The 117,711-nt window shown below is 28.0% G+C and overlaps 18 protein-coding genes across 28 annotated transcripts; 10 read left to right on the forward strand and 8 right to left on the reverse strand.

The window, feature by feature from the left end:
* The first annotated feature begins 1,282 nt into the window (after nucleotides 1-1,282).
* On the forward strand, nucleotides 1,283-19,352 carry LOC118065974 (uncharacterized). The gene is made up of 8 exons (XM_035081622.1): nucleotides 1,283-2,140; nucleotides 3,938-4,041; nucleotides 5,394-5,570; nucleotides 5,667-5,849; nucleotides 6,307-6,489; nucleotides 17,965-18,147; nucleotides 18,594-18,678; nucleotides 19,103-19,352. Exons 1-8 carry the CDS (start codon nucleotides 1,749-1,751, stop codon nucleotides 19,170-19,172), a joined length of 1,377 nt encoding a protein of 458 aa, XP_034937513.1. The 5' UTR covers nucleotides 1,283-1,748; the 3' UTR covers nucleotides 19,173-19,352.
* A 608-nt stretch (nucleotides 19,353-19,960) lies between these two features.
* On the reverse strand, nucleotides 19,961-26,811 carry l(2)k09022 (HEAT repeat containing 1 homolog l(2)k09022). Its single transcript, XM_035081616.1, has 3 exons — nucleotides 26,616-26,811; nucleotides 26,373-26,521; nucleotides 19,961-26,264 (listed from the first exon to the last, which is right to left on the reverse strand). Exons 2-3 carry the CDS (start codon nucleotides 26,512-26,514, stop codon nucleotides 20,209-20,211), a joined length of 6,198 nt encoding a protein of 2,065 aa, XP_034937507.1. The 5' UTR covers nucleotides 26,515-26,521; nucleotides 26,616-26,811; the 3' UTR covers nucleotides 19,961-20,208.
* A 675-nt stretch (nucleotides 26,812-27,486) lies between these two features.
* On the forward strand, nucleotides 27,487-28,754 carry LOC118065954 (rRNA-processing protein UTP23 homolog). The gene is made up of 3 exons (XM_035081594.1): nucleotides 27,487-27,858; nucleotides 27,977-28,200; nucleotides 28,282-28,754. Exons 1-3 carry the CDS (start codon nucleotides 27,739-27,741, stop codon nucleotides 28,679-28,681), a joined length of 744 nt encoding a protein of 247 aa, XP_034937485.1. The 5' UTR covers nucleotides 27,487-27,738; the 3' UTR covers nucleotides 28,682-28,754.
* A 1,153-nt stretch (nucleotides 28,755-29,907) lies between these two features.
* On the reverse strand, nucleotides 29,908-33,955 carry Ge-1 (Enhancer of mRNA-decapping protein 4 homolog Ge-1). Its single transcript, XM_035081550.1, has 3 exons — nucleotides 33,809-33,955; nucleotides 33,607-33,679; nucleotides 29,908-33,353 (listed from the first exon to the last, which is right to left on the reverse strand). The coding sequence occupies exons 2-3, from the start codon at nucleotides 33,654-33,656 to the stop codon at nucleotides 30,233-30,235; spliced, it is 3,171 nt and encodes a 1,056-aa protein (XP_034937441.1). The 5' UTR covers nucleotides 33,657-33,679; nucleotides 33,809-33,955; the 3' UTR covers nucleotides 29,908-30,232.
* Nucleotides 33,956-34,108: 153 nt separating this feature from the next.
* Nucleotides 34,109-35,860, forward strand: Dph1 (diphthamide biosynthesis 1). The gene is made up of 3 exons (XM_035081564.1): nucleotides 34,109-34,577; nucleotides 34,677-34,984; nucleotides 35,069-35,860. The coding sequence occupies exons 1-3, from the start codon at nucleotides 34,265-34,267 to the stop codon at nucleotides 35,672-35,674; spliced, it is 1,227 nt and encodes a 408-aa protein (XP_034937455.1). The 5' UTR covers nucleotides 34,109-34,264; the 3' UTR covers nucleotides 35,675-35,860.
* Nucleotides 35,861-36,586: 726 nt separating this feature from the next.
* LOC118065938 (class A basic helix-loop-helix protein 15-like) lies at nucleotides 36,587-38,807 on the forward strand. Of its 2 annotated transcripts, XM_035081565.1 has the most exons (3): nucleotides 36,587-37,353; nucleotides 37,790-38,040; nucleotides 38,165-38,807. In XM_035081565.1, exons 2-3 carry the CDS (start codon nucleotides 37,816-37,818, stop codon nucleotides 38,450-38,452), a joined length of 513 nt encoding a protein of 170 aa, XP_034937456.1. In that variant the 5' UTR covers nucleotides 36,587-37,353; nucleotides 37,790-37,815; the 3' UTR covers nucleotides 38,453-38,807. The 2 variants fall into 2 exon arrangements, with proteins under 2 accessions (XP_034937456.1, XP_034937457.1); XM_035081566.1 differs by lacking the exon at nucleotides 36,587-37,353 and having other exon boundaries at nucleotides 37,702-38,040.
* LOC118065936 (DNA polymerase delta subunit 2-like) lies at nucleotides 38,256-42,466 on the reverse strand. Of its 3 annotated transcripts, none has more exons than XM_035081562.1 (7): nucleotides 42,159-42,466; nucleotides 41,539-41,846; nucleotides 41,218-41,431; nucleotides 40,811-41,045; nucleotides 40,446-40,738; nucleotides 40,156-40,288; nucleotides 38,256-38,387 (listed from the first exon to the last, which is right to left on the reverse strand). In XM_035081562.1, the coding sequence occupies exons 1-6, from the start codon at nucleotides 42,349-42,351 to the stop codon at nucleotides 40,170-40,172; spliced, it is 1,362 nt and encodes a 453-aa protein (XP_034937453.1). In that variant the 5' UTR covers nucleotides 42,352-42,466; the 3' UTR covers nucleotides 38,256-38,387; nucleotides 40,156-40,169. The 3 variants fall into 3 exon arrangements, with proteins under 3 accessions (XP_034937453.1, XP_034937451.1, XP_034937454.1); XM_035081560.1 differs by having other exon boundaries at nucleotides 38,307-38,434; XM_035081563.1 differs by lacking the exon at nucleotides 38,256-38,387 and adding an exon at nucleotides 39,339-39,448.
* Nucleotides 42,467-42,644: 178 nt separating this feature from the next.
* Tsen54 (tRNA splicing endonuclease subunit 54) lies at nucleotides 42,645-45,713 on the forward strand. Of its 2 annotated transcripts, XM_035081584.1 has the most exons (5): nucleotides 42,645-42,800; nucleotides 42,933-43,272; nucleotides 43,352-44,648; nucleotides 44,856-45,312; nucleotides 45,425-45,713. In XM_035081584.1, exons 1-5 carry the CDS (start codon nucleotides 42,760-42,762, stop codon nucleotides 45,576-45,578), a joined length of 2,289 nt encoding a protein of 762 aa, XP_034937475.1. In that variant the 5' UTR covers nucleotides 42,645-42,759; the 3' UTR covers nucleotides 45,579-45,713. The 2 variants fall into 2 exon arrangements, with proteins under 2 accessions (XP_034937475.1, XP_034937474.1); XM_035081583.1 differs by having other exon boundaries at nucleotides 43,352-45,312.
* Nucleotides 45,714-45,770: 57 nt separating this feature from the next.
* mRpS23 (mitochondrial ribosomal protein S23) lies at nucleotides 45,771-46,895 on the reverse strand. The gene is made up of 4 exons (XM_035081593.1): nucleotides 46,763-46,895; nucleotides 46,265-46,426; nucleotides 46,097-46,202; nucleotides 45,771-46,024 (listed from the first exon to the last, which is right to left on the reverse strand). The coding sequence occupies exons 1-4, from the start codon at nucleotides 46,804-46,806 to the stop codon at nucleotides 45,878-45,880; spliced, it is 459 nt and encodes a 152-aa protein (XP_034937484.1). The 5' UTR covers nucleotides 46,807-46,895; the 3' UTR covers nucleotides 45,771-45,877.
* nero (deoxyhypusine hydroxylase nero) lies at nucleotides 46,505-48,281 on the forward strand. 4 transcript variants are annotated; one of them, XM_035081589.1, is made up of 4 exons: nucleotides 46,505-46,540; nucleotides 47,102-47,414; nucleotides 47,488-47,808; nucleotides 47,901-48,281. In XM_035081589.1, exons 1-4 carry the CDS (start codon nucleotides 46,520-46,522, stop codon nucleotides 48,212-48,214), a joined length of 969 nt encoding a protein of 322 aa, XP_034937480.1. In that variant the 5' UTR covers nucleotides 46,505-46,519; the 3' UTR covers nucleotides 48,215-48,281. The 4 variants fall into 4 exon arrangements, with proteins under 4 accessions (XP_034937480.1, XP_034937483.1, XP_034937482.1 ...); XM_035081592.1 differs by lacking the exon at nucleotides 46,505-46,540 and adding an exon at nucleotides 46,749-46,866; XM_035081591.1 differs by lacking the exon at nucleotides 46,505-46,540 and adding an exon at nucleotides 46,842-47,020.
* Nucleotides 48,282-49,111: 830 nt separating this feature from the next.
* Nucleotides 49,112-53,013, forward strand: LOC118065926 (cytoglobin-like). The gene is made up of 4 exons (XM_035081549.1): nucleotides 49,112-49,403; nucleotides 50,018-50,187; nucleotides 50,852-51,077; nucleotides 52,562-53,013. Exons 2-4 carry the CDS (start codon nucleotides 50,027-50,029, stop codon nucleotides 52,691-52,693), a joined length of 519 nt encoding a protein of 172 aa, XP_034937440.1. The 5' UTR covers nucleotides 49,112-49,403; nucleotides 50,018-50,026; the 3' UTR covers nucleotides 52,694-53,013.
* A 945-nt stretch (nucleotides 53,014-53,958) lies between these two features.
* On the forward strand, nucleotides 53,959-55,598 carry glob1 (globin 1). Its single transcript, XM_035081548.1, has 3 exons — nucleotides 53,959-54,338; nucleotides 54,651-54,891; nucleotides 54,983-55,598. The coding sequence occupies exons 1-3, from the start codon at nucleotides 54,166-54,168 to the stop codon at nucleotides 55,151-55,153; spliced, it is 585 nt and encodes a 194-aa protein (XP_034937439.1). The 5' UTR covers nucleotides 53,959-54,165; the 3' UTR covers nucleotides 55,154-55,598.
* Nucleotides 55,599-55,743: 145 nt separating this feature from the next.
* Nucleotides 55,744-56,226, reverse strand: LOC118065876 (uncharacterized). The gene is made up of 2 exons (XM_035081435.1): nucleotides 56,061-56,226; nucleotides 55,744-55,982 (listed from the first exon to the last, which is right to left on the reverse strand). Exons 1-2 carry the CDS (start codon nucleotides 56,224-56,226, stop codon nucleotides 55,744-55,746), a joined length of 405 nt encoding a protein of 134 aa, XP_034937326.1.
* A 128-nt stretch (nucleotides 56,227-56,354) lies between these two features.
* LOC118065877 (uncharacterized) lies at nucleotides 56,355-57,630 on the reverse strand. The gene is made up of 3 exons (XM_035081436.1): nucleotides 57,571-57,630; nucleotides 57,240-57,509; nucleotides 56,355-56,580 (listed from the first exon to the last, which is right to left on the reverse strand). The coding sequence occupies exons 2-3, from the start codon at nucleotides 57,338-57,340 to the stop codon at nucleotides 56,355-56,357; spliced, it is 327 nt and encodes a 108-aa protein (XP_034937327.1). The 5' UTR covers nucleotides 57,341-57,509; nucleotides 57,571-57,630.
* On the forward strand, nucleotides 57,072-62,298 carry LOC118065985 (uncharacterized). 2 transcript variants are annotated; one of them, XM_035081650.1, is made up of 7 exons: nucleotides 57,072-57,357; nucleotides 58,163-58,382; nucleotides 58,470-58,869; nucleotides 59,382-59,926; nucleotides 60,071-60,922; nucleotides 61,060-61,235; nucleotides 61,691-62,298. In XM_035081650.1, the coding sequence occupies exons 2-5, from the start codon at nucleotides 58,247-58,249 to the stop codon at nucleotides 60,508-60,510; spliced, it is 1,521 nt and encodes a 506-aa protein (XP_034937541.1). In that variant the 5' UTR covers nucleotides 57,072-57,357; nucleotides 58,163-58,246; the 3' UTR covers nucleotides 60,511-60,922; nucleotides 61,060-61,235; nucleotides 61,691-62,298. The 2 variants fall into 2 exon arrangements, with proteins under 2 accessions (XP_034937541.1, XP_034937540.1); XM_035081649.1 differs by lacking the exon at nucleotides 57,072-57,357 and adding an exon at nucleotides 57,981-58,060.
* Nucleotides 62,299-64,839, reverse strand: LOC118065986 (leucine-rich repeat protein soc-2 homolog). The gene is made up of 3 exons (XM_035081651.1): nucleotides 63,513-64,839; nucleotides 63,140-63,300; nucleotides 62,299-63,049 (listed from the first exon to the last, which is right to left on the reverse strand). The coding sequence occupies exons 1-3, from the start codon at nucleotides 64,725-64,727 to the stop codon at nucleotides 62,806-62,808; spliced, it is 1,620 nt and encodes a 539-aa protein (XP_034937542.1). The 5' UTR covers nucleotides 64,728-64,839; the 3' UTR covers nucleotides 62,299-62,805.
* A 1,444-nt stretch (nucleotides 64,840-66,283) lies between these two features.
* Nucleotides 66,284-73,178, reverse strand: LOC118065987 (protein dimmed-like). 2 transcript variants are annotated; one of them, XM_035081653.1, is made up of 6 exons: nucleotides 73,028-73,178; nucleotides 71,281-71,740; nucleotides 70,012-70,178; nucleotides 69,723-69,914; nucleotides 69,200-69,336; nucleotides 66,284-68,021 (listed from the first exon to the last, which is right to left on the reverse strand). In XM_035081653.1, exons 3-6 carry the CDS (start codon nucleotides 70,141-70,143, stop codon nucleotides 67,865-67,867), a joined length of 618 nt encoding a protein of 205 aa, XP_034937544.1. In that variant the 5' UTR covers nucleotides 70,144-70,178; nucleotides 71,281-71,740; nucleotides 73,028-73,178; the 3' UTR covers nucleotides 66,284-67,864. The 2 variants fall into 2 exon arrangements, with proteins under 2 accessions (XP_034937544.1, XP_034937543.1); XM_035081652.1 differs by having other exon boundaries at nucleotides 72,845-73,078.
* A 38,461-nt stretch (nucleotides 73,179-111,639) lies between these two features.
* LOC118065984 (uncharacterized) lies at nucleotides 111,640-116,239 on the forward strand. 2 transcript variants are annotated; one of them, XM_035081648.1, is made up of 5 exons: nucleotides 111,640-111,781; nucleotides 111,865-111,914; nucleotides 115,053-115,294; nucleotides 115,365-115,727; nucleotides 115,828-116,239. In XM_035081648.1, the coding sequence occupies exons 2-5, from the start codon at nucleotides 111,869-111,871 to the stop codon at nucleotides 116,128-116,130; spliced, it is 954 nt and encodes a 317-aa protein (XP_034937539.1). In that variant the 5' UTR covers nucleotides 111,640-111,781; nucleotides 111,865-111,868; the 3' UTR covers nucleotides 116,131-116,239. The 2 variants fall into 2 exon arrangements, with proteins under 2 accessions (XP_034937539.1, XP_034937538.1); XM_035081647.1 differs by lacking the exons at nucleotides 115,053-115,294; nucleotides 115,365-115,727; nucleotides 115,828-116,239 and adding exons at nucleotides 112,091-112,137; nucleotides 112,261-114,066.
* The last annotated feature ends 1,472 nt before the right edge of the window (nucleotides 116,240-117,711 follow it).

Raw genomic sequence — 117,711 nt, forward strand, 5'->3', positions numbered from 1 at the left:
CGACAGTTCAACTGAGCAGAATTCTCACTGTTCCGGAAGAATAATCGTAAGAATAAATTTCAAAGCAGTATAATAACACCAACAATAATAATAATAATATTAACAACATAAGAGGGTGCAAACTACCTTAAAATTTAGAAATCTAATGTTATTTTCTCTTTCCCTTTATTTTACTTTTCGACATTTTTTCTTTATCCTTCAACTCCACCATATTCTCTATCTTTGTCTCCGTCACCCTCTTTTGCATGGGGGTCGTTTGATCGTAGAGTCCTCGCGGGTGAATTTGCCACGCACGTGCCCATCAGGCTTGTACACAATATTGGTGTACACTCCGACATTGTATGCAGGGGCTTCTCTTCATATGCTGTAAACGCGATACGAGTGTTATAACCAAAACGTGTATGCTTACACTGACATTTGGAGCTCAACCATCGTCACGAGCGAACGCACTAGTCTTTTTCCCCTTCTAATATTTTTCTTTTAAGTAAATATTCTTCGTCTCTTGAATTTTGAATATTTTTCTTTAAACAAAAGCAGATAAATTTAATTTTTATTTTACAAAATTACCATTTTTATAAACATTTATTATTAATTTTTAATTATTAAGTGATAATAATAATTATAAAAATGATTGTTTACAGTTTGTGTAAGTGAAAATAGAATTTTTAATACATAGGAATAAAATCATTGGTAAAATCTAGTGATGACAGTTTTTTTTTCCATTAGTTTACAGTGCTGTGTAAGTAATAAAAGTGATGGTGATAAGTGTTAACAGTGGGCAATTGTAAAAAAAAATATCGGTGACTGAGAACTAGAGTATCGGCAGCCAATGAAATTTTATCTAGATGAAGCCGGACTACAATCTGGTAATTTTTAAATCCCAAGTAGAATACCTTATACATATTTAGAAAAAAAAAAAAAATAAACTATTCAAGATAAGGAAATACATGTGTTATGTTCAAAGATTGAATTGAAATCATAACTTGATTAAAAAAAAAAATTAGCCTTGAATAATATTCAACATTTCCTCTTGTTGATTTGGAGTACACTCATAAAGTATATAAACTACAAGTCATTTTTATTGAAGGATTTTATTTAATTTATGTTGGTAAATTACTTGAGTTTACATCCACAATAGTTGAGTAATTTGAAAACTTTTTTAATTTTCTTCATATATAATATACGGTATTATGTTGGCTATTATTTATGATGTACAATAATCTTAAGATATTAGATGTTGAAGTAAAACAACTTGTGATGAAAAAACTTTAATTTACAAGAAGAAATATTTATTTATTATATAAAAATAAGCTGATCTTACTGGCAAGTATTGGATAATAATTAGTGTTAACACCAGAAGCTACATAATGAAGGAATTGGGATGAAGCGCACATTGGCATCAAGCCATAAAAACTACTGATTATTTGTTATCACGTCATTAACATCAAGCCCAAGTCATCGCGGATTATTTCCATCTTCAACACATGAAAATAATAAACAAACAAAATGAGGAAATAAATTGGTTACTTTATTTTTAACTGATTTTCTTTTAAGAAGAGAAATATTGATAAGAATACTTTGAGACCATCTTCTTAGTGAATTAAAGCTCTTGAGAGTACGTAATGGAGCTCGAGAACAGAGTACCTGGTTTTTCTAGTGCCTCTTTCGATCTCTAAAATTAATTTAAAATCATCAATACCACGAGTGCTTGGAAGACTTTGAAGAAAAATATTCTGTGATGATTAGACATGCAACCCGGAAGGTGTTCAGCAACAACAGTGTTGTTAATATTTATTTTTCTGTGTATTAATAATATTTATGGAAAAACAACACGAGTTTCAAAACCTGTACGTATACCAGGAAGTTACATCGAAGTTGTTGAAGAAGTCACGTGTTCAGAGGGAGTTATAAGACTGACTTGTCGTTCATTAAGAGCTTTTCTATTTATTCTTGAAGCTCAGTATTACCGCAATGAGGCGGAAAATTGTTATGAAGTAACAAAAGTCAAACGAGCTATACGCCACAAAGAATATTGGTCGAGATATCGAGGAAATACTACTGTCGAGTTGAAGGGAAATTATATACATGGTGATGATGAACACAAACCAGTTGTTGACTTGAGAACTTCTTTTAATAGAAGGTAAATTATTTATTATTCATATTTACATTTTTATTATCAATTATAAAAATCAATAAAATTCATCAAATTTATTTTTAAAAAAATATTCAATATCAATTACTTATAATAAATAATCACTTTTGGTGCAGCAGAATTCTTGTGCCAATTAATCAATGCATAAATGGGATCATTTAATAAAAAAAAAACTATATCGAATTGGATTATCTCCAGGGTCACCGATTATTTGTAGATAGTTATATTACGTAAAGTCACTGTGATAAATTTGCTTGGTCATCAAATCAGAAAAATCATTTATTTATACAATTTTTTTTCATTTATTTTTTTTCTAATACCAGGATAGTTTTAGATTGATGATAACAAATCAAACTCTACTTTAATATATCTGAATCAAAATCATCTAATTGATTTTATTATTGTATACTACAAAATTTATTCAGCTGAATCAATTTTCCAAGACTTATTAAAAATTCCTTGGAGATCAGAATATTTGGGATCAAATATTTCAGAAATTTATTACTGTCTCAATGAGTTAGGCATATAATTAGCTAGGTTCATGGACTTATTAAATAACTGATTATCAAAATCTAACTATGATTAATAATAAAAATGAGCATTATTAAAATCAATACTATAAAATGAAATGAAGTAATACGAGAAACCATGACATTTTTTTATTATTTATGATATCAAATGACTCTTATTGCAAAAAATGAAATGAAAAAACAATTTACCACAAAAATGTCATGAAATAAATAAGATCTTGTTATAAGAATAAAAGTTAGTAATTAAAGACGAGTGAAAAGGCAGATGTGTGGTTGAAAATGATTATATTGAATATAGCATAGCAGCCATCAACTAGGGAGAGAGATTATTCCAAGGGGGGATTTGAGTACAACAAAGCGTTGATCCCTAAATCACGTCCTACCATTTTCACTATACGTATGTATTCCTAGCATAGTACACTAGGATTACTTGACGTAAACTTGAAAATATTTTCCAGACTAAGCATCTGCAACGTGTTTCCTTGGGGAATAGTATTATTTATTCCAACTTTAAATTATTTACGCTTTCATTCTTTTTTATTTTATTCTCACATTTTTCTCTCATGGCAAGCCTTCAAATGAGAATTTAATATCAACTCAAAGAACAAAAAAAATAGCAGAGATTTTTTGTTTTGATGTTGATCAAACAATTGGCTCATGATATAGAAGCACAATGATCATTTCAGCATTGAATAAATATGAGAATGAAAAAAACAATTCTAACCAATCTAATTAATGTGAATATTTATTTAGCATTTAAATGAAAAATAGATGAAGAAATAAAAAATGTTGGTTAATGTTGGAAGTGGTTTCGAAAAAATTATTTGCACTAGAGAGAATATTGAAAAAAAACTAAAAATAAATTTGGTAACAACCCCTGAAATATAAAAAGAGGGTAAAACCACTGTTCTTATCCATCAGCAAAATCGTGAGAGCTGTCGATTCCCTACAATAATTTATACGTCATACTCAAATGAACAAAGTATAATTATATTATATATACAATTTTTTTTCGCAATCCCCCTATTAGATTTTCATATCCTTTCTCTAGTCCATGCGCCCTTGACACGATGCAAGTGATTAAAAGTGAACGACGAACAAAGCCATTAGATTTCGATGCAAATGAGTAACGATTTTCATTTGAATTCATCCATTAATTAAAATTCTTCCTGGACTAAGAAATAATAGATTTATCCCCAGGATTAATTATTATTGATTAATTTTTGCTCATGCTTTTTTTATTTCTTATTTCAAGGTGTTCTGGTCATCATCACTGTCGTTTCAACATCTCTGAGGACCATCCAGGCCCATCGAGATGGCAGCCAGCTAATTTACGGCTTAAGTACGCCTGTATACTTGGTAATAATAACAATTATTCCCGCTTCATTAATTTATTATTAATTAGTTAATAAATTTAAACATTTAAAATAATTAAATAAATGATAAATATGATGTAAATATGCTTATAATTCTTAGAATGCAAAATTCAGATAATTTATAACTGTCCCATTAAAATTCGTTCCCTTTTAATGATCGTTATGTTTGCTATTTATTAGTTACTTAGCTTGCATGAGTATGATTCGTATCACTAGACTGTCACAGTCAACCAGACCACAACTGCAGCTTGCATTAGACAATTTATAAACACAAATTTAAAAAAAAAGCCAACAAGCGAGGAGATTAAAATCATAATTCAAAGGCAGCTGATAGTTTTATTCTACTCTACAGGCAGCTTACAGTTAAACCTGGGGTTAATGTCACCTTTTTTATAGCTGGGTCAGTGAACTTGACTTGATAATAAATTACAATCGACATAAACATTTTTTGTATTACAATCGTTGCCATTTATTTTCCATCATCTCTACCTTGATTTATTTTATTTTTTTGTTATTTAAAAAATATTAGAGCTTTACTGATCCCTAAAATGAAGCTTAAACAGGAGATATATTGTTTCAAGTGATTGTGAAAATTCATCCCCATGAAATAAAAAATAATCGTATTTCAAATGTGCTATAAAATAAATAAAAGAGGTAAAAAAAAGTACACAATAAAGCACAACCTGTATGCATCACCCTTTGTAACAAATAACATAAAATCAATCGATAGAGCATTAATACACAATACCAGAAGGAAATTTGAAAGCAAATGTGAGGTGGATATTTTTTGTGACTGACCTGCAAGCTATTGCCACCCCTGATGTTGAGCTCCATCCCCACATCTGCTCACTCTCAGCAATCCCGGGGTGAGTCACTGATCGAAACTCGGCCAAGGGCAACTTTCCTAGCGATTTGTGACTGATAATCCAACCCCTTCAACCTGGAAATTAAACAAATATTATTTACAGATGGCACCTATTTTAAAATATAAATATTGTTGGCTTATTTATTTTATTTTATAAATATTCAGTTGAATTAAATCAGTTAAAATTAATTATTTATAAACACTAAACTTATTCCAAAAGTACTACTAGTAAGTAACACTTCAAAGTATTTGTCAAAGAAGAATTTAAATTTTAGAGACAATAAAAGAAAGTAGCAAAGATGGAGTAGTCTAGTTTCTAGAAGTAAATTAATTCAACAAAACATCATTATTAAAATTAGCAAAGTTTTCATATTTTACTTTAACATAAGTATTTAACCGGTAAAGTTTGAACAAAATTCATATTTAAACTTTTAATATGCAAAAAAACATGATATTAAATGATTGTTTAGAAACGGCAGTAAGAAAATATTGCAACACTGAAGTGAAATTAAACAATAATGAAGGAGGATACATCAAGACACCAGGGTATCCACTCTATTATCCTGGAGAGTATGCCTGCGTCTGGACTTTCCAAACAATTCCAGGTCAGCGGGTTTCATTACAGTTCCATGACTTTAATATACGCAGTAAGTAAACTTTAATGAAAATTTGACTTTTACAATCTAGACCGAACAGTCGCGAGGCTTGACTATCAGCTATTTTAATTATTATTTTATTTGAAGGTCCTGAATCCAATGGAAATTGTGTTGACGTAGTGAGAATTCGAGAAAATGGCAAAACATTGTTTGAATCATGTGGAACACGTGCTGGAACAAGAATTATTTCTGAGTCAAATAAAATCACTTTAGATCTCATGTCTGCTTCCAAAGTATTTCCTGCTAGAGGACTTTTGCTTCAATATCAAGGTACTTTTTTTATTTATTATTTTTACATTTTTCAAATACTCTAAACTTTTTTATAAATTTCCTTTGAACCTTTTATTCATTTGTAAAATAATTTAACTCATTATAGCTTTTTAACGCTGATTGGTAGAGTGATTGTTACTTTCCTATCTAAAGTTATAAAAAACTTTTATAATTAGTTTTAAAACATTACTCTAGTGCAGAGTGCACAATGGTGTGGAAAAAGAGTCAAATGAATGCTTTCTAAACTTTTTTTTCAATATATGGAGTTCAAATAAGAATATTAGAAGAAAGTTTTCATGACATCATTCGGTTCAATAGCAAACCATTAAAACTGAAGGAAAGAAAATAAAAATTCTATTGTATTCCCTATATTGATACAACCATTTTTAATTTAACTTTATTATTTTTAAATTATTCTAAATACTGAAATAATTGATTTTATTATGGATAATTCCAGCTATTGGTTGTCCTGCTATCCAAACACCAAATGGAAGCTTCATCTCCAATGACACTTTTAGCTCTAGAACTTTTGAGTGTCGTTCTGGAACAGTCTTTCCCGATACTATGCAGTCAACAAGAACTCTGGACTGTCAAAAAGGACATTGGAACGAGAGTATTGATAATCTACCCAATTGTGTTGGTAATAACCTTTTAATATATTATAAATTATGGGTAGTAATTGGTAGAAATCAATCATTACGTCAAGTCTGTTTTAAATTTTGTTCAACACTTCTTCAAGTAAGTCAAAAAATAACTTTTACCAGTTTTCAACTGTTTCTTTTAAAAAATCTTAATCATTTTCTAGTTAGATTCTTACCTAATCTGAATTGCCTATAAGAGTTTTCCAACATTACTTTAAGCATCAATATGTATTATTCTGATTACCAATTTATTCATTACAATTAATATCTTTCATTGAAATCAACTATTTTTACCAGAAATTTTTCATTGAACGACAGCAATCATTTTCATCCAACCTCTGATTTAAATAACATTTAAATTTTAAATAACGTGAGTTCAGATAATTTGTTAATATTCTCCTGAGACAGGATAGACTCGAGTCCATTAACTTAATAAACAAAACATTCCACTAGGGAATTTTCAAATAAAGTACATGCTAATTTTATAATAAAACTATGTACATCAATGTATTCATATTTTCATAATTAAAAAAATTATTTTTCTATTTTTAACATAAAAAAAAAATCAATTTATTAGCACTTTTATGAAGCAATAATTATTTTACAGTTCTTTAATATTCTAATATAATCATTTTTTCTAATGTATTATAATAAATTAAGATTGCAATCATGATTATTATACCTACGACAATCATTTAATTGTATTATGATTAATGATAAATTCTTGTTTAAATAGAAATTCCTCCCACAAGAAACACTAGCTCATTATCATTTCATTTACTTAAGTAGTAAGTTGATGCTGATACCAAATATTATCAAAAATAAGTCTATTTTCTGCTGATGAAAGAGTTTTTATTCTCCATGTAATTTAATTACTCTCTAGGCTCTTTGATCTTTTGAAAAAATATTCATCTGGTTTTTAAGAGCAAATAAGAAATAAAAAGTTCAGCATATGATAAATAAAAAACTAATAATAATAAATGAAAAATGAATGAACAAAATGAAGGATTTAAATAAAATAGGCCATCATATGTATAAATATAAAAACCTACAGTATAAATAATTGTAATAAATTCATAGTTTTACACTGATGATAGCAGTGATAATCGGGTTCGGTTAAAGTCAATTGACGGCCCTGAGATTTCCGCAGGGAACCCCGCGATCTCACTTATTTTTCAAAGGGGCAAGACAGGGAAGATGTGAATTCAGACTCGTGTGCGCATGGTAGGGATAGAAGGGAAGGTCCGCGTGGGGTAGAGTGCGTGTTCTTGAACACTTTTCTGATGACGCCAGTTGCCTTCATACAACGAACACGTGTGTCTAGTTTGCTAAATCCTTATCTGATACTTTTGCGATTCTGATCTACAGTTGTTCTTTCAAGGTTGGTTGTCCAATTATTTACTCCTTTCAATTGTAACAAATATTTCTTGCAATACCTTAACATTCAATTCTTCTTTCAATTATTAACTTATTTATTTATTTAATTAACAATTGATAAATACTGGTAATCATTGTCCGACTTATTTTTATTTAATCAATTAAATAATTATAATCAAATATTGCTGCCTATTTTCGACACATATTGATCGGAAATTTGTACTTTAATTTTATCTGAAGAAGTGTATTTTTAGCATCACAGATATTTTGAATTTTTCTAGAATAGAAGACGAAAGCTCTCGTTCAAATTCAGTCATTTTCAAAATGATATTAATGTGTTATACAAATTAACTTTAAATTATTATTAATATGACAACAAAGCCCACTCAATAAATATAATAATTGCCATTGGATGAATGAATTAAATAATTAAATAATTATTCCAATTAAAATAAACCAAACATATTGTATTTTTTCTTACTTAACCGTTAATTTCTTCACATTTTAATAATTATCATATTTTTCTTTTCCAACTGATGTTTTATTTATTAAATTCATTAAAAGAACATTTTAAAATATAAAATACTTTTTAAAACCTATTCAAGGTATTTAGAGTGTGAAAAATTGTCAAGCTAATACTGAAAAAATTTCCTTGTGTTTTTAATCAACAAAATGTAGAATTATTTACTCGTTAGAAGCACAAGCAAATTACTGAGTTCAATCTGCGAAAACCTGCGGAACAAGTCGTGCAGTTCTTCTTTTTGTTTCCTTTCTCTTCCATCAAATATTCTTACTCTTTCTCTCTTCTTCATTCTTTCGACTCCTTTTCAACATACAGCATCAGAAGACACAAAAAGACAAACTAGTTGTACATATTTCTTTTCATTATTTTTCTTTACTTCTCGTCGGTTCTCTTTTCCTACCAATTTCTATCTTAAAAATACATTGTCTTAATATCAAACAAAGCAGAAAATGATGCTAAATATTTCTCTTTTTGTCCCATCATCTTCGTCCTCTCGTAATTATCATTGCCATCAGATAGAAAAAATTATAAACATGCCAGAACTAACAAAACAGTAAAGTCTAGAAATTGAATGGAAAGATTTGAAAAGAAAGGGGTTTCTTTTAGTATTAAATGTACCTACATACATAACTGGCGCCAACTTTCCAATAATTTTTTACAACACAAGCATGGAAAGAATAAAGAAAAGACGAGACGAACAACGAAAAGAGAAGACTTTTCCTCCCTATGCTTGAACGAAGATTAAAAGAGAAGACTGCTGACTTTTTACCCCTCGTTTCTTTGTTGTCGAAGAAAAAATTTCATTAGAATTTAATAGTTTGCGTTATCATGTTATCACCACTATCATATACAAAGCCTTTTATTGAATTTTTCTACAAGCCAATATCTTGACATTTTTCACCTTTTAGAAATTTTTTCTTTGTCTGAAACATCTAGGAGATTTTTTTCCTCATATCATATTTATTAGAATTTTATAACTTTTTTTTTTTTTCATTACTGTTATTAAAAATTAATTATTAAAGTTCTATACTTTACAAAGCCATGTCCCGAGTCGAAAAATTTCGATGGGTTGTACATTGGTTACATTGCTTTTTAGAAATACAACCAATGTAAAAATAATTTAAATTAAATTTCATTTTCAATGTTTAAGATGACATTGCTTTAACATTTTATCCTTTGCATAATTCCCTTTTCTGTAGTAACAATGTCAATTCAATGTTATCAAGGAAAAGAAAGAAGCAATCTAAAAATGATGAAAGCAATGTAATCATAATACAATAAGAAAAATAAAAATAAATTTAGAACTACATTGGTATTGACGTTGGTTATATTGCTTTTTTTTATTTTTGGTGTTCCCTTTCCGGTCACCCATCCATCTATTTACCGGCCTAAATGTTGCTTGACTTGAAAATCGCGCGTACCGTTCGATTCCCACTGTGCTACATTGATTTATAATTTTTTTTTTTATTTTCTGTTAATAAACAGTTGAATTCTATGTACAACAGTTGAAATATTGTTAGTAATAAATTACCATTGTTACGAAATATTTAATAAAAAAATAGGTCTGAGCACACTTTGTCTGTGCTAACACGACGAACTTCCCATGAGTAATTGTTTATAACAAATTTAAATAGTTGTAATCAATGTTTGTTGAAAACATCCAAATACATGTGATATACACATTACTTATTCAATAAATACAATTTTCAGTTGTTTATAACAAATTCATTTTGTTATAAACAATGCGTAATTGTTAAGAGTCATATTTGGTTGTGAACAATAATGTCTAGTCAATGTTGACTTCATTTTCAAATAAAATTGTTATTTTTCCGCTTAAAAGTATTTTAAATAGTTCATCTTTTCATTTATTCGTTAATAGTTTTTTTGTTATAAAAAAAACGGCTTAACCGAATTTGTTCAAATTTCTTTCAGATCTTCTCTAAAATAATATCTTTCGAATAAATTTTAGTTGAAGTTGATATTTCAATCCATTCTTGAGATATCGAAAACGAAAAAAATGCTGACGTCTGTACAGACATACGTACGTACGTACACACACGCATCATTCTAAAAATTGGTCAGTATGCTTGCAAATATCATGAAACGTGGAGATATGATGAAAATTCAAATTCCACCAACCGACCCAATTTCAATAACTTCCTAATGGGAAGTTAATAAAAATGAAAACAATAATCATCCCTTAACGATGTTCTTTTTTGACATTGATTATATCACTAGAAACTATTATCAATGTAACCAATATAAACTCAAGATTCACACATGAAATGTTTTATAATTCTTCTTCTACATTGGTAACATTGCTTCATATTTTTTTAATATTAGTTATATTGCTCTAGATGATTAGTAATGTAACCAATGTCAACTCAAGATCTACATGTAAAACCTTAATAATCTTACTCTTACATTGCTAATATTGCCATATATTAATTTAACATTGCTTATACCATTTTCAATGTAAGAATGATTTTAGCAATGTAAAATAAAATTTTTTAGCAATGTATCCCATGTAAAAGTTATGTTATAACAATGTAATCAATGTAAGACCCATCGAAATTTTTCGACTCGGGGTGTAATAAGTGTCAAGTAACTCAAGAATGTTTACATTAATAAATTGAGTGTTATAGTAGATAGTGGGGAATGATAAAAGCAATGTAGAGTTCAAAGAGTTATCATCAAAAAACTCAAGCGTAAAAACTATTAATTCCTTCTCCTCCATTTCACATCACGCCACCCGATTCTCCAGGGAATAAATAAAGAAACAACGTGAGATAAATTCAGTTACTTGTTGATCATTTATGAGGTGGTGAACTATTTACCGTATTATTTGTAATTACGATAAATTTCCTAGTTATCGACAGTTTTGCCATTTATTTTCAATAATTCTTTCGCGTTATACCAATCTTATATCTGATCAATTAACTCTATATCATTGAAAGGTACCTTGTGTGAATTAATGAAAATTTATTGTCTGATTTTAAGACACTATGCTCCGAGTACAGCTTCAATAATTCGTTATTTTTTTTTGAGATTTACTTTTTTGAAATTAATAATTGAAGATGTTAGTGGATGAAGGTTATATGTCACAAAATTATTTTTTAAATAAAAATATTATTAGTTGCTACTCAATATAATACTTTTACTTTTAAAAAATTATTTTCATGGCAAAATATTGTTCACAAACATTCATAGGGGAAGAGAGGATAAATTGAAACACTCTGGGGTAAAGCCGAGCATTTATAGTTTAATAAATAAATTAATATATATTTCAATAAAGTCACATATTAATGGATAAATAAATAAAAAAAATGTTTTAAAAATTTCTAAGCTTATTTTAATAAATTACTAAATTATTCTATGGGTTCTGCTGTGCCCTCATTTCTCCTAATTATTTATGCAAAAAAATTGAAGTTAAAAAAAAAAGCAATTTAACATCTTTAGTTAACACTCATGTCTTCAATTAAATAAAGGAGATTTTTTAAAAAATTAATTGAATATAGATATAGATTTGTGCAAGATAGAGTAAGAGTAAAATTCTAGACAAATTGATGAAATTTTTCTACCTTTGTACATGAGTTATTACCTCATTTTTCAACAAATATAATATTCCGTGCAATTCCCAGCAGTTTTTGTTAGAATGAACAGTGTGTGTGTGTGTATTTTAATTTATTACACTTATTCTTGAATGTGTGAAATTAACAGAATGCAAATAATCATTTTGTTGTAATTATTTTTTCTGATTAAATCTTCTCAACATTATTAACATATGAAATACTATTTTTTGCATATACAAAAAGCATAGGAATTTTTTTTTCAATTTAATATTATACATAAAAGTATGCTTTAAAAATATTTCTATTTGTTAAAATTTTGTTATATAATTGTAATTAACAATTGGAATATTTTTAAAAATTTTATTCGACTGTTTTTAAAATGAGCATCAAGCCGGGGAATGTTGCTCTTATTACGACGATTTTATATTTCCATCATGGTAATGAACAAAAAATTTGAAAGGGTCGGATAATGAGTTTAATAAACGAATAATTACCAAGCAAACTCACTAATGGATTTTTTCACTAATTAAATATTGAATGATGACTTACTTCTGAATGTTAAATATCGACACAAAAAAAAAGTTGGTACTGGAAAATTAGAATTTGATTAGAAAACCGATGACAGAAGTACCTTAATTGATTAACAAAAATGACTCTAGTATTTTACAAAGCATGTTTTTTTTTTTTTCTTTTTTTGTTTGAAAAATCAACTTGGGAAAAATTTTATCTAAATAAGTTGAAATTACTAATCATCATTTTTCAGTATTTTATCTCCAAGTAGCACAATAATTGAAACTTTATCTATCAAAAGCCTTGAAAAATAAATTGCACCAATGTAATTACAGACACGAATGCACTTCTATATATGATTCGATATTTGATTTTTATCATAAGTTACTTAAAGCATTGTTTTTGATAAAAATTCCTCGACAAAAAAATAAACACAGGCCCCAGAAAATATAATTTCGAATAATTGAAGCATTGTCGATAACTGGGACATTTATTTTGAGTGAAAAGCAAAAATATTATCAAGGATTATGACAGGATTCATTAAAGCAGATGACTTTGGCTAATGCTGTACTAATAAAGTTATAAAGTAAAGATAATAAGAAAGTGCAAGAGAGAAAACTTTTAAAAAGAAGAAGACGTGAAGAGACTTTGGACGTTTCTCTGACTGTAGAGTAAAAGTAGAAGGGAGCTAGGGAAGCCACAGAGAATTGTACAGTGTCGTGAAAATTGTGTGTGAGATCGTGATGCTGATGGTTGCTCCCAGCTGACATTGTCAACATTGTTATTTTATTTAACATTTTTATTACTAACTCAAAATTATAACGTTATTTTTTCAAATATATTTGTGAATTATATTTTAAAATTATCAACATGATACGGATATTTGCTGACACGTTTAGGAATCTTATAAGTGAGTAGAGTTATAAAACCTAATAATTATTTGTTCTATATTTTATTTAACTGAAATAATTAAATTTATACATCATTTTTGAATTATCATTGTGTCATCATTAATTAATATTCATTACTTTCAACATCTCACTTTAATAAATCAAATTCATTTCAGTTAACTATCTTTTTCAAATAAAATTTTTAAACTCTTTAAAACTTTAACTGTCTTATTTTTTAATAATTATTATTCAAATATTCTTAAAAATTTTATAATAAAAATCTTTCTGATTCTATTTTTATCACAATTAAAACAAATATGAATCAACTTTTTGAATCAAACACAATCATGAACAAATAAAAACTAATTAAAGATAAAATATTTATTACTGTGATTTAAACTCATTAAGCAAATACAAAAAAAACGTAATTTTCCTTTATAAAACATCCTGTTATGAAAACATTTTGAATATTTTCCACGAATGATGAAACACTTATTGTTTGTTACAACCACAAGTACATTATTTATTTCATTAAAAAAAATTTAAATGATTACTTCAATTAACTGTATCATTAAATTTATTGATACAAAAAATTAATTTAATAAATTAAATTATTTTTTTTGAGACTATAATAAATCGAGAAATTTTATTATAAATTTATTACAACATATTTTAAGTAATTATTTAATATTATAACAGAACCATAAAAAATAACAGAATTTAATCTCAAGTATTTTGAAGGTAAACTTCACTATGTTGTATCATTTCTTAGTAATGGAAAAGAAAATCCGTATAGTAAATATGTAAATTGCGTCATTAATAGAGGTGAAATAAATATTTGAAAGAGTGATAATAGAAAAAAAGAGTTCTTTCATAGGAAAAATGTCTTGTATAGCTATTATCATCATGCTATTAACATAAAAGATGATCAAAAAAAAAATATTGAAACCTTCAATAGGTATTAGGTTTTTCTATAATTACATGAATATACAAAAATGGTTAATGACATGTTATTAATATCCATACATGGATGATAGAAAACATTGATCTTCATAGCACTGTATTTACATAATCAAATAATTTCTGGAAAGTGAAGAGAAATTTGTTTCAATGGAATATTATTTTAGATTAATTTCATGTAATTTTGTTTTAGCAAAGGAAGTTGATGATTTCTATGTTTGATTTTTTTATCAAACTAATTTTTATCTGAATTACCAAGGACATTTTCATTAAGAGCTTTAATCTATCTTTATTCCTTTATTGCTGGTTTCGAACAATAGCTTTCATTAATTCGTCTTATTAACAACAATAGAGTACACAATAATGAGGAAAATATTTATCGTAAAGTTATTTTATGAAGGAAAGTAGATGGAATAATTATTTCAGTAGAAATAAATTTATCTTTAATGCTAGTAATTAAAATTAAATTTTGACTTCAGTCTAACTAATTTCAGTTCTATTAAATCACAAATTTATTTATTTCCTCTGTGAAAAATAATTAGAAAAAAATCTTCTGATTAATAAGAAATGAATTACACTTTAATATAGAATAGTTGATTTAAAAAACTTATTTATACTTTCATTGATAATTTTATTTAGCCAAACATAAAACTACTCCAACATAAATTTATTTAAATTAAGAACAAATAAACAAAAAAACTCTCAAAAAAATAAAAAAATAAATAATGACTAAATTGCCAAAACTTGAATAATTTTCTGAAAAAGTGTAGGTGAACCTCATTTAAATTTTCTTACCATTAAAACCATTCTTAATTATACATAGAAAAACCTAGATCTCAAAATTAATCACTACTATCAACAACAAAGACATGTTCATTAATGATTATTAATGACCAACGATAAGATTTATTTTTTTTTAATTTCACTTCATCAAGTGCAAACATGTCTTGAAAAATATTTTCTACAAACATTATTATCTACCAATTAAAACAAAGTGCATTACCAACTCTTATTGATCAGTTTATTTAAATAATCAATTCATGACTTTGAATATTTAAACTCTTTGGTGTGCTTTGGTGTGCATGACCCACATGGCAAGAGTGTACATATCCGAAAATGGAGTAAACTCAATCACCCTTGGTTGTGAATTCAATTGACTCCTTTCTATATAGCTACTGTGCTACTGTACATCAACCATACAGGCATCATTTTAGAAGCCTTCGGTCTGCTTGACTCATTTGATTCCCCTCAGTACTAGCCGGGTCTTCGTACGCGGTTGTTATTGTCTTCAACAACAAAAGAAGTTCATGGTGAGCGATTGAATTCAGACAAAGAGAGAATATATTCTAGTGTTGCCCTAACATCACATCATCTGACCACAGAAAAGTCAAGGAAATTTCCGGTAGGATACTACTACTGATAAACTACTCTTATTATCATCTTAATAAAGATCTTCACATGCATTACTCCAATGTGATATATCGTGATGGGTACATGCTTCAAGCGTGATAATTGATAAGCTTTGTAAACCATGAAAGGAAATATGATAGCCTCAACGTGACCCCAAGTATAACAGTTCAGTATAGTAAGTGCACGTAGCATCATATCAACCACATCAAGCTCCTTCAACTTCATTTCAATATAACAATGTTTCACATAAATATATAAATATAAATATTGAAATCTTCTAGATTTATTAAAATTGATCTGAAGAAATATCAACTACTTATCATCAATATTCAATTTGTGACAAATTTTGTTATCTACATTTTGCAGATTTCTTTTATCAAAGCTTCAAAAATTTTCGAGGGCCTTTTTCAGGTTGATATGACTGTAATCAAGAGTTAGATAATGGGGACATTAAACCAACAATTAAGCTTAACGTGAAAACACTTGTTTCATTGTCAAAGAGGCGTTAACTAATGTCCAATTAAGATAACTTTAGGAAGTTTTGTAATGATAGAAAGTTCTTTTTATTATTATCAACTTATTGATAAATTTATCACAATTTGAAGCTTTTTAGAGTTTATAAAAGAATATTTTTTATTAGTTGTAATAAAGGATCTTCATTTCAGCATAATGAAAATCAGTTGAATGAATTCAAAAAGCAATCTTTAAACGTTTTGAAGCATTACATTTAATAAAGTAAAATCAATATTGAGAAAAGAAACTTATTTGTAGCAATATAACCCTTGCTTTTTCCCCTACAAATAAAGAAATCGATTCTATTTCCAGTCCTCGTACAGATAAAAAAAAATTATGTAAAAGGTCACTTTATTGCTAACAGATTAGATAAATTTTATTAAGTACTAATAGTTATGGGAAACGACAAATAGTTTTATCAATGTCCTATATAGTTATTCATTTCAAAGAATCCATTAAAGAGTTTTTGAAATTTATTATGATGGAAAGCATTGTTTTATGATTGATAATAAATTAAAATGGGCTAATTAAAAGTATTTTCAATATTAAATATAGTAAATAATGGAGAAAGAAGTACTTTGGAATTGAAATCCTTCATTATTAATTCAATAGATAAAAGTTATATTCTTTAAGCATTAATAACGTTATCACCAGCTGTAATTTCTCAATTTCCTAATTGGTTAAATATCAGAATGATTCACAAAGTAATATACATTAAATTCAATTTTAATTCTATATCATTTAATATTTATAATAATTAGTGCATGAAATAAAACTGATTAGAAACTATTTTTATTATGTGTGTTATCACCAAGTAGATTAAAAAATTATCCTACTATTTTCAGCAATGTTGATTCTACTTGAATAATAAAATTCTCTTATTTATATAATCTTTCTAAATTGAATAATAAAACAAAGTTAATCTTTCTTTATATAAATTAAAAAGAAAAAAAAAGACAAATATTAATTTAATTCTTTAATAATCGGATTCATAAACTCTTAAAATATCATATGATGATTTATCATTTACTGATAACAAACTAATTGAATAATCTAGACGAACATTGATAATTATTAATCAATTATTCGAATTTCGGACTTTCTATGAAATGAAAAGACCTATTTAAAACAAATTGTAGCCTTTTTTAAAAATATCTATTGAGTTGTAGGTAAAATTATGATGCATTTTTTTCAAAATAAAGTGCGTCATGACTTTTCTGACAACCTAATAATTTATCTAATTTTTTTTTCTTAATCTTATAAAAACATTATTCTTCAGTTCCTGAATATTTATTATGTTCATTTGTATTTAATAAACAATAAAAGTAATTAATTGTGTATTGAATATAAATAAAAATAAATAATAAACATTGGATCAAGGCCAAATATTTCGCATACTCGAAGAAATTTATCCAGATGAGTAATTTCTCGGTACGCTTGAATAGCTAATTTTAATCACTCCAATAGTCTTCAATGCTTGAAAATAAATATCAATGCAGAATATTAAATAATAAAAACTAAAACAACAATATTTACTCGGACATTATATCAATAAATCTATCTCTGGATATTTTCCAGTTGAATAAACAATTTGCATTGTTTTTTATTGATAATAATAACTATCATCTCTTAGCTACTATTGACAAAGAATAATTGATTAATCAATTGATAAAATAAACAAATAATTAAATAATTGAATGAATTATTTATTTTTTTCAGCCTCTTCAGCGATTATTTTAAAAGCTAAAGAAGACGATAACCACCTAGTTAGCCTATCAGGTGACAATATTCACAATACAGGGGTGAGAATTGGACGAACAGACAACGCAGTCGTAGTAGAATCAGTTTTGGGTATGGATTCAGCGCAGACCAATATGATGAAGCAAGCAGACTTTGTTGTGGGTCAGTAAAATATTTTATTTATTTATTTTATTCTTTATAAGAAACTGTGTTAGGTATAATAGGATGAATAACTTGGTGAGAAATATTTCTGTCATATTTTATGAATAATATATATGTCTGAGAAACTTAAATAATATATTTTGCTGAGAAAGTTCAAAGTTTACTGTGCCACGTGTGGGAGAGGGTAGGGATCCCGTTGATGATTCAGCCAACAAAAAAGATATTAACTGCACAAATGTTATTTATCAAGTTTAAATTATTTATTTATTCATATGAAAACGTGTTAATTATTTAATACTTATTTGTTGAGAGTCATCTTTTGCTGATAAATAACAAGAAAAATAATCTCAATAGAGATATAAAAAAATATTAACTTGGATAAATAAATAACATTGTACATATTTTTATCATTGTGATAAACTAATTGAGATATTTTTTTGTTTTAGATATGGTTGTGCCATCGATACTCATTGTTTTGCTATTCGTTGGCAATGCAGTTATCGTTTATATAATTTTCCAATACAGGAAAAGGTAAGCAAAACATTTATGAGATTCATTTTTTATTAATTAATTATTGCTTTACTATTCTTTAAAATAATTCTAAACCATACTCTATTCATTAGTGATATAATTAAATTTCCGAAATGATTGGTACTAGTTTCCTCATTTAGCCATTTATTTATTAGTTTAATTATTTATGTAGCTCAATGTATTAGTAACACTACGGAATTTATTGGCACAGTGATCAAGTTCATTACTGTTTTTAATTGAATTTACATTCAATACAAATTGCTTACAATGGAATTGAAAAGTATAATTTTTGGGTATAATTAATTATCAACACTAGATATTTTATCTGTATAGAAATTTACTATTTTTTAGAAAAAAAAAATAGACTAAAGAGAATAAACTTTTTAAATAAATTTGCTAACAATTAATTCATTATAAATTTCAGGAAAGTACCAACGATAAGTTCTGGAGAAGAAATGGCCTTACGACCACCAACAGACGTACCGCAAGTCTGACTACACTCTTGTTGTTAATAAAGTACATAATGAAATTAGTTTTAAGTTACTAATTACTAACTCTACGGTGGTCTAAAATTGAACATATATATATATATATACACTCATAAGCCTAATGAGCCAACAAAGTCTTAACAAAGACGAGTTTGTTAAAAAAAAAAATAGATTAACAAAGGAAAAGTACAGATCATAAAAATAAATGACAGAAAATAACCGTTTGTGTACTGAATAATATACTGTTATGTCTTTTGATGGCATTCATATGTTAAATGACTGGAAAATTATGCCAATTATTATAATAGATAAAAAGATACCCTATGGTGTATCAATTATTGTTCATTTTCGTTTTTTTCATTCATAAATTTATTCTTTTAATAAATAATTAAATTTATTTTTGAGAGTTATCTCAAATGTTAGATTTAGGAATAGACAAAAACAATGATGTTTAATAGATAAAATTTATTATAAAAAATATTGTAATCAATTTTCACATTGGTAAAAAATTATTTTTTGTTTTAAATTTGTCATATATTCTTCGTAAATATTTTAATGATATTTTGGCGTGATTTGTTTAATAAAACTATATTTTTTAATTTATTAGTTCGAATTATTTATTATTGTTTTTATGTTGAATTGCGTTTATTTAAAATTTTATTTCTTAAAAATAATTTATACTTTTCTTTAAAATTAATCAAATTCTAAATTGATTGAATGCCAATTTGAAAATTGATAAAGAAAAAAAGCGTGAAAATATCAAATTTACATACTTTATAATTTTATTCATTGAAAATGCCTATTTTTATTTACTAAAAACTATACTGTAGAGAAAAAAATTCCTTTTTTATTGCTGTATCATAGCTAGTATACACATAAATATATCTAACTTAACATAATTATTATTATTTTTATTATTATTAATATTAATTATTGAAAACTAGTTCATTAACAATAATATAAGCAAATATTTTTTTTATATATATACAAATTACAAAAATAAACTGTCAAATATCATTGAATTGCTAATTATTATTTAAGGTTAAAAATATTTTTGCAAAGGTTCCCCTAATATTTCCTCTAAAGTTCTAACAGCATTTTGTGTAGCTCGCTCAATTTCTTCATCTTCATCTTCTAATAACTCCGCAAGGAATGGAATTGTTTCGGGTAACAATGGCATAAAATCTTCACCTAATTTCCTGGCAATTTCAACGATGACACTTAGAGCAGTGCTTCTGACATGAGGTTTTGAGTGGCGAGTTTTCAGTAATGTTTGATAGACTACTTGTTTGTGTAAGGAGTCATCTTGAGTAGCAGATACAAAAGAAGCAATACAAGGAACAATAATGTCCTTAGCTCGTTTACTAAATTCTTCTCTTTCTCCGATTATGTTTTCTATCTGATCAACAATGGGTTTGGCTATAGTCTCGAATCTTTCTTGATTAACAAAATTCTGAATGTCATAATTAAAGATATTATATAATGTCGTAAGAATTGCTTCAATTAATTCAACTCTTTGCGATTCATCGGTAATCAAGTTTTCTGTTGGTTCTTTATTAACAAAAAGATTATTCTGAGATAACAACATAGCCGCATGTTGTAAAAAGTGTCCAGCAAAGAGGGTAAAAAGAGACTTAAGAGCTTCCGCAATATTCTTAGAAAGTTTATAAAATGTAATATTTCTCAACTTTTTATCAGGATTTGTTGCAGCCCAGTCATAAAGTTTGAAATAAAGTGGTGTAAATGTTGCTTCGGACAATTTAAGTATCAGCATTACTAAAGCTTTGCTCACAGACTCTTCAACGCAAACGATATGATGTCGGTTGTCTATAATCTCGTCATCAGTTTCCATCATTTCTTCACAATTATTTAGAGCCTCTGAAGTCTCTAGATGCTCTCGAAACTCTAGAACTTTAAGGAAGAAAGTTGCGAGATCAGACATAGCAGGTCGAAGATCTGAAGAAACTATATTGGTAAAAGCCTCAGCAAGAATTTCCATTAGAGCTGGAATACATTGATATGCTTTTTTTTCTACGAGATTATGATAAGTTTTAGACACTGCTGGTAGTAATACTCGCAATGGAATGCAATTGGATAACTTCTGACGAGTAGCTTTAATTCGTACAACTACTGATTCAATTTTGGGATTATCAGAATCCGTATAAAGTGATGATAATCTACACAATTCTGATAAAAGTTTGTCCAAGTAAAGAGATAAAAAGTTTCCAAGAGATTCAACAATTTTTTGGAGAGCACTGACAATACTTAGAACAACTATATCCGGAACTTCCTGATTGCAATATTTTTTTAAAAGTCTTATTATTTCAGGCATAAATTTGTTTAGATGGCTGATGGCATATGTTCGCATTGATCCACACAATTCACCAACACAAAGTACGACAGAACCAAGTAGAGGTCCTTCTTTAACTTTCATAAACTCTGTTGTGATTTCTAAAATTGATTTGAACTTGTCTGGATAATCAGGAGCTAAATATTTAGCCAAAAGCTTGAGAGTTATTAAAGCAGTTTGTTGAATCACATCCATTTCTTGGCTCAAGATCATTCCTTGTTTTTTAATTATTTTTATCAATGGATCTATTAATTTGAGAAGATCTTTATGGTCATCTACATTGAATTTTTTCTTTTGAAGACGAAGATTTGTTAATTCGAGAACTTTTTTTCTAACTGACAATAAATCATGGTTGATAAGTTTATTTACAGTTATAATAAATGAATTATTTGGTAACAAGCCATCAATAGCATCTAAAATTTCATAAAGATGATGAAGTAAAACTTTCCAGTATAGTCCTTTAGGCTTTCCTTGATGTATATCAGCACTTTTAGATGTAGATTGAATTATTACAATTAATAAAACAATAAATTCATCATAAGATGGGTTTATTTCTGCGGATTCTTCAGAACTTAAAAGTGCTACTCGGTTTACAAAATTTAAAGATGACAAAAGTGCACTCAAGAATTGTACCACAGTATATTTGTAATGCCTCAATTGTTTAGGCGTATTCTTCTCTACATTAAATATATAGTTTTTCTTGAAAATTGGTCGTACATCAGCATTTTCGTCAAGTTCTACTGGTAATGATTGAACAAAGTGAAGAAGTTTTATGCAAACATCGATTAAAGTTTTTGGAGAAAATTCTTGAGAAATTGATAAAGCAAATTCCAATCTTTGAGATGACATTTGTTGACTAACAGAATCATTTCCGTGAATTAAGACATGGCTTTCAAAAGTAAGAAGATAAAAAAGATAAAGATGTCTCTCAAAAAGTTGAAGAAGTTTTACAAATAGTGGAATTCTTCGATGCTCAGGAATATCTGGCAAAGAAACAATAAAAATTCGTAGAACTGTGCAAGCATGAACTTCATTATCAACTACATTAATAATAGGAATGATGGTTTCAATAGTTTTTGTGATAATTTGCACAGAATAAGCATCATCTTGTCGTAATACGGATCCTCCAATAAAAGTGAAGATAGGCATGATATTATGAAGTGCAATTTGAAGATTAGCCACTTTAAAAAGTTCAACTAGAACTAAAAGTGCATGATGATGTGTTTGCGGATTCTGTGACTGCCTAATACATTGAGAGACAAGATCTACTTGCTGATCGGCATCAGGAATATAAATATTTTCACTAACTAAACGATGTATCGTTGATAATAGCAATTGATTAGTGTATTCTAGTGGACTAGGTTCTTCACATCCTAAACACATTCTTAATAAATCAAATAAAGCTGGTATCAGAAGTTTTTCATGTACTATATTTTCGGCTCTTTGAATAAATTCTAAGATTGTGATCCCTCGTTTCCACGCTTTAGTGTGGACAATCTCTGAAGACATAGTAGCTTCTTTAAGTTTTGATAGTCTTCTTGCTTTAGCAGTATTCATTTTAATTTTTTCTTCTGGTATTTTTGCATTTTTCATAGTTTTAAGTTCATTGATAACAAGCTGAGCATCAATTTTAACTCGTCTAACAGTTCGATTTGCTACTGTAACAATACTACCGATTTCACAATCTGTCACAATATCTACTAGCTTTGTTAAAATCTTCTTTTGAAGGTCAGAACTTTTTTTTCCGCAATTTTCAAAGAACATTTCATCAATTTGTTTCACTAAAATAATACTGGGTGTTTGAATACCCTTTTCTGTTGGGATTTGGAGTTGATGATTACTTATTGCTGCTTCAAAAAATTTCCAGACTTCATCATCATTTAAAATATCAACAATGACACTATCAAAACGCTGTAAAATATTTTTTAGATTCATTTTAGCAAACGTTTTATTTTCTTGTTGTTGTTGAATTTTTTGCAGCAATTTATGACCTTGTGGAGCAAGTTTTTTAACTATTTCCGTTCCATTCACATGAGTTAAAACTTCCAATAGTTGTGCAGATATGTGAACAGGAGTCTTAGAATCAGTAACAATATTAAATAAAAATTCTCGAGCTTCTTGATATTTTTTACGAAGATCTTTTTTAATTTGCGATACCACATCAGGATCTGGAGATAGTAAAGTATATAATATAAGTGATATTTGATCAGAATCCATAAAAATTTCCATAGATCTTGAAGACAGTTCAGCAAGTAATGTTGAAGGACCATCCATTTTTGATTTTAATGTTTTAGAAATTGTATTTAAAACTTCTCCAGCCGCTTCTCTGCAAAGTTTATTAGGTCTTGCTAAAGCAATTAGCAAATTCGAGATGAACATTTGATCATTAGAAATCCACTGAAGTGAATCACATTTATTTAGAATTATTAAAACAATTTTTAAAGCATGTAATGATGTCTGTACTTGTACAGGTTTAATGAAAAATTGTGAAAGAAATCGTAACATATCTCTAGAAGACGGGAAATGTCGTTGGAAGAATATTTTTAGGCACCAAGAATAGTGTGTATGACGCTTTGATGATCCTAAACCTTCAAAGAATATTTCCAATAGTCTTAACACTAGTTGAGCATAATCTAAATCATCTTCAAAGTCCAAAAGAGGGTTTGATTGAAGATCTAAACGCCGGTGAACCATTTCTAATACATAAGTACCAGCTTGAAGAGGTAAAATTCCTTGTGAAGTCAAACTTAATGCATCCTGGATTTGCTCTCCATTTAATTGATTACTCATTGATAAGCTTTTGACTCTAGGATACTGTTTAATCATTTTTGCAGCCATATCAATAACTTCTCGAGCTATCTTTGAGTGTAGAGAGCCAACAGGAACTCGACAGACTGATCCAAGAAGTACAAGATTGAAGAATAATGTTGTAGCATCAGTCAAAGGTGACAATTTCATTGTTGTTAAAATATTTTCGGTCTTGGGAAGAAGTTCCCAGTTTAAAATATTATGAAAAGCTGCAGATCCGATTGATTCTGCATCAAGAATATCATTTAAATCATTTTTCACTGCTTGCAAATATTTATTCTTCTTTGCAAATTGACTATTTAGTACTTCCATTGCTATTTCTATCTCTTCTTCATTACTTGGAAAGAGATAAGGAAGTGTAGCAACAAAAATACTCGTATCATCGTCTTCATGACAAACTTGAAGCAAAAGCTTTAATGCTGGTTTTGCCAAAACTTTCTTCTTTTCTGTATGACATTGAGACAGTAAAGTCATTACATGATCCACTAGGATGTCAGTTGGAAATAATTTCTTCAACTTATCTACTGGAAATTTCAATAAAGAGTCTACAACTCTTACATCCTCATCATCAAATCGGTTTAATAATGACTTAGTAATCATCTCATCAAAATTTTCAGTAAGTTTAAGATTTTTTGATAGAATATCAATCGCTATCATTCGCTGTTCTGGTAAATAATGATTTAATCTATCCCACGCATCAAGAGATTCTTTAGTACTTTTTGCTCTAGAGTAATAAGTCATTAAAAATTTAAATTGCTCTTTAGATTTATCATTGCTTTCACTATTTTTCATCAGATCTTTCAGGAATTTATCAAAGCAAGTTGCATATCTAACTTCTATAAAACCATAAATTTGAGAGAGAAAGTTTCTTCCAATTTTCGATAATTTTCCAGAAACTATGCTGGGATTAAGTGTATTATTTAAAATCTCGCTAACTTCTTTCTCCTCTAGAGGAACCTTCTCAAATATTGTTTTAATAACTTTTTTTTCTTCTTCGTATTCATCAGGATTCTTTAATACATATTTTAAAGCTGATTCCAAGAATAGGTACAAAAATTTCATGACGTTAACTGACGTATCAGTTTTAATCTTTGTTATTTCATCACAGAACCAAGACAATTTAAAAATTCTTCGAACAATCTTATTAGAAACTGTTTCAAATGAATTTGGAGTTGACTCATAGATATAGAGAATGAGAAGCATCACATCATTGGAAAGTGTTGGACGTTTCAAAGCTTTTAAAAGTAAATATTCTATTGTTTCTTTAGTCAATTGAGTTTTTGATGATAATTTAGCAAGAATCATGTAATTACCAGCGGCATAATCAATCGTAGAACTAGCTAAACCTTTAGCTAAAGCTGGTAATAAATGTCCCACTTGAACTTCTGTAATTTTTTGTGCTCTTTCAATTGCTCCAATAATCACCATTGTGTAAAAAGCAATAAGAGTGCTTAAACTTGATGAATCTTCACCATGGATCGATGTCGCCTTAACAATGTGAGTACAAAGTAATTTTAAAAATCCATTATCAGTAGCCACTCGATTAACAAGTGTAAGTGAAGAAAGTGGAACTCCTGGTTTTTGCAAAGGCTCCAACCAATGCCATTTATCAGCTTGATCAGACAAATCTATAAGCTGAAGAGCCCGCACAAAAATTCTTGTCTCATGATAAGGAAGAATTAGCATCAAAAAAGCATCTTTATTGAACTGATGAATTTGAAATCGAAAAATCAACCATTCTAATGCTTTATGTGCTGTGTTGAGTAAAAAGTATGGTGAAAGAAATATCAAAAATCGTTCAATTTCATTATCTAACTTCTTGTTAACCTTGCTGTTATGAATTGAACGTTGTAAACTAATTGAAGATCGAGCAAAGAGTGTAGACTCAAATTCTCGAAATGAATCAGATAATCTGACGAGATCGTCGAATCCATTTTTACCTAGTATAACAAAACAAATCAATTAGTAAGATGAAAAAAGAATCTTTATCCAGCCATCAAAAATAAATTGATAGTCTTGATTATTAATTATTAACATGTAAAGCTTACCAATATTATAAACTGTATCTCGATCAAGATTTGCAGCTTCCTTAGGATCAAATAAAAGACTGGGCCTTTTTTTATCTTGCAAAAGCAACGATGTTTGGGGTGCACGTAATTTTTTCAATTGTTCTGCCAAAGATGTTGACATATTTAATCTAGAAAAATATTATTAACGGACTAATAAAGCTGAATTTTTAAGAATATCGTAAAGAAACAACCGGTTAAATGAGATAAATAAAATTTACTAACCTCAAAATGGTCAATTGTAAATAATAATATTTCACACAATAGTGTTCACTATTATTTATTGAATTATTATCAATAAATGATAATTAAATATTCACGATAATATTATTCAAGTATAATTAATATAAAAAACCAAATTTATTCACGTTTTTCGATAATTCGAGGTAAAAATTTATTTGTCTACCTCTACATGACTACACGTGGAAACACAGACTATCGGACGTGTGAGGATGCTTACAGTCAATACAAAAGTTTACGTAAACAAACGGCTTGAGGGCACTGGTCGATAATTCTACGAAACTTGCGCAGTATTCTGCGCAAGTAAACTTATTTGCGCGGGAAAGGCGCAAGATTCTTGGAAACGAGTAAGAAAAGTAAGCTTTGTAGAAAAAATTAAAAAAAACAAAAAAAAAAGACTCACCAGTAGCAATGGTTAATTTCAATTTCATGATATTATCCATAGAAAAATTAATTATTGAGGAAACACACAAACTATAATGACATTAAACTTCACATATTTTATACAAAACTAAATATAATTACCAAATAAATCACATTACAACAAATACTTATTTTTATACATGTTACACTATCAATTTATTTATCACATTATAATTTTAAAACTCACGAAAATTATTGATAAATCTGCAAAACTCACTGACATTATTCTTAATTTATCTGGTTTGAAATTTGTTTATTAAGTAAATAATATTGTTGTGTAAATTGATTGGATCGAGAGTCAAGACTCGGATCTTTTCGGTTCCGCGCGTAAGGCTACTCTGTCACTTGCAAGCAGAGAATAAACGGAGATTAGCTGAAGCTTGATGATGTCAGCGCCGTACGTCACTTTAGATAACTAAATAGTGCGATTTTATTAACCTCCATGGCGATTGATAAACACGTTGCAATGTTTTGAAATAAATTCACTGTTTGTGGATAAAATTAATTCGTGGAATTAACTACGAATAGTGAAGGAAAATAACAAGTTATAATAATTTTGAAATGTATACGAAATCTATCATGGTTTGTAAATAAATGGCACATGGTCTTTTGATGTCAATACATTCGGAGTTAACCTTAGATATTTAATAAATAAAGAGACTTTGGATCAAAAAATTAGATAAAGATGAAAGTTAAAAGACTAAAAAAAGTACAAAAAAATTTGGCATTTTATGCTAACAATTATAAATTTCATGAACCTTATCAAGTACTCATTGACGGGACATTTTCTCATGCAGCTTTAGAGGTAATTAAATAACTCATTTTTTTTAATAACAATCATTATATAGTTGTTTTTAAATTTGAAATTAATAAATTCGCTTTAAAAATATAGTTTATTAGTAACAGAAACAATGTATTTGCAGAATAAGTTTAATATTCAAGAACAATTACCAAAGTATTTCCAAGCAAACGTCAAACTTTTGACAACTCCTTGCGTTATCATGGAAACTGAAAGATTAGGTCATAAAGTATATGGAGCAATGTTAATTGTTAAACAATTCGCCATTCACAACTGTACGCATGTGAAGAATCCTACAACTGGTTCTAAATGTCTTCGATCGATGATAGGAAGAGATAACTCTTCAAGGTACATATCAATTAATTTTTTCAGACATAACTATTAACTGTTATCATAATTTAATTATAAAGTAATTTAACTTTTACTTAGATACATCGTAGCAACTCAAGATCGAGAACTTCAAGATCAACTTCGTAAAGTAGCTGGAGTTCCGATAATTTATCTTCATGGCTGTGCTCCAACACTAGAGCCTCCATCTGAAGCAAGTAAAGAAAAAGCTCAGGCTATGATTAAGGGACTTAGTTTAAATTCTGTTCAAGAGGAAACGATAAAAACTTTAAAAGAAAAATCAGGTCTATTGCCAGATGAGCCACCATTACGTAAAAAAAAGAAAAAACGAGGTGGACCGAATCCATTAAGCTGCAAAAAAAAACAAAAGAAAACAACAATCAGCAATGAATCTACTAAAAATTCTGGAAAAATTAAAAAAAGAAAACGAGTGAAGATTCCTGCTCATATCAAGGAAGTTTTGAAGACATCGATCAGTTAATTACTGTTAGAAAATAATTTAATAATAATTTTAACTAATGTAAATATATAAAAAATTACAAAATAGTAAGAAATTGGATTATTATTTTTGTTTTATGATACATAATAATATATCATTTTCACTTAGCTTTTAAATCTCAGTAATAATAATTTTTCATTAAATTCTATCTTGGTCTTAACTATTACATTTTTTGCGTAGCTAACAAATAAAAATATTTTAAGTGAGTAATTTTTCAAATTTAACGTATCATTTTTTAACTATGTTAATCTTTTGAAAAAAAAACCTTTTTTCAAGAGAAAGATTATGATAATTACTCAGATTACCCATAAAATTCTCATTGCTCTCTTAAATTATTTAGAAAACGGTCAAGAAATCCATTTAATCATACTTTTAATCGCATCAAGATGATAAATATATTTTCGTTGTTTCTCCCAACAATAATTATAATGAAGAATCACAAGTAGTTTACAGAAAAAGGCAATATTTTTTGCTTATTACTCTTATTGAACGCAAAAAAAAAATTAAAAAATATAAAATTTTGATTTCTTGATTTTTTATTTTTAATAATTTATCTGAATAGCTTCTTTTTTATAACTGGTTATGTATTTTCAAAAAAGTAGAGAATATAAATAGCCAAACTCCTATATGTAATGTATGTTCAATATTGCTACATAAATAAACTTGATTGTAATTATAAATGTGATAATAAAGTCATAAACAATAAAAAAAAAAGTCTCATTTTATGAGTTGTTTTAGACTTTTTTATAATAAAAAAAAAAAAATATCTTGATTGTATAAACCTTTTCTTTTTATTTTTTTGTTTTTTATTGGTTATTGCTATTGTTGTTTCATTGTTTTCATTTCCTTGTTTATTCTTGCAAGACTAGAAATAACCCAATATCTTTATTTTAAATCAGTAAAGAAAATTATATTTTCATCAAAAACCCAAAAATATGATAATCATTGAAAAAAAAAATAGTTTCTATTACTCATACACATACTTTTGCTGTAAATAAAGACACCTATACTGAAGATAATCATGTAATTATTGCTTCACAAGTATCTAGTATTAAAATACTTTTGAAAAATAACGATTCAACCTTATGAATATTCAGTACCATTATAAAATATATATTTTTTGAATTTAATATTTTTTTACTTCATGAAAAACTGTAACCAAAAATATATATATATATATATATATATAAATGAATTAAAAAAAATTCATTTTTTGTAGTGAATAAAAAATTATCTTCAAAGTACTTTTTCTTGATATTCACGTTGAATTATTTTTAAAAACTTCAACGTAGGAACCATTCTGATTTAAAATCTATGTACCTAAAGATAAGTAAAAATTGCTATCAATTTTCCACTCCACATTTTTATAAAAATTCTTAAGTTAAACTATTAATAATTTGTTTAGTTCTGAATCTTCAATTTAAATATCTAGGGAAGTAACAGGAGTATTGGCCTAATTGGATGACAAAGTTAACGATTGACAAATACACAAAGATACACAGTTCAAAGAACAGTCTTATTTCACTTGTCAATTTAAGGATGTTGATAAAGAAGTGACCGTGCAGCCATAGACAACATTTTCATACGTCTTGTTAATCGATGATTGGGATTAGAATTGATGAATGAACTCAATTGAGTCTGCAAGGTTATTAGAACAGCACCCATATGTTCACGAGTGACTGGATCAGTAGGATCTAAACTCCAAATAGCTTCTTCTAACCATTTATGCTTGAGTTCAGTACGATGAGTAAGATCAGCAGAAAGCTGTTGAACCAAAGACAATATCACAGGTTGTTGAAGAATACATCGTGATCCAGAGCCTTGACTGCCTGAGCTTGAAGCAAAGACTTTAGCAGGTTCTATTTTTTCACAAACTAATACCACTAAACCAAGATCACTGGCACTTAGTGCTTGTTGGAAAGCAGTGTTATATTGTCCTTTATGTAGCAATGTTAAAACTCTTGCTTGAGCATCAACAGGTGATGGAATAGATATACCAGGAGTCGTAGCACGAGATCTAGCTTGAATATCAATAAAATTTTGACCAAAATTGTCTCTGATGGATTCTTTAACAGTTTTCACTATTCCATCTTGAAGACTATTGAGTCCTCTGGCCATTTCATTTTGTAGTTCTTCACGCACCAATCGAGAAAGATTTTCAGTTAGCTGCTCATTTTTCTTTTGGCAAGCTTCATCAAGGAAGTTTTCAATATTTTGTAAGTAATCTTTTGAACCTCTAACGAATACTTCTTGAATTTGTCTAAACATTGTTTCGCAAGCTTTTTCGATACCTGGCAGAAGATCATTAGCAAAGGCTTCCTTAAAAGCACTATCTAAAACAGGTTTAGCAGCATTTACTACTGCTAATGTCACTATGTCTCTCATTTGATTGCCACCGACAAGTTGTGTTAAATTCTCGTTTAAGAGATCATCGATTCTCTTCATATCAGTCTTAGCCTGGATTTTCAAAGGATCAATTACATCTTTAACTATCTTAGGCAGTGTCGATTGGACTGTCTCTTTAACCGCTACTTCAATTTCAGTCATAAATCCACTTTGTCTAGCTAATTTATTATAAATACTCTGTTCTATTGCAGTTAATTGTTGTTGAGTTATTCCTCCAAATGGACTTTCCACCCTTGATAGTACTGAATTCTCTTGTCGTAGCTTCGAAACTTCACTCCTCAATTCCTTCAAATCCTGTCTTTGTTCTCCAATTATCTGCAAAAGTCCGTCTAATTTTGTTGCCAAAGAATTAACAGCGTTCTCCGTTGCTAGCCAAGTTTTTCTTTGTTTCAATGCTTCATTTTTTGGTCTTTGACTATCATTTGAAAGTTCATCGGAATCTACATGAACTGTACTCAAAAATGCCATCGGAATATTTGACCAGTTTTCATCTTTTTTATTATTAATTTCCAAAGTTTTTGAATCTTCGTCTTTTTCATCTTCTTCAGGTTCAGCCAAAGACAATATTTCTCGTACCTCTCTTGAAGGGCTACTTCCTCCACTTTGCGGAGCTTGCTCACTAGTTGCGAGAGGAGCATCAGATGAGTTCAAAGCATGAACTACTTGAGCTAGTGAAGGACTTGCTGATAATAAATCACCCAATTCTGGACTTGTTGATTCTGATAAATTATTCTCTTTCTTTGTAGGTGAACTAAAAGCATCGGGAGTCATTAAATTGATACCTGTATTATGATTAGTAGCTGATTCTATTGCTGCTGCTACTGTTGTCTCTCCATTTTCTTCAGCCATATTATTTTGTTCACGTTGAAGAAGCAATAGATCTTCAATATAGTCAAGAGAATCATGAGTGAGAGTATCCATCTTACAAGTACTGGGAACTATACGGACTGGTTTAAAAGCAATATGACATTCTTGAAGTGATTTTGGCTGAACTAAATACATGCGGATTACCAAGTGATCTTCACTCTCATCCTCACATGGACATAAATCTTCAAGAGATTCACTAGTTGGACGTATTTTTCGAATTCCTGCATCAACGATTCCAAAACTGAGAATTGGGTATGGTAGTCTAAATTCTGATATTGTTGATATACAAGCTTTTTCGTCATTTGGATCTTTCACAAGACTCAGAATATAAAGTCCTTTATTGCAAATATCAGACAGCAATAAGAATCCTGCTGACAAATCCAGGCCTGCTTTAAATACCGGAGTTTTACCATTAGGTGGTGATTTGAAGTGAATGGTTTGCAAACATTTCCATTGTTTACAAGACCAAACTTTCAATTCTGTATTATTATCACAACCTGTGATTGCAAATCGCCAGAATTGAGCATCCGGGTTATAGTTTTTATGATCATCTAAGAAAAAAAGAGATGACACTGGTCTTCCATCATGTGGTTTCCATTTACGGAGACAACGAGCCTCCTGTAGTGTACTACCATAAAAATTAATTTGGAAAAAATTAACTTCTCCATCAAGACTGGCCGTTGCAATAGCAGTTCCATCAGGACTTAAAATAGCTTCAACGATTGTAGATTCGTGCTTGCAAATTTCCATAAATCCTCCACAACTTTTAACGTTTGAGTCATTTAATGACAAAGGACCTGAGCCAAACTGAGTCCAGACATTGTCAACCGACCAAAGCTCAGCAGTTGAATCTCTAGTAACCATTAAAAGTTTCGAAACATCTTCTCCGCCATCAGATGCATCCTCATCAGGAAGATATGGACACCAGATAACACGATGACTACAAGGAGAAACATCTTCAGAATTGATGAAAAGTAAAAGGTTACAGACTAACTGAGTGGTCGTGGACACTATTGTATGAACGAAAAAGCTACCAGTATAGTCAATACAAGCTAGAATAACATTAGAAACATGGGCGAAGGCTAGATCTTGAATCGTTCCTCGCATTCCTCGAAGGAGAGCACGTTGTTCTGAATCTTTGTAGACTACTCTGACAACTCCTGCACCACTACCAGCTTTAATACCATAAGCAAGATATTTTCCAGACATATGAACTGCCAGAAGTTGACCGGTATAAAAATGTGGTTCCCATGAAAAGTCTACAATGTTCTTAAGTTTTACTTTTGAACTACCATAATTGTTTTCAACAGGAGATGGAACAATAGTAACAGTTGTACAAAAAACTTCCGTTGAATGATAATCCTCATCACCACTGAACTCTCTATAATTGAAAGAAAAAAATATCTAATCATTCAATTGGTAATTTTGATTAACTTATTAAAACTATCGTCAAGTTTCTAAATATAAATTTGTTTAGATCAAATGATAAAATATGATTAGAATACACATTTAAATTAATAGTTTAGTTAATATTTCCGTCCATTATTCTGACATACTTATTTTACGTTGCACTAAAAAAAAAAATTTCATGAAAATTATTAGGCCGGGTTAATTATTTTAACTTAGTTTCTTACACTGTCAAGTCCAAATGTCGTAGACCATCGTCATCGATGACTTCTATCATGATGATAAGTGTAGTTGCTGCAGCTGAAAATATGTTGAACAATTAAAGTTATATTGAAATATCGAAAGACTAGAATAATTCTAACCTCAAAAACCGGTGATAAAATTCTACTTTAATCTATCGACTTTTACTGTAAATAAATAATAAATTACCTCTTTATACAATGATTAATGTAAGACTTTAGAGTTCTACCAAACTGAACCTAACTATCGAAGCATAATCGATTAAAAACTTCAAAATAATAATCGGCGAATGTGCTTTTTTACAAAAAGAAATTTGATCAAAGCGAAATATGAGGTGTGACAGGCGTTTTACTTTGCAAAAGCGCCAAAATATTATTCTACATCGTCACAATATCGATAATCTACCAACTATTAATATTATTTCGCTGTTATCATCTAAAGGTAATTTAAAACACTTTTTTTTGATAAAAAAAAAATTTTCTAATACAAAATCCCTCTAAATTTTCTCTCTGATGTTGTCGTTGGTTTCTGGTGAAGTAAAAAAAATATTTGTACGCATTCATTTTTGATGATTGAGCGTCAATTGCAAAAGTATTTTTAATATAAACACTTATAAAAAATAATTTCAATCGATCAGCCAACAAAATGAATGGTGAAGATTCTTCTGTCATTGTAGTCAAAGCAAAACCAGTGCGAAAAGTTTTTAAAGCTCCAGTTCGTGTCAGTAAAATTCCACAAGAGTTACTTGATGATCCAATATTAAATGCTGCAATTGCAGCTATACCTGAAAATTATAATTTTGAAATTCACAAGACAATATGGAGAATAAGAGAAACAAAGGCAAAACGAGTTGCATTACAAATGCCAGAAGGTCTTTTATTCGTTGCAACAACAATTGCTGATATTATTGAAGATTTTACTGAAGCTGAAACTGTAATTATGGCTGATGTTACTTATGGTACTTAAAAATGGTCTCTTGTATTGATAGCATTACAAAATTATTTTCATTGTATGTTAATTCAAAATAGACAAATATTCAACACAAATATAATTTCAGGTGCTTGTTGTGTTGATGACTACACAGCTCGTGCGCTGAACGTTGATCTCCTTATTCATTATGGACACTCATGCTTAATTCCCATCAACCAAACTGAAGGAATTAAAGTTTTATACATATTTGTAGATATAAAAATTGATACAGATCACTGTATTAATAGTATAAAAGCATCATTAAAAGTACTTACTAAACTTGCACTCGTCAGCACAATTCAATTCGCTGGAACACTGCAAGTTATTGCCAAAGAATTGAGAAGTGTTGGATATGAAGTTAGTGTACCTCAAAGCAAACCATTGAGCCCTGGTGAGGTAAGTAATATTTTTTGTTAAAAAAAAAGGTTCAATTATCTAATTTTATTACTCTACATTTAATGACCATACATTTTATTATAGATTTTAGGCTGCACTGCTCCACAAATTCGATGTGCTGATGCTTTAGTTTACATTGGTGATGGTCGTTTTCATTTAGAGGCCGCAATGATAGCAAATCCACAGCTTCGTGCATTTAGATATGATCCGTATGATAAAAAGATTACTGAAGAATTTTATTATCATGATCATATGCGAACTGTACGAAAGAATTTTATTGAACAAGCTAAAAATGCTCAAACAATTGGTCTTGTATTAGGTACTCTTGGTCGCCAGGGTAATCCATCAGTGTTAAAAAATTTAGAAAAACGAATTCAGTCTCTGGGGAAAAAAAACGTTGATATTTTATTGTCTGAGATTTTTCCAGACAAAATTTCAATGTTTAAAGATATTGATGCTTTCATTCAAATTGCATGCCCAAGGCTTAGCATTGATTGGGGCACGGCTTTTGAAAAGCCTTTCTTAACACCTTACGAAGGTGCTGTGGCATTAAATCTCGCCGAATACGATCTGACAAAACCTTATCCTATGGATTTTTATGCATCATCAAGTTTAGGACCATGGACTCCAAATCATAAACCTGCAGAGCTTGAAAAACAGACTGATAAGTGTTGTGGAAAGTGTAAATAAGTGTGAAAAAATGACAGTTAAAAAAAAGATGAATTATACTCATGGGAATAAATCAGTAAGAAAATATGAATAAAGATTCTTACTTAACGAATGGAATTTATAAGTGATTTTAAATTATGTTTCGTATATAAATTTGATATACATAATATTTTGCATTAATTATTAAATGTGGATATAAATGATTTTTATAATGGAACATGATGTAATAATTATTTATAAATAACATAGAATTTATAATTGTCATATAATAAATTTGAAATAGCAGTAAATAATATTAAATAAATAGCACAGATTAATTAAACATCAAAACATTATAAGTTTAAAAAGTTAATCTGTATATTTTATGACAATTTATTCTTATAAATTGATGTGGGCTGTTATGGAAGAGTAAGTTGATTTTTTTTCTAGATTCATTGAATTAAAAGTTAAATCTCTGCGACTACTTTGCAATTCAATTACTTTTATCTATTAAACATAAACATAAAAGCAGAATCATATTTACAAATCTTTATAAATATTAATCATTTTCTTTTATTCAATATTTTTTAAAATTAATAATTGATAATTGATTATTTTTTTCCATTCAATTCTTATTTGAACTTGATTTATTATAGAAATCACAGTTTCATTATTCATCTCAGTTCCAATGAATAATTACGCACATTTTTCACTTATAAATTTTCTATTATTTTCACTAATACTATTGATTGTGTTTTTAATTAATTCGAATAGCAAAAAGAAACAGTGTGAAGTACTGGGTAAATGTGTTTACTAAAGATAGATTTTTTTTCTCATATAATTATATTTCTAAAGAAATCAAAAGACTATAAATATCACATATGGAGGATATACACAAAATTTTAATCATATGAGACTTAAGTGGAGAAATGAAAAAAGCAAAAAAAAAAAAAATACCCAAGCAATCGTGAGTCGTTCGGACAACACCCCCCGCTGCATCGAAACAGAGGCAACTGTTCCGGTCGGTGGTGTTGCGATAATGGCTAGATTGAAGAGTCCGCGTGGGCGAATTACGTCATACGCCCACCTGTAGCCTAGCACACATTGAACTTTGCGACTACAGTCTACATACCGGGTGTCTCCATGAATATTGAGTTCCCAAATCAACCCTCTAAAATAACTTGAATCTATCATCTCTCAGTCTATCTTAGTCTCCCGATTATCACATTTATATCATTATTTCAACAATCAGTTGACGATGAAGAACAAAGTTGAATATTAACGACTGCGGGGGCTAAAGATTTTCTGAGTAAGCTCGAAAAGCTGAAAGCTTTCAGACTCACAATATAAAAGGAGGGATGGATAAAGTCAGAAGAATGGAAGGGAGAATGGTACTCTTGTTAACGTGACACGGGGTGTATTCGAATTTACTGGGGAGGGTGAAAGGCGGCGCCGACCGCACCCCGACGTCGCGACGTCAGTCGTCGTTCAAACGTGGCTCAACAAGTATCTTTTCCTTAGAACGCTTCATAACAGCTTAAACAAAATTTCTCCAACAATTTCAAAACTAAGTTCAAACATTGTTTTTTTCCATTCATCATTGATTTTTTTTCCATTCATTTAATCAAGGATAATTGTATAAATCATTATTATTTACTTATTAGATATTTAATTTATAAAATTAATTATTGTTGCTGATAATCCAAGTTAACTGCTAATTGGTAAGTAAAAAATATTTTCTACATTTTTTAATTGACTACAAAGTTAGATTTTTCGAATTAAACATAATTGCTATTTATTTTATGATATCAAAGTACTTTGATAGTAGTTTTATTTATAGTTCAAGTCGTATTATTTTTAACAAATTTCTTTTTTGTTATGAATTAATTTTATTGATATAAGAAATAGTTAAATAATCTGGATTTACAACATATTTATTTTAATTTTATTGTTGCAGTCATAAATATATATTTCTATGACAAAAATAGATTTTGTAATCGGTATTATGTTAGATAAAACTTACATGCAGTTTTTATCATTAATGTAACAAATAGAAGTATAATTTTTATTGTTGTTTAATAAGTGAAAAAGTGATGATGCTATACAATTTTTTTCAATAAACTGTCAATAATTTATAATTTTTATCTCTACCTGTAGGTGTTCAATAAAAATTGTTGGAGATAATGCGATCAGAGGTAACAAACGAAGACAGTTTGAATGAAGATTGGACACCAAAAGAAGGACACTCAAGTAAGAGTGGACGAAAGACTTCTCGAAGGATTGAGAGGTATAATTTAAGATCTTCCAAGTCATCTCGTACGTGTACACCAAGGGAGAAAACCCTCCGGAGACTTGAGAGTAACGAGAGAGAACGAATGAGGATGCACAGTCTCAACAACGCATTCCAGGTTGAAAATTGATCTTCTTATACGATAGGGAATTGATTCTTCGTTAATTCAATTTTATTCAGTTACTTTTCTGTAAACAAATGGAATTTCTTTAATGTATTAAGTTTTCATTTATTTATTACAGAGTTTGAGAGAAGTAATACCTCATGTAAGTAAAGAGCGTCGTTTATCAAAAATTGAAACTCTTACATTAGCCAAAAATTATATTGTCGCATTGACGGATGTAATTTGCGCAATGAGAAGTGACGAGCAATCAGCGAATGTTCAAACTCCGGGAATTGATGGGGAGACATCTGATCGTATGAATGATTGCCTCAATATGAACACGCCTACATCATCAAGATCTTCTAGTCCGGAAATACAGAGATTTTGTAATGGTAATCAAGTTAATTCACTGTGGGAAGATAATTAAAACTGTTCGATAATTTATTCATTAAATAATTACTAAGTCATAAGTATATTTTAAGATAAATTTTATGTAGATTTTTTCTCATCAAAAGTGCTAAGGAACTTCTCAACTTGAAAGCGATCGAAACTTATTCTAAATCACTATTTCCTTAGATTCGATTTTGTGATATATTTATTAATTTCGAAACTCAACGATTAAATCATCAATCAATTAGTAATCATTACATATTTTGCCATAAAAAAAGGCCTCAAAGTATACCGAAGAACTAGGTTGAAATTTATTTAATTTTATCATTATTATAGTTATGTTATTATTGAGTCAATTAAATATTACTAATGATAGAAGATAAATTGAAAAATCAAAATAAATTTTATAAGATAAATTAATAATTAATTTAATGTTTACTATTTCATTTATTGACTAATTGAATTATTTATTATCGCAAATTATTTATTTTTTGTATTTCATTATACCGGAGGGGCCAGAAAGAATACAATCGAAGAAATTATATTTAGAGTATGTGGGAGATAATTTATTATTGATCTTATTATTGCTATTATTATTATTATTATTATTATTATTATTATTATATTATTATTATTATTATTATTATTGTTGTTGTTAAATTATTAATTAATTGAAACATTTTTAAGATGATATGAAGAATATCAACAATATTTTTTGAATTAATAACATTTAATATTAAACATTACAATCATACTGTAATTGATTAAACTCAGGTTATTGTAGGACAACAGTAAAGTTATCAACGAAAATAAAAAACATAGTATAGAAACATTTTTTAATATTTGTTAACTATAAACTTGTTTTAAAAACTATTTAACAATGATGAACTTCAAATCTATTATGTTACCAATAATTGTATTCAGCTTGTCATCATATATGCTCATTATTTAATCTCAATTTTAAGGTGCCAAAGAAAAAAAATAGATGTTCCAGTATTATCTTAATCAATCAAAAAAGAATCATCATTTTATTCTAAAAGAATTAAAAGAACAAACAAATATTAAAAGAAATGAAATGTATTTTTAAAGATCTATCTTATATGTATGTATACGAAATAGCATGCATTTAATTGACAAATAATGCTTAAAGTCTTGGCCTTAGCTATGCTTCGATATAAGTTACCAAGTGTCAGGGTAATGAAAAGAAAACATCAAAATAAAATAGTTATAATATAACAATAGATTATCCTGTAACATTAAATAGAAAGTATTACTAATAATGAATATATATTTTCTTGTTTTTATTATCTTACTCTAAAGTGATAAAAAATAATAAAAAGAAATATCTCTATTATTTTACGTCAATTAAAAAACGAATTCAGCCGACAATAGTTTATGTTATATAATCACAAAAATTTTTTGCTGGTTCAATGATTATTGCATTAAATTGGATAGATGAATTTATATGAAATGACAATTATTTTTATTCTTTGTACAAAAACACTGTATCATTTTTTTTACTCTAGTACAGGTTTAATGAGTACTGTTAACTCTTTAAAATGGAAAAATTTAACACAATTTAGTAACAAATTATATTTATTAAATATAATAAATATATCTATATATATACAATAAAAATATACATGTAATATAATATATTGCAAAAAAATAAATAAATCATACATTGATAAATATTCAACGAAAAACGTAATAAGAATTTTAAAAATATTTATTTATCACCTGTTCAAGTTTGATTAGTTTGTTCCAAAAGATATAGGTTGAGCATCTAAAGAATCCAAGTCAACTAAAACTGCCGTGTGTGTCTTGGAAAACTCAGGAATACCGATTAATCTTACTTGTTGTCCCTCTTGTCCTAAATAAAAAGTTTTGTATTAGTTTATCCTTCATAATTAATTTTTATATTAAAATCAAACTAAATATTTAATAGCCAATGATGATCGATAAAAACGTGAATGAGTAGGTGAAAACAAACTTATAATTTATGAGATAATGTACATAAAAAATAATACCAATAGATAACTTTGTCGAGTAGTCCTTCATATTTCCTACAAAATAAACATCCGGGCACTCTTGCATTATGAAGGGATCACTATCGAAATAAGGGTAAGCTGCAAGAGTATCAGGGGCGGTGGGAGCAAAATGCCTCCAATTCAATGTTTTCTCAAGCCAGTCAATTGGAGAGCAATCAACAAGACCTGTGACTTTTATGATATCATTTATCGGCTGTCCACTTGACCCTGCTACAACACAAGTACCAATTTTTCCTATCCAAGGATTTGTGATGCTATGAAAACATTGATATCTGCGATAATAAATTAAAGATAAGAAATTAAATTATTTTTAACGAATTTTAAAAATACTATTTATTATATACCTAGAACTCTTTGGTAAAGTACAACCATGAAAGGGTTGTTGTGGTAAAGAATGACCGGAAGGATCAAATTCACCGGGCATCACAAGAACACAACATGTTTTTACAATTTCACTCAGTAAATCATCAAATTTGTTTGTCGCTAATATTGTTTCTAAAATAGATTCTTCTCGTTTACTTTTAGCCTCGGAATATCCTTTATAATTAAAAATTTCCATTGACCCTCTCACGCTATTACCTGTCATACAGAATTAATGTCATCTTAATTTCATCTTGTCTCAATATTTTGATTAATTGTTCTTCATAACAGAATTTATTATCTATTATTAATTAATTCCGTTTATTATTAATAGCATTATTGATGAAAACTGTTTAGTCAACATTAGTTAAACTGTCAATCAATTATTTACCGGCAATAATTACTAAAGCAATAGATGCAACATCTTGCTGAGTTTCACTATTCCCTGCCATTCCAGTTATCCATTCTATTAAAAGTTCATAATGCATTGAATTAGGGTTACTTGCTAGATTTAGTCCTGATAGAAATAGTATTTTCCCCTCCATTTTTGAAGAGAAGGACACCGATGGTTTTACAATCATTCCTGGCATGCAATAATCTTCAACCTGATACAAATCAATTTTAAATTAATTATTATTATTATTACTTATGAACATGATAGGCATAATACATTTTTTTGCTTGTTATGTTGTAAGTAAAGTTATGAACAAACCCAAAAAGTTCCGTCACTTTGTAAAAAGCCTATGACAGCACATACACAACCAGTTAACATAGTTTTAGGATCCATGTGGCAACCTGACAATTTAACTCTGAGCATTTCATCCTCAAGAAATAATTGATCCTTATCAGAATAAAAGTTTGATCGTGTAGGTTGAGGAATTAATTGAAGTTCATTACTGAGTTCTTTCAAAATTGATGGCTTTAATTCTTGATGTTTATATATAGTACCTATAATAATGATTTGTTCTCTACTATTGTCGAGTTCAGAAAGATTGGATATTTGAAAAATTCCATGACGACCTAAAAATAAAATTTTGTCAATAGTCCACAAGACTTGATTCAAGCATAAAATGAAATTGCTCTCCAAGGCAATTAAGTTTTTAATCAATTTATTGATTTTCTATTAACTTGGAGTTTCCAGAAAACTATTTGCAAACTTTTAAAAGGCATGAAAGCCAAAACATTGAAATCTTTTAATGCTTTAGTTATGAACTTCTAAGTAGTTGTTAGGATTAAAAGTTGGTTGTAATTATGTAAAATACAATATTAATAAAAACGGGATATAATGCATATAATGATTGTTGTCATAAAAGTAAATATATGAGTACCTACCCCAATTTTCTATAGCTCGATTCTTTAGAGTTTCCTTTAGAGCATTTAATCGACAATTATAAATATTAGAGTACTGATTTTCGAATTTTCTTTGTGTAATATAAAATCTTTTAAAATCCTCTAATTTAAAATACTTTCGTTTAACTTTGAATTCAGCATTTTCCATGTCAGAAGTAAGTTCGTTTTTTATCATTGAAGATTTTTTTATCTCTTACTGTACGAATATATTCGACATTATGATAAATAAATGACACATATATTAATAATAGAATGACTAAATTCACACGCAACTATATTTGAAAAAATAAAAAAAAAAACATAATAATAAAACAAATAAGAAACTTTATTTGTTTACGATTTCAGCTGTCAAAAGTTAATCAGCTGATCTATAGAAGGCGAAACTAGTGCCATCTTAAGATGAAGTAGAAAAACTAACTTTAAATATAACACAAATCAGTCGGTAAATAATTTTGTGTAAACATTTTAACGTGTAGCATGCTCTAAAAACTTAAATATGTCATATTATTTTATAAATAGTTTTATATTAAACTAATAATTGTGATTTAGTGTTTATCATTATAATTATTATTATTATACCAAAATGAATGAAAGTAACGAAGAATTATTAGACAAACACTTAACGTAAGCTCCAAATGAATTATTTTATAATTCATAACCTGTTTTTGTATTTACCGTAATGCCGGCACTTTAAATTATTAATTAATTCTAAATTATACGATGAGTAAATAGACTAATGAGAAAAAATATTTTTAGAGTGGACGAGCTGTTAAAAACCAGAGGAATATATACAAGAGTATTGGATGAATATACTCAAGTTTCTAGAGTGCTTCCGACGAGAGGAGATAAATTTTTTGAGCCAAATGGATCTTGGCTTGAAAATAAACAGATAGATACAAATTTACAAACAACTAAAGATTTACTGAAACTTGAGAGAGTAAACCGAATATCCGCTATGGCGTCAGCACAATGGATACCTGAAGAAAAGAGAGCAAAAGTTACCAAGAAATCAGGAATTGATTGGAATAATTATGGACATACTCTTAATTCCATTACTTATTTAATTCCTGAAGAAGCTTTATTACTTCTAGAAACGGTAAATTTATCATTAGTTTTTTATTTATTAACAAAAAAAAAAAAAGTTTATTTTAATTATATTAATTTTTTTTTGACAGAATAATTTAGAGTTGACATGCGATGGAGTATCTCTTTCAATCCAACAAGCTTATGAATTACTCATCAATTCACCTAATTCAGGGTGTACATTAGATGAATACAGAGTTTTTAGTCAATTAGCAAGATTAGGGTATCGTTTGCAAAAATTTTATTACAGCAAAACAACTGCTGAAAAACTTGAAGAATCTTTACAGCCTAAAAAAAAAGTTATTATAGATCCTGAAAATGGCAAATGGATGGGAAGTGTTTCTGAGCATTCCACTAGCCATAATTTAGATTTAGCCAAGAGTAATGAAGAAAATAAGGGCGTTGAAGAAGTAATAAATAGTATTATCGATAAAATAGAAATAAAAGAAAATGAGTTACGTAATAGTGAAAAATCTGTTGAAGAAGTTCGTATTCAAAAGAATGGCGGTAGTAAAATTGACACAAATGATGATGAACTAAATGAAGAGAAAAAAGAAAAATTAAAGGAAAGAAGTAAACCTCGATTAGAAATAGTATCAGAAGAGACTGTAGTCGAGCCAGTAAAATTAATGATACCTCCAAATAAATCTTTGGATCCAGATTGTGATACAAAATTTACTTGGCCTGGATCAAGAATTCAAAGGAATGTCAAACTCTTGCCAAAAAGAACAGATAAAAAAATTTTGCTCTTTTCTTCACACCAGTCTAAAAATGATAAAAAAACATCAGATCAAAATTCTGATAAACGAAAGTCTGAATCAATTGATCCAAAATTACATAAAAAATCCAAACATGAAATTATAGAGTTATCGGATGATGATATCGAAGAAATTCCAATTGCAATGACAAGAATGGAAATGTTGAATTGTTTTCCAAACATTGCATCTAAAGATTCTATAACCCAGGTTATTTCAAAAAATTACATTCCACCAAGTATAAAACTTCAAAAAAATTTTTATGAATATGATCGTGACCAATTGAGTCGAATGCGACAATCTAGGCATTCAGATGAAAATACTGATTCGGAAGTTAGTGAAATTACCGAAAACAATCAAGAACATTCTTGTGAGAGCGATTCTACGGAATTATCATTACACTCGAATTCTAGGTCTACAGTATCTACACATGTTTTTGAAAGATCAAGACCTTGGTCAAATACTCTCCTGAGAGACAATCAAATTTGGCAGGATGATTATCAACAGTCTTTTTTTCAAAATGGTCAAGGGAATTATTTTTATTCAAACAGATTTTCTAATTCTCAATTCTCTCGTGGTGGATGTACTTCAAATAATTTTATTCAACATAAAATTATGGCTAGTTGTTCAACAGGTACAAATGTTTATAGGCCAAATTTTCTCTCAAACAGATGGCCTTTGTTTCATCTCAACTTTTACAGAAATATTGCAATGACTACTTTTGCATCACGTACATCATCGATGATACAAAATACTATGAATATTTATCAACAACATATACGTAATAACATGATGTACGGGAGGTTTAATATGAGATTTTCCAATTTTTCGAGATTTTCAGGTTCTCAGGGATTTTTTTCTGCGCAAACACCACTCTCAATTACTGAGAGATATCCACAATCAAAACAAATTTTACAAATTAAAGCTAAATCTTCTAATCAATTGAATGGTGATGAGAAGGATCAAACATCTTTCCTTAAAATACCAGCAAGTTCTTGGTCAGATTTGAAGAAAAAATGGAAAGAAGCAAAAACGATAACTATCGAAGATGAAGATGATAAAATGGATTGTAGTGAAGTAGAAGTTGTAGAGCAAACAGTTCAACCATTAATCAATATAAAAAATGTAAAAACTTTTGCAGAAGTTTATGAAAGGCTAAAAATTATTAAACCTGCTCAAGAAAAGACTGTTAGGAAGAAGAAAGGGGAATATAAAATTTCTTATAAAGTTTATTCAAATACGCAGAATTATAAAAAATCGAGTCCCGGTCCACCAATGTTTCATCTAGTAATAACAAGGTTTGTTGAGAATTATTTCTATTCAGAAATTCTTTAACAATTCATAAAATTTGAATTCAATTAGATTGATAAATTCTTTTTGAATTAAATTAAATGAATTTATTACTTTCAGCATCAATAAAAATTTTCCACAACCAGTTGAACTAAATAGACTGCAACAAGACGGCGAAAGTGTTGCCGTAGTTTTTGCATTTGTTTCTGAAGCAACAATATCATTTATGCAAGCTGGAATAGTTTCACTTCCTAATTTAGTTGATAATAAATAAATGTATTTTCTATAAGTAATTGAAATTGATTTTTAGTTTTTTTTGAATTTGATACTTATGAAAGTTAACAGTAAATATATCTGATATTTTGTTTTGTATGTAAAATATTTATAGAAGAGGAAAATAATTTTAATAAATAACAGAAGATTAGTATAACATAATTAATTCATTTCTATTCAGATAGATGTGACGTTAAAAGTAAATTTATTCTTAATCAATCTTTCTATTTATTACATATAGTCATATTTTATACGGTATTCAATTTGTAAAATTAGTTTTTCTCTAATATTTCATCCATTCTATTGTTTTAATTTATCAGATTCAGATGTATTTTTCGCATTTCCTGATGATTCTAATACGCTTTGCCTCTTAGCTCCGAAATTTGGATTTTGTAATTTGAATTTTTCTATAGCTTTTTCATAAAGCTCTTCTTCTGCTATTCCACTCTAGTATTAATAAAAAAAAGATAATTATTATTCATTAGAGTATGGAATTTCTTTATGAATCATAATTATTACCTTTTCTAAATCATTGTAAACCGCTAAGAATTTTTGTGTTATTGATGGAGTATCACTTTTGAAAAAGTCATATCTCAAATAATTATTATACTCTTTCTGAAATTTCCTAAAATAAATAAATTATATTATTTATCTAAGACGTAAAATAAATAAATAATAAATTCTTACGCTCTGATGATATCTTCTTTATAAAAAATATCCTTGATTTCGATTTTTGGAGCAACTCTGTCATATTTAGGTTCTAATTTAGGTGGAAAAGCTTTATAAATGTTGTACCAAATTGGTATGTGCTCTGAAGTCCATGCTTTTCCTTCTAAAAGAGACGTTACCCTGAGAAAAACAATGTTAATCTTAAAAAAAGAATATAACAATATTTTCGACCGATTGATAGATAGAAAAAGAACTGTTGATTGACAATCATTTATGGAACCAATGTTTTTAAGAGTAAATTTTATTTTAGAGTAAAAATATTGTATAGCCGTTTATTTATAACTAATATTAATAAATAAAATAAAAAAATAAATAAAATGAAAAATACATAACCTATTAACGGAAATACTTAAAAGGTTTAAAAGTTAATGGATATCAAAAAATTTAATATTTATGCAATTATAATTTTTGTAAAGATTTTTTTAGTAATGATTTTATATAAAATTATTCTTTTACCGAGAGTATATCGTTCCAATCCGTTCCAATCTAGTGTTAGCCATTTTTTGAATAAAAAAAAAGCCGTATTTACTCCGTACCTAACCTTAACATCACATTCACATGTGAGTTAACCTCGAATTTCAAAGTGACACTGTCAAAAAGTGTTTTCGTATTTTAAATCTTCACAACATTTCAAACAGTAAAATTATTTTATTAATGTTATAAAAGTTATATAATATATTAAAAAAAACTAACGCATAAAAAACAGTACTTATAGTCCGTTTTTATATTAAATACTTTGATTGAATATTTCTAACCTTACTATCAAATTAACGAAATTTTTACAATTTAATTTAGTTTTCCAAGACTCGACTAAATTTGAGAAAAATGACAACTAAAGTGAATAGTGAAAATATAAAAGCGATTGGCAATATCTTAGTTGATGAATCAAGGCCTCTCAAAGAAAGATTTCGAGCATTATTCACTTTAAAAAATATTGGTGGCGTCGAAGCAATAGCATGTATAAAAGATGGATTTAAAGATCCATCTGCTTTATTGAAACATGAGCTCGCGTATTGTTTAGGGCAAATGCAAGATTCCAATGCGAATCCAGTGCTGATTGAAGTACTTAAAGACATTAATCAAGAACCAATGGTTAGACATGAAGCAGGTACCTTAGAAATGATTTATTATCACTATCTGTTATGCAACATACTCTCATTGAACTTTTCTAAATTTCATAGGTGAAGCATTAGGTGCAATTGGTGATGAAAGTGTTATTCCATTATTAGAAGAATACAGTAGAGATCCAGTTATTGAAGTAGCAGAAACGTGTCAACTGGCCTTAGAACGAATTAGATGGTTGAAATCTGGGAACTCAACTGAAAATTTATCTCAAAATCCTTACGCCTCAGTAGATCCTGCTCCACCTCATGTAAATGATAATGTGGAGAATTTAAAAAAGATCCTATTAGATGAAAATCAGTCTCTGTTCCAACGATACCGAGCAATGTTTTCCTTAAGAAATTTAAACACTGAGCAAAGTGTTTTAACTTTGGCAGAAGGTAAATTCAACACAAGATTACTTCGAAAAGTAGTTAGATATGTTATTAGAATATATTTATTATTTCAAAAATAATTTTATGTTTTATTAAAGGTTTAAAAGCCAAAAGTGCATTATTTCGACATGAAATTGCTTTCGTTTTGGGTCAACTCCAAAAAGAGATAACAATACCATACTTACGAGCATCATTAGAAGATCCAACGGAAAATGAAATGGTCCGACACGAGTGTGCTGAAGCCTTAGGATCAATCGCTCATCCTGACTGTCAACAAATTCTGAATGATTATTTAATTGATGATAAACGAGTGGTTCGAGAGAGCTGTATAATTGCTCTTGATATGTGTGAATATGAAAATAGTACAGAGTTTCAGTATGCTGATGCTTTAAGTAAAATTCCTGTTTGTTGAATACTTATTATCGTATAAACGAAAAATATGATAATTTTATAAATAAAAATGATATTTATGAATTAAATCTCATTTTTTTTAATGCTATAAATAATGTTATAATTAATCAAGTTGCGTAAAAAATAATCCTGAATGACAGCAGATAATGATTGTAAGTACTCATTCATTTTCATTTATTTCGTTCATAAATTTATCATAAACAAATAGCTGAAATAAAAGCTATCTTAATGACTATACAAATAATAAACTTTACTGGGATAAGTAGCATTTTAAAAATTCCATTACTTTTAATAATATAATGAATAAGATAAATTTTTCTTGATAAATAATTTACCTGTCTATGAATAAAACAATGATAATTCGATGTAAACATTAAAAATAATGATTTTACTTATGTATTTATTACTTTTATCGAATATATTTCTAAAGCTTTTAACTGCACTAATGTTTTTTAAATATATCCATTATATTTTAAATTTGATACAATTAATATTTATTTACATTGTAATACATTTTTTTAGGATACTCTATTTTTATTCTGTCACTGCTGAGCCATTGAATGTTTCAAAAGAAGAATGATCTGAGTTAAAATGAATCGTGAATTCCAAAAAGAAAAGAATAAAAAAGAATACTTGAACAAAGAGTTGAACTGATTCTCTAAATTGAACTTGAAATGAAACCAACGTTCAAGCGTCAATAGTCGTTTAACCTTGAAATGAATGTATCACTCACCCTGGTTACTTAACGAAATAGTGAATATTGCTGATAATATTACATACTCTGTTTTCTCATACTACCTGCTTGTTTAATTTTCTGGGGGTTGGGATCAATTTTTATCGATGCACTAGCTTGCGCGCATTTTCCTTTCGGCGACCTCGCGGAGTGGTAGAGAGAGAACACGCGGTGGGATTCGGTGGTTGGGGCGGCGAGAGAGTCTCGAAGGGTATCGTGATGCGCGTTATTGAAAGATAGATCTAGTCGGACCCGGGTAGCGAGCCAGTAAAGAACGATTGCGCACTTTTAGCGCGATTCTTATCAAAGTAATATTTACATTCTTTTTTATTAAGATTGATCCATGATCTATGCGATCTTAACCACCTATTACGCTAAACCACTTGAACTTGTTACGTGACATTGCTGTTTTTTATCATCAATATTGTGAGAGGATTAAATAACATTAAATTAATATGTAAGTTTTCATTATTTATTCAATAAATAAGTTTAAATAGTCAGGATTTAAATTTGAATTGTACAGCTATTGTTAGAAAGGTTTATTTTGATTTTATTGATTGACAATTAATTATCTGATTGTTGTGAAATTGAGTGTGTGGTAACGGACAATCTTAATTACTTTTTAATGAGAATATGTATAATCATGATCCATATTCATAGAAATTTTGATTTCTACTAAAGAAGATTAGTTTGATCTAATTCCACAACATAAGCTTTGATTTTTTAATTAATAGATTCAATTATATACATACATATATACGTATATTTATCAGTTCATTTTTAGACTTTACCGGTGTTATTACTATTAAATTTAAGTGTATTACCAAATACTGACCAACTTCAAATACAAGTAAACATTGCTTAAATATTTTTTAATTTCATAATTAATAAATTAATTAAATAAATGATTGTATTGATAGAAATTTTAAATAAACAAAGACAAGTTAACTGTGAAAGAATTTAAAGCTTTTATTGAATTAGAATACAATAAATTCTGAATCAGATGAAAGAAAATTAAAGAAACAAATAAAGTATAGAATAAAAATAAAATAAAGATGTATTAATTTGTAGATAATCGAGATGGAATACTTATATTTTTGGCGCAAATTCTGGGGACATTCAAACGATGATGTGGTTGATTCTGTAACAGGATTGACTGGACGAGAGATAAAGCTTGTACAGAGTACATGGGCAATCGTGAGAAAGGATCCCGTGGCTTCCGGTATCGCAATAATGTCAGGGTAACAAACTAAAAGCTTATATTACATATTTCCATCTCTAGCTTCCGTACAGATTTTCAATGCATCTCTCTGTCTCACTATCGATTCTCGATTAATCGTCATTCTAGCTAAGAGCAATTATAAAGTTCTAAGCGACCAATCCGCGGTGGTGGCATATAGCCTCGAGATGTGTTAATAGCACACCCTATGCCGCTAACACAATGAAAAACCGATCGATCACACTACTTTGGTCATATCAATTCTTCCTTAAATTTATTTATTTTTATCACTTTGTCCAGATTTTAGTTCTCTTTATTCAAAATTATTTATGAATTCCTTTTTTCTTGGTTATCATTGTTTGCTTTCATACTTCATTTTTCACGCTTAAAAACGATGATTATTAACCTGAATAATGAATCAATGATTATTGATGTTTGTTGATCAATGTAGATTATGATTTAGAAACAAAGAAATCATTTATAACAATGAAATAAAACCAATATATTGTTAATATACTAAAACTAATGGTTTCAATATCTTTCCTACTAAATATGCAAGCCAGTGTCTCTTTAAGAGCTCGTGATTCTCATTCAAATCTATCACTATGACAGCTCATCATCATTAAGTTAGTCAGTTTCACTCTGCACATATTAATCATACAGTAAATATATTATTTTTGTTTTAGCTTTTTTAAACATTATCCAGAATACCAAGCTTTTTTTCCTGCTTTTAAAGATATTCCCCATAAAGATTTACCTGAAAATAAAAAGTTTCAAGCACACGCGCTAAACGTTGTTACTGCACTAAATAGTACTGTTGATGCCTTAACCGATGTTGGATTACTAGAAGCTACGCTCATTAGTCTTGGAGAACGTCATGGTCGACGAGGACAAACAACGCAACAATTCCTTGTGAGTTAGATCTTTTTTTATTTAGTTAACCTTCTTTGTATTTATTTAACTTGATATTTTTATTTTTTATTTTTTTTTTTTTTTTTGTAATAATTGAACTGTTTATCTTAATATTTGAGTATTATTTAACTCTTATTTTATTAAGGTTTCGGTTATGAATTTATTTATTATTCTGCTATCATTATGTAGATAGTTCAGCCTATAAAGATGATTGATTACAGTTGTATAAAGAAATGAAACACACTCATAATTGAAAAAAATAATTTATTATAAATTGTTTATCTTGTAGAGGACTATTTGAATAATTATGAAAAATAAATATTAGGCAAGAAAATTTATGTTTTTTAGTTGATTAATAGAAACAAAGGTAATTAAGTGAAAAATTAACTGTGATTATTTTTAAAGATCTTATTTTTTAAATTAATAGTTTATTGTCAGAATAAAAAATTGACTTTTATTTTTTAGACGGAAAAAAGTTATGTAAGAAGGTCAATAATTGCCTTCTGATTTATGGTATAAAATTCGCCCTTACTCTAAAATTCTCTTAGTCTTTACCGGTATTAGAAGTATCTCAATCACTTTAACTGCTTCATCATTCACCATACGTCGTAATATGAGGTGAATATACCGCTAGAAGCCATTAAAACAATAAAAATAGTACATATTGAGATGCTATTTCTAGAAACAGTTATCATTTCTCTCAATAAATTGCTTAATTTCTTTTCGGTCAAAAATTGGCTTTTAGAATAAGAATGAGTTTTAGATAAGTTATTTATTAAATAATTATAAGATAATTAACTATCTAATGATTTAATTAAAAACTCTGTAAATAATATTTTAGAATTACTTAATTTTTTATTATTCATAGAACTATAACTGAAACTGCTTAAATAATTGACTAAAAAATACTGTGACATTTATTATGACAGTGAATCCCCAGATCACTCAATTTTTATCGATAAGATTATTTTTTATTTATTCAAGGAAACATTACTTACTTATATACTTTGTTTTGAATTTTTATATCAGAGTTCACAATAAAATTGAGAATTACTTTGAAATAAAAACATATTCAATAATATTTGATTAATGAATCATTCACGAAAAATAGTGATGTATTGTATCATTGATAACAAAAAAAGAAAGTATTTATTCTTGGTCGAGTTTTAATATTTTGAAGTACTTTTTGAAAATAATTGTATTTAACAAAAAAATTTAAAAAAAAAAAAAAGCAAAAGGTAGAGCTATTAATTTAAAATACAATAATACTGTTGAATAATAAACATAAAAAGGTACCATGTGTACACTCGTCAATTAAAATACTAGGTCATTAAATTCTTCCACATCGTTTCTTGCAGCTTTACTATTCAATATTTAATTAACAAATCAATTCCAGTATTCTGAAAAAAATAAAAATGAATTAATTAGTCATAATAAGCATTTTATTCTATCTCAGTATTATTAATATTGATGAAATCTTTCAGCACTTGAAGCAAGTGGTTATAGATGTTCTACGCCAATCATTGGGTAACAAGTTCACGCAAGAAGCTGAAAATGCTTGGATAAAAACAATTGACGCTGCATATTCTTATATTTTCAAAGGTCTTTCTTCCTAACAACACATTCTTTTTTAATAACCAAAGGGAAAATTTAATAAAACTACCCCAACCACGCCCGAGAGCATAACGTTCGTTTTCCGGCACAGTTGATCGCGTCAGGAAATTGCTTGATCGTTGTCACGTGCTAAGAACTTCTATCTACCGCAATTTCCGAATTAAATCGTATAAAAGTGTTTGCTGATTTTTTTAATCTATTAGAGGATAATCATCATTATCGAATAATACACACGATGTGTCTTTGCATTTGTTATCAATCGAATTTTATCGAATAATATCTTGAGAAAAATATTTTTATTTCAATGACAAATTCATTTTATTTCTATTTAAAATATATATTTTTATATTAAATAAATTTCATTGTGTCTCAAAGATTTTAATTTTGAAGACATTTTTTTATGACAAATTATGTTACAAATAAAAAATTTTTTTTTATACTCATTAAAGCATACCTTGATGTTGAAATTAATTTTTTTCTTAATGATGGATATTTTTATTTTATTTTGTATAAAAATTTGCATTTCAAATGAAGTGAAAGAAGAGATAAGATCGTAAATTAAAAACATTGCTAAGTAGAGTTTTTATTAAATATAAAATTGTATAACAACTAGATAAATTTTGTTAAAAAAAATAAATAGAATCATTTAGAGAAATTTGGAAATAGAATTGATTAAATTCTAGAAACTAGTACTTTAGATATGTATATCATAGTATAAGCTTTTTTATAAAGCTTTATGGCTTATCTCTGCCTTCGTTTCACAGTCTATATAATAGAAAAAATTCTTACCTTAGTGTTATATTTGCTTTTGTTGACCTGAATGGCGTACAACGCAGATATTGAATTTTTATCAGCGTAATGATTCAGAAAAGGATATGCAGAGAATATAATAAAGAATGCAGAGCAGCTTTATGATATTTTATATTCTTCTCTGCTCTCTGCAAGTGCAGCAATGATGACAACGACAAAGACTCAATCGTATCAGTCTGTGAGGTGCACGTAAACCCAGATATATTTATTTGTGGATAATGCTCTCCCGCGACGACAATCTTAATTAACAAAAGTAAATGAATATTTAAAAAATGCTTCAAGTGTTATTTTATGTACATTGTATAATAATAATAAAAATAATAATATGCGATGAATATGCAAAAAATATTCTGTACAATTGTAAAATTGTAAACGTTGAAATATATTAATTCATATAATGAAATTAATTATATAATTATTTTATAATATTTTTTTATTTTTTCTCTTTCATTTGTCATATGAATAGTAATATAAATATTTCTATTGTGTCAGCGAACGTGCCACTGTAAGATGTTCAGAGCTTCTATATCAGAAGAAATATGTTATCAATTTAAACATTTTATTACAGTTATGTATAGTATAAAAAGTAACCGCTTAAGTTTCCTGAAACAGTCTCGTGAAAGCACTCGAGCTCTTTCATTCGCGAAGTTTTTACAGAATAAATATGGGCTCTTTTGTTAGTTATTTTCTACGTCGTGAAGATCAGATTCGTTTAGAAAATGATACCGTCAATTCAGAAACAGGTTTCTCATTAAGACAACAAAAAATGATGAGAAAATCATGGGATCAGTATATTCGACCAAATCTTATTGATGTAGGCGTTGAAACCATGCTCAGGTATGAATACCTCTTTCTACTGATATAATACTACTTTGGATTTCAATAGCTATTATTATGTTAAAGGGTGTGTGATGATCAGTTTTATTAAAAACAAAGCATATTAGCTCTTAATGTTATTAAGATAATTATTTATCTTTGAATGAAAATAATTAATTGAATTGATGAAAACGAAAATATTTTCAATCTTTGTGATTAAAAATAAACTGTAGCTAATTTAAATTTAATAAAAATTATTCAAATTGTGAACTAATTTTATGAAATTAATATTTAATTTAATTATTTCTCAAATTATTTTTTTGTCAACTTTAGTTTATTTGACGCTTATCCAGATATCAAACAAATGTTTCCTGACTTTAAAGACTTGCCCAAAGATCAATTGAAAGGAAATAAAAAATTCCACGCTCACTGTCAAATGATTATGAGCACTATTAATAATGCCGTTGACGCATTTTTAAATAATGATATCCAGCTGTTCACGATGATACTAAAAATGACCGGAGAAAGACACGCTAAACGATCAAGTGGAAAAATTACTGCTGATCACTTTAATGTAAGCAACAATCGTATTCTTATTGGGCTTGATTAAAATTTTTATTACAGAGTTAATATGTAAAACTAATAAATAATAAAAATTATTGTAGCGTGTAAAAGATCCACTTACGGCTGTCTTAAAAAAAAGAATGAATATTACCTGGAAATTGATTAGTGATAACCAAAATGATGACAATGTCATTAAATTGTGGGCTCGAGCTCTAGACCAAATGATTCAGATAATAAATAGTGGTATTGATGATTATAAAAATAATATTTAGTCATTCATCTGATTGTCTGTTTCTGATGTATTAATACTAGTGCTTGCATCAGCTTTGCTGTAAAGTAAAAGTTTTTCTTCATTTATATCATCAGTTTCATCATCATCTTCTTTTTCCTTTGGTATGATTTTCTTTCGAATACATGTATCTTGGTTACATATCTTCGTTGCCTTTGATCGCTTTCTTTTAGCATAAAAATACTGCTTGCAACGATGTATAATTAACATCATCATCAAAACTATCAAACAGACATATGAAACACCAAGCACTATCATTAGAAATGTATCTACTGTGTCCAAAGCATCAATCTCGGGTTCTTCAGAAATTTCATCTATTATAAAATACCTGTAAAATTTTATGACATAAAAATCAGACACCGTTATGCAAGAATAATTATTTTATGAACATTGCATGAAAAAGACAGTAACAAGGAATTTTGTTGTATCAGACTGTACTTAGACTATAATTTAATAACAGAAATATATATATATATATATATATATATATATATACATAATTTTAGTAAACTTATGAATTTAATTAAATTTTTTGTTAAAAAATAATAAAAATAAAAAAGTTCATAAAATTTCTTACTGAGTTTTATTATCTGTTTGCCCTAGTTCCTCGAATGATTTGTCAATAGACCTAACAACATCTTTACCAAGTTTTTGAAATACTATTTTGCTTAACCAATCTGCTAAATCTTTGCGATTTAGTTGGCGAAGTCGCAGTACCAAATCTGCATGAGTTTTTCCTCTTCCTTCTGTTGGAGAAGTATTCCAGTGAAGAAGATGTTGAAAACATGGAATATCTTCATGTACTTTTCTAACTTCAAAAAATATTGATTATCATTATTAACTTTTCTATAAGTAAATTTAATAATAAAATTTTTAGATCAATAATTTACCTGCACCCGAAATATCTTTGGGTAAATCATAAGATGTATAATGAAGAGCAGCTATCAATCGACGACACTCGTAAGGATCTAAATGAATAGCTAAATACTGGAGTTCTCCAATATTTACGTCTATTGTAGAAAACACTTCAACTATTGTTAGTAAAATTTTTATCATAAATGGTAATAAATTAAATATATTCATTTTCGAATGGAATTAGTAACGATTGAATAGCAATTCATTGTTTCACAATTTTATACATTGAATATAAAAATGAAGTAAGTATTCAATCAATATAAGAGTTATCATTTATTTCTCTTTTGTTTACGTTTCTTTTTACAACAAGCACAACAACCAATAGGTGGAGTCATTTCCCTTGCAACTGATAGTTCAACATTTTGTATACCCCTGTCAACATAGTCTTCAGATAATGATCTTGCTCGATTCTGTAGCATTGATGTAGTAACTGCTGGTTTAGTTCTTTTAAATTTCAACAATCTCTTTCCTTTTTCTATATCTTTGTCAGAAGTTCTATAAAAATCAAATTATTAATTGAAAAATGATATTTCATTGAGAAAAATTTTTCTCTACCTATTAAACAGAATTTTGTAGCATATTATTTAAAATAAATCAGAAGTGTGATGCTAAACTTTGTGTGTCATTTAATATGAATTATGTCACAACTTTTGATCAATGTTAAAACTGTTAATTAATGAAATTAGAATAATTTAATTAAGAGTTAAAAATTTATAAAGTTCTCATAAATAACCTAAACTTTGCATATAACACTTGATCTACTATTACGTTTAATCAATGAAACCTTTTTGATAGAAATAATTTAAAGTGATATTAAGTTAAATGTAAAAAAAAAAGCAATAAAACAAAGTTATTTTGAATTCCTAATCAGTGCACCAACGGAAAATACTACAAAAGTTTACAGAATACGCCATCTGCAACTCAACTGTAATCGAGAAATCAGATGATGCGCAATCAGTAAATAATGAGATCATCCACTACGGATGTTAGTGAAGACTTAAACTGAATCATTTATGTTTTTGGATTAAAAATAACTACTTTTCTATTGAAATATCTGTTTAAAAGTTTTCTATATAATTAAACTATCTCGATTTAATGTCAAGTGTTCATATGATATCTTGGCAAAAATTTGAGCAACTTTTATAAATAATTACGTTTTTTTCTTCCTCCAAAAAGAACAGCAGCGACTTAGTGCTACAAGTCTTTTTCGAAGACAAAGAGTACAAAAACATGTTGCACAAACTGTAAACACCATGATAATAATCAGGATTGGTAAAGAGATTGTATATTTTTCATTAAATTTTTCTTTCCACTTTTCGATAGTTCTTGCATCGACAAACTTTTTCTTATGCTTCTTGACATTACCACGCTCATCTCTCGGCTGTGTTATTTCAGTTTTATCATCCGGATCTAGAGGAATAAAACTAACAAAATCATCAAATAAATTTTGATTACTTAATTTTAAAATAAGAGAACAAAGATTACTGTTCAAATGGTGAACTCTCTTCGGTACTTTTTTCTCCTTTTGTTTTTTCTTTTATTTCTTCAGAATATTTATCAAAAATATTAAGATTACCATTATTCTTTTTTAAAATGTTGTCTAATAAATTAAGGTCTGAAGGATTTAATTTTGATTCCAATATTGCTTTTGATTTTGCTTGTATATTTATCATTGGATTCTAAAATAAATAAACAGTTAATAGATAAATATTTGAGACAGAATAGTGAATTACTGTTAAAAATTAAATACAAGTGTAAAAAATAAAAACACAATAGCCCAAAGCATTGGAATACTTGTAAAAGGTTATAAAATTACACTTGAAAGAATGATATGATATGAAGTTCATAAATAGAAATTCAATTGTTATACGTTTGACGTTAGTTTGTATAAGTTAATGGCATTTTGTATAATTATACATGTTTTGCAATGAAATTTGTATCTTATTTTTATATTTTAACAATATTTTTAATACAGGTTTGTTCTAGAATAAGTTTAAAAATATTCTTAAGTAATACACAATTAATTTTTCTTTATTAATTACATTCTATTTTTTAATTAAATAAATTTTATTGATAGAGAACATGGAGAATTCAAGGTTTAGCAGACTTCAACCCAGCAGAACTAGAACACTTGTCACGAAAATTACATCCTATAGAGTGTATGGAACTTTTAGAGTCAATATACTTGAGAACTCCAGCTTATGTGGTAAAAGATGGAAAGAATGAGAATTCAAGGATTGAACTGACTCAAGAGGATTGCCGTCTTAAATTAGAGCAATGGAATCGTATGTTTCCAGGTAGAACTTTATACTTTACATTCGTTTTCTCCTGTACAGCATTTAATATGATAAGTATCTAAAAAATTAAAAAAAAACTTTTTCAAGGAGACAACAATGAACAAGCACGTGCTCATGTGGTTAAAAGTTTAATTCACATTGGTCGAACAGATTTAGCTAATTTTATCAAAAGAAATAAAAGATTAATACGGATATTAAACAATTTTATCAAGCCTGGAGATTTATATTTGTACAATAAATATTTACCCAAGAGGTACTCCAAACGTTTGCTATCACAATTTAGCCCAGAAAGAGAGAGTAATGATGATGATAATTTAAAAAAAAATCAATTCTATGAAAAGCAAGTAATTGTAAATAATTCAAATTCCAAGTCAAGTATAGACAAACATCTAATTAAAAAAGAAATAGCCAATTCAAAAAATATCAAATCTAAAGAACTGTCAACAAGCCAAAATAAATTTCAAATTCGTGCAGCAACTGTGTCTGAGTAAGATTATTTATTGATTTGTGTATATCTTTTATTACTAGAAGAAAGTAAAAAAATAAGAAATTTTTTTTATGATAAGACATGATTAAAATATATATTATATACAAGACATTTTAAAATTATTAAATAATTTTTTTAAATATTGAAATTAGATTTATTTTAGAAAATTTATTGCTCTTAAATATTACACTTTATGATACTACAATTATATTAGTTTAATTATTGAAAATTTCTAAATGAGTTATTAGTAATTGTTTTATATCAATTTTATATTAATTATAGCATTAGATAAGAAGCTGATAATGAATATTTAAATTCTCGATTCATCTACATTGTAAAAATATTTAATTTTAATAATTATTATTACGAAAGTTTTTGCTAGTTTTTTGATAATTAAAACTATCAAAATTAGATTTTATACGATTTAAATACTAATTAACATATTTTTATTTCATGATCATCATATACCGAAAAAACTAATTATTTGATATTTATGATTTTGTTTTATTTAGAGATTCAAAAAAATCAAATTCCGATGAAGTTTCTGTTGCCCATTGGTTGATTATATGTATTGGTGTGTTGTTAGTGGTTTTAGTGGTATTAATGATTTTATCTCTTGTTTTCCACTACAAAACGGGGAAAAGAATATTGAATGCTTTTATGAGTAAAGGACGATGTGATCCTCGATGTAAAGGATATGAATCTTTTTCGAGAGAGAGTGAAAGTGAATGGATAACTGATATAACACCTCGTCGATGGCGAAGAAGTTCATCAATTCCTTCATTGACATTGTCTACAGCATCTACTCCAGAAAGAAAGCCCTCTAAAACCCAATCCAAAAAAAACAAAAAAAGTATAGATGAAAAGAAAAAATTTGAAAAAGCAATAGCAATAGATAAAAAGAAAATAGAGAAGAAAACAAGTAAGAAAAAAAAGAAAAGCTTGGATGAGGATACAATGACGTTAAAGGAAATGAAGAATATTGCTGATAACTGTGGTTACATTTTACGGAAAGATAGACCTGATTGCAAGTGTTGCAAGTGTTCAGTTTCTAAAGGTATTTTTTATTTATTTATTCATTATTATTATTATTATTATTATTATTATTATTATTATTATTATTATTATTATTATTATTATTATTATTATTAATAATATTAATGATTCTAGTAAATGAAAATATTTAAACTATTCATTTTAGGTAACATTCTATGTCAGGATGATGCTTGCCGTTCTCGCAGAATAAAAAATCTGGAAAACCTATACTTTAATCAACTCCGAAAAAAATCAACAGCACAAAAATTGAACACAATGAAAAAAAAGGATACTAAAGCTAAATCAAGAAAAGAAAAAGATCAACGTAAAAGACTCAGCTCAACAGAGACTCTTACACAGGAAAGAAAAGATTCAAAATCAAGCACACCAAGAACATGTATCAGAGCATCATTTTTTGGAAGTCCAAAGAAAAGAGATTCTTCATTGAAAGAAAGATCACCTCCTAGAGAAAAATTATCACCTAAAGAAAAAAGTCCTAAAAAATTATCAATGGAGCCTTGCACTAATGAAACCTGCGGTACAAAAACTTCACCAAGAGCATCCGTAGACTCAAATCAGATCACCAGACGCAGCAAATTCTTTTAATATTAAAATAAAAATTAAACTGTGAATATTTTGGTATAATATTTGGTTAAATAAGCTAATCTAGTGAATAGAAAGAACCTGTAGGTCATTGTCATCACCTCGAGACCTTGAATTGACTTTAAAGAGCTAAAAAATGAAGAAAAAGTGAGACAACTAATTTTAAAGCAAAATATTTTTATAAAAGAATTTTTGAAAACATGAACTTGATATCATTGGTTGATATATGTCAATGTAGAGAGTAAATGATGAGTTGTGCAATAATATTGATGGTATCTGCGTGATTTTATTGCACTTATACTAATAAACATCCGTCATTGTATATAATCAATGCTGAGACCTTGTGTTACCACAGAATTGAGTAAAATGAAGTACACGATAGTCATATTGATGTTTTTGGCTGCAATGTCTCAGGGTAAATTTCTTGTTTTTGTAATAATGAGTTTATTTAAAGAATTAAACTAGCTTTGATTATAGAAGCTAAATAATTTAATGGTATATCAGTTGTTTATTTATTAATAAATAATAAAATTTATTATTATTTTTCAACAGCTCAAGAAGATGATGAAAACATGCTACAAGTGGTAAAAAATTTCATAGAAGGTGCCAGAGATTTTCCTGTACCAATTAAATTAGCGAGAGATGTATTTACTCAGGAACTCGTTGAAGCGATCGTTAATTCCGTTGAAACAATGTTGACAAACCTCATTCTGGAATATTATCAACAGGTAATGTTTGCTTTTGTTTTGCTATTAATCTTTTTATTCATGAGTCATAGCTTTATAACAGTCACATTTTAGTTGTGGTTTATAAATAACCATTTCCTAATTTTACAAATTTCTTTTCGAATCACATAAAATTCATATTTTTATCGATTTAGATTTCTTTATTTGGTGAAATAATATTTACCGCTGAAATTTTTTTTTTTCTGATGATTCAAAAGAAATAATCGTCATATAAAAAGTATAATTATTGATCATCATTGATTCAATAGAATAATCTAGGCATTATGGAGTGATTGTTTTTTAACTTTAATTAATTCAGAAACTTTTTCACACCCTTTAGTTGACAAAAAATATTCAATTTAAATGTAACAACATATTCATTTTCATTTGTCAACAACATCAGTTCAAATAATTATTTTAATTTTTTAAAATCCAACTGGAAACCAAATCGATTGTAGGGATTTAGAGCAAAAAATTCAATGATTAGAGACATGGAATCAGCAACAGAGCGTTTAACAGAACCATTTCCTGACATTTCAACTATAGAAGGTAGTTTAATACAAGTTACTTGGCTACTCGAGAAACTTTTAAGCTGTATACCAGGTAATGTGATGATTAAAAGAAGAGGATTACTCGAACTTCCGGTAAATGAAGGACACGTTATTGTTCATCGTGGAAACGAAGATTTACCGAGAATTTTCCTCAATTTAGCAGCTCTTCTTGATAGAGATCTTGCAAGTATCCACAGTCTTATCAACGACATTTATCTTGCTGGGTGGCAAAAAGCAAGACTCATTGCATTGAATAAATTACAAGATCTATTCAGGAATGATCTTTTGAATAATATTCTACGTTCTTTCGCATGTGAAATGAGAAAAATTGATATGAATGAAAAATATATAAAAAATTATGTACAAAACGTAACATGGGACAATTATAAAATACTAAGTGGAAGAATTAATGTAGCTCGACAATCATTAGAAAATTAATATACTTATTTATTTTATTTTAAAACTAAAACTGGTGTATTTATAATTGTTTACGAATATATACGTATTTATTTAAATAGTTGATTACACATTTTTTGAATTCATTTTAATTATATTGATAACTATTTCATTTATTAAAATGAGTAAAATTTTTAGTAAATGTAAATCCAGTTTTTTTTTTTTCGATAAAAATAATTTCTATCTAACCTAAAATACTAACTCAATTTGAATTGCAAGTTTGTAAACAGATTTTTTAATGAGTCAATGGTAACATTTAAAGTTAACTTTAAGTATTGCTAACACTCAGTGGCAAAGAGAAATTAAGTGAATATTGAAACATAAATTGTGATTAAGATTGTGCTTACAGCTCAACAAAATTTTTTATCGGCAAGTATATTATTTTTGAACTTTCAATCAATTTTTAAAGCATCATATATTTTATAAATTAATTTTGAATAATATTTCTACTTAAATAAAGTTTTTTCTAATAATATCAATTAATTTAATTGAACAAATATTCATATCTACTGATAAAAGTATGGAGTAAAAGAATACAGAATTTAAACAAAAAAAAATATAGGTCATTATTCTGCATCATCAAACTGTCCTTCTACTGGTGTAAACGGTCTATATTTTTTATTACCAATTTTCGAAGCCAAGATTTCTCGAATGCGCCGAGGATGAATATCAGCTGGACAAAATTGCATTTTATCCTGCATAATATAAGCTTCTCGTTGATTAAGAACTTTAGGAGGACCAAATGGATCAAAATCATCTGAACTATCATATTCTGTATTCCAATTATTTTGGCTTTGATCACTATTATATCTGAAAAAGTATATTATGAAAAAATATAAAACAGAATTATTTTAAAATATCCATATTGTCCCAATTAATGAAAAAAATATTAATACTAACGAGCTACTCTTATTTGAATCTGAAGAGATGTGTTCATGGAAAGAAGAATTTCGACTTTCATCTGAAGTAGCTTGAATAACTCGTGGGCCTATGCTTCGTAACTTCAAATCATTGTTGTCACTTCCTAATTGGTTCCGTAAGCTTTCATATGATGCAGGTAGCTGCATCAAAATAATAGATTGAATTAATGATATCATTCAAATATTGATTGTGAATATATTTAATCTAAAGTGGCGATCATTAAAATTTTAAGTAGTCGATATTGAAAACAATGTATTGTAATATAATATAGTTTAGTATGTAAAATTTATATTTACTCTATTAGTAGAATTTTTCATATAGGAATAACTTGATACATTTTAAAAATAATTACCTGAAAGTTATTGGTATTGATTGTATTCTGTTCTAAATCTAGACCTTTTAAAATGATTAAAGTTGAATGAAATAGATTTGGTAGATCTGTTATATAATTACAGTACAAATCTATGTATTCTATGGACTTTAAATAACGAATTGATTCTGGTAATGAAGAAATACTATTATTAGGAGCACTAATTATTTTTAAAGAACCCATGTAACCTATATTTTCTGGTAACATCATTAATGAGTTGTTATCAATTATTAAAATTTCCAAACGCTTTAAATTAACAATTTCATCTGGTAACCAGCTTATGGAGTTATCTTGAAGTTCAAGTTTAGTGAGATTGAGAAAACTCCCAATTGTTTTAGATAATACAGACAATCCAACTTGATTGATTTTTAATTCTCTGACATCCTTTGGATTATTGAATTCTTTAGGAAATGCTGTAAAACTATTTTCAAGATAACGGCCAGAAACATTTCCAATTCTTAAATAGTTTACAGATTCAATATTCTTGAGTATTATTGATAACAGTCTATCATTTAAGTAAGATTGCTCCAAATTTAGTTTCTTTATTTTAATTTTTCTTTTAGCTGGATGAATTGTTATTACTTCAAAACAAGTGTACTCAAAATCAATTACATCATATTCAGTGATATCATTAAAGAATAACCATCCAGGAAAGTTTGCTTGTACTAATCCATTATTTCTGACGTAAAGCTCTTTAAGTTTTTTACTAAAAATTCTACCGTTTAAGGACATACCCTCATTTTTAGACACATCAAGTATTTTTAGATTTGCAAGACCTCTCTGAATACATCTAGGAATGCATTTAAGTTCATTTTTTGAAATATCTAAAACTTGTAAATTTTCTAATTTTTTACAGTAATCTGGTAGACTTTTAAGTTTATTACCAGAAATATTTAATATTACAAGATTTGTTAAATTTGTTATTTTACAAGGAAAGTCACTCAGACCATTATTAGCTATACTAAATTTTGTAATAGTAAGCATTTCACTTATTGCTTTAGGAAGATGAAGAATCTGATTATCATCTAGAATCAAAGTTTTTAATGCTGTTAATTGGAGTATAGTTGGTGGTAATTTAATTAATTTGCACTGAGTTAGATCTAATTCTTGTGTCGTTTTCAATTTTTCAATCATATCTAAATCCAGAATAATATCATGTCTTGAATGTAGAGTCAGCAATGCTTTGAAAATTTTCATAGACTCTGACAGAGGCTCACTTTCAATATTAAAATTACGGTTACGTTCATAGTTTCTATTTCTTTTCTTATGATTATTATTATAGTAAATTGTACTTTTTCTTTTATCAGGCTTCCTGTTTTTTTGATTTTTTTTATAATCCATGATAATTATTAGTTACTTATAGTTAAAAATTAATAAATAATTATGTATCACAGTTAATAATAAAATAACTTTAGAAACGAATAAATTAAAAATGGTGGGAAACTATTAATACGGGTGCACGTGGGCCAAACGATTTTATTCGCAAAATGATTTTATTACAGTAGTATTGGATTTGTTTTGAATTGTGAGAAATCAATGCTGACGTCACCCGCAAAATATGTGAAATAAAATCTGATATCGACTGGGTATTATTGTGTATACCGATTATAGGTAATACATCAATTCACGGATAAAGAAGTTGCATCAACTGCACAATTAAAAAATATAGTACCGACAGTTATTGTTACGTTGAAATTCAAAAATTCGGTTGATCCGCGTCTATCGTATTTTTGTTGTTAGTTTAAGTACTTTTCAAAGTGTTATTCGTAATATTATGTTAACTATTATTGAGTAATTAATTTACTTAATTGTTACGTATAATAAAACAAGTTTTTTGTGTAAAAACGTATATAAAATAGAGTTCGCGTCCCATATCAATTTCTGGTCTCAAATTGATCTCCAATGGCGATCTCCAAAGGTTTGTTGTTCCAATTAGTTTTTTATGTAACTTAATTTAAAAGAAAAAAAGGATAAGAGTTATTTAAAAGGACATAGGTTTAATATGAATCAATAATAAATATGTTGAAATACAAAAATAGTATTAGTTATTAAGCGTAGGAATAGTATTTGTATATATGTATATATTTCATTAATATCATAGCTCAAAAAATATATACAATTAAACATTGCTCACGAGTAAATATCATTCGTAGCAGTTGTTTAACAATGTATACATATATAAATATACATTATATTTCAATATATATATATATATGATATACATATAACAGAGAAAATTTTTTAAGATTTATAATATGATTTATTTTTCAATAGTGGTTTAATTAACTTTCGACTTATTTCTTTCATCAGTAAAATTAATTCGATTTCTAACTATTTCAAATATCCGTCAAAAATTAATTTTACAATTATATAGTCGATAACATGGTCACATATAAAATTTAATTAGTCATAAAATAATCTATGTATTATGCTTAATGGACGATTCTTTATGTATATAGATATAAACATTACTTCACGTCAGTTTTGAAGTACATATACAGCACTATTTTTTTAATTATATGTATAATTGGCTGCATTAATCATTTCTTTAACTCTCAGCTCGACTCTTGACTCTCAATAAGTAATATATTTGCTTCTACATCTGTGTGTAACTGATGAAAAAATATAAATTAATTATATCATTAAGATAACAATAGTGAACATTGAAAATTATAAATTAAAATTCAAACAGAGACCATAAACATGATTTTATTAATTTATTTTTTAGTTTCCCTCAGAAAAACGTTGAAAAGTATAGTCAAGATTATATTTAAACTTTTTTTTCTGTTATAAATACAAAATATATTCAAAATCATTCTCAGATTCTCGCGAGCTCACTCTTTTAATCTCTATCTTTCGCAAAGTTTAAAATTATGCAACGAAAGAGAAAGTATTAGCAATTCTAACTATATAATCACAACCACCATCAGTGAACCTTGCAAGAAGCATTGGTTAGCCTCATTCCTCTGGAATGTTGAGAATGTTTCAAACAAAATATATTTTAAACAATAATATTAATGGATAAGTATCGTTTGAAATAATTACACAGACCTTTTTTGTAGATATAAATGTTCTAACTAGCAGAAAATATTTCAAATATTCTTTATCCAATTGTATAGTTTGATCAAATTTGTTCAAAACTCAATTAAATAGTATTTTTATTTATCTTGTTTTCAATCATTTGAATGAGGATTTTTTTTTCAAAGTAAAATATATCTATGTAATTACAATAATTTTAAGTTATTTAATTATTCAAAATGAGTTTAATTCATTGAATTCTGATATCAAGAATCGACTGAGAATTTAGTTTAATTTTTCATGATAATGAAGTACAACATACGCGCTTAATAATTTATATAATTAACCCATTAATTTATAATTTTTTCAAATACGTCGCATAGTCGAGTAACGCATTGAAGATGAAATAAATGAAAATCCAATTAAATTAATAACACAATTATAAATAAACTTCATCTATCAACAATATTTTGAATATATATAACGAAAAATATTGGATCTTTATCAATCGACACTTGTTCGAGACAAAGTCATAATAAATTGCGAAGATAAAATTTTTCTAAATATTATTATACGTATATATAAATTCATATTGAAGTCTCATAAAGGATCTAATCACACACAAGGCACACCAATGACATTTAACTTTTATTTTAAACGTAAAATTCATTTCTTCATTTTAAAAACTTTGTATGAACGTAAGAAACTTATAAATAAAAGTTATAAGAGACGAGAATGATAAAGTTTGAGCCAGCAACAGAATTTTAATACGAAAAAAATTATTCTATCACAGTATCGCGTTTGAGGCTGAGCCCATACCTTCCTATCTCGTCGTTAGATCCTCTTTTCTCATTTATATATTATTTATAATATATTAAAAACATTCATAACGTACCAAACATCGTTATCTTTCCCATATATTTCCATATTAAGCTTTTATGAGATTTTAATTGCATTTTTTTAGTATATAAAAATCATTTGATAATAAAACTTCAATCGAGTCTTTCTGCACTCTCTCATAATATCATAAAGTAATAGTGCCATTTTCGTTTATAAGTCATCAAAAATTAGTCGAAATTATTTTATATTATATGTTTAAAACATAATATTTAGTGTACGTTTAAAAGTTTTTGTTTCATCATTTAAACATAATCGTATACACCAATAGTTATAATTTTTTTATTTATATATCTTTAGTTTCTTATTTAGGTATCTTTCTTTTTTGTTTAAGCAATTTTTCACTCATTTTTTTACGATGATTATTCCATCTATTTTCTTCCTTTTTGATTAAAAGTTGGTTTTTTGTTAGTTATTAACTAAGGTATCCTGCGTTCAAGATCTTCATGAAGAAGATTATTGTTATTAGCTTCGTGCATTGATGCTGGAGACGCTTCTTCAGGCTGTTCTCCACCACTTAATTCAAGTTGTCCCGTGCTATCACCACTGCTTGATCCACACTCCCCATCAACAAATCTAAGTCAATAAAGAATAAAAGTCTAATTAATATTTACAAAGTATTTATCACGCAATAACGATAAAGATAATTTAAAATTTTTTTTCTTTCTCTTTTTTTAATTTTTAACCCGCGCTTAAATCATATCGTCTGACGATTGTAACTTATTTTCGTTGCCTATCGTTTTTATTTGTCGATAAATTTATATCAGAATTTATCACCCACTAAAAAACTTTCAGGATGTATAAGTACAGTTAATTTAATTTAATATTAAAAAAATATTCTTAATTAGATTCAAACATACACAATTTAACTGATAATGATTGTCATCTGTTAAATTTTAATTATTTGGTAACAATTTATCAAAACTTGAATTCAATCATTTTATTTGAATGGTTTTTACAATTGTTCAAATATTTATTAAAAATGTAGATTGTATTTTTCAATTAATTAAGAATTTTTTTTTTCATCAATTTTTCGTTATACTTAAAATAAATTTTTTTATGCAGTAATTAATTGTTTGAAACATTTTCTTGAGTTAATTAATTTAACACAAAACAAAAAAACAGTAGAAAAATAAATATACAATTTCAAAGTAAAAATAGTGAAAATATATAATTGAATATAGAGAATATTGGAAGTTTGTAAATAAAAATTTAATTAGTTAAACCTGAAGGTAAATGAATACCTTTTTATAATTGAAATAGAGTAAAATTTAAATAAAATAGTTGTGTCAAAAATTCTTTCACGATCATCGAATGGTAATAGAAACATGGTATTAGCGGTAAATTGAAGGCAAAAACACGTTAAAGCCAACAACTCTAGCAAAATTCTACGTGGTCTGCATAATGATATTTAGTATACTAACGTCAGAATATTTTTTAATACGTTAGCCACCTGTGTACATCACATTTACTTACATTATTAAACTGAATGTTGAAATATCAGTGAAAAATTTACACGATTAAAAAAAATCCAATATATAAATGACTTGGATAACAATTGCTTATCTCTTCTGACGTAATACTTCAGCTGGTCATGTTTTTTCATAATATTTAATTTCAGTAATAATGATATAAGAGAGAGAGAGAAAAGGAATCTGATTCAGAAAAAATAGTTTAATTATCTGTAAGCAGATGGTATAGTAATAATAGGAATTACAAATAAAAGGTGTTATTTTATAATCGTGTTGACTTACGTGTAAGGTTGCTCTTCTCCGCGCATCTCACATATGACATTCGTCAAAGCCATGATGTAATTTTTAGCAAGCGTGAGTGTTTCTATTTTGCTGAGTTTCCGTTCCATCTTGACATGTGGTATAACTTCTCTGAGTTGCTGAAATGAATGAAACAAATAAATAATAAACTTAATTAATTTGATATCAAGATTTAGCGAGATAATAATATATTCAACTAAGGGAATCCCATGAGGGAATAATGTGACCGATCGCAAGACGTGATCGGTCAATCGGATGCTCTTCAACGATTGTAGGCATTGAAATAGTATAAGTGAATAGCTCGAGACCTCTATAGAGGAGTTAGCCCGTTAACCTGAGGTAAATAATTATCATCGGTCGACGTCAGGTGTGCCAGCCACTCCTCCTTCACCTCTCGCTGCGTTTCCATAGCCCGCGGTCATCGCTACGGGATTCCTCGGAGCGAGAGGTAAAAGAGAAACAAAGAAAGAAGCGGGAAAAGACGTTCAAGGACGTTGATTAATACCTCGAAGGCATCGTTGAGCGAATGCATCCTCATTCGCTCTCGCTCGTTACTCTCCAATCGTCTAAGGTTTCTTTCACGTGCGGATATACCACTTTTCCGTCTTCTTGTCGCTGGTGGACCACTACCACGATTTCTTCTCTTTGCTTGCTTTGGACTCTGTTCACTACCACTGCTGTCGCTCTCCTCTCCCACCTGATGATATCAAATTCAATCATAAGTTTATTTATTATCACTTTTAAACCTTATTAATATTCGCATATGCTTATAACAAAGTCTCATCAACACTCACTTCGCCACCAACAACATGATGACGTCCCCTTTTTCCCGTTATCGAGTCCACTGAAGCGTCGTCTAAATCGATATACATTTCCTGATCAATGTAATCCTGATCACTGCCCGATAATCTTTCCAAACTTCGCATTATCTTGCTACCCTCCCACTAGCTTTGATCAAAGTCTAAAAAATTTCAAAAAATTATTTTAATTTTATTAGAAAAAATTCAATCACATGTTGTTCAATCAATGAATTCTTCATTAATCTTTGATTAATTGAATTGCAATTGCCTACTATTATTTGGTTCTTATTTTTACACATTATTCAACAAATAAATAAGCAGTTTATTGATATCACTGTGTACAATCGTATGTTTTTTACGCCAGCATGTGCAGTTACATAAAAACATCAATTAGAATTAAGATAAAAAGTCGAAGTAGTATTTAAAGCTTATTATTATTATCAGTTTGGCTACTCTGAAAGAGGTAAAGCGAGACAGAGTGTGATAGACGTGACGTCGAAAATGTTAAAACAAGTGTTTCAAATACTTAATTCCCAGGTGAAAAGAAGAGCCCATACGATATTAATATTTTTTTACTGTAACTACTTTGTTAATGTCAGTGATAATTTTTTAAAATCTAGCTCATTAAGAAATTTAAGGCTTATTATATTATATTAAACAGTATGTTGGATATTTAGTTTTTATTGAAAAACACCTTAATGTCAAAGTCATCAAAAGATAGGAAACTATAAATATATAGTGTCAATTTTTTAATTGATTTAATATTTGGATAATTGTATTCGAAGAAGTATATTTTGATTTATTGGTCATGACAGTAAAGAAACTTATTTAAAGTTTTAAAATGGCAATACTATTTCTTTAATATTCTAATTATTTGTTTTAATAGTTATACTACGATAAAACAAGGCGATAAAAAAAATAATAAATTAAAAAAAAAAAAAAATTGTTCAAGGCTTTAGTTTATCGGTTAAATTCTCTCTTACGATGTTAATAATTTAAACTTAAACTCTCGAACGATTTGATAACCTTCCTAAGGTAAATTTATCATCAACTCTTTGTGGATATCTATGCATGACTGTAGATATATGTTAAGTGTCATTATCATTGTCTTGACGACAACAACATTTTAACGGAAAAATGCAAATCTTTGAATTTTTCATAATTCCATATAAACTTCATAAACAATGTCAATGATTAGTTTTTAGAAAATAATTAAGATAATAGAATGAAAAAAAAGATTTAAAAAACCTTTCGATATCTTACCTATTGGTTTATACACTTTGCAGAAATAATTACTTGTTATTTCCAATGATGATAATAATTATAAGAATAAATCATATGAATTCTGGTAAAATCACTGAATATAAGAACATTTGTGTTTTTGATAAAAACAAAAAAAAAAACTTCCACTTCACTGTCGTAATTTTTTTTGTTATTTTTTATTATAATATTTTTTTAACTGCTCGAGTTTAGTCAACTGGTAATCCAAATGTTTGTGCTACAGTCTGTTAATTAATTAGATCACGAATTTCTCATTTTATCACACGTATTTCACAATTAATCCTCGGAATCGTCCATCGATTCTTCGTCGTTTAATTCTCCGCATCGCGGCAACATTTAACGCAGCACTTTTGGTATTCTTTTAATCATTTTTTGCTTTTTTTCTTTTTCTTTTATTATTCTATTGAATAATAAAATTGAATAGTAATGTCTCTGCTACTGCCTGAAATAATAAATATTTTTATTATTACTTAAATATTCAATGTACATTAATATTTTTGTCGTAACAAATCATAAAATAATAAATAATGAATTGTTCTAGATTTCATAAAAATAAAAATAATCCAATATATTTAGTATCAAAATATTAGTAATCTCTTTTAAAAACATTCTCAATAAAAGATAAATTGTTTAAATATTTTTTTTTTATTTATTTCAGGATTTATATATTTTTATTAAACAAATAGCATTTGGTGATTTTATTGAAAAAGTTTGTTTAAATATTAATATTAAGGGGTACAAAGTTAAATAAATATTTCCAATCGGTATTAAAAAAAAATTATTAGATTCAATTTTATTGAAGACGTAATGCTATTTATCTTCAAACATACAAAAAATAATGTTTTTTATTTGATGATTTTCTTTTTGAACTCTGCTTATGATACGAGTAAGGAAAGAGAGAATAGCTAAATAATATATAAGACTTAATGTTTTGTCATCATGAAATATACAGGGAATTCCCGAACGTGTGAATATCTCGTTTAAATCCCACGAAATAAAAAAATCTCACACTCAAGAATGATGACAATTATTTACATTCGCAAAGAATCCCAAGTTTATAATTCACAATCTATATATGAGAAATAAATAAACAATAATAGCTAACGTCGACAAATAAGTGTTTATGATTTCAATTGTGGTGTTTTTTTTTCTTCTTCTTTTTGTAAACCGAAAAATTGATGTCAGTTATGTATTTTAATACTGTGTTGTTTTATTTAGATTGTTTAATGTTTGTAGAAAGTAATACAATTATCCAAAAGGACTTAAAACAAAATTCATGAACATTAAAACACGTGGATGCATTAAGTAGAGGAATTTCAAAAGAATTAAAATGTCTTCGTGCAGGAAGACTGGCTGTGTGTACCGTTACCCGGACTCTGAGAATTTCTAAGTAATACAAAACAATAATTTGATTAAAAAAATAATAATAATAATAACTAGTAACAACAAAAAATCATTTCTTATAAATTCAATCACAATTCTATTTTCCTTTCTCATTCTTTAGATTTTCATACACAAAAACACTTTTGAATTGATGATGCTTTACCCGAAATCTTATCCACTAGTGTTAGTTATTAATTCCAAAATGTCTGTTCCGAAAAACTGAATTTCTTCTCAAGTATAATAAATATTTTTAATTATAATTCACGCGTATTTATAATTGTTTCTCATTGAATAGTCAAATTGATGAGTTGTACAATTGAGTTCAAACCAAGTGGAAACAATTTACCAAGCAAGTTCTCAACTGGAAGAACGCCCGCTACGGACTGACTATAACTGTAAACGACTACTTGTCGCCGGTTTCCCTCGTTCCCCTTCTACTCGCCATGTCTGTGGCATGGTATCGCCTGGAGCTTCTCCCACCTCCGGAACTCTGTTCTCCCTACATTGGAACCTGTTTCAAACGTGTTACTATACTCGCTTTTATACCTCCATCTCTTCACCTGCAACCAAACTGCCGAGACATTTATTCCTCTTCATCCATTATTTGATGAATTTTTCTTTCATTTATCTTGATGGATTTTTATTTTCTTCTTCCATCATCGTATCGTTGGGTTTTTCCAATTTTTATCGAATAAAATTTCATTATATACTGTTTATTCGATTGAACAACTGCGTTAATGTAAATCTAGTTATTTTTTTCTCCTTATTTATAGGAAATTAATAATGTTTATGAATATCTGATCGTTCGACTACGTAGATGGAACTAATGTGGCATTTTATTTTTTTTCCCATTTTTTTCTTCCTTTTGAAACCAATTTCAGGAGCAATTTTATACGTAAGTTCTTTGAATTTTGATTATTGACAGTTTATTTTAATTATTCGTCTGGAATTCATACTGTTATGCCTGTTCATTAACATATTTTTATTGACGTCAAAGGATTAACGATGATAAAAATTACTTGAAAGTGAAATTAAATTCAAAAATAGCATTTAAAATATTTATATAAAATTTTTTTTTTAATTCAAAGAAGTGATTGAAATCAAGAGATCTTAATGACAAGCATAAGAGACACTTAAATTTTTCATCAAATAGTCGTTTTCGATTCTTGTATTCCGATTGAAAGATTATTCGATAAAAGGTGATTAATAACATTAATCAGGGCCATTTTTTTCATATCTTTTAATTGATTGTCTGTTTTGTACATAACCATTGACCAATTATTTTAATATTCATTGCAAAAATGATTGAAGGAGAGTCATTGCATCATACCATTGATATATATTTCGATGATATTAGTCGATTATTAAACTATCGTTGTGGTTCTTCAATATTTTCATTGACAAATGTCAGATTTTATTCTATAATTGAAGCAATTGCGCGGCAGGGAAGTGTATATTGACTGGTTCGTTAGTACTTTTCTTCATGCTGATGATACGATACATCGAATGGAAACAAATGTCATATCAACATGAGATAGTAATTTGTGTATACTTAGATAATGCCAGACCTTCTGCTCGATGAATTCGATAACCTGAATTTCCGATATATCCATTTGATCCACATGTGTGTTTGTTGATATGTATATGAGTCTTTCAAAGACATTCAGACTGCTAGAATCATACAGACACGCAAGATATGCTTTGATATGTATACATGATTTTTTTTTTATTTCTGTTTCATTTTAATGTAGACAATTATATCTTCAATCTATTACTGAGATATATTTTATCATTTTTTCCGAAAATAAATAACAATCTCTAGCAACATGAGTCTTTATTATTATTGTTGGAAATTTTATTGATTGTATCTGGAACATAAATTGAATTAAATCATTTATTAAAGATGCTTTAAATGTAATTTTCCAGCTTTTTTTATCATGTAAAATAACTGATCAGATAAAAACAATCGGGATTTGATTTTTTTTTTTAATAAGCTTTTACAGGAATTGAATTTGATTCTCTGAGGAGAATCAGAATTGGAAAAAGCATCCAAGGATTTCTCAAGTAGTTTACTAAACAATAGTTTCATTTCATTTTGGAATATTTTTCATTCAATTATATAATATACATTTATTTAAATATTATTATAAATATTTAATATGTGATTTGCAATTCCATTCATGAATCACACAAATAATGAAATAATTTACTTCCAAACAAAAAGAAACTAAAAATATTATTTTTCTCACTACGAGATAAGAAGGTTTAATTCTGATTAATTGATTGCCCAATCCAATCATGACATTGTCATTCAATAATTAATAATTACTTTTTAATTACTGGAAGGAAATAAAAAAAAAAAATCTTTTTAATGTTATTTTTTTGTTTTTTCACACTAACTGATATATAAAATTGTATGACCTTAATCGTATTTCTCTGGTTATGATTATTTTTTAGTATCTAATCCTATTTTATTTGCGTCCCTCGTGAACTTGTCTGACCACGAAGATCGCTAGAGCATAACTTATAGCAGTGATAATTGGTTCAAATCTTTACATCCGTGAGAGAATGACAAAAATGAATGTTCCGGTTTAAGGTAGTTTTCCAAGTATTTAACATTTTGTTCCGTTCTAGTTGAAGTTAAGAATGAATATATATTTTTTTTTTTAATTGTTTGCAACGATGGAATGCGAAAGTTTGTCGAAGTTAGAGTTTTCCGGGAAATTTAACGCACGCGGTTACAAAGTAGGAGATTATGCAAGTAGCGAAACCTCGTGAGTTGCTGTAAGATTTTTAGTACCTCTAATTTTATTTTTATTCATCAATTATCATTTTTCTTTTCTAAAGTTTTATATGCATTTAAGCTCACATCATAATTTTAAATACTCAATTTCCCTCCTTCAAAAGTATCGTAGATGAAATTACATAGGTAATACCAATCGGCCATAATTTTCAGTGACGTTTCATTTAACTTTAAAGACCGAAGCAATGAATAAATTTTTACATCCATAAAAGTACTTATAACTTTTATTTCAATTTTGCTATTGCCTCCAAACTGTTGAATATTACCGCCTTGTCAAAAGAGGATTTTTAAGATTTACATATTTTTCATCATAGTTATTAAATATTATTTAAAAGTCATTTCATATAATTAAAAAATATTTTCACAATAGGGCATCTACAATTATTATAAAATAAATCATTGCTATAAAATTTTTTTTTTGCAAATATACATGTGAAAAATTTTATAGCAAAATAAAATTTAAATTTTAATTGAAAATTATAAAGAAAGTATGAGAGTAAAAAAATAAAAAATTACATCAATATTTTATTTCACTAGTATACACGTATATGAGTAACAAAACAATACATAAATATGCGTGTTCACATTTGCCAAATGATGGTGATTGTTTGCAAAAAAAATCAGATATCTTGATTGTTTGAAATAACTTGTCTGATCTTATTGAGATATAAGAAAATATTTTGGTGCAAGTTTCTCAAGCACTGGAGGTTTATATTATGAAGATATTTAAAAAAAGGTAACTTGGAGCAGAAAATATGTAGAAGAAGGGAATAAAGTGATCTTGACTGACGTGTGTTCATTTTTCTCGTTGTCTTGTAACGAATTCAATAATCTCAAGTATCTTACTACTGAGATATATATATACATACTCACGATTCATATATTTAAATGACAACTCTCTTTTTCTCATCACCTCTACAACTCTTTCACTTTATAATCGTTATCTCTACTTTCTACGCACTAAAAAAATGTTGCTCTCACGCTTATAATAATTAATATACACAAGTTCGTATAGCACCGGGCTATCTCGAATTTTTTATCAAAAATAATTAGTGCGTGAAGGCGACTACATTCCAAGGGTGACTCGGGCTATGAAGAAAGTGCAGTCAACGACGGCATATAATGCATAGCGTTTACATGCGCAAAAGCCTCGAGTTGCTTTCAATCCACGTAGATCAGGAGAGGTGAAGAGAAGGGAAAATCTAAGACTTTTTGTCGTGCCTCCTATGGAGCGCGAGCGTGCTCACAATCGGTACCGATGCATCGCATATGAGATCCAACGTATATCGTGTGCATAACCACGCTTCTACTTGAAGAAAAATTATGAGATCCTCACGTTGATATCCGGACGCGTCGGAGCGACGAAAGGGAAAGTTTGAGTTCATCGACATTGTTAGGCTTAATAACCTTCTCTATTTTATTTTATTCTTTTTTTCTTCTTTTATTCATTTCATCGATTGAAAATTCTTGCTAATTTATTTCAAATACATGACAAGTTTCGATGTTTCAATCTTTTCATTTAATTGATTGGTTGTTGATGAGAATTGGAAAATGTGATTGATTGATTATGATTTTTACAAATTCTTTTACAACCATTTTTATAGCTGTGACGAGTAATTAAAATTACTTATAGACTCGCAGTCATTTATTTTTCATTAGAACTTGACAGAAGATAATTTTATTAATTAAAGCATGTATAAATAATGAAATAATCATGTAAAAAATTTCTTTTTTGAAATCAGTTTGATGTATAGAAATGAATTTTAGTTTCTTCAATATTTTTTATCATGTTGATAAAAATTTATTACTGTGATTAGAAGTCCAACAAAAGTTTAACTTGATCTTAATAATTATTTGATGATTCATTGATTAATGTCAATAATTGTTTTAGGAAAATTTTTGTAGCGTATTTTGAGAATTAATTTATTTTATTTTAGATCAACATTTTCTACTGTTGAAAAATTTACAACTTATTTAGGAAAAAAAAGTTTTTTATTTTTGGAGTATTTTTATACATAATTCATGATCTGAAAAAAATTTTTTCATTCAATTCATATTAAATAGTAGCAGTTTTATTCTTTTTTTCTGTCTTAACTGCAGTAAAATATTTCACTTAAATCGAAATAAATCCTCAAATTAATAACATAATTAGCAGAAGCAAAAAATTATGATTCTTTTAGACTTGTTTTTTTGGGCTGATTTAAAAAATTGTGACATCATTGTTTAGTTTTCAATTAATCTTATTTATTTTTATTACTTTTTTTTCACTTCATCGAATAAACCAATTGAAATGAATATAATTTAATTATTATCGAATTAATATTAAGCTGATTATCTATTTCAGTGGTTATTATATTCATGATTTCTTATCTTTTTGTTCTTGAAAAAATGTTCAATCAATTAAGAAACTCTCGTGATGTTTTTATTATTTAATCGAACGATTTTTGCATCCATCATTTGAAGTTGGAGTTTTTAAATGTCTGAAAAGTTCAGGGTCATTTAATCGATTAATGAATTTTTTGATATTCTGTAAATGATTGTTCAACACTCGTTAAAATGCAATAGTACTACACATCATTGTTTAAATTTATTTTACGTTGAGTATTTTTTTTTTTCTTTCTTAACTTCTTAACTTAAATTTGTGTTTTAAATAAAAATGAAATGAAAAAAAATCTGTTCAGTATTGTCAACACGTGTATTACTTGACTATTTACACCAATTAGCAAACCGGAACGAATATTTTTGCGACTCAAATATTTCACACAATATATGTTAGTTAGTTATAATTATAAAGAAGGTTAGTAGCAATTAAATATTAATACGCATTACATCATGATACATCATTTACTACAAGGAGATCGACCTAAAATAAAATACATTTAAATATCAAGAGGCATAATTAGGTCCAGAAGTGCTTCAATTAAAATAAAAATAACAGTAAATCTTACCGGATTTCTAAGCTAAATATTAAATTACTGTTTTTTTTTTTTTTTTAAATAATAATAAGATTAGAGATAGTACAGTTGGACATCGAACCGTTTCAAGTTTTCTCATTTTTCTTTTCTTTTTTTATTCTCTTTGTATTCGCCTGAATTATCTACTGTCAGATCTTCAAGCATTTTCATCATAACACAAACCTTTTTATATAAATTTCGAGTTGAAATAGTTAATTCATTTTCGGGGATTGACATTTAGGGCCTTCAGTTCATTCAGGTAGGTTTCGAAATTGACCTATTTTGAGATCATAAGTCTAGAAAGTCTGATAGGTCTTAGATACCCTTGAGGTTCCCGGGCATGTATATGTATCTATGAATAAATTATTTGTGTGATGCATGTTGATGGTAAATAGACGATGGTGAAAGCACTCGTTACGTACGTACGAGTTCGTCTTTAAAGTAGATAGTAATGAAATAAATCTCTTACAACTAATTATCTATAAGAAAAGTCCTTGAACAAAATACAGAATTGTGGGATTTTTTTTTTCTAGTGCGTTTTAACATTTTTATTGTTATTATAAAATGTTAGGGGAATACCGGAAACATTACCGGACACTATTATCTTTTTTTTTTATTTTTATCATTTTAGCTATCTTAATACCAAGATTTGTGCCAATTAAACCGTGAAATTTCTCTAACATTTATATTCAAATTTATTAGCTGACCAATTGTGAAGCAAGGAGTATGGAAATGATTATCTACTCTTTATCAATGAGGTTATTTAGTAATCGAGTGGATTATCTTTATTTAAAAGAATTATTTTATTGTGATTAAATACCTTAGTGAGCACATTGCATGTTAGATTTGCTGTGATTAATAATTATCACTTTTTTAATATCAACGAGTTATTATAAATTTGATAATTATTTATTTAAAGTTATTTTTAGAAATAAAAAATACTTTTAATAACAAAGACATTTTCACTGAAATTTTTTAGTAATTAAAAAAATGAGTATATTATCTCTATTATTACAAGCACGTGCATTAGATTTTACTTTTGTAAGAAATCTATAGGAATAAGAAAATACATACTACTTTGTTGTTATTTATTGTTATTTAATACAATTTTAATATTACAAAAACTACAATGTATCTTGAATGTATTTTCTAATTACAATTATTATATAATGATGTAAGAATGACACTCACATCAGTATACTTATAGTCACGGTTGAGTATTATTTATTACATTTAATAATAGATCAATTATTAATCAATCATAATTATGATCACTGATTTGACTTGAAGCTAAACTGCTGATATTAATTAAAATCAATTATAAATATGGAAAAATTTTGCAAAAATTGATTAAATAAGAAAAGAAGTATTTTTATGTCTTTCCGCAGGGGTCAACGCAGAGGTAGTTGAGTTTATAAACGTATAATTTGAGGCTCTTAGAATATCGATAAGTTGGTTTTATGCAATACTCGTTCCGGAATCATAACTTTCAAGAAATATCAGATATTCTTAAATCAATAGTTTTTAGTAAAAAACCTTATCATAAAAAATATCAAAAAGAAAAATGTAGTTTTTTTTTTAGTAAAAGCGTTTCGTTTCCGCATTACAAGAAAGTTGCACTTTCTACCCTTGCTTGATTGCTGAAAAAATTGTTTTACTTGTCTGTTTCAGTCTACAAACGCAGACACTTACTTAATTTATATTAACTGCCTTGAAAAAAGAGTAGCAGAAGTGTGATTTGAGATCGCTTACTATTCTGCTTGGTTGTGAAATACACTCTTATTTATTGTGAAGCATCAATGTGATAAATTCAGACATTATCCATTTGATATTATGTGGATATCGTTTATAATAAAATTACAGCACTTGGTTAAGCCTTGTAACGTGCTCCCACAAAAAATTCATGTGGTTTTCGCACTTGTCTTCAGCTTATGTGACAATTTTCATGCTTGTTTTTGTGTAAATGCAATATAAGACTATGTAAAAAAAAACTATACACATAAAGTGAATGGATTTGTAGTGAATAGTGAAGACGAATTAATCAATATGCAGAAAGCTAGTGTGTATGTATATTTGATAAAAAATATTAATTTTATTTTAAAGAGCTCTGGATTTTGTTTTTATATTGCCTGGAGTGATCGAAATACCTTAATCTAGGAATGTCATTCTTTCAGTGTAGTTTAATTAAGAAAACAATCGAATAAAAAGTAGTTTTGGTTGTAGCAATAGTTAATAATATAAAATTTCTTTATTGTTTCTTCATTAACGTAGTTTGATCTAGTAATCAGTACAATTCATCAAACTTTCCCCTATTCTTTATTATATAAAAAGTTGGATTGAAATTAGGATCTTTTATTTCGTCTGAAATAACAGTAAAGATTTATTTTAAAAACATGATGAATGGATTTGATGTCACAGATTGTATAGAGTATTAGAGTATTGCATTGTTGAATTAGTAAAATAAATAGTCCGAGACGAATGAAAAAATAAAAAAATATAAGTAAGTGAAATGCGACGCCTACTGTATGTAATGAACGGCACAAAGACGGTGCAGACATTCTCGTCAGCTTGGATTAATGCTGTCCAGTCATGATGGTCACGCATCCAGCCGGTCAAGGCCCCTTTCTTCCTCTTCCTCTATTCATTCTTCGCACTTCACTGATGCCTGATATACCTTTACTTCCACTTGCTACCTCTACTTTTCTTCACTCGTGTCTTCTTCATGTTTACCATCTAATTTACATCCGGGTAACGATCCTCGTGTTACGTCTTTGACATAATCTCTTTTATAACCGCAAATGAAAGTTTAGTCATTTAATAAATTAAAAAACCTTCAAGCAAATCATTAAATTAATTTTATGCTTAAAACTTTGATAATTAATTTAAATGTTAGTTGAAATATATTTTACAATATATGACGAAAATAATGGGAATTTTTTTTTTTTTTATAAGTAAACGTTAAATTTATTCCTTATGCATTTAAAATATTTTCATACCTCATTATTTTCTCTTTAAAAGGATAAAACAACGCACGTATTAAAAAGTGAAGGGCTCAGTTATTAAGGACGTTGCTGCTTTTATTTATTTTTTATTAACCACATCGAGAACAATCTTATTTTTTTCTTGACTTTCTACATCTTACTTTCCTTAAAAAAAAATATTTCCTACATTATTTTATTTTACTTTAACCACTTAACACTTTATTTTGCAATAATTATTCCATTAAAAGTTTATGTTTATCATTTTTTGCTGTTTGTTTGTCAAACCAGTACTATTTTTTTATATCAATTCTTTCACAAATAATTCGCTGACATATTTATTTTAATTAAAGTTAGATAGGTGTAAACGTGTAAGGTAGAAATCAAAACATCAGAAATGAAATTTGATGCAGGAAGTTATGAAAGATCATTTTTTTTTCTTGTGTTCACTTCTTCATTAATGAAACATGTGACTTATATGGGTTAAATATCAACGTTTTAATTAAAAATAATTAACTACTTATTCATAATGTTTTTATTATATTTCTTTTCTTCCTTGAAGGGTCTAAATAAGTCTTTTAATATAAACAAATTAATTTTTTTCATGATTAATTTGCTTTTGGATTAAAGATCATCAAGAACTTCATTTTTCAATGTTTCAAATAAAATTTTTTTCCAAACCATCACCAGCAAATTATCAGGAATACTGATGAGTATCAATTTTTCTTCAGCTTCTGATAGATGATAGACATTTCCTCATGCAAATGACTTGAGAATCAGGGAAAAATCAGAAAAAGTTAAATTAGCTCTTTTTAATAAAACTCCAATTTAATAACATCAAAAAAGTATTTTTGTTATTTACTTTTTTAAACATTGAATGGCATCGAGTTTTCTGAAGGTACCATTTCAAGATCATCAACCATTGAAAGAAAGAAACTTTAAAAAACTGTATCATCATCAAACATTTGAATGAATAGAAACCCTCAGCTGCAATCGAGCTGAATAATCAAAAATCATGGTCCATTATCAGATTTAATTTCAAAAAGGTTATTCTTTATTTCAAGGTTCTTTAGGTTGGTAATAATGGCTTAAATAAATGTCAGAAGATAAAAGAATAGTGAAATTATGTTGAAGTGTTGTTAAAGAGCATAAGAGGTACAGAATTGAAGGCCTCTTGTTGTTTTAAATTTAAAAAGAAGTCATCGATTGGCCAAAGATGTATCCTTAAGGTCATCCAACTCTCGAATAAAACCCGTAGCAAGATGTACCGCTATAAGAGGTTGATAGGAGAAGGAGAGAATCATCTCTTGTGGTGAAAGGGATGCATGGATCTCTTCTCAATGTCGACGAAGCGCAACGATGTTGCGCAGACGAATAAAATGTCCGATAAGAAGATGGACCGTTTACAAACGTTGAACACCTGGCGGATGTAACAAACATGTACGACCTGCCATTCATCTCACGATTAAACTGCAACCGAGTTCTACGTCGATAAATTATTGTCTCGTGATCTTCTTCCTTTCCCTATTTCGTGTAATATTGAAATAAATTATCTTACAATTATTTTCATGTAAATACACGTGTATGGATATAGTAAGATACATTTCGTTTATCATGTTCTTCTTTTTTGTTGGTTCAATTTCAAGTTGTATCAAAATGATATACCATTTTCGAATCAGCTGTTTCATCATTGATGCATACTTGTTGAAATTCATTTCACTATTACCTACTTTTATTGTGTTCGCGTGTTTATAGAGCCTTGAAGTAGTGAAATAAAAATAATTGAGATACCTCTTTACACTAAGCGTAAAAATTATTACTCCAGGGGATTATTGTTGATTTGAAAATTATACGTATTTGGTATTTTTTGCCATGTTATAAATGACTACTTTTAAACTTTCGTTTAATAAATTAATTATTTTCGTGATGTTAAATTAAAAATTTAATTAATTATTTCTAAAGAAAAAATAATAATGAGTTTTAATTTTAATATTATGTGCTTTTTATCATCACTATTTTCTATGAAAGGTTTTTTTTTTATGTGATTAATTATTTATTTTAGAATAAAAGGTATGGAAATCAATGGTTTGATGAGGAAAAATGATGATGATAATGCTACAAAAACATTTTGTTGTTAAAGGTAATCCGATTAAAACTGACGTCAAAGTTAATTTCTACTTTGAATGTATTCATTAAAAGACCTCAATTTCCTTGATGAAGGGATGAAGACAGAATACAGTTGACCTTACAGTTTTCAGGATAATTATTATTTACAATTGCGTGTAATTGATGTAGGTAATTAGAACATAAAATCATCATTTTTCTACATAAATATGGTTTTTAGTAAAAATTCATTATGTCAAATTATGAAGAAAACTGTCTAGTAATTTATTCAATAATTCTAGTCATTTAATAATCTTAAAAAATTTTTAATTTATATGCAACCTCATTTTTTAAAATTAATACTATCGTTTTAATAAAGTGTCAAGAGAATTCATTGAATAAACATTTTAAAATTGTTTTATAAAAAAGAATATATATTTCAACATATAAATAATCGAAACCTTGTGAATGAACATTTACGAGCAGTGAGCACTTTTTGACAATAAAATTGTGAAGGATAACAAGCAATATTTTTAATTTCAAAAATAACTGTTCAGGTTCAGAAATAATGGGGAAAATAAATTTTTTAAATAATACACTCATGTCTTTTTTCGTATAATAACAAAAGACGTTATCATGTGTTCAATAAAATGATTTAATTTATCACCGAAAAATCCAGACCAATCATCAACTATAAAGATTTTCATGGCTGCTTGAAAGGCTTCATTTTATTAATATAAACATACCCATTTGATATAAATTTATTTAATTAGTTGTGAGATTTTTTGTAATTGATGAAGAGCACATTGTTCATAAAACAGTTTCCATCGAAAGTTCTGTATAAACATTATTGATGCACCATAAAATACTGCACCCATATAATCATTTATAATTAATGACATGGTTTTATGTATCTCCATATGACATACACATTCATATAAATCACAATTGTTTCATAAAAAATTTTTAATGAATTATTTTTTTTTAGTCGTTCAATTTTTTTTCTTCTTTTTTTTTTTAAGCAATTTATGTTTTCGTATAGATAAAAATAAAGAAAGGCTGGACAATTAGCAATTTAATAAAAATTATTTGTGATATTATGTCCAGGTGAATTTATTATTATCTCTCTGAAATGAATCGTATTTTACTGAGTTGGTAATGAACATGATCAAGATACTCGAATGGCTAAAACAAAAGAAGTAAAAAGGAGGAAACTTTAAGAAAGTTGGTAATTTTTGGGTGGTATTATTGTCGATAATGATAACCTGTTTAATATTACATGGGTGTATCCTCAAGTACTTTATTTATTTTTTCATTTCAAGCCTTGAACATTATCACGAGTTGAAATATTTTAGATTTATATAATCCTGGAAGTTGTTCCCAGACATCAATGACGTCGTCAAATTGCTTAACATCTAATTTTATGGATACAAGCTAAATTTTCTTCAGGCGTCAGTCAGGTAGGACGAGAAGAAGGTATACATGTAGAAGACTCTACTACACAAGGTTGCAGTGAGTTCTTTTACAGACCTGTTTCGAAGGATCATCAGAATTGTCGGGTGAATGGCCCACACAAAAAAGACAACGACAATGTCCGCCATCAAAAATATATATCAACTGGTCGTAAATATTTTTTTATTTATCTTGAAAAATAATTGATGAGAAGTCACGAAAATCCAACTATCTAAGATTTAGATTACGATAGATATTTTTTCACTTTTTAAATGGACCTCAGGTGTGTCTGTTGATTCTTATGTTAGGTAGTGCGTCGTCTTATGTTGGTTCTCAGCGAGGGTACAACGACCCTCGAACACCAAAATCATTCGGAAGATGACCAGAACACATAAATTATAGGAATGTTGAATTTAAATTGCATCAATTCTTTTTTCTTTGAGAATTTCTTTTCTTTCTCCACTTTGTTGTTATTTCTTTCGATTTTCGAAGAAGGAATTTAGGTTTGGATAAATTTTATTCTCAATTTTTCCCACTCTAAATCTCTTTTAGACTTCTAAAAATAGAGTTAAGGAATTCCTGTTAATACGATGAAGAGAATAATATGTATCTGTGTAAAAAAAAATATATTCCTCAAATGTTCATTCAACATTTTTTCGAATGGATAATCAAGGAATTTAGTGATGATTATTTGGTAGACTGAAACACACAGTTTTATCATAAAAAATAAATGACAAAGCTTATTTTTAATATTTTTATATTATTCTTGAATTAAATTGGTTAAGTTCAATAAACTTGATATTACTGGTTGAAATAAATTTATAAAAATAGTAATTAGTCATTATTTGCAGATTGATAATCTATTATTACTTATGATTTTTATGATGAGCTGTATAGGTTTATTTATTTAGTCAATCAATGACTAGTCGATTCAGAAGGGTGGAAAGTCCTATTTTCAAACCCTTTATAAGCAGTAAAATAAAAAACAAATACATTGAATCAGTTATTAACAATTATCTTTTTATTTTCGAAGCAATTAGTTGTAAATTATTATATTTAATATTTTTCCACAATGTTAAAATAACTGTAACAATTGATGAAATACGGGTAAATATTTACACCTGAATGAAAGAGTCAATAAACTAGAAAAATACAAAAAAAAAATTAATAAAAATAAATGGTTCCTTTTTAATAAATGAACAAAATGTGATAAATATTAAAAGAGACTTAATTAAAAGTACTAGTGATAGTAATAGTAATTACAGAAAAAAAGTTTAGAAGAAAATACATCATCAATTATCGGTACTTGATTCTTTGAACTTTCTCATTACAATTTCATTCAAATGAAATTTTTTTATTCATCTACATGTCTCTTAGAAATGATTTGTCGTAATTACCGTTACATTGAAAGCACTAAGAGCCTTCTCTCTCTCTATCTCTTTCTATATATATATATAATAATAGAACATAATTTGATAAAATAAAAAAAATAAAATTATCATGGTAGTGTTCTTACACATGATCTCGATGGTGTAGAAAGTAAATAGGAAATAGAAAGGTATTTGAACTATTTTTTGGCACAATAGAAAGGTAAAATGCTCCAAGGTTATTTTAAATATAAATTAAAATATTCCTTTTAATCTTTTTATCATAAACAAGTAATGTCTCAACTTATTGCTTTTTATCCGGATGTGAGACCTGTTAAATCATCGAAATGAGCATTTTTTTTTTCTTTATTGGGACGATGAGTGTTTAAGTAAATATTACGACATGATTGGGAAGCAGAGAATTGATATATCTTTTTTTAAAAAAATAAGGTCAGTAACCGGTGGTGCATTTTAAAGGTAAATGTGAGATATAATAGGGAAAAGACGAAGAAATACTTGAAGAAACGGATGCGCGTCTAAATGATGATCGATAACGTCACGGCGATTAGAAAGTCGTTCCAAAGAATTTGATCTCCGGGGATTGAGAGGGAAAGAATGAGTGATTTCACGCCTGGAGGTAATGCATCTTAAGAATTTAAAAATCTAGTTAATATTGCCAAGAAAACATTTTATAAACAAGCTGAATTAATGATGATCGTTTGAAATTATGAGTTTAATATTAAAATAATTTAATAAATTATTTTAATTTCTTCATAATCACTAAAATAACTTGCAACTTAAGCGAGTTTATAGAGTAATTTATATGGCAAATGATTAATTACTGTAATGATCTGGGGGATAAACACTTGATAATTATTGTAAAGAAAGTGAACATTTATGTAGAGTGATATTATTTATTTTTATTTTAATTTCATGATAAAGTGCAAAAATATTAAAAAAAAAAGGTTATGATTATTTGATGTCAGCGACGTCGGAAGTGAAATTTCAGTGAGACCTTCTTGTCTTGTATATACTTAATCGATATATTATCATATACGAAAGCGACAACGGATAATTATCGTCGCCGTCTACTCACTTAGTGAATACGAATTATGCAAATAATCTCGAGCAATTCTTTTACGTGATTTTTTTGAAAGTCCTCGAGTTTGTCGTTCATTCATTCGCTTTGTTTGTCAATCTAAAATATTGTCCAATCGTTTATTACACACATGGTCGCTGTCAATTTGAGTTCGGTAAAAAATTAAATAATAATAAAGATTATAAATGAAAGATAGAAAGTAGAAAAGAAAAAAAAAATTGATAAAAATAAATAGAGATAATGAAAAGAAAGGAAAGGAGCAAAAGTTAAGACGTGAATGCGTGCGAGAAGAAAGAGGAAGAATGTCGAGATCAGGGCGTGGTAAACTCGTACTCTCAAGTTTCCTCGGCAAGGCCGTTCATGTTCCGGCTTTGTCAGTGTATTACATGTAAGCAATGCTCGAAGCCGCTCGCCGTCCGATTGAAAGATCGAAGTTGTGTGACCCCGACTCACGTCACTGCAACTGGCAACTACTCAAGTGAAATTGTATGCAACTAAATATTAACTTACTTAAGTACATTTGCAAATATTTTTTTATCTAAGAGGATTTTTGTCGGTAAATATATACTCAGATATCTTCCATTCTTTAGAAAGGAAATGATCTAATTTTGTTGCGAAAAATAAATAAACAAAAATTGTATGTGTCGAGAGGAAATAGAGAGATGATGGAAATTTTATTTTCATAAATTATATTTGAGATTTTTCTATTGTTGAAGCTTTTTATAGAGAATACAGTCTCCATTGGAGAATGTTGTCTATATTTTTACGTAATCTGTAGAGGATTGGTATGCATTGTTATACTTGTAATAAATATATTTATACATTGGAGATAAGACAGTGTAAAATGATGTTATTAATTATTTCAGTATTGCGTGTCTACCTACACTCCTGGTTTTACTTACATTTTTCCTACTCGGTGAAATTTTGATTTCATTTCTCATTCGAATAAAAATCCTATAAATTCAACAAATCATCATAAAATTTATTTATTAAAAAAAAAAGAAACATTTCATTTTCTTTTTTATACAATTAAGAACACAAGACTAGGCGTGTAGCAGAGAGAAAACTTGTGTTGAAATTAAATTTACAGATAAATAATAATAATTAATATTCAATGAAACTTGACCATTTGAATTTATTTATTACAAAATTATACAACTGATAATCATTTTGTTTACAAGAAATCTTAATTTATTTATACCATTAGGTTTCATATTTAACCAAACTTTAGAAATTTACTATTGCTGAATAAAACAATTAATTTTATTTTCTATCAATTGGTTTCTGATTATTAAACATTTTCATAATTTAATCTTTAACAAACATCAACACCTTCACTTTAGGGTATGAAAAAAAAATTTTTTAAATAAGAGGAAAACACTTTTTATGAAGCTTCTTTTTATGAATCTATAATCGAGTTGTTTTAACACACCAGCCAACATCAATAATTGAATTTATAATCTGTAGGAGAAAAAATCTTCACGCCGACTATTTTTGTAATAAAAACACTTCTCTACATCAATATAGGGTAATGGTTATTTAATAAAATTACTCGATACTCTGTCTTAATCAAATCAGGCCAAAAATTTTATCATAGAAAGTAAAAAAAAAGGCTTACCCTTAAAAAATAACTTGTTTAATCTAATTTGATAATTAAAACATAGAAGTATGATGTGAATTGGTGAAATTTTAAATTTAAACTTTAGAAGAAGAAGGTCCTTAATCAATTTATGTATAGAGGGAAGTTATTTTAATCGTCTTTAAAATTGAAAATAACATTTTTGTAAAATGTTCACGTTTCAAGGTCTCCAGAACATTTCTAGGTATGTAATCGATGTAAATATGTATGTGTACTTAATCATATATACACACAGGTATGTGTGGAATAACGCTTTCTGCAACACTTTCTTATATTAAGTGAAAAAATCAATCTCACAATGAAAATATTTTTCAGATGAATATATTCAGCTATAAATCTATTCCATGCTCTTTCTAGCCAAGTATTTGCTTCCATTTTTCCATCACCTTTTTTTTATCAAATAAATTCCTCTAACTCAATTGTAAAATAATTATTTTATTCATTAAAATATTTTAAATAATTCTTTGCAAAACGAAATGACTGTAGAGTATTGTAGAGCAGCAATTTATTGGCATTGGTTTGAAAAAATAAAAGGTAAGTAAAGACTGAGGCCCAAAAAAAGCATCTGACCCAATATAACGGTACGAAAAATCTATGAGTTAAAATGCAAACTGAATAGATATGCCAGGACTGTGATTCGAGCCACCATGTCTACATCTTACTGTCTCTTTTTCAACTCACCTGGAGCAATCTGACCGGTTTTGAAACCGCGGAAAAATCGCGGGCTATATACACTTTGCATGAATAAATGAACCAATTGATATAAATGCCATCGACTTGGATCGAATTTTTAAATTTAATCAGGAAAAACGTCATATTTTTAAACATTACATTATTTGCATATGCGTTTCTTTATAATCAAAGTCCTCATTATGGAACATTATCTGCTTCATTTGATATGCTAATGTTTTGTGAATAATTATCATTTTATATAGTATTATTATATTATTATATTATTTTATGTAGAATACGTTGATAACTATTTTTTATTACAATCTAGAAATTAGATATTTCATTTGTGCACTCACAAAAGGGCAATTAACCGCACGCTTCGTTGGACTTATGAATATTATTTTATAACCTGTTCTCTCTTATCTTATACTAATACCCCTTCAATCCCCTCAATGTCCCCTCAATTATTTGTGCTGAATTTGATCCGTTCAAATGCACAGGATAGAGTTGGGCTTGTTCATTTATTATCCATAGTTATGTTAAAAGCATAAAGAATAAAATAAAAAAAATACTTATGATAATGTCAACATATAATGACATATTTCTTAAATTATTTATAACTTTCTTATTGATTTAATATTCATTTAGTGATTTCTGTCAATTCATCGAGTTTTAATGCGTCTCTCAAATTATCCGAAGACTCAAGATAAATATGTATAGAATGCATAAATGAAATGCTTGCAGGCACAAATAAAATGCCACGAAAATGTCAAACGTCGATACGTCAGTTAGTTTAAGCACCGAAATAAAAAAAATATCATGATACTATAATTGAAGTTTATTGAAGAGAAAAAAAAAATTTTTATTTAGAGTTATTGGAGTATCATTTTATTTTGTCTTGTTTTCAATTATTTATAGCTATCAATTACTAATACAAAAAATTTATTTCATGTAATATCGTCAATTCAATATGTTTGTTGGCCTCATATTTGGGTAATCGTGATAGTGTTTAAAATTCTTACGTTTCTTGCCCATTTATTTCCCCCTTTTATTCGACCTAAATTCAGATTCAAGTGAAATTATGCCCAAGGCAAGGGCGGGTCTCCCTCGTAGTTTTTTTACCTTTTTTAATTTTCAATCCTTCTTAATACTTATCTATGCACTTTCTCTTTTTAATAAGAGTTCAACAATAAATTTACGCTCGTAATTTTTAATTATGTTGGATAAACAAAAAAAAAAAGTATATTTAATGATCAACTTCTCGTGTAAGACTTATAAAATTATTCAGAGTAATTGCAGTGATAAATTGATAAAAAATTTTATATTTTATGTTTTTAAATACTTTATTCAATTTTGCTGATTAGTTATTGGCGTGTTAATTATTTTTAAAAAAATTTAGAAATATGACTTTGCATAAATTGTATAAACATTTATTTATTATGCAAGGATGTGAAATTAATCACTGCTGAAGATGTTTTAATTATAGAGTCTAATTTTGTTAGATTTATCATGTTAATTATCATTATGCTTCATATAAAAGTTTTTATTTTAATAGTGCATTAATTATCCTGAATGATGAAAATTATCTTTTTTTTTTTTTTCTACTATAATTAACTTGATCAAACAAAAAATAATTAAATTAATCTACTGATAAAATTGTTTTAATAATTATTCGTACTTTTTAATAATCTTTATATCAAAAGTAAGCAAAATTATTTATCTAAAAATAAATATAAACAATTATTGAGGAAGTCGATGATAATTATTTCCTTGTGTTGAGTCGTTAAAAAATATAAGAAGAAAAGTAATAGTTTAATAATAATTAATAAAAATACTTTTTCCAACAAAAAAAATTTTTTTGTATAAAATCTAGTCTCAAGAAAATATCCGTTAATAATCGATGAAATGGTTTAGAAATGAAGGATAATACATGGCAATGCTCAGGTTGTATACAAGCTGAATTGAGTGTTTACTAGGCAGTTTATTGCCGCTAGATAATATACTGACCCAATGACTCATGTGGAAATGCGTAGATGGGCCGTAGACGAGAGATATATCCGACTGTGTACATTCTTTACGCACATTCACGTCTACCATAACAGAAAGCATCGTAATGGTGAATTTTAAAAACCGGTTCTCTTTTTCATTCGTCAACGAAAAACGCACTACTTATCTCTCGGGTAGATCGTGACGTATATTATTGAAACTTTTTCTCTCTTTTCCCCCATGGACGTCAGTCCTTCTATTCGTGAATTAATGGAGCGAGGACACATTGAAATTGCCAATGTATCGAGGTTACTAGGATTCGGCGTATATTTGCATGTTATTACCGTCATCTCGTATAAGTCACTTATTTCGGTCATTTCTCTTTAATTATCTTACGAGAGTAAAAGCTCATTTCCTCTTCAAATATTATTTTAACACTTTAAATAAATAATTTCAATTTTTTTTAATAATAAATCCACCACTTATTTATTTTTAATATTAATTGGTTTTTTGTTTTTTTTTTTTTTTTACATTGCAATATTTTTATTCTAAATAAATAAAATTGATTAATTTAAATAGCATAAATTTAATAAAATTCTAAGTAATAAATATTTTGAATGACATTAATTGTAACTCTGTATGATGATAATGCAACTTATCTCACAGATTCAGTGATGAATGAATGACTAAGTAATTTTGAAAAATTAATTAACGTATAGGAAAATTTTCAACATCATTCATTACTTGAGAATCATTCAGAAAATCCATCACATACTTTTTTTGTAGGATATATCTGTAAAAAATGTGAATTAAAAATAAAACATATTTATTTGCATTAAAATGGAATGTATATACCTAGATCGAAGGATGAATGAATGTTGTAAAGTAATAAATCTAAATAATTGAAGAGTTTTTATGATAAATGATAACTAATAAATTTAATAAGTCGATTTTTCACGTAGATTTTAGTTGAGTAGGTCAGGAAAAGGGATCTTCAAACTGATTAATCGTAACTAGATGTAGGTTTTATTATTAACACGTGACATTATACTTTTCATGTCAAGAAAATATATATCTGTTCTCTTTAATAATTTATAGCTGTGAGGAAAGCCTTTAAATCTTTCTAAAATTGAGCAATTATTTTCAAGAAAATTTATTTATTCATACTCGATGTGAAATTTATACCTTTTATGGATTTTCAAAAAGACATGAGATATTATTTAATAAATACTACACTGTTATAAATTATGTCTACCTTTTATTCTTATTATATTATTATTGAGAGATTAGTTCTATTTATAAAAGATTGATTTACTAATGTTCCATTAATTTAATTTTGTATTTAATTAATAAAAATGAATAATTAAAAATTAAATTGATATCATAATTGATCATAGATTGATTAGAAATAAAATTAAAAGAATGTACCCAGTAGTAATCTTTTTTCCATCTTCTGCTCCAAGATACACATGAGTAGACATTTCTCTTGGTTCCCCTTACAGCATTAAATTCAATAACAATCACTGAAAATATGAAAAAAAAAAAAAAATATTAAATGATAATTATTAAATTTTTTTCATACTCAAAAGTTTTCAGGATGTTGATGAATATTAATTTATGGTAGGATTATCAACAACCATTGGTACTTTTTCTCTTCCTTTCCTTTTATCTTGACAACTGAGCAACTGGTGAAGCTACCATCTATCAGAGTCATATCAAATTTTAAGTAGATATTAAAGTGACTAATAATAATCTCATACATCCGAAAGTGGATTCCTCAAGTGGCATAGGTTAAGAAAGGGGTTGTCTCAGCTGATAATCCAAGTGAATGTAAAATTAAAAAAAAAAAGATAATTTTTTAATGAAGCATAATACTATGCAGTTACATCAAATGCATAGATGAATTTTTATAATAGTCTATTGTTTAGTAAATAAAGAAAAATTTCAATAAAATGGTTGAATAAGATAATAGAAAAAAAGTAATTATCCAATAGCAGACATCTGAGCCATCAATTTTAATAAAATACCTGATAGGATAAAGTAATTTTCTTTATTTTGAAAATAGCTTTTTTCAAACGAATAGATTGAAGGATAGAAATGAACTTTCTCCAATGTCATTTTTGTTCAATTACTATAGCAAACTTTTTTATCTATATCAGCGTCTCTCTCTCTCTCTCTCTCTTTCTATCTCTTTTTCTTTTTCCTCTCGATCGAGAAAAAGGTTTTGTAATTGAATTTCGATAGGTATATAGTACTACAGCTTATGCGTCATGGTCTCTACTCGCACGACAGACAAACGATCGCGGATAAAAGCGAAATAACGGGCTCTTGTGGTTGCTGCTCTCTCACTCCTTTTACTCTCATCTCTTTCTCTCGCCCTCGAACATGGGGCAAACTGTACTCACTTATTGCTCTCACGGTTTTGCCGTTTCGAAATCACTCCTGTGAGTTCGATTTATGGCGAGAACGAATCCAGTTGTCTTATCGAATTCGATAAAACATGTATGCACCTTCCCAACTTCTTCATGCGGGTTCCAACTTGTAGCTCAAATTTTACTTTTTTTCTTGTTAATAGTCATCTTAATTATAATCCAAAAGTAGGTAATATTGATTTTAGCAATTGTACTAGAGAGATTGATAGCCTCAATGATGAGTTTCATTTTATTTGATCCAACATTTAAGATTACTGGATTGTAAATGATGCTATTCGATTGATTTATCTTCATTGTAGACTTGCATTCCAGTAGGTGACAGGTGGGTGGAGCAGTCATGACCCAGAGATTTAATCACCTCTTTTAAGGTGTAATCTTCTTTAGAAATCCATGCTCAGTAAAAAATTGTGCTTAAGATGTTTAAAATAAATTAACGATTGAATTTGCAAGTGATGGTTATCTTTCAAAAGTAGCTATTGAAATAAAAGAAGATTGCTTATTTAATTTAACGTTATATTATTTTGAAGAATACTTTGAAAATTTTTTCATCAACATTTTGAAATAAAATTCAAAGTATTATGCAAGGAAGATAATAGAGTATTCTAGTCAAGTTCAATTTATAAATTCTGATGAATTGTGAAATATTGACATTGCGAAGGTTGACAAAAGCTCTATCTTCCCACATGTTACACACCAGTGATGAGATAAGAAAAGAAATATTCTGATTCAATTCAATGAATTACTTAAGAACTTTTGCATGGAAAACCTTTCATGTATGTTCACTGATAAAATCATGTTATTGGATTAAGAATAATAGCAAGATGGAGGCAGAATGATGATAGAAATGCAATGTTTTTTTTTTTCACATTTAAGATTATTATAATCAAGAATAAAATTATTCTTGATCCAAAAACATGATTTTATTAATATACCACTGGAATTTTGACCACAAAGGCAAGTGGAATAGAAGTAATAAGATGACCTGATCTACTAGAGTAACTCATCTCATTTAATCACAAAAAATCAATAACACTTTCTTTCAATAATTCCACTGACTTCATCTTGAATTATATGATGAAAATTTTATCATGCAATCATCACCAATTAATGTATTCATCTAAATAATTAGAAAAATAATCAACCAAAGTATCCATAAATCAATTAATAAATTCCCATGATGAAACAAATAATTAAAATAATCAATGAAATAAGACTGATCGGTAAAAAAGTCTGACTTTTTTCTAGCATTTGGTGATGCTATTTTTTAGCTCTGTAAATCACATCAAAATAATTCAAACTCATTTCCAATAATTATGCAATTACTTCGGAATGATTATAAGTAAAAGATAAAAATATTAATCGTAACATCAGACAAATAGGAGTGCGATAAGAAAATTGATAGCAACACGCGACTTTTCATCATTCTCTTCCGTGTGCACCGATAGTGGGTTTAATTAACGTTTTGCTTCAAGTAACGGGTTCTAGATTAGAAGTCGTGAGGCGTATAAAAATCGATAGTCGATATATGAACACAAAAGACTATAAAGTTTCGAGTCTTTCATCATGTGTTGTAATTAAGCTTGAAAGTGTCTTACAAACTTCAGATTACTGCAAGTGCATCACGAGGAATCTAGGGCATCTAGAATGAAGATGATCCGTTGAAAATAGTCTTCTACTTCGCCATCAACGAGTATGCAATCAAACTATCGAGATCAAGCAGCTCTAACTGTAAAGCAACAGTTCCGCTATATCCTGGCCACGTAGTTGTTGAGTCGAGGGGAAAAGAGGGCAATAAGAGGGAAAGAGGGAAAACTGACTGGCCAAGGTGACTACTCGGCCTTGCGTAATTCAATTTTATATGTATAGTCTCTCTAGCCATCACCTTTTCATACTTTTGTCAACTTGAAAACCCTCTAGTCTAGATATATGTATATATTTAATATTACACCATTCAGACACCGATTACTGACCAATCACCATTGGATTTCCATTTTAACCTCAATAGTAAAGGATCATTAATCTCACCTCAAGTATTGAAAAGATTCCTAAAGCTATTTCTGGAATTTGTTTCCGCTTGGTATTATTATTGCTGGATTGCATTACGAATGGACGATATCCAAAAAATAAAAATAAGAGAGAGCTGTTAAGTTTAAGAGAAAAAAGACAAAAGCGGAGAAAGTAGCTCAGATTTAGCTCGATGCATCAAACCGATTTAGATACTGTCTTTTCACGCTTCTTGAACGCGGAAGCACTTTTATTTTCATTCTTCATCCTTCATCGAACGCTTTCATCTAAATTTCTTTTTACACTTGGATCTATTATTCCTAGTTTCGAAATCATTATTCTTTGTTGTGATTATTTTGATAAAAAATATCCAAAAGTCATTGTCTGTTCCAGATTCCTCTTTTTATTCCATCGTTGCTGGTGTTTTTTTTTTTTCTTTTCTCGTTTTTTTCGTTTTTTTTCCTCCTTTTTAGACATCTAGTTCGTTAAAAATTGCAGCACGAAGACTTGACTTTCCCTCCAGGCGAAAGCGCATCGTTTCCGGAATTCTCAGCAAATTCGTCAGCTAAAGAGAAAAGACAGGACTAATTAATTTTTTTTTTTAATTCATTTTTATGATTTTTATTGAGATAAATATTTGATAGGAATGCAAAAGAAAATAAAATAATTATTGTATTTATTGATGTTACTGTTTACAAGTCCTTTATTGTCTCGATAAACTTGTGTTGCAGGTCAATGTACTATAATACCGACGCCGAAAAATTCTCGGCAATTTTTCATTCTGCACGAATGAGGTGTGTGAGGTAGCGCATACTGAGAACCCTAACGAGACAATCGTATATAATTGTTTGATACTATAAATGCTGAATTTATTTTAATCTTTTGAATATCTTAAGCAATTCATGGCCAATTAAAATTTATACATGATGAGACATTGTTTGAATTAGTTGAATGCTATGAAAATTTGTTTTATTTTATGATTTTATACTATAAAAACCACGTGTTTCTTATATCGTTATTTTTAAATACTATTTCCATTTAAATATTTTCCTAATTATTTCTTCATAAAATCAATAAAATACATTCAATTAAACAAAAATTTACATCAATTAATTCCCAATATGGTACATTATTACACTAAAAGACACCATTTATCTCACTAAACGTTTCTTCGATATTTCAAGTAATTTCTTAATTTTTTCTAGTTGTATAGAATTGACGATTAGAGATAAAGTATTTACGTCTTAATTGTTCTCAGTATTTTCTTTCATTAAATCACAAAAATGTGATCTTTCTGATGATTATTTTCTCAAGAATTTTTCAGATTCTTTTCATCTTTCACTTCAAATAGTTGGCAAGAATTAAATGATATATTATTAAGCAATTTTTTACAAATTAATCATCAACTTTAACATAACATACAATAATTTGTTATTAATCGTTTTTGCCATGATATTTTTTATATTCAAAAGCCATTCAAATAATCATTTTTTATGCTCTCATGAAAAAATTATTATTTAAGTGTTCAATCAATGAATAATTACTCGTTATTAAAATTTATTAATAATAGTCATCAATTTATATTATGATACTGCAATCAATATATTAGTTGTTAATATTTTTGTTCTATATATTTTTTTCTTTATAAACTAGTTTGCATGATAATTTAATCGAAAATTCAAAATTTTTTCATTGCAAAATCATTGATAACTCTTTAGATTTATAGTCTGTAAATCCTCACTTTATACATAATAACTATCCGAGTGAATTAGCATCAAAACAAAAAGATATATGTATACATATATAAGTATAAATGTCACGAGTTATAAGTTATTTGTCTTGTTATTGGACGTTTAGTAAAGACAAGAAAAAATGACAAAATAATCACAACGACTTAAAGTAAATAAAGTATATTAAATTGAAGATGAATTGAATGAATTTAGAAAAAAATTTAACAGAAATCTACCGTAATAACCGTGAAGGTTAATTGATAGTAGGATAAAAAGTAATGATGGAGTGATAATTGAGGAAAGGTACTTGAATATATCCAATAGCGAATACAGCAAGTAACCCAGAAAGACAGGAAATTTTACATATTGACGGAAGGGAAGTAGAAACAAGTTGGAATAAGTTATACGATTGAATTCTATAAAGGAGATGTGTTGTCGTGATGGACGACAAGGATCTTTCGAATGATCACGACCTTGCTCGGTCGTCTCTCGTTTGCTTGGAAGGAATGCATGGATTGCAACAAGCAAATCGTAAGGTTAGAAAGTGCGTTAGTACTATACGCTGTATACGAGGCAACACTTATACAAGTAACAACATTGACTATGGAAACAGTTTGCGTAGCTAGAATTTCTCTTAGCAGACAATTTAAGTGTCTGTAACAGTGAGATTTAACCTCTTAATTGTCTTGAGCAATTAGCCGACATCCTATGGTCTTGATCTTTAAACGAAAAATGATTTTATAACCGGATCAACTGGTGAATAATAAAAAGCTAAGGATATAATAAATAGCTGAAATGTATACGAGTGTGTGAGTTAGTAGGTAACGGTGGCAAGAGATTATGAGTAATTTTATTCTTGAAGGCTCTTTCTCTTTCTTATGAGCTGGTTTATAACTGCATAGTAAAAGTCATGCTTCATTTATGCATCTTGCTTCTCTTACGAGAGTTTCTCTGTCAAAAGGATGAATAGTCTGGTCTGCATTTAGGATACTCCTTGTGGCAACCATCATTAACGGTGAAACTCTGCTAACAATTATAGAGCTATAGGAAACAGTATCCGGGTCTTCAAGTCTATCTGTAGTCTATGTACATACGTACGTACGATATGATGCTTTGTATATTATTATGCTCACTGACTAAATATAATATTTAAACTATTCTACTACGACAATACACCTCAGCTAACCTTACCTCCTTACATTATCATTAATTCACTGCTTAATACTTCAAAGTCAGCTTGCGTGGAGGAAAAAAAACGTTGTACAAACTTTTGACGTAAGTCTTTAGGTAAATATTGCGTAAATGTCAACTGGACCGTATTTGTATGTTTATTCAATTGCTTTTATTATTTATTCGCTTGTTATTTTTAAAAATGCCCATATAGTAATCTCAATAATATACAGATGTCATGTTGTTTCAATAAAATATTTTATGTAGAATTGAATTATTTTTATACTGTCTGTTCCCTTCCCTTGTCAACTGTATATACATATGTATATGTATAAATGGACATATTTTGTTTCATGAATCATTTTCTTTTGATACTTTTGACTTATTTATAAAAAACTATCCCTGATAAATGATGATGGTGATCCTTCATTTAGGTTTCATCATTATTAATTTATTCATTTTTGTAAATTATACACAGAAAGTTCTGAAGTCATTACTGGAGATAAGGAAACGTGATATTTAGGAGAAATAAATTAATTAATAGAAGGAAATGTAAAAGATGGAAGTCTAGTGTATTATTTGAAGATTCTTTAGAAGGAACAACAAAATGATAGAAAGTGGTATTAAGTAATACTGATATTTTTAATGAACTTTGATGAGGGATGGTAATAAATTTAATTAATTACAGTTTAGCAGCAGTTTAATTATAATAATTGAAGCATAAGATTGATAAAGGGCAAAGGTCCTCGTCAATGTTGATTTTAGATTCACTGACAAGATGGCCTAAGACCATGTCAACACTGGAATAAAATATTCCTGATTTGACTTTGACTTGATCCGATTAGATTGGTTGACTCTAATGACGATATTTACTGTCAATATCTTCTCGTAGATATTAGTTGTTCCTTCAGGTTGATTTTTTTAATTGACTTATATCCATATTACTTAAACAGATAGTGGTTTGAATAACACAACTTTGTCTGTTCAAATAAATACTTTATGCTAATTAGAATGAATTATCCATCATTAAATGATTTCCTGTATGTAATTTTATTCATGACAATTTATTTATTATACTGATTTTTTCAATTATTTTCTATGAAAAATAATCTTTCAATTATTCATTCATAATTTATTAGTTAATCTTATAAACATTGAAGGAGATAAATGGTTAAATTTTTATTCATAATTCACAAATAAAATTGTAGTAATGACTAATTATTTTCTCACTTTATTATTTAATCATTTCAAAAGACAAATGATTTTGTTTGTTTGTTTGTTTTTTTTTCCTGTTTCAATAATTGAAAAGATACAATTATTATTTTAAAAGTAGTTCTAGGAATTGATATTGGAAGGGATATGATGTTTTAAAAATGTGAAAAATTATTTAAATAGATGTCCAATTAATAAATCTATGATAATAAATTCTTGGTAATAATTGAAATCTAGTGGTTTATAAATGCGCAGTTAATAAGAGTTAACGAGATAATTATAGTATATATATTTTTTAATAAGAATAGCTTAACACACATTTAATAACAGGAAATCGATAAATGAACGTTTATACATTTGCACAAATATTAATTATATATTGTCGCAAGTGCTTAAAAGCTTGAATGATTATCAACACAAGTGTTGTCACTTACAATGTCTGTAGAATTATTTTTTGTATAACGACAGTTTATATACCTAGAAGACTATAAATGATAAAAAAAAATTATCAATGTAAAATAGTAAGCAGTCAGCAGAACACGTGGCCCATAAAAGATAGGAAATTATGTTTGAATGTTAGGTAACTTATCATCAAGAAAAGTGTTCTGAAAAGAAACCCTTTATCGTGATCAAGAGTTAAAGCAAAACCGTAATTTGAGGCTCTATCAATTACACTCCAATTGACTTTAATCATGGATTCAGAGCCACTCTATTCTTATTTTTATATTTTTCGATATTTTTTTCTTTTCTTTTACAGTTTACTGTCTGTATTATCTACTCTATGTAGTTGATCAACCGAATCGAAATCTCGATTAATTGACTTGTGGTATGACGAAATTCTTCAAAAGAAATTATTTATTATTATCAACACTTGGATTTCTTGTGCACGAAAATGTTTGCGTATATTCGCTCTCACTTATATATTCACCCAACACTGCCACGTCTACTCGATTGTTTATCACGTTCGCGTGCGATATTGTAAGGCGCTTTAATTAAAGTTCGAACATTATTTTTTTTTTATTCGTCGTTTTAAAAGAAAAAAAAATTTATAAAACTTACATGCACAATTTCTCTGTACGCCGTGACAAAAATAAAGAAAAATTTCTTTTGTATAAAATTTGTATTGTAAGATTTTTTGGATCAAGGAATTCGAGTTTTTTTAACATTTAATGAATGAAAGATAATCTTCTTTTTTTGTTTTAAATTAATGAAATAATTAATAAGACGCTTTTTTATGACTTCATTTTTTTAGTGAATTAAAAAAGATATTAACAAAGAATATTTTTTGGGGTCATATAAAATGCTTTGAAGCTTTTTATTTTTAAGAGAAGAATATTTTTAGAATAATTACAATAAATTTTTATTAAAAAAAAATATAAAAATATTCATGATATTTGAACAAAAAAGGTCAACAGTATTATTCAACTGTAAAATAATTGTTTGCTGTTTTAGAAGACTTTAGTTGACAAATTTCGTATCTATATTATTTCAGTGCCTCTGAAGTGTAACAATCATATCTTGAAGTAGGTCGTCATGGGCTGAAGCAGATTCATTCTATTTAGTATTATTCAATTTTCTCATACACTGAGCAAATAATAATCTTTATACTATTTAATCTTTTCAATTTTTAACATCACCCAATTATATCAAAAATTTTTTTTTAATCCAAGTCAGAGTACTTAGGGGATGATTAAAAAAATTTTTTATTCTATAGATTGATAATATTCATATATCTACATACTTTATTATCATGTTTGAACATGAAAGTGCAACTGAATGCACTTTTATCAACAAATATTTTTGTATAATGAAAAAAACTCCAATTAAGATTAAAAATACAGCACATAATTTCATCAATGTTCACAATAAAAATGCGTGCACGCAATTTTTTTTTAAAAAATCAGCATGATAATAATGATATTATTTACTTAATTATATCCTTTTAGCTCGACAAAGATGCCCTCCTGGCCCTGGATATAAAGTATTTATCATTAAAAAAAGACGAATTAAAAACAAAAAATAACAGGATTTTATTTAACAAAAAATGTTTGTTTTAAGAAGCGAATTAAATTAACAATTGTACTAATTATTTTATAATTTGATAATAATTGCTAATTAGACTTTGAAACATGAGTATTCATTAAAAACTTTAACTTGTTACTTATAACTTGATTCGGTATTGATAAAAATTAGTTCAAAAGTCAGACTGCAAACAGTTTATCGTATTATGTTCCACTGTCATCAATGACCTGGTACGACAGAATTACACAGAGATAGAAAGTTAATTCTGACGAGTATTTTACTCTCTTTTTAATAAGTATTTTTTCAATTTTAGTTTGCATATTATTATGTATCTCCTTGGAAGGTCAGTTTGCTGTGAAATAGTGAATGCTTGATAGAATTGAGTCATCAAATTCATGGAAATGAAAATAAAATTTCTAATGTTTACGTATATGTTCAGTGGACTCTTGCATAGATCGTTACACGAATACTCAATCAATCAGAATTAACTCTGCATAATTAACTCTTATACAGTTCAGTTAAACCTTCAATATGTTGTGTGCTTACGATCGTTTATGTTCCTGTTAATTTATTGACTTTTATTAATTACTTTTTGATTTGAGCCAACAGACCTCTAGGATCAATTCAAAATATCAGTAAAAAATTTAAATAAATCTTTTTTTTTTCTGTGGAATTTAATAAAAATAAATATTGTCATTAAAGAGGGGGAAAAATGATGTTAATACAATGGATAAAGTATGTTTGATATGATATTAATCAAATATATTGAAAGCAAGTAATAAAATAAGATTGGTACTATTTGACAACTAAGGTGTGAATTTTAAAGCACTCATTATGTTCAGATACATTCACTGTGTACTGGTAACAATAGCTTTAGAATATATTATAATGATATGTGAGCAAATCATTTAATGCATTAGAATGTCATTGTAATGTTCTTCCACCTGGAAAATACACTTAGTGTCAAATGCCATGTATACATACACGTAAGCCTAGTCAACAGTAAATTATTGATTCATGTAATATTCTGTAAAATTAAATACAACCACAAAATTTTACTTTATTCTTTTCTTAATTATTCATAATTACATAATTTTTTTACTTTAGATATGAATGCATATTTTTTAATTAACAATATTTTATTTTTAAACAAGATAAACTATGATTATTATTATTATTGCTCAAGCAATAAAAATATTAAAAATAAATAGCAATTAAATTTTATATCGATTGTTACATGATATTCTTTTAGTTTTTATTTTAATATCAATTGTTATAATTATCATTTGAAAAACTCCAATAAAATTATCAGTAATACTTTGTTTAATTCTTTAGATTGAATTTGACAAATTAATTTCACAAATTCATTAATGGAATTCTATCAACATCCAATGTCTTTATGTAATAGTAAAGTATTTTTTTGTTGTTTGATAAGGTATCAAGTATCATTAAAGCTCGTTGATAAGGTGATCAGTTATTGTTTCAATACTAGTTGTTGAGTTTACGTGTATTTATGTTTTAAAATAAATAAATATACACGAAATGCATGATATTTAATTTAGCCGCATCAAACAGACCGCTTCTATTAATTTTTTTTTGCTACTGTCAGAGAAAGTATTGACAAAGTTGTGGAACCGGTGTTCAAGTGCTTCAGTTTACTCGACGATTTATATGCTCTTTTTTATCAATAAATTTTGGTAGAATTGTGCACACCTTCCCAAACACTTTCAAGATTTATGGCTATTTAATTTATTTACTCGCTTGTTAATTTTATAAACACTTTTGGAGTTTTTGTTATTTACTGGGCTCGAGAAATCGACAAATGTTTGGAGTGAAAAAACGATGAACTTTCAGTTAGCAAAGCCAAATATATCGAGATTAAATAACTTCAAGTAGCAGATTAAATGTCATCGAAATTTATATTTAATGTATTAAATTTTATCGTTTATAAATCAGGATGAGTTTCTTTAATAAAACTTGATAATAATATTTTCAATATTTATATAAACATTCCTTCGAAGAAAAGCTTCTGAAGCTTATAAAGCATTTAAGCATGCAGAATTAATCTTGATTAAAAACATTGCAGCTTAAGTCTTCATCGATTGATAAATGTTTTACATTTTAGTCTGATTATAATTCGAATGATAGCTATTAATACCTTTCTATTATCATAAGTAGATTACTGTTGATGTAATTTCGAGTTTCGTTGACATCAATGTGCTTATTCAGAGAAAAATTTACTTATTCATTTATAATTAATTAATTTAGTGATTAAGAAAATTTCTCAATTTTTTTTGTTTTTTATTCCAACTCAATCCCATCTCATTATTTATTAAACTCCATCAAGAAGAATAATGTTATCTCATATTCCATCTGTTTCTCTAAAAGTCGAAGAATTTTCTAAACGAATAATAATTGATCATAATCATACGGCAACATGAAAAATATATCTCCAAGAATTTAAATGCATATTTAAAACTAATATTCACGTTCATAATTTTCCAATAATTATTCAATTTTCTCATATCTGTCATCGACATGTAGGAAAAAATTTTTTTGTATTAATTATAAAAAAACTTTCAGCTTATATCAATGATTAATAATGTAGTAGATAAGCTACTGTATTAAATAAAATATTGAAAGGATAATGAGCTACATTTATGAACAAGATACGTATTAACATCAGGAGCACCTGTGTACTCAAAGCGCAGGATGAGTTGCAGAAATTGCAAAAAGAAAAAAGGCAATGAAGAGAATTTGAAGTAGAGCCATAAATTACGTCATTCTGGCGTTCAGAGCAAGAATAGAAGAAGCTGGCAAAGTATCGTCGGTGTTTCCTAAAGGGAAATGCCTCGTTAGATCGTCCATCGATATTTCTCGATGGCCTAGATAAATGTGAAAGCGGAGAATGGTCGGAAGCGATTCTATCGCGCTCACATAGGGGCCACTACTGCTTGGTTGGAAACAAGCTCTTATTTATTTTTATTCAATATTTCTTGATTCTTATGTTTTCCACTCACACTTGTTTCAAATATGATTATTAACCTTATCAAAAGCTATTAAATCAAATTGGAAGTTTAACAAGTTATGCATATGCATAAATAAATGTTACGTTGCTTACAGGTGCCAGAATTTCAATTCTATATAAACTTTACTTTAATCTCTAATCCTGTCACCTGCAAAAAATATTTATAGATTTAAGTCCACCAAACTGAAAGTGTAGTTGATAATAGAAGAAAAAAATAAAATAAAGATTGTCTCCGGTGTTGATATGAACTGTTGAATTTAACTCATTGGAAAACTCGTAGAGCGTGAAATAATGTTCTCCTGAACACCCGAGTAAAGACAAACGATTATTAAAACAGTCATATTATATTTTCCGGAGACGCGGTTGTGTCACCTATCGCGGGGGACAAGATTGCATAACTTGAACGACACAGTTGTGTCTCAGAATATATTAAAAATGTCATTATTTATATGTTTCCGTATAAAGTAGAAAAAAATAATAGAGACGACAGGATAGATTGAAATAAGAGGAAAATTCTAAAAATATATCTCGCAGATTGTTTTGACGCTCATCATTTGTAATTACAATTGAGGTTTATTATTAGACTTAGTTGTTGAATGAAAATTTCAAGTAACATTTTTATTATAAGGCTATTTGTACAGTAAAATAAATTTTTATTAAACTCATTTAAATTTCTCTTCTTTTTTTTTTCTTTTAGTTCAATTTTTATGACATAGATTACAGTAGAGTAAAGTGAAGTATGAAAAAGAAAAGTAAATCAACCAATATATAAACAATTGTTAATAATTTTTAATGTATTAATATAAAAGTGCAAGTGTAAATGTTTTTTAATTTATTTAAATAAATTAATAAATTTTCTCGAGATAAAAGTCAAATTTTATACTATAGTTTACTGTAGTCTATTACATAAACAATTACTGAATGATGAGATGCTTAATTTTATAACGATTAATGATGGATATATATTTTACTTTTAACCGTGACTCCTTACGTCACAATTACATCGTGTTTATTCGGCGTATTTCCCTGAAGACAATAGATGAAAAAAAAATTCAGTTAATATTCTCTTATCGTTTTGTAATAAGCTGTGAGACACCCGACAATATCTACGATTTTATTTGGCAAGAAGTCATCAGCCATAATACACATGAATACAAGTAGAAATAATCATGACCTTTACTGCTGATCTCTATTTTATGCTCTTATTCATTTTTTATTCAAGGAAGAATCAACATAACTTACACTTGATATTTGTTTGGCGTAATCAATTTTTACGTTTCATTTTACAATGAATAAAACTCATGCATTCCTACACGATACATTTGAGTATTATTAACAAAATAAATTTATTCTTACTTATTTACAATAATTAAATATTCAAATATGCTTTGTGATCATCTTATACAAATGAAGATAATAATAAATAATTAACAACTATTATTTATAAATTAAAAATAATAAACATTTGGATATTCATTAAGTATAAGATTAAATGCAGATGACATCTCCATAGCTGGTTATAGATAAGAATGTTATCATTTCCTTGGATTAAAGCAGAGGATAATTATCTTTACAATGTTAAAATTGATATCATGACCCGATGACATTTCTCGATCTGAATTTTATCATTTAAGTTTATAAATAAAATATAATAAATGACGTAATGTCATTCGGATAAATGTTGCTATAAAAAATAAAAAACAATACGTACACGAATGAAGATTGACAACGGTGACATTTATTTTATAATTGATTATTATTATTATTATTATTATTATTATTATTATAACTATCGAAAAGTTATTGCAATAGTTTTATGGCTCTTTACGTCACACTTGAGATAATTGTAGCTTATGCCAACAAAAAAAAAATGTTATATGTATTAAAGTTTATAAATTTTTTTCCATCAAATTACATAAGAATGACTTTCTTTATCTATTTTCAATCGATTTAAATTCCTTTCAAGGAATATTCAAAGGATAATATAAACTTAAATTGCAAGTTCATTGAGCACAATTTATTATCCTGCAGTAGAATATTTTATTTTTGTTCTGACAAATGGTGGCGCCAAAATTCAAACGGCTTTATTTATCTCCAAAAGACATTATTCAATTCTAACAATGGGGTATCAATTAAACTCCACTCTTCAAAAGGATAAAAAAGAACAATCTCAATAAAAAATGATTAGAAATGACAACAAAGCCAATAATCAGTGTCTTAATATATTAAATAGCAAGCTTTAATATCGGTAAATAATAATTGTCTTTGACAACCAGTTATTTAAATCTCTCATTGTGTAAAGTCCTAATGGAAACTACATGATCAACTTGAGTGTCATAAAAATGTTAATAATAGTGAAAAAAAAGTCAATTTGATTATGACAAATCGTGTCATTGGCTCTTTATAACACTTAGGTATAATTAAGTATAAACCAAGTGTTGTTTTCTATTGGTTGCACCTACATATTTGCCTGCAATTTATACCTACTGTTCATAAATCCTGATTAATGTCGTTAGAACCATAGTAGAAGGTGGTAGTTAGCAGTCACCAATGAGTCGTGCACCGTTAGTACATGACTTGGTGTAGATATAAAATGTCTACACATAAACATATGCGTATTACATTTCACGTAACAAACACTTTATACCTCGGTCTTCCTCGATACGATGTTTAGACTGGCACATGGGTAATAATTGCATTTGAAAGTTCATCCTCTCCGCCTACTAGAACTTTTTCAAGACATTCCATCGTCAAAATGCCTGATAAGGGACTCGGTTGCCTTGAAAAGCCTTCAAGGGATTTTTAAAAATTACCAGGAACGCTTGGGATTTGAAATTAGCATAATTGAACAACTATCGATTCATAGATTTAGTTGATAGATAAATAATCAACTTGAATAGGATACTTATGGAATCTTTTCATAATACTTGTGATATCAATATGTAATGAATTACTCAGGATCATTTTAATCGGATCGCTTGAGCAATCGATAACCGCATGAAATCAGTACTAATAAAAACAAAAAAATATATCACCTTTTTACTTTCTATTTTCAATTTTTCACCCTTTCAGCCGGTTTTGTATCGAAAGTTTATTGTGGTTTACTGCGCAAATGTAAATAAGATACTATATATATATGTATATACTCTTTTCGCTGACACCAGAAAACGATCCAATTTATTATGTCATATATGTCACTTATTTATTGCTTGAATGAATAATACGATATTTTTTTTTTTTTATTTTATCGTAATATCCATATTATTTGATACAATTTATCATGATTGATTAATTTAATAATTATCGATAATATTTCATTGAATAAACGAAATTAATTTTTTTTTTCGTTTATTAACACATTTGAAAATAATTTTCAAATAAAAATAATTTCATATTTAAATATTTATTTTATTAATTTCAATATATTTCAAATATATTTTTGTTTTTTAGTTGCAAATTTTGCTCTGGCATAACAATAAAATAAATGACTTTTCGAAAATTCACGAGCGATAGTAAATAATATATAGATAAAAAAAAAACATTAAGTGATTAGAATAATTTATCTTTTACCAGGCATTATAATTATTATTGTCATGAACTTCATAAAAAATTATTATTGACTGATAAAAAAATGTATTTATTATTTTATGAAATAATGAATTACAAGATAAACATTTTTTTTCAAAGGATAAATAGTTATTTAAAAGATTTAACAATAAAAAGAAAAAAAAAAGCAGATCATTATATTTGAAAATATAAATAGAAAAAAGTGTAAAGAATGTTTCTGTATTCAGTTGAATCAGAGTATGTGAACGTGCCTTCACATATTTTGTCTTCTATTCTTCTATTTTATTCTACTTTACAATTTTTCCACTTCTCTCCTTTATTCAGAAGCTAAGAGAGGTAACAATATACCAATTGGTATGCCAAACGTGCGACTTTTAAAGCGCGACGTTGCAGTCAACAACTATGCATGTATATCTTCTGACTACAGTATTCTTGCATATTCATGTCGTTTTTATTTATAATGACATAATTGCTTCATTCATTCGCTTCTTTAACGAATTCTTTTCGTAACGAAGTTTGCGCATTTTTTCAATCGTTTATCTTTGATTGTATGTATAAATAAATATACATAATCGAGAGTGTTCGCGACATGTTCTTTTTGAGGAACAATTCTTTGAAAAATTATATCCAAGTTGTTGTTTCAATTATTATTATTATATCTCATCATTGAGAAATCGTTTTGTGTCGACATCGAAGAACAAAGAGCGACGATGCATGTATATAATAGTATATTATATAGTCTGGAATTCTCATCGATATCTATCACGCGTGAATTCTCGTCTCAACTACTTCCCAGGGCTTATTAAAAGTCCTGCATAATCATTTAAAATTTAAATAATAAGGCGTATGATTTACATAGTAAAAAATATCGCAGACATTCGTTATGGTTATACTCAAATATAGATGAAAGTCATAATTGAGAGCAATAATCTGATTGTAAAATATAACCCATGTCTTTAATAAATGAAAAAATATCATTTAAAACCAGCAAAATTTTATTTAAAAATTTACAATAATATTTTTGAATAGAAAAAAATATAATTAAAAATATTTATAATTGGTATTATTAGAGGAAATTATTTTTATTTAACAATAAAAATTGAGAATAATTGTTTTTAATGATAATTTTTAATTGAATTAAATGGCGATAATAAAGTAAAATAAAATGACATCCTGATTATGAATAATAGATATTTCATTCAAGTTTAAAAAATAATTTTAATCAATAGGATGGAGCAAACGAAAGTGGGTATCTTTTAATCGAAAGATATAATAGCAAATAGGCTAGGTGAATGAATTGAGGAGTAAATTATGAAGAGATAAAAGAGATTTTTTAAACATTTAAAAGAAGAAAATAAAATAAAATACTGAAATGGCTGCATATACATATATTAGCAAGAAAGTAAACTATTAATAGGAAATCCTACGCAAGTTTATCAGACAACATTTAAATTAGTAATGAAAGTCAAATAAAAAGTCAATAACACACATTAATTTATTTTTATGACTTCAATACCACATATTTAGAGGGTACAGAGTAGTACAATAACCCTTCGGCGGGCATGAAGCGTATAATCACACACCCGCTATCGAAGAAAACTTTCTCCAATCTATTTCACCGCAAACCTAAGTGTGGTTCGCGATATATACATATACATGGCCAGAATCTTAAACTTCTGTAGAATTATCATTTTTTCACCAGATGAAAGTCAGAGGAGAATCTATATTTGGAAAGTCTGTACTCATCCTCATTTTTATGCGCACTAGTTAAAGTACTCTATTGAGATAAGTGTGTATAAGGCAAGCGAAGAGATTCTTGCTCGACTTACGTCAAGATATAGTCTCTCGGTTGCGGTTGAGTAATCCAAGAAGCAAAGTAAAGCGAGCAAAGTGTCTCGGGCTTGTCTGTCGAAACCAGACGAGCAAGAATATCTAAAAAGGAGCCAAGCCAGTCTCTTGATTGCTTCGTTAACGATCTTCTTTATAAATATCAACTTGTTTGAATTTACTTGTCTGTTCATCACCTACTCATATCAGCTCTATTCAATATTTTTTTAGATCATAGAACCCCAATTATTTTCTATAATCATGCCATTGCTGAAATTAAGGACTTACTAGGACTGTGGGAAAATGACAAGTTGCAAGCGTTTTATCACCATTTTCATCCACTCGATCAGTCGACAGTATGAAGAAAAAGAATTTCTTTGCCCTATCCTCTTTTCTATCCTTCAACTTTAATCGTAGACGTAGAACGCTTGATTGGCGACTAATTATATCGTTCCTGTGAGCTCGTCTCAGGGGACTTGTACTGATTCATTTGGAATCCGTTAATGGCAGTCGCCGACACGTAACGACCTAGTCAAGATCGATATACATCTGTAATGGTAAAAAGTTTAAATTACAGCATCGAGAAAATTTCTCTTACTCAACTAATTACTTCACAATACACACTGACATTTTTTTTTATCACCGATTTCTACATTTAAACTCCCGCAATATTATTTGGGAAATCCTTTTTTTTTCTTATTTCATTTGTATCAACTGAGGTCGATAAAATAAATCGCGAGATATAAATTCGATTGGTGCTGCTGCCGACTGGAAAGAATGCCAACTTCTTCGAGCAAAGCTTTATTGGTAAAGCAGTTAATAAAAAAAATTCATGCAAAAAATATGAAAGACCTCCTGCATGATGTTGCTATCCGTGAATTGCGATTCTTGATATGTCGGCCGCGAGGTTTGTTCAGTTTTCGAGATACGAGTTTTCACGATACGAGCTATCGATCAGTCGCTCCTTATATAATAAAGAATTTTAATTAAAAGCGCATATCTTTCGCATACTTTGATTAATTATGTTGCCATTTAAAAATAAACTCATTAAAGAGGTGTGTTTTAGTTTTTTGATTAATTGTAAAAATAAATAACTCAGATAAAAATAAATTATTAATATTATAAAAACTCTTTGCAGGATCATGGACTTGATTCTTTTCTTCTCTGGTCTTGGGCTTATCACTATTGGTAAGGATAATTCTGTTAAACTTGAAATTTTCTCGTTACTCAATTTAAATTCACAACTAGAGGTTTACTTGTTACGCTATTGATATCGATAATTGATATTTGTTTGAGTGCACATCGAATCGAGAGTTATAAAGATAACATGGAGATTCGTAAAATAACTACTTCTTATTTTAAAGTGCTACAGATCGTTAGGAGATGCGTTTTCAATATTCAGTTATCACTGGTAAGTATTGATTATTAAAATACATTTCTTTTTTTGAATTCAACTTTCTGATTAAATGAGATTTTTTCAACAATAAATATTGTTATTTATGATGTTTCTGATTATACCTTTTTTTTTCTTTAGCTACTATTCTTCTTCATTTTGTTTCTTCTCATCTTTACAATGGTTCACCAGGTCAAAAGGAAAAAGAAGAAGTAGCTGCACGAATATTTGGTTTTGCTGAATCACTCGAAGGATGTTCACGACCGCCAAACACGAAAAAAGAGAAAATAATTGGCCATACATTTCAATTACTCTGTAAACATTTTGGTCCTGAAACAAGGGATGACATTGTTGACTCTATTCAAATATCAAAAATAAAAATCACTGAAACTAATTTGCAAAAATTATACAATAAGTGTTTTGACAAACTGAAACCCAAATTCATGGCTTGTTTTGAAGAAATTTTCGACAGATATGATTTAGTGGGAAGTGAACAACCACCAGCATGTTTGAATAATTTAGCGGTGTTTCCTTCAACAAAATATCAAATATTTTGGCTTAAGCGTTTTGAAAATATTGTACGTTATATAGATAAAGTAATAAAAGGTTATAAAACATTTAGTCCATCAAGAATGGTAGTTAAAAAATTTTTAGAACAAAATATAATGGAGAATTGGAATAAATCTCGATTCTTTGATTATGCTAAAATAAAAATTGACGAATGGGAGTCATTAACAATTAAAGATAAAAATCAAAGAGTAAAGGAGATTATTGAACAACCACCGAATCTTCAAAGTATTTGTATTCTTTCAAAGGAATGGCTGAAGAATCCAACTGATTTCGAAACCAATAATTGTCTTCGCAAGATCATTGGCAATCTGATGGTAATTGAAAAACATCTAGAAAAAGATGGAGCAACTCTGGAAACAGATTTCCTTGACAGAAAATATTTCCCACTTCATTTAATTCATATAATAAAGAGTATTTTTCGTCGTCAGCAAATGGCTTCACGAAGGTCATTGAACTTTAATTTATCACCATATTCGAAAGCCATGAAAATTCATGAAATAAGAGCAGCGAATATTAAGTGTCTAGATGAACTGAGGGAACGATATGACAGAGAGCACTTGAAACTTTCAAAATTGTTACGTGAAGAGCATTTACAACAATGTCTAAATGATTTTATTAACAAAGCAGAATCAGCAGATGATTCAGTAAAAAATTTATATCTACGTCAAACGCATGCTGGCGATAAAAAAAATGTTATAAATGCAGAGAAAGACTTAATAAAGTCAATGATGCGTTCCTATCATAAAATGAAACCTCTACAGCCAGCAATTCAGAATTTAGTTAATCAGGGTCTTCCACAAGATCCCTTAGCGTATCCCTGGGCAAACCAGTTTATAAATTCATGGGAGACTTCAACAATTCCAGATAAGTACGCTAAATTAGATAATGCATTTTATTCCAATAGTATTAGTTTATCATCTAGCACATCATGTAAAAAAACAAATTCAATGGATAAAAAAAAATGCTGGAATAATTATCTTACACAAAATGCCATGGTTGAATCACACTTACAAAAAGATGGTGTGAGTCTTGAGTATGTTTATTTGGGTGATCCATTCAGAATGAACTTGATTTATTCCATTGATGATGCCTTGAAAAGAAAGCAACAAGAACAAAGTAGAGTCATTACCCAATTTCGTATTGCCGCTGATCCACTTGCTGAGATAGACGATGGATTGCTTGATCAGTTGGCAGAAGAAGAAATAGACGTGGTACAGGACACCAATTCTACTCTAGCGGAACTTGTTTCTGAAGAATCGTATGAATAAAAAAAAGGCACTTAATCATATGAATAAATGTATACTTATTTGCTGTTTCTCAAGATGTTATTCAACTTTGTAAAATATTGTAAAGTTCAATTGATTTGATATCAAGTAACTCGACACTTTATGTATATTTATGTTAAAATATGTAATTTAACATTTGGGTTTATTAAAGTCAATTGTAAGATAACTTGACTTGTTTCTGTTTTTTAATTTGCTGAATTAAAATTACATACTTCCATGATTTTCTAATGAAATAATTATATAGAACATATTTTTATGTCACATTGAATTAATTTACAATTTCTTCACCATTTTTCGTGTGTGTGTGTGTGTGTGTGTGTGTGTGTATGTGTGTGTTTTTATTTTTTTAAATATTATCATTTGAATGAAATATTTATAAAATCATAGTAATGATATAATTAAATAATCATTGAATATATTATTGATTTTCCTTTGCTAAGAATGAAGAATTTTTCAATGGAGCTGAATGAAAATTGACATCATAAGAAACATTGACCAGAGTTATTTAATTTTTATTAAACATAGAAGCTCATCCACGAAGTAACGTCTCGCGTGGCGAAGAGTAGCTCGAGTGCAATGTTCGAGTTATCCGATTGGATTCTCGATCCCAATGCAAAATCCCTTAGCACACACGCGCCTCGTGTTTCTCTCCTGACGGATGTATCTCCGTGCAGAGTTACATTCCGGCACGAACTATGCGTTTCTGTCAATTTTCTATTTCTCTGCTGGAGTCTAAATAGAAAAAACATAAACCCACTAAATAAAACAACGTTCGAATGATCTTTTATTCTGAATTGAGCCTTCCTGTATCACATTGATAAAACTGTCTTATTATCGGGTCGAATCAACCTCCCAGGGGACGTTGGCAAGATCGGGGGCTTTACGAGGGCTTTAATAGCTATACGCGCTTGTTAAGGACGCGTTGGGGCCAACAGTTGGGCTTGATCGTCTTCTCTGAGCTTGAATGCTGCACCGAGCGACAAGACAATGGTCGTTGTTGCGTTTGTTTGTCCAATGATGACTTGAAGTACTGAGATTTATTGTGTAATCTATTGATTTGAATTAAAATTGCTTCAGGAGTTTGCACGGAGAGCGAGACTGAGGAATACGTTGATTCATCTAAGACATCTACGAGTGTTCAACTTGATGCAGAAGACTACGATCAATATGAGATAAATGAGTTAGAGGATATGATAAAGAAAACTTATCACTGCACAGCACGATCCTCAAGGAATGAATCTAACTTTGATCGTAACGCAATGAAACTGCTGGATGACAACGGCATTACATCTCTTCGACCAAGAAGACATCACTATCAGGTAATTTCAATCGGTAAGACGGTTTAGATCATTGAATTTATGCATCAACTCATCATTCTATGCTTCTTAGGTACGCACTATCCGTAAAAAGATGTGTCAAGCTGGTTTCAATCCCTTTCAAATTGATAACAAACTTGGATCTATTCATAAACGATTCAAAAACACTATCAGGCTTATGATTTATAATACGCCTGGCATTTTTCCTGGACTCAAAATTATCCGTAGTGATTTGGATCGCAAGAGGAAACGAGAGCCACAAATTTGGTTTAAATTCGAACTCAATAGTAATCCTATAAGTGCTGAATTTGATTATGATAATTATTTCGTTACTGTGAGTGGAGATTTTAGCAGAATCCAAGCTTATTCTAAGATGTTGGTGGCTTTGAAGATGCATAAAAGGCTTAATAACTTCAACGACACTGTTAGCTACAAAGTAAGTTAATAAATAAATCCAATGGTATATAAATAATTTCATTATTTAATAAAATTAACAGTTAAAGTTATAATAAGAATAATAGAGTAATGATTTATAGATCAATGTAGATCTTGGAATAATTGAAATTATCTATTCCAATTTTGGAGTTGCTTTGATGAAGGATAAGACTGCGACAAATCTTTTGGTTAAAGCACTTAACGGAATCAGGACTGAAATAACGACTGATGGCGATGTTCAGATAGAATTTGAAGAAAGTATGAAGGAGGCTGTTGATCAAATAGATCCTTTTATGTACTCTTCTATTTGGCTGCAATCGATGGCAGAGAAATTAGAAGTTGTTAAGATGAGAGATAAGTCCAAGTCGAGCGACAAATCAAAGAAGTCTAATAGAATTCGTTAAAATTTATTTCAATTTTTTTAACGGGAGAAATATAATAATACTATTCATTTACAAGCTCATAAATTATTTTTATTTAATAACCTTTCATTGATGAATACAATAAAAAGTAAATTGCTGATTCGTTCAAGCTTATTGAACAAAAAAAACTTTTAAATCAACATAAACAATATTTTTATTATTATATATTATGTTGCAAAAATTTCATTATCAATTAAATCTAATAAATTTACATTCAGTTTACAATTTTTTTAGTTACAAGGAAAAAACTCTCTTGACGATTTTTATTGAATCTTAAATTAAGAAAAAAAATAATATTCTATCTTGATAGTACTTGTGTAGCAGGGATGAATAAATTTTGTTGAGCAATCTATCTCTTTTATTGCTGTTAATAATGATGTATGATGGTGAAGAAGGTGAAATAATGATAATTCAACGCTTTCAATAAAGATTAATCCATACTGTTGAGAATATGTCGTCTCTATTAATGTCTTAAATCGTTAAAATGATTACTTTTTTACTTAAAAAATTATTTTAAACAATTTCTTCATTGTCAATTAATTTTAGTTCAAGATAAACGTGAATAAAAAATTAATACAACATTGATGGGTTTGTTAGTCACGGATTTATGAACACAATTACACTTACAATTCATTTTTATGTCTCTACAATTAATTTTACTAACGCTTGTTTGATAAATTATTCCTTAACGATTATCACAAGTTTCGCTGAGTTTCAGTTCACTAGAATAAATAATGGAATTTATTTAACCGTTCAAAATGATCAGGAAGTTAAGATTTTACTCTAATTATCACCAGTAATTTGACTGCTTTCCTTTCACTTATTTCGTTTTACCTTTATCTTAAATCCAATAAATCGGACATCGAGAACCTTTTAACAGAAAGACAAAAAAAATACAATGACGATGCAAGCCAGCAGCAGAAGCAGCAGCTCGAGGCTAATCCGGGTGATCGATCGATTCGCTTCCCTCTTGGCATCTTCCTCCTTCTCATCTCTTCTCTTACCTCCTCTCTCTTTACCATCTTATACTTATACTCTTGGAATACGTGTGTCTCGCGTTTATTCACGGTGGTTTCAAAGTATCGTCACGCTTGGCCGGAAGACCCATCGACTTGGTCCGATACGGCATGTTGGAAGCAAAGCGAGAAGAACAAGTTGAATATAAAAAAAGAAGCCAATCCAAGTGTAAGAAAGCAAACAAAGAAAGCAAAGCTTAAAGTAACATTGAAAAGGATCAAAGCTCAATATAGGAAGAGTTTGAAGATCGGCAATAGATAGGCCACCAATGATCGCGACGAGCACTTATAGGATGTAAAAGCTTATCTAGTACGACTGGATCTTCAAGCAGGCCATCAAATTGGTCTATTTAGAAATGTTTAATGTTTAAAAATAATTCTATTATATATAGTATCTTTCCCCTAGAGTACTCAAGTGCAATAGCAACTAGTGTATGTATACACCAGCCATATAGAGAAGAGCGTAAAACATAATATGTACGGCGGTAGGGTTTCGCGCGAGTTTCATAGCGGCAAACTCCGTATAAATACGTACTCGAGAATCCAT

This window comes from Chelonus insularis, unplaced genomic scaffold, assembly GCF_013357705.1.
Source record: "Chelonus insularis isolate UGA/USDA-ARS -01 unplaced genomic scaffold, ASM1335770v1 contig_324_pilon, whole genome shotgun sequence".
Taxonomy (NCBI): domain Eukaryota; kingdom Metazoa; phylum Arthropoda; class Insecta; order Hymenoptera; family Braconidae; genus Chelonus; species Chelonus insularis.

What these genes read in the sequence shown, in the direction of transcription:
- LOC118065877 (XM_035081436.1), bottom strand. Translation starts at nt 57,340, where the DNA reads ATGGTGTTTACAGTTTGTGCAACATGTTTTTGTACTCTTTGTCTTCGA. An exon ending in TTTTGGAGGAAGAAAAAAAC is followed by an intron (nt 56,581 to 57,239) that starts GTAATTATTTAT and finishes TGATTTTTATAG; the next exon opens with AACTTCTGACAAAGATATAG.
- LOC118065986 (XM_035081651.1), bottom strand. Translation starts at nt 64,727, where the DNA reads ATGAAAATTTTCAAAGCATTGCTGACTCTACATTCAAGACATGATATT. An exon ending in TCAATACCAATAACTTTCAG is followed by an intron (nt 63,301 to 63,512) that starts GTAATTATTTTT and finishes ATTTTGATGCAG; the next exon opens with CTACCTGCATCATATGAAAG. An exon ending in GATTCAAATAAGAGTAGCTC is followed by an intron (nt 63,050 to 63,139) that starts GTTAGTATTAAT and finishes ATACTTTTTCAG; the next exon opens with ATATAATAGTGATCAAAGCC.
- glob1 (XM_035081548.1), top strand. Translation starts at nt 54,166, where the DNA reads ATGGGCTCTTTTGTTAGTTATTTTCTACGTCGTGAAGATCAGATTCGT. An exon ending in GGCGTTGAAACCATGCTCAG is followed by an intron (nt 54,339 to 54,650) that starts GTATGAATACCT and finishes TGTCAACTTTAG; the next exon opens with TTTATTTGACGCTTATCCAG. An exon ending in TTACTGCTGATCACTTTAAT is followed by an intron (nt 54,892 to 54,982) that starts GTAAGCAACAAT and finishes AAATTATTGTAG; the next exon opens with CGTGTAAAAGATCCACTTAC.
- LOC118065987 (XM_035081653.1), bottom strand. Translation starts at nt 70,143, where the DNA reads ATGCGAAGTTTGGAAAGATTATCGGGCAGTGATCAGGATTACATTGAT. An exon ending in ATCATGTTGTTGGTGGCGAA is followed by an intron (nt 69,915 to 70,011) that starts GTGAGTGTTGAT and finishes TGATATCATCAG; the next exon opens with GTGGGAGAGGAGAGCGACAG. An exon ending in CGCTCAACGATGCCTTCGAG is followed by an intron (nt 69,337 to 69,722) that starts GTATTAATCAAC and finishes CATTCATTTCAG; the next exon opens with CAACTCAGAGAAGTTATACC.
- LOC118065974 (XM_035081622.1), top strand. Translation starts at nt 1,749, where the DNA reads ATGCAACCCGGAAGGTGTTCAGCAACAACAGTGTTGTTAATATTTATT. An exon ending in GCAAGCAGACTTTGTTGTGG is followed by an intron (nt 18,148 to 18,593) that starts GTCAGTAAAATA and finishes TTTTTGTTTTAG; the next exon opens with ATATGGTTGTGCCATCGATA. An exon ending in ATTTTCCAATACAGGAAAAG is followed by an intron (nt 18,679 to 19,102) that starts GTAAGCAAAACA and finishes TATAAATTTCAG; the next exon opens with GAAAGTACCAACGATAAGTT.
- LOC118065984 (XM_035081647.1), top strand. Translation starts at nt 112,110, where the DNA reads ATGCGTTTTCAATATTCAGTTATCACTG. An exon ending in TCAATATTCAGTTATCACTG is followed by an intron (nt 112,138 to 112,260) that starts GTAAGTATTGAT and finishes TTTTTTCTTTAG; the next exon opens with CTACTATTCTTCTTCATTTT.
- LOC118065985 (XM_035081649.1), top strand. Translation starts at nt 58,013, where the DNA reads ATGAAATTTGTATCTTATTTTTATATTTTAACAATATTTTTAATACAG. An exon ending in TAACAATATTTTTAATACAG is followed by an intron (nt 58,061 to 58,162) that starts GTTTGTTCTAGA and finishes TTTTATTGATAG; the next exon opens with AGAACATGGAGAATTCAAGG. An exon ending in CAAGTGTTCAGTTTCTAAAG is followed by an intron (nt 59,927 to 60,070) that starts GTATTTTTTATT and finishes TATTCATTTTAG; the next exon opens with GTAACATTCTATGTCAGGAT.
- nero (XM_035081589.1), top strand. Translation starts at nt 46,520, where the DNA reads ATGGAACCAATGTTTTTAAGA. An exon ending in TGGAACCAATGTTTTTAAGA is followed by an intron (nt 46,541 to 47,101) that starts GTAAATTTTATT and finishes AATTTAATTTAG; the next exon opens with TTTTCCAAGACTCGACTAAA. An exon ending in TGTTTTAACTTTGGCAGAAG is followed by an intron (nt 47,809 to 47,900) that starts GTAAATTCAACA and finishes GTTTTATTAAAG; the next exon opens with GTTTAAAAGCCAAAAGTGCA.
- LOC118065926 (XM_035081549.1), top strand. Translation starts at nt 50,027, where the DNA reads ATGGAATACTTATATTTTTGGCGCAAATTCTGGGGACATTCAAACGAT. An exon ending in GGTATCGCAATAATGTCAGG is followed by an intron (nt 50,188 to 50,851) that starts GTAACAAACTAA and finishes TTTTTGTTTTAG; the next exon opens with CTTTTTTAAACATTATCCAG. An exon ending in AAACAACGCAACAATTCCTT is followed by an intron (nt 51,078 to 52,561) that starts GTGAGTTAGATC and finishes GAAATCTTTCAG; the next exon opens with CACTTGAAGCAAGTGGTTAT.
- Dph1 (XM_035081564.1), top strand. Translation starts at nt 34,265, where the DNA reads ATGAATGGTGAAGATTCTTCTGTCATTGTAGTCAAAGCAAAACCAGTG. An exon ending in TATGGCTGATGTTACTTATG is followed by an intron (nt 34,578 to 34,676) that starts GTACTTAAAAAT and finishes ATATAATTTCAG; the next exon opens with GTGCTTGTTGTGTTGATGAC. An exon ending in AACCATTGAGCCCTGGTGAG is followed by an intron (nt 34,985 to 35,068) that starts GTAAGTAATATT and finishes ATTTTATTATAG; the next exon opens with ATTTTAGGCTGCACTGCTCC.
- mRpS23 (XM_035081593.1), bottom strand. Translation starts at nt 46,806, where the DNA reads ATGGCTAACACTAGATTGGAACGGATTGGAACGATATACTCTCG. An exon ending in ATTGGAACGATATACTCTCG is followed by an intron (nt 46,427 to 46,762) that starts GTAAAAGAATAA and finishes TGTTTTTCTCAG; the next exon opens with GGTAACGTCTCTTTTAGAAG. An exon ending in AAAGAAGATATCATCAGAGC is followed by an intron (nt 46,203 to 46,264) that starts GTAAGAATTTAT and finishes TATTTATTTTAG; the next exon opens with GAAATTTCAGAAAGAGTATA.
- LOC118065876 (XM_035081435.1), bottom strand. Translation starts at nt 56,226, where the DNA reads ATGATAAAAATTTTACTAACAATAGTTGAAGTGTTTTCTACAATAGAC. An exon ending in CAAAGATATTTCGGGTGCAG is followed by an intron (nt 55,983 to 56,060) that starts GTAAATTATTGA and finishes TATTTTTTGAAG; the next exon opens with TTAGAAAAGTACATGAAGAT.
- LOC118065936 (XM_035081562.1), bottom strand. Translation starts at nt 42,351, where the DNA reads ATGATAAAAAACGAACTTACTTCTGACATGGAAAATGCTGAATTCAAA. An exon ending in AAAGTGACGGAACTTTTTGG is followed by an intron (nt 41,432 to 41,538) that starts GTTTGTTCATAA and finishes GATTTGTATCAG; the next exon opens with GTTGAAGATTATTGCATGCC. An exon ending in TGCTTTAGTAATTATTGCCG is followed by an intron (nt 41,046 to 41,217) that starts GTAAATAATTGA and finishes TCTGTATGACAG; the next exon opens with GTAATAGCGTGAGAGGGTCA.
- Ge-1 (XM_035081550.1), bottom strand. Translation starts at nt 33,656, where the DNA reads ATGATAGAAGTCATCGATGACGATGGTCTACGACATTTGGACTTGACA. An exon ending in CGACATTTGGACTTGACAGT is followed by an intron (nt 33,354 to 33,606) that starts GTAAGAAACTAA and finishes TTTCAATTATAG; the next exon opens with AGAGTTCAGTGGTGATGAGG.
- LOC118065938 (XM_035081565.1), top strand. Translation starts at nt 37,816, where the DNA reads ATGCGATCAGAGGTAACAAACGAAGACAGTTTGAATGAAGATTGGACA. An exon ending in GTCTCAACAACGCATTCCAG is followed by an intron (nt 38,041 to 38,164) that starts GTTGAAAATTGA and finishes TATTTATTACAG; the next exon opens with AGTTTGAGAGAAGTAATACC.
- LOC118065954 (XM_035081594.1), top strand. Translation starts at nt 27,739, where the DNA reads ATGAAAGTTAAAAGACTAAAAAAAGTACAAAAAAATTTGGCATTTTAT. An exon ending in TTTCTCATGCAGCTTTAGAG is followed by an intron (nt 27,859 to 27,976) that starts GTAATTAAATAA and finishes ATGTATTTGCAG; the next exon opens with AATAAGTTTAATATTCAAGA. An exon ending in GGAAGAGATAACTCTTCAAG is followed by an intron (nt 28,201 to 28,281) that starts GTACATATCAAT and finishes ACTTTTACTTAG; the next exon opens with ATACATCGTAGCAACTCAAG.
- Tsen54 (XM_035081583.1), top strand. Translation starts at nt 42,760, where the DNA reads ATGAATGAAAGTAACGAAGAATTATTAGACAAACACTTAAC. An exon ending in TTATTAGACAAACACTTAAC is followed by an intron (nt 42,801 to 42,932) that starts GTAAGCTCCAAA and finishes AAATATTTTTAG; the next exon opens with AGTGGACGAGCTGTTAAAAA. An exon ending in CTTTATTACTTCTAGAAACG is followed by an intron (nt 43,273 to 43,351) that starts GTAAATTTATCA and finishes TTTTTTTGACAG; the next exon opens with AATAATTTAGAGTTGACATG.